At 38.0% G+C, this 144179-nt stretch overlaps 1 pseudogene; it reads left to right on the forward strand.

The window, feature by feature from the left end:
* Nucleotides 1–30922: 30922 nt before the first annotated feature.
* Nucleotides 30923–94585, forward strand: LOC150057337 (T-complex protein 1 subunit zeta pseudogene; annotated as a pseudogene).
* Nucleotides 94586–144179: the final 49594 nt, after the last annotated feature.

The following is a 144179-nucleotide window of genomic DNA, read 5'->3' on the forward strand; positions in this document are numbered from 1 at the left end:
CTCCATCCAAGTCATTGGAAACATGAATTTATTTAGGTGTCACTCACAACAACTTCCTCCACATTGTTTCTTTTTCTTTGTTTGGGGGGAGGCTGGCTCTAAAGTGTTCCTTCATATCTCCTCTTTTTTTGTTTTTGTCTGTTGGAGGGCTTGAAATCTGGGTCTGGGTACTGTCCATGAGCTCTTCAGCTCAAGGCTACTCTCTACCACTTGAGCCACAGTACCACTTCTGGTTTTTGAGTAGTTCATTGGACATAAGAATCTCCTGGTCTTTTCTATTCAGGTTGGTTTTGAACCATGATCCTCAGATCTCAGTCTCCTGAGTAGCTAGAATTACAGGGGTGAGCCACCAGCGCCAAGCCATTTACTTTTCTTGAGGGGGTTGTTTTCAAATCCCCTTAGGTGATTTATATTCTTGAAGATTTTGCAGCTATAAATTCCCACAGCATTGAGCATGCAGTAGGCATTCAATACTTACCCACTTTCTATATTCATGGGCTTAATTTTTTAAGCGTATGTCTTTAATAGGAATATAGAATGGCTTTAAAAATATTTTTAACTTCTCCTTAAATTGCTGTAAATTTTCAAACTTACATTGTTATGGTTAATAGCCTTGAAATTGTTGTCATCCTCAAATGACTCTATGAGCCACACAATTTTTAATTTATAAATATTCTGTCTAGAGATCCTGAGGTAAAGAAGGAAAATTCTGTTAAGTGAGGGCTTTCTATTGAGGTGTGTGTGTGTGTGTGTGTGTGTGTGTGTGTGTGTGTGTGTGTGTGTTGATCCTGGGGCTTGAAGTCAGGACTTGGACTTGGGCACTGTTCCTAAGCATTTTCTTCTTTTTAAAACCAAGATTGAGCCATATCTCTACTTCTGGCTTTTGGTTAATTGGAGATAAGAGTCTCATGGACTTTTCTGCCCTGGCTGGTTTTGAATCAGCCTTAGTAGTAGGTCTGAGTAGTTAGAGTAACAGGTGTGTGCCAATTTAGGTGTTCCATCTTTGGGGTATGTGTATGTGTTAAAACATAAAAATATTTCTGGTAAAGTATTTCAAAAGTCATGGTTGTTTGCTTCCATTCAAAGGGTCTATGATATCCTAAAAGACAAAATTCAGTAAAGATTTCATAAACATTTTTCCAAATTTACATGCCATAAAAGTATAGGATTATTTAATTTTATTCTACTCTAGCACAGTGATCGAGTTTATTTATTTTAAAATGTATCTATCAAAATGCTCTTCCAAATATTATATGTAAATAAAGGAAGCTTCAGAGAATAGATATTTAAAAACATGTTGCATCAAAAAACTATGAAAAATTCCGATTAAAAATATGCTAAAGTTTAGGTACTCTTAGCCATTGAGGGGGCTGAGATATTCGGATTACAGTTTGTTGCCAATCCAGGCAGGAAAGTCTGTGAAGCTCTTAGCTCCAATTATCTGCCAACAAGCCAGAAGTGGAGCTGTGGCTCAAGTAGTAGAGTGTCAACCTTGCACAAAAAAAGCTCAAAAACAGCACCTAGGCAAGCCCCAGGACTGGTACAAAAAAACAAACAAAAAGATGCTGAAGAAAAATGATCACTGTATATGCATATTTGGTTATTTGAAATAGGATAGGGAAGGGGAGAAAACAAGATGAGGGGCTGGGGTGGAGGGAGGGAAATGGGGACCAAGACATGAGAAAGGGTATCAATGTATATGAATTAATGCACCTTCTATCTGATGAATATAATGTAACCCTTCTATTAATTACAATAAAAATATATGAAATAAAAAGAAAAATGATCACTGACAAATAAGTGTAATGGATGACCTTGGTAGGAATCCTTTTTTGCATAAGGAACTTGAAGGATATCATCATGGATGGGCTTGCCGAGCATGCACGAAGACCTGGGTTCGATTCCTTGGTACCACATACTCAGAAAAAGCTAGAAGTGGTGCTGTGGCTCAAGTGGTAGAGTGCTAGCCTTGAGAAATCTCAAGGACAGTGCCCAGGTTCTGAGTTCAAGTCCCAAGACTGGCTCAAAAAAGAAAAAGGAATATCTCCAAATTAAGTAATAAAATGACAATATGATGGTAGTTTAAAGAAACATACCAATACAGATTTACCAAACTGATAATAACTGTAGTTACAAGAACATTGCCAATTTCAGAAAAACAAGACACTGACATCTTCATGGTAAAGGGTAATGATGTATGCAACTTACCCTTGAATATTTCAAGAGAAAAACATAAAAGGAGGAAAGAAAGAGTAAGGAGAAGGGATAGAAAAGAAAGCCAAGAAGAAAGGGAGATAGAATATGAAAGTAGCAGGTATAAATAAGAACTGTCAATCAAACTGTCTCTATGGATACTGTAATTAGGAAGGAAGCACCTGTGAAAAACACTTGGATAGACATGGAAAGAGCTGACTCTGACTCCGGGAACAGAGATGCTGATTGAACAATTCCAAGGATTTCATTCTACACAGGGATACTAAGAAAGAAACGAGAGGTCAAACCAGCAATGCAAACCAGTCCTACTCCAAGAGTGTTTCAAAGTAGTTATGCTATTTTGACAGTTGAGGGTCAGTAGTGCTTGATATTTGAAACATCTGCTAGGGGTTCACATGCATTCTCTTTTGGAAATAGTAGAAATGTTATGTTAGCACTGTCAGAAATAGATGAAAGATGACAATTTATATTTTGTTGTAACCACTGATGTAATTCTTTTATAGCTCTATCTTGGTGACATTCAGTTTCATTTCATCTCTTGTGAAATTGTCCTACTAAAATAAGTTGTCAGGTGTCAAATGTGGAAAAGTCACTATTTTTTCTAGAGTGAGGAAAGATTGCTTAAAATACGTCCTCAATTATATGCTGAAAAATTGCTTGGATAAGCCCTCAATTATGTAATGGTTACATAGTGCCTTACATAAATTTTATTTTCAGTGAAATAAGAGAATTTTATAATAGTCTTAATCATTTTTGCCCTGAATAAGTTCATTTTCCTAAATAAGAATAGATAACTCTGAATCACACTATCTAAGTTGTTTGTGTCTATTTTTACCCTTCTGTTAATAGTAAAAGTGCATTTTGCCACCCATTGTCCTGTGCTAATTGCAATTATTTCGAGTGCTTTCTCTACGCAAGGCACTGCAGAAAATGTTTAACATACATTTTATTATTTTACTCTTATTCCAGCCATAAGAGTAATTATTACTCACGTTTAGAGGGTGTGAAAAAATGACACTGGATTGTGGAAGATACTCATCTTAACGTTAGTTAATGAGAACAAACTGTTGACAGAACCAATAGATTTCAAATCAGTTGGACTCTAATCTTAGACTAGTAACTATGAAAACTTTTGACTTCTTAATGATCTATGAACTTTGTTTCTAGGTAACTTATTTCCTTTTAGAAAGATGCATTTAATAGACTAAATGTTTCCCCCCTGCCAATAATTAGGAATATAGTTCTATTTCTTCCTCAAATGTCTTTCAAATACTTGAACTATGTTAGTATCCAGATATAATCTGTTCTAGGAATTTGAACAACTCAAGAGAGTTTAACCACTGGAAATAAATTTGTTTCTAACCCCATTTCCTCTGAAAGAAGTTTGAATGTAAGACAATGATTTTCTGTAGTCAGTTCCAGTTATTACATGTAAGTTTTAGTTATAAAGCTGTCTCTTTACAAGAAGATGGGAGATATGCTTCTCTATATTTTCTGTAACTTCCATGTCTCTCTATAATTTTGAATCATTTCTCCATATCTATCTTTCAGAAATCAGTAGAAAAATTTCATTGGAATTTTAACCATTTGTATGATGATACTAACTTATAGCTATATAAGATCGTTGTGTTGCTTTCTTTTTATTTCTTTTCTACAAACTATTCTCAGGTCATATGGTGCCTATGTGGTTTTAATCAATGGATCTTCTTTCCATCCAAGAAAGACAGAGGTTAAGAAAACACTTTTTGAAGCTTTTCCCTTTCTGAGAGCAGCCTCTCTGTTTTCTTATAACTTTGGAATCCCTTTAGGGCCTTAACCTCATGTTGATCTGAGACCCTTGAACAAGTTCACTGGCCTTAGCCTCTGTCTCATGAATTAGAATATCATTAGCAGGCCAAATGAGTGCCAAGGGATCAGTTTTCTTCTTTGGCCCTTTGTCCTGGGAGGTTTCCAACCACCTTTGCTGAGGGGATAATTTCTGGTTGTTGAACTTCCAATCACCCTCTCATTCAATGGGCATCACTTTTCAGATCCCTTTCTACAAGTCTTTTCTCCTTTACTGCTTAATGGAATCCTCAGAAGCAGGTATTACTTTTCTCATTAAATAAGAAGATGATGAAGGGTATTAGAGCACCTGGCCTACAGTAAGCTCTAATGACGTGCTTCCTCTTTTCTTACAGTAATTAAATGATTTGTCCAGCACCGTGAAATCTAAGATTCCACTTCATTTTATTTGATTTCCAAACCTCTCCTCTTTGTGCTAGCTGTACTTTCTAAACTCTGAATTATTTTCTGGAATGAAATTGAGCCACTCCATGTCCAAAATAAATGAAGGTAGAATTTATGGAATTTAACTGCATATGCTGATAGATATATATTTGATGAATTAAATTTATTGTACTTCTTTAGTTTTAAAGTTGTGTAAGAGTAGTAGATAAACAACAAATGAAAATAAAACTTTGAAGTATGAAATATTTTTAAATTACATTGTATAAAATGTATTTTCTTGTGATTTATATATGTAGGTATAAATGTCATTTTCTAAAGGTTCACTTTTTCATCTGAGGATAATCTTCAATTACGCTGATTCAGGAGCTTCAAAGTACTAGTTCATGTCAAAGCTGAGTCATGAAGTGTAATAAGTGCTCACATCTCACAGTCTGAGATATGCTTTGTAGTCATTCTGTTGGTCTTCAGACACTAACTTGTTTAAGAGTGTGATCTTTGGCAAGTTCACTTAAACTTTTTAAACCTGTTTTCTTATCAGTGTGCGCTGTATAAATCTTACCTGTTACTGCTATGTATAAGCCTTTTGTAATGTGGAATCCAAGTTCTTCAAACTTGAAATGATATATAAAAGAATATATAATATCATGGAGACTCAGTGTTGACGTATCCTTGTGATTGCTTGCTAGACTAAACTTGTTCCCTAATTAGAGCTATGTGAGTGGCATAGAGTAATTAGAGAAGGGGATTCAATATCTAGTTTTATAAGCACAAACATTCACTGCACAGGATTTCAAAGGTGTTAGTCCTCAGCTCGAAATTTCTTAGGAGGTGATTAATCAATGACACATTCAGTAGAGATCCTGTTTCCAGAATGCTGGATGAAGACTTCATCTCCAGAACTGCTTTAAAATCAAAGTGTAGGTTAAGTCACATAGTATAGCCTGGATCTGAAGTGCCTACCAAAGAGCCTTTGGTTTGGTTGCCAGTCTGTGGTGCTACTGAGAACTGAAACCACTGAGAGGTAGGACCTATGGAAAGGAAGTTAAGTCATTGGAAACATGCCCACCAAGGGAATATTGGAACCCCAGCTCCTTTCCGTGTATCTTTGCTTCCTACCTGTCATATGTGTCCCTTTCATGATGCATTGTCTCCCCTCAGAGCCAAATCCACTGACCGTGGATCGAGTCCTGAAAACAAATCTTGCAAGTTGTTTATCTCAGACACATTGTGGTAGTGACAGTAAGATGACTAACGTATATGCTAATATATTCTAAAGTAATCTATAATAAGCTTTATATTTGGGGATATTGATTAATACATGACTATAACTACTACTGACACTGAATTTGATTCAGTGTCAGGAAAGTCTTAAGCACCTGTAAAATAAAATTCGAAAAATTCTTATCGCAATGTATTTTGGGACTAGAGAGTTTCCTTGTTTGTTGATCAAGATTACTTTGAAAATGAATGTTCTTGCAACAGGCCAACTCTGCATTGTTTAACTGATATATCAACTTCTTCCCTCATGGCAAGAACAAGTATACCGTCTCTCACTATGTGACAAGGTTATTGGGGAGATGGTATAAAATAACATTTAAATATTTAAATACACTAAATATTTTTGCATAAAAGGGTTATGTATTCACTAAGATGTCTATGTTTATTATTGCCATTGTTTGCTTTCTCCTAGAGGTATTTATACACTCTGAAGTGGACAAATTAGAAACATTATCCTAAGTAGGAAATAAAAAAGGGGTTCCCCCATGATTTGTCTCTCTCAGAGGCAAACAGTAATTTACATTTTAGCTGGGACCCTTCAAAGAGAGAGAGAGCCAACTATAGAACAGTGACTTCAGAGTGATTCCTCCCTCTGTCGTGGTTCACTTCCTACTGCTTCACAGGTTTTCACAATTTGGGGGTCCTTATTGCTCCCTCAATGGGGCGAAATTACTGTATCTATAAGCAGATGGTTTAACAGTCCAGAATATGGTCCATGCGAGAGAAGTTCGTAGGTAAAGAAAGTAAGAACTTACTGACACAACTGCCCACCGATTTAACTTATTTCATATGCTTGGCTCATGGTGGATTGAGGAAAGTGTAGAGTACTCAGTCTAAATCAATTTTGGTGTGATGGGAACACATAGGGAAGAAACTTTCAAATAGCAAAATAAAATCCTCCAAGAAATTGATTTTTGTCTTTTATAAAGTAGCCTTCCCTGATACTAAGAGCTTCTCTCTCTTAAAAACTGCATTATTTTTTAAATATTTCAAGGTCACTATCAGTATGTTAGAAATCAGTGCTCAAAAATAGCATGTACTCCTAAATAATAACACAAAATAATTCAATTACAACATAGATAATGTGATCCCTTTGTATAAAAACATGTATTAATATAGACTCATTAGCATTCAGGTACCTCGCTCAGCTGGGAATCAACTTATTTCCAACTCATCCATACAGAAATATCAGATAAGTTGCAAATATACTAGCATGCCCATAATTAATACTTTACAAGTGTTTAAGACACTGAAATTATTTTGGTGAGAGCATCAGTATATTTTTATGAAATAATGTGTCATCATCTTTTCAAATGTGAGTAAATTATAGTTTTGCAAACTATAATTACATTGACTCATATTCAATAGTTATGCTTTGTAACTCTGAGCCAATATTAATCAAGATTTCCCAAATTTATATTTCATTCAGTACATAACGCTGCTGTTCATGTGCTTTGCGAAATCATAATTATCTATTGCTTGTATTGTGAGGTTTGAAACCACTACTGTACTCCTCAGTCTTCTCTGCATCTTACCGTACTCATTTTGAGTTTTCAATTCCTTTCTTCCCCTCTCAGCTTGTCCTTGTTTTTCACCTGAGTGATACTTTCACCTTTCTGCCTCGCGTCCTTCCTACTCATCAAAACCAGATTGCATTTTGCTGCAGAAGAAAGATGTGTTCAATAAAACTTTGTCAAGATGATGGTTATTGATATGTCTTTGAAAGGCAGCTGTATCGCTTATGTACCACTGGGGACTGGAATAGTGAGACTTAAATTGCTTGTGGTACCAAGCAAGAGCAAATCAGTTTCTTTGCAACTTAAAAATTTCAAATAAACTAGTCTCTCTGTGATTCTCACTTTCAAAAGAAGAATTGTCAGCAAGCAACAACAACAAAATTATCCTTGGAGAGAGCCTGAAGAATTCTCTCATGGAAAACACTATTTATAGAATATTTGAAATTTTTATGATCATGGTTTTAAGGCTACAAGTAGAGTTGCGAAAATCATTTATGCTTGAATTTGAATTGGTTAAAAAAATCTGTGAAGACTTTTTGTGCAAATTCAATGTATATTTGAAATCCTTAGAAAGCTACATTATGTCTTCCCTAATTTTATTCTAAGATTTCTTTATTTGTATGGCTTTAACTGAGACACAAATTCTTCAAGATCTACAAATGACAGTGGAAGTAGATGTGTGGCTTGCCTGGTAGAACACTGGCATGAGCAAAAGCTGGGTGAGAGAGCCTGAGGCCCTGAGTTCAGGCCTTAGTACCAGCACCAAAAACTCATAACAATAAACTAAACTGCATAAACTTGAAAAGAGAAGACATATGCAAGCCTATCATTTAATATAAAAGAAACTAAGTGCTTATAAGTATAGGAGGAACACATGGAAGGGTCACTGAAAGCATATAATTTTCTTTTTTTAATTGTATTTTATTGTTGGGATGATGTAGAGAGGGGTTACAGTTGTATTCATACAATTTTCTATCATTCATATGCAAGTTATTTGACAGAGACAACTAAAATAGAAGATATGACCCTTTATACTGTCTTGTGGGGAAATGTATAATGATGGCAAAATTCACTTTGGTTTCCAGATGGAGGCAAAAGAAAACAAAAAAACCCTCCAACTTTATCTAAGGTATTTCTCTGGTTAAGGCTAAACATATCTTTGGCTTTGTGTCATTCCTCATAAACCTTAACTAGTGAATTGGCTATCTCAAATTAGTGAGAATTCAGTGAGAATGCATTCACTTTGTTTTCAAATATTAAATACTTGTTTTCTTTGAGAATCTACTCTTTTCTCATAAACATATCGCTTTTGCTAACTTAGTGTGACACTTCTGTGAATTTCTCATTTTATTTTTATTATTATTGTTATTAATAAAATAAATGCTTGTGTGAAATTGACCTATCTTCACTTTTGACTCATAGGAAGATACAAAGTGTATGATGTGGTGATGAACTGATGGTTGTTTCCTCTCTGATTAGAAGAAATTTAATGTTTTTTGGGGGGGTTAGGGTTGGTCTTGGGGCTTGAACTCAGGACCTGAGTACTATATCTAAACTTTTTTACTCAAGGCTAGCTCTCTACCAATTTGAGCCACAGTGTCACTTAGAGTTTTCTGGTGGTTAATTGGAGATACTAGTTTCATGGACTTTCCTACACTGCCTCCAGATTCATTCTCCCTCATGCTACCTTCTGCAATGTCTCTAGACATACGAAGGCATATTTCCAGGACCTCACAAGTGATATAGGTTTATAAGTTTTCCCTTAATATCCTATCAATATCCTATATAATACCCATGCATTAGTAACATCTGAAGTCATATACCTTCATAACTGGGAACAACCACTTTGTAATCATTGAATAAGAGTTAAATCATGTAACACACAGATAATACCAGGAGGCTAAGCTTAAAAATAAAAATGGTAACAGTCATTTTAAAAGCTGAGCACAGATATTAGTGGTAAAATAGATTTCACAGATATAGACCAAGCAAATTACCAAAATCAAACCAAACCAAATCACACAAAGCAAACACTCCCCCTGCCCTCTAAACAGCAATGACAAAAAACACCTCTAATACAATCACAAATAACCATCACCTATAAAGACCTATCAGAATTCATAGTGGGTGTCAAGTATTAAGTAATACTTTATACTTCATTTAAAGTGTACAGTTTTTACAGTTTATTTTTATTATTCTAAATTTGTTATCTTCAAGTAGTTGTAAGGAGTTTCAATTCACTTACAGAAATTTTAAGGCATGCAAGGAATGAGGGAAATAGTAGAGAAGCAAGCAATAATCACTGTAATTGTTTGAAAAGGTGAAGTTAAGCAAAGACTTTAAAGCAGCTACTAAAATATAAATATTCAAAAACTAATAGTCATAGGCCGGGAGCATGGCCTAGTGGTAGAGCCTAGCATGCATGAAGCCCTCGGTTTGATTCCTTGGTACCACATACAGAGAAAAAGCCAGCAGTGGGGCTGTGGTTCAAGTGGTAGAGCACTAGCCTTGTGCAAAAAGTGTCTAAGGACAGTGCCCAGGCTTTGAGTTCAAGCCTCAGAACTGGCAAAACAAAAACAACCAACAGAAGAAAACAAAACAAAAAAACCCTAATGGTCATTTTTAGCAAATAAAATGAAAACTAATGGATAGAAAATCTTAATAAAGACACATTAAAAATAAAAATAGCAGCATAGAATTCTACTGTGTGTAAATACTGAATCTTGTTGATCCAATCATCTACTAGGGGGCATCTGGGTTGGTTCCATATCTTTGCTATGGTAAATAGTGCTGCAATGAACATCGTTGTGCTAGTGGATTTAGTATATCCTTGTTTCTGGACGATTGGGTAAATGCCAAGTAGTGGAATTGCTGGGTCATAGGGGAGTTCTATGTTTAGTCTTTTGAGGAACCACCATACTGCTTTCCATTGTGGGTGAATGAGTTTGCACTCCCACCAACAGTGTAGTAGTGATCCCTCCTGGCCACATCCCCTCCAGCGTCTGTTGTTATACATTTCTTGATTATTTCCATTGCCATTCTAACTGGAGTGACGTGGAATCTCATAGTTGTTTTGATTTCCATTTGTTTTATGGCCAGAGATGTTGAGCATTTCTTTTCTTTTCTTTTTTTGCCAGTCCTGGGCTTTTTAGCTCAGGGCCTGAGCCCTGTCCTTGGACTTTCTCAAGGCTAGAGTTCTACCACTTGAGCCTCAGCACCACTTCCAGCTTTTTTCTATGCATGTGGTACCAAGGAATCAACCCAGGGTATTCGTGTATGCTAGGCAAGCACTCTACCACTAGGCCAATCTCCCGGCCCAATGTCAAGCATTTCTTCATGTATTTATAAGCCATTCTTATTTCTTCTTCAGAGAAGACTCTCTTTAAGTCTTTTGTCCATCTTTTAATTGGATGGTTGCTTCTTTGAAGATTAATTTTGGAGTGATTCAATTTTTTGAACTGTTGATAATTTTAGATATGAGGCCTTTGCCTATTGTATGGTTAGTGAAGATCTTCTCCTGCTCTGTGGCTATTTAACTTGCTGGCTATGTCCTTTGCCATAGAGTAGCTCTGCAATTTAATGCAGTCCCATTTGTCAAAACTTCTTTAATTTGTTGTGTTTCTGGGTCTTTATTAAGAACTTTTCAACCTGTGTCAAGGAGACTTAGTGTAACTCTAAGTCCTTCTTGTAAAGTTTTCAGTGTGTCTGCTTTTACCTCAAGGTCTTAGATCCATTTGGAGTTAATCCTGGTGTAGGGTGACATAGAAGGACCCAACTTTAGTTTTCTGCAGGTGCTTAACCAGTTCTGCCAGCACCACTTGTTAAAGAGGTTGTCCTTTTTTGGCTCCCCTATCAAAGATTAGGTGGCCATAGGTTTTTGAGTTGATTTCTGGATCTTCAGTTCTATTCTGTTGTTCTTCAGGCCTGTTCTTGTCCCAGAACCAAGCTGTTTTGGTTACTATAGCTCTGTAATAGAGTCTAAAGTTTGGTATGGAAATTCCTCCTGTGCTGTTTTTCTGTTAAGAATATGGGGTCTTTTATTATTCCATATGAAATTTTGGATTGTCTCTTCTATTTCTTTAAAGAATGACATTGGGATATTGATGGGTATTGTGTTGAATTTGTAGATAGCCCTTGGCCAGATTGCTAGTTTCACAATGTTAATTCTTCCAATCCAGGAGCATGGGAGATTTTTCCATTTCCTCAGTTCTGCTTAATTTCCTTTTTCAGGGTTTTAAAGTTTTCATCAAAAAGGTCCTTTACATTCTTAAGTTAATTCCTAGGTATTTTATTTTCTTTGAAGCTATTGCAAAAGGAATTGCTTTCCTGATTGCCATGCTGCCATCAGAAAGAACGACATCACCCCATTTGTAAAGAAATGGAAAGACTTGGAAAAAAATCATATTAATTGAAGTAAGCCAGACCCAAAGGAAAACACAGACTCAATGGTTTCTCTCATTTGTAATAATTAGTACAAACCTTGGACTCTCCTAGCAGAGGATTACAATAGGGCAAAACCTAGATACATAAGGCCAAATAGGATGAGGCTAAATGAAAGGACCTTCAGGATATGGAAACAAGAGCCATATAATGTGTGATTGTTGTTCTTAACGTACGATGTTATTTCTCTTCTCTTTTGTTTTCCCTTGGTAATTCTCATATTGTTAAAGTATCTGACCTTATTACCTGGTATATTGTTTATTTGTTCATTTGAATTAGGAAGGGGAAGGGGGAAAACAAGATGAGGGGAGGGAGTGGAGGGAGGGCGATGGGGACAAAAACTTGAGAAGGGGTAGCAATGTGTATATGAAGTAATGCACCTTCTATCTGTTGAATATAACTAACCCCTTTATTAATTACAATAAAATATATGAAAGAACGGATTTTCAAAGCATATTAAAAAGTAAAAATAAAATAAAATGAATAAACTGGACATTCTGGAATTGAATTGTTTAGTTTAATTAATTAAAATATTGAATGTTAGATTCAGGAAGATTGAATTTTAGTAGACAGGAACCAGGAGCAAAATGGTTCCTGCTCCAGTTTGAAGCATGGGGAAAAAATGATGGAAAAAAATGAACAGAAACTCAAAGACACGTGCCATGATATTGAATCAATCAATATATGTAACTACAGACTTGAAAGAGAGAGAGGGGAAAAAGCAGAGAAAAATATCTAATAAATAATGCGGAGAAATTTTTCAATTTTGCATAAAAGATAATCTATTCTTCCAATCAGCAAACTGGAAATAGAAAAAAAGAAATCCACAACTATGTATCTCATTCTGTTGAAAATAAGAGTTAAAACCAAGGAGAAAAATGATTTGAAGGACGTTGTTCTCAAATACGTGCAGAAAAGCAAGAGAAAAAAAGAATTAATCATTTATAATGAGACATCAATATAATGAATGCCTGAATATTCAGATGAACAAATGGATGACAGAGGAGAAGAGCCATATAATGAGTGACTGTTGTCCTTAATGTACTGTTATCTCTCATCTCTTTTTTTTTATTTTTTTTCCTTTTTTGTTTTTTATTGTAATTAGTAAAAGGGTTACATGATATTTGCCAGATAGAAGGTGCATTAATTCACATACATTGATACCCTTTCACATGTCTTGGTACCCATTTCCCTCCCCCCCCACACCCCCCTCCCATCTTGGTTTTCCCCCCTTCCAAATAAATTCAATATATCAGATAACAAAGTGAGATACTATACCAATATGAGAAGTTATCTCTCATCTCTTTTGCCATCTCTTGGTTATCCCATATTGTTACAATATTTCACCTTGTTATCTGATTTTTTTTTTTTTTTGCCAGTCCTGGGCTTGAGCTCAGGGCCTGAGCACTGTCCTTGGACTTTCTCAAGGTTAGAGCTCTACCACTTGAGCCTCAGCACCACTTCCAGCTTTTTTTTTTTCCTACGTATGTGGTACCAAGGACTCGAACCCAGGTCTTCGTGCATGCTAGGCAAGCACTCTACCACTAGGCCAAACTCCTGGCCCCAATTTATCTGATATATTTTATATGTGCTTAATTGGTTATTTGAAATTGGATAGGAAAGGGGGGAATCAAGATAAGCAGGGGAGGGTGGGAGGGAAATGGGGACCATGTCATAAGAAAGGGTATCAATGTTTGTGAAGTTATGCACCTTCTATCTGGTGAATATAATGTAACCCTTCTATTAATCATAATAAAATTTAAAAAAAAAACACAGACAGTGGGAACAATGGAGAAGGGGAAAGATGAGATGGAAGAAAGGTAGTGGGAGTGGCTACTATAGTAAATTTCTGTCTCAGTAGGTTCCATTGCATTTACAGAGCTTCATTATTTGATGAGGTTGTTTTTATTTGACATCATAACTGCAAAGAGCAGAGGTATGGAAACTCCATAGTAGGAGAAGTTAATAACCATAGTCTAGATGAAAGGCCCTTGTTCTAATAGTGGGAAAGAAGACAGCAAATTCTGTTGAAATTGCTTCTGCTGGGTTCCCACCTAAGAATGTCTTCCCCTGTAGAACCAGAGCAGAGCCAACAGAATCTATGTTCACAGCGCTGGACAGCTAGCTCTGCAGGCTGCGGAGGGGATCTCCCAGCCCCTCACTTCCTCCCGTCAAGTATTTGCAATTGGCTATTTGACTTATCCTGGCCAAGACAAAAATATGAAAGTAATGGGATATATTTTCTTCCAGGAAAATTAAGTAAGGAATCTGGTGTATTGGCTGAGAGGTAATTTAGTATGCATATTGAAATGCCAGATCATGAACACTTAATTTTTTTTAAGGTCTTTCACATTTGGAAAATCAGACATGATGTTTTCACTGTGCTTTCCAATCATCATTTTTTTCTAATTTTTATTTTTGCTGTTATTATAATACAAAGGGATCGATGATCTAATTCTTTTTAAGCTATCAGGAAACCAGCGTTGTCTTCCTGTGTCTTTTTCCTATCTACAGAAACCTGGATTGACGCATCACAAGGTTGTATAGATAGATCATTCTGTTGCAGAAAGGAACCAAAGAACCAGTGAGTTGTGGCCACTTTTAAAAAACAGTTGGAAAAAAATCAATAATAAATTATCTTCCTCTACAACAGTTTAGGTTCTTTGCACGTCCCCTCTGACATGTAGATGCAGTTATAAATTGATTTAGTTGGGGATGGTAAAGAATCTCACTTGCTCTGGACTGCCTAGTGGATGTACATTATTAGTGACATAAAAATAACCCACCTTGTCAGAGAACCTTTCTAGGAGCTGCCTATCCCAGCCAGTTATTTTTATAGTTTAATGAGCTAGGCCCCAACTTCCACAGGGAGACCCAGCAAGTAGAGTGCTTCATAATTTATTGCTGTAAAATGATCAGGATTCATGTTGTCTATAAAACATGAAAAACATTCTTCATTCCTTACCAATTAGATCATAGTTACAACTCACAGTTCCTTTGAGCTTAAAGAAAAAAAAAATTAACTGCTAGACATAAATGGATGCTGTGGTTAAATTAAGCCCTTCAACAGCCCAAACAGGCTTGAAAGAAATGCCTTCTGGATGTTATTAACATGCACATTTAAGTGCTATTTTTAAATTTTCACTGCAAGCCACAGCAAGCACAAATGTTTAGAATAGCTATTTTGGCATGACAGAGTTGCTTTCACATATTTTCATCTTTATGAATTCTTTCCAATAATCATTTTACCTTTTATTGCTTTAAAGTTTTTTTCCAAAGATAAAAAAGTTGTTTTATGAGAATAATTGTATTTAGGGGGAAGCAAAGAGTAATTAATGTTAATACAACCTTGTAGTTAAACGTTCTCTTTTCAATTATCATGTCAACAGATCATGGTTCATTTTCCATGAGTATTCTAAAACCTTCAGGAATTGAGAATTGTGGCTCAGGAACTTTTAAATGTCTGTGCTTATTAAAATATACTAATTATGTAACATTTGGATTGTAACTATGAGGAAGGTAATAAAAGCCACTTATATCAACCTAATCCCCAATATAACTGTGTTCGGTAATTCATGAAACTGGAGTTTTAGACCTCAGCCCCAAACTCCAGGAGTTGTTTTTTTTCCCAGTCCTTGGGCTTGAATTCAGGGCCTGGGTGCTGTCCGTTAGCTTCTTTCTGCTCAAGGCTAGCATTCTACCACTTGAGCCACAGCACCACTTCTTGCTTTTTCTGCCTATGTGGTGCTGAGGAATCGAATCCAGGGTTTCATGTATGCTTGGCAAGCATGTTATCACTAGGCCACACTCCCAGCCCCTCCAGGGCTTTTATATCTCAGATCTACCCATTCACCCCAACTCCAAATAAATAACAGTCATGGTGAGGGGCAGGTTAAGATTTATCAAGCAGCTTGCATCCAGTGTGGGAAAAGCAAGCAGTAAAACTCATCTTCAGCCATCTTTGTAGTGTAGCATGAGCTACAGGTCATGAGCTACAGAAAAGAAGAGCGGATGGCGTGAATATTAAATAATTTGGGCACAGACAGTTGTCGTCATCACTGATCACAAAAAATGAGTCACTGTTGATGGTGGGTGATCTGTGCAGAGGAGTTCCTGGATAAACAATCTCTTCCATGGATTCCTTGTTAATACATCCTTTATTCCTGTCCTTTCTGGATCCCAAGGTTAAAAAATGGCTTAGAATGAGGACAGACACAAAATGCAGGCTGGGATTTCAGGCTTTTCTCCTGTATTTTGTTAATTCCTTGTCCCAAGTAAGGAGTTTGTACTTATCAGCAAAAGCCATTTAAGCACCTGCTACAGTAGGAACTTTAAAGATTTATTTAAGGTTTGATGAGGTCAAGGGGTGGAGCACTAATCTTGTAGGACTGGTATCCTAATAAAAAGAAGAGATTCCGGGGCTCTGTGCACACACAGAGAAAAAAGATCACATGAGGACACGGTGATAAGGCTGCAGACTATAAGCAAAGAAAAGCAGTCTCTGAAGAAACTCAATTTCCCAACAAATTGATCTTGGTTCTCAGTCTCCAGAACTGTGAGAAATATATTTCTATAGTTCAAGTCACACTTTTTGTGGTACTTTGCTATGACAGACCTTAGCAGACTAATAAACCATGTGTTCAAAATTATGTTGTGACATATGTAGTACATATTATAACACTATAGACAGTGTGGAAAACTGAATACCTCTGTCTCTGTCTCTTTGTCTGTCTCTCTCTTTTTCTCTTATGCACACCCACGATATTTATACTCAGCCAGGGACTGGTGGCTTACACTTACAATCCTAGCAACCTAACCACTCAGAAGTTTGGTATCTGAAGGCCCTAGTCTAAAACAGCCCAGGGAGAAAAGTCCAGGAGACTCTGACTCCAGTTAACTACTCTAAAGCTGGAAGTGGAACTGTGACTCACGGAATCATGAACCAGCTTTAAGAGAAAAAGGTAAGGAACAACACCCAGTTTATGAGTTCAAGCCCCAATACCATCTCACACACACACACACACACACACACACACACACACACACACACACACTCACTCACTCATGCACGTGCACATAGGTTTCCACATGCAAGTTTGGGAGTGTAACACCGTTCAGTCCATGGCATATGAAGGTAAGGATTCACATTATAGTTTATCTTGTGGATACCTTATATTTATTTATACCACTCTCCTAGTTTGGTACAATACAAATGTTTTCTTGTTATTTTTAATTGACAGATAATTATATGTATGTATAGGATAGAATGTGATGTTTGCACACACTATATCCTGCTAACTAAGGTATATGCCATGGTAATATACCTTATCATTGTGTGTGTGTGTGTGTGTGTGTGTGTGTGTGTGTGTGCCCTGCAGTGAGAATATTGAAAACCTGTGAATGAAGATCAGAACAGCTGTTCCAAAGCCAGTCAGTATTACAGAGAACAGAAACATACAGGCTGTGCTTTGTTCCATATGATTCCATTTTACAAAACAGCAGTTTGCTCCATTTTGAGTGTAAATGCTAAGGTAGAATGACTGCATCCTGTTTGCACAAGTAAATGACGACCATCTGTCCAACACAAACCATAAAGGAGGCGGATAAGTAACTTTTTTTATACAAATAAAAGATTCACATCCATGGATTTAACAAATCAAGAAGACATAGATATCGAGTGCTGATGGCTCATTTCTGTAAATCCTAGCTACTCAGGAGACCAAGATGAAAAATACCAAACAAGCCCTAGTGCGTACGCACGCACACACACACACACACACACACACACACACACACACACATGCACGCACGCACTGAGAGAAAGAGAGGGAGAATATATAAACATATAGACACATGCAGAGTTCAAAAGTTTATCCTAGATCCCTGTGCTTCTTCCCCACACATGACCAGCCTATAACCTAGCACATACAAAAGCAGAGACATTAAACTCTGGGTGGGTTTCTGCAGTACCAAGAACAAGCCATCAAACCACCTGTTGCATGAGCCAAAGATGACAGGTAACAAAGTGATTCTTTCTCCAAGGTAACTCCCTCAGCTCAATCCCTCCACTTGACAAAACACAAGTAGGAGGGCCAGGGGTTGGCCTAGTGGTAGAGTGCTTACCTAGCATGCACCGAGTTCCTTGGTACCATATACATAGAAAAAGTTGGAAGTGGTGCTGTGGCTCAAGTAGTCGGGCTGGAGCCTTGAGAAAGCCCAAGGACAGTGCTCAGGCTGAGTTCAAGTTCCTGGACTGGCAAAAAAAGACACAAGTAGAAGAAACTTGGAAACAATTCTGGCTTTGAAGCCTTGAACCATCATTGCCTTTAGGTGCATGTATCATTTAATGCCCATGTACCATCTAATGCTCTGTGTCTATACCAGGACTCTGCTTTAGCAAGGCCTCTGTGGACTCTCCAGCAACATTACCCATTTCTTAGCCATTCTGTAACCTATATAGTAATTAAGATAAGAATAAAAGAAACTAATGGCACATAGCTATCAAGTGAAACCAATAGTACTTAGAAGATTAACACCAGTGCAATTGATGCATTTTGTGAATTCCTTTCATTCAATAAATCCTGACATTATAGAAAGACATGTGTGTTTCACTTGGCTTATTCATGATACATATTTTAAATTTCAAATAATTAAAATTAAAAATAGAAATATATAACACATTGTTGTTAACTGTGGTCACCTTACTGTTTCATAGATCACAAAAATTTAGTCCTCCTATTTAATTAAAAAATTATATTGGAAGTGGCACTATGGCTCAAGTGGTAGAATACTAGACTTGAGCAAAAGAGCTCAGAGACAGTGCCTAGTCCTTGGTTCTAGCCCCACAAGTAACCAAGAAGTTTATGCCCTTGACAAACATCTCTATATTTCTCATTACCTCCCTTCCTGTGAACCTCTGATAAATACCATGGTACTCTTCACTTTTATGAGTTTGAGCTTTTATATATTCATATAAATGAATATTTATAAATGTAGTACTTGTCACATAGTTTGCAATCCTCCAGGTTCGGAATGTTGTAGGAATGACCGAATTCCTTTAATTTTGTGGATGAACGGTATTCCATTATGTATCTGTGTCACTTTTTCTTTTTTCCTAATAGTATTATAAGACTCTATATTAGAACTCAATGTTCTATTTGGCATTTTGTGGTACTTTCCAGGTGTCTTTTCAATGGCTCTGGCTTTTGTTCATGCTAATGAGTTCCTCATGATCAAGACTGTTGTTCACTATTAAGTAATGTATTCATTTTCTCTGTTTTTAAGTTATTCTTTCCTGTTTATCTTGTTTTGTAAAAGTTGCTTTTGCTGAAAAGCACTGTTTATTTACTTGATCCTATGTATTGGCTAACTAAAATAACAAAAACTTGTCAATCCAGCCTCCATTTCGTGTCTTTCTTTTACTTGTAATCCATTCACTTTGTATTCATCTCACAAGTATCTCTCTGGTTTCTCATTTGATCATGAATGGTACAGCTGTTGTTCTTTGGTAAGCTGCTTATACATCGTCATGTCATCTGCAGGCACCTTTTTCATATTAGCTATCATGATCACCTCAGTTTAGTTTAGTACCTGAGTTTCACCAGTGGTTCATGAATGAACAACGGGACTCTCACTTATATCAGTCTTTAAAAGTCCATAATAGCCACCTTTTCAAGGGATCCTGAAATTGTATGTGTGTGTGTGTGTGTGTGTGTGTGTGTGTGTGTGTGTGTGTGTTTAAGTCACATTTTTTCACATAGGGAATCTTTTCGTTCTCATCCTCCCTATCATCGGCACTGAACAAAGTCACACAGCAAAGGTTTAGCCAGACATTCCCAATAGTATGTGTGTAATCACAGCCCCAAGTGTAGGCATCAGAGTCTACAGTGTTCTTCATGTGAAACTCCTCTCAACTCCCCCCCCCATCCATTTCCTGTGACTCTGTTGATTGCTGCTGACATGCTGTTCAGAAAGTTTTATATTTACTGTTTAGTCACTTAAGGATCCACATGGCTGAATTAATAAAATCTTATGGCCTAGACATTGTATTTTGGTGACAAAAACAGGTGGATGAGGAGCAGAGCAGTTTCCCAGACATCACAACATATCCCTGCCTGTGGTGATCCTGAGCTACAGGGACCACAGCTTTGTGAAGCTGACCCCAGAACACCATTCATACCTTCCTGTTAGCATACTACTGGCCCAGCAAGAAATTTACAACTACCAAAATTGAACACGGTAAGCTTCTCCCTATCACTAACCAGTTATACTTACGCATGCCTGCTGTATCAGCACCTCAGTACAGTTATTTTGGCCTGGGAATCTTTACTCCCTGTGAGAGTGACCTCTCCAGCTGTTTAATAACATTGAACTGGTCATGTCGTACTGGCATTATGGACTTGTTATCAGTGATGACTCTGCCTGTCTAGCCAATGAATGCCTCTACTGCTTCACCAGCAGTACTCACTGTGATGCTGTGTGTGTGTGTGTGTGTGTGTGTGTGTGTGTGTGTGTGTACTGGTAGTGGGGTTTGAACTCCTAGCCTTGTGCTCTTGCTTGGCATTTCCACTAAAGTCTGGTTCTCTACTACTTGAGTCATGCCTTCAGTTTCTGATCCACCCTTACTACATCACTGAGATGTTTAACCATCTGCAGTATTTTCTCTTTTTCATTAATGTCAGTGCATCTCATTTAACACACAATGCCAACAATGGATCCTTGTGTGTCTTTGGGTCATTTATGATGGTTATTCCAACACCATACTCTTCTATAAGACATTTCACATTTAAGCAGATGAAGTGTTTGTCCAACAGCATGACCCCCTGGGCAATACATAAACATAAATGCTTCTTCTTTGTAAAAGTCACTACTACTTTTCTGAGTATCTGCAGGACTTTCTCACATTTCTAATAGCATCTTTGCACTACAAAATAGAGAATAAAAAGGGGAACTAAGCTCCTGGTAAGTGATGCAGATGTTAGCTCCATCTGAGGCCCAGTGGAGTGGCTGCTGCAGGTGGGTGGGGTTGCACCTGAGAGGTGTGATTGCATGGAGGAGTCCGGGTATTCAGAGAGAAGACATTCAAGCATAGCTGAAGGAGTTGGGAAATGGTCTTTGGATCCCCCTTCATGAACTCTGAATAAATTTGGTGTTCCAGCTAATAGAGAGTGCAACAAAACCAGCATTAGGAAGCTGAAATGTGTCTTTTTTTTGGCGGGGGGAGGGTGATGCTAGAGGCGGCTGCTGGAGGCATGACAAGTGCAAAAGAAAACAGTGGATGGTTCCAGCTATGGAACTCAATGGAAGGGGGACACGCTATCAAGATGCTCTGTACCTGTAGTGGATATGTTGAGGTAAAACCCTTCTGTTTGCTGGTAAGAATAAATCCAAACAAACAATGAAAGTGTCAGGTGTTTTGTGCTTGCCTGAATCTTACTGGCAATTCATCACTGGAAATCAGATGTGGAATGCTCTACATATGGTATCATATTGGGCCTTAAAAAGGTTTATGCTTTTAGAATTTGGGGGTTCAAAGTTTTCAACATGTAATTCTGATCTTATAAAGTTGAACAGTGCTCTGCCTTTTTAAAAAATATTTTGGAATGTTTTGCATACGTTTGGTGTCATTTATTCCCATTATAAGTAGAATTTACCCATGAAAATAGCACTATTAAATATCATTTTGTTGTTATGTGTTGCTGAAGTTACAGCTTGATGTCATAAGGCCTAGTGTCTCTTAATGTTTGAAAAATATATGTAACGTTGACAGTGACTACTCTCTTTGGTTGGTGATGTTGACGCTTAGCGTCTTCCCTCTTTTGTTTGTTGGTCAACCCAGCTAGAAGTGTATGGTCATGTATGGAGCTCCTCCCTGTACCACGAGCCAATCAAGAGGCGGAGATTGGGAGGAACACAGCTTTAGACCAAATTTGGCAAAACCTTAGCAAGCCTCAGGTCACCAGAAAGCATGGATCCCAGCTATGTGGGGAGCTTATGGGTAGGAGCGCCAACTTGGGCAAAAGTGAGAGTCTATCCAAAAAATGACTAATGTAGAAAAATATTTGATGTTTATCTTTGTGACTGCTGTTCTTAATGTACTATACAAAGGTATGTCTTTTATCTTGTTTGCCCTTATGGCTGGTTTATCTCATGTGGTTAGTGTATCTGACTTTGTAACCTGGTGTATTGTATATAAATTTATTTGTTTATTTGAAATAGGGAAGGGAAGAGGGAAAAGAAGATTATTGTGATGTGTGGGGAGGGAAACGGGGACAAAACATGAGAAGTGGTATTAAGGTTCGAGAAGTAATTCACCTGACGAATGTAACTGTAACCCCTTAATACATTATCCCAACAATAAAATACAATAAAATAAATAAAAATAAAAGGCACTTGGAAATGTTAAAAAAAAAGCCAACAGACAAGATAAAAAAATGGCATTCGCAGGGAAGTGGATGAATCTAGAGCGAATCATGTTGAGTGAGACAAGTCAAGACCTAAGGAACAAAAGGGGCACGGTATCCTTAATATGCGGTTATTAAATCCAAAGAGTACAAGAGCGAGGACTCAATAACTGCATACCCAAAGCTATGGACATGGCAATGGAAATACAAACATAACTATATAGACATAAAAACCTATGACTCTATAGACATAATGTTTTATTTCATAAATTAATATGTTTCTATGACATACAAACCCTTAGCCTAATTGTGATTAAGTTCTAAATACTAAGTCCCAGTGATTATAAATAGAGATTCCCTCCTTGAACACTTGTATGTTAAACTTGTCATTTAAAATATGATGTAAAAATCAATGTTAATAAATTCTTTAAAAAAAAAAGAAAAAGGTTTGAGGATATAGTTCAAGCTGAACAGCAGCTGCCTAGCAAGCAAGCATGAAGCCATAATTTCAAATCCAAGTACAACAGCAATAACACAACAACAACAATAAAAGCCAATGAAGGGGCAGGAGCGTTAGCATACTGGTAGACTGTTTGCCTAGCATTTATGAAGCTCTAGGTTCCATTCCTCAATACCACATACACATACAAAAAGCTGGAAGTGGTCTTGTGGTTCAAGTGGTAGAGTGCTAGCCTTGAGAAAACTCAAGGACAGTGTACTGAGTTTAAGCCCCAGGACTAGCAAAAAAAAAAAAGTCAATGAAATTTATGGTTTAATTAATCTTTCAAAATTGTGGGTTCGTTTCTTGTTTTACTTATAGCTGAGCTCTTCCAATTAATTTTGCAGATTTTTTCCCTCTTATTTTTCTACTTTCTTAATTTAGAAATTTCTGCACTGATTTGAGTCCTCTAATTTCTTCAGGGTAAATATTTGAAGTCATAAGATTTATTCTAAGTATCTTACAAATATTTATATACATCATTCACATCTCTTAAAGCTGCATTTAACAAATATTTACATTGTGACTTGTTTGTACTCGACATAAATATTATAAAGTTCCTCTTGGGATTTCTTGTCTGACTCACAAGGCTTTTGTCTATTTTTTTTAGCTCTTTTGTTTGTTGTTTATATTGAAAAATCCCTTTTTCATAAGGAAGCCATCTGGGCCAGCACATTATCCCCTTTCATTGACTACATTCTTCTCTTTACCATGTTAACATTTTCTATAATATTCACATTTTTTCATTTTAGTTCTATGTCAATCACTGATCTTGTGATACATTTTGATTATATACCAATGTCCCCTTGTTCTGTCATGTTTTTAGTATGGAGAACTGAATGTACCTACTGTGCCATCAGCTCAGCTAGGGTTTGTTTTAAAGCTTTACCTAAATTCAGTGTCTTTTACTTGTCTTTTCAGTTCTCTGTAATCCCAGCCCTCAGGCAGGATCCAATCTTTGAGGTTAGCATGAGCTACATTGTGAGGCCTTGTCTCAAAAACAAACAAGCCAAAACTAAAACTATAAAATAAATAAAATTATTAAATTTATTTTTAGCTTTAAGTGCTTTCAAGATGGAATCAAGACTTTAATTTCTGCAGGGTTTTATCTCCAAATATTACCTAGAGTTTAAATTTATCTACTCCCAGAGAATTACAGTTCAAAGCTGGCCTAGGCAGAAAAGTCCAGTAGACTCCATCTTCAAAGTAGCCAGCAAATAGTAGAGTGGGAGGCATGGCTCAAGTGGCAGAACAGCTTGGCAAGCAAACGCAGCATGTGTGAGTCCCTGAGTTCCAACTTTGGTACTGTCTTTCCCCCCAAACCCCACATACACACCCCCCCAAAAAAAACCCAAAAAAACAAAAAACAAAAAACAAAACCCACAAGATGCAAGAAGTTAGACTAAAGCAGTTTTACCACAAGTGGCAGGAATATTAATCTAGGTAGATGCAATGGTATGTAAGAAGAATAGAAATTTATAAAATAAAAGCACTTGTGTCATAAAGAGATGTGCTGAATACAAATCTTGAACCCTATTTGGTGCTTTTATTACTACAAGAGTTTCTTATGCAAGTGTTTACACAGATTTAAAACACAATCTGGGAATTTGGGTACCGTGGCTCATGCCTGTAATTGTAGCTACTAAGTAGGCTGAGATGTGAGGATCGAATTTAGCCTGGGCAGCTAAATCTGAAAGACTCTTACCTCCAGTTAACCTGTAAAAAGCCAGAAATAGAGGAATGGATCAAGTTGTAAAGTATCAGCTCTGGGCAAATAACCAAACAAGAGTACAAGGTCCTGAGTTCAAGCATCAGTACCAGCAAAAACAAACAAACATATATACAATCTGGTTCGTGTGGTTTCAAAACAATAATGGAAAGAAGGTGTAATGAATTTTTTTAAAAAATCCTACAGAAACCTACCTCCTGATCCAGATGAGAAAGCAAAAAGTGGATAAATATACATCTATTTTGCAGATGTGAGTTGTGCTTTGGAACAGTTAAGGCTTTTAGATATTGGAGACAGGAGCGTGATGGAGGAAGAAAGCATGACTGAGTTTTGAATTGTGGCTTCATAAAGAAGTATCAGGGTGACTTCTGAGAAAGGAGAAGGGATGCTGTGAATCCAGTGCTGTTTGAGTTCTGTAGCCAAGTAGTGATGTGGAGCAGGAAGTCGAGGCGGAGGGGCACTAGGCTAACTTAGAAACTTGTCAGCACATCCTTTGAAGTGATGAGAGCTCACCATACTGAACCATACCATCTGTGATCTCAACTTCAGTGAGACATATGGAATGATATGTACAATAGCGTTATTGGCAGACAGGTCTGAATAGGGTTTGAGCTTTCAACGGAATTTATTTATTTGTGACCTTAAATATTGACTGAACATACAAAACAAATATTACTTTTTAAAGTAATTTAAAAATATATTTGAGGAGACTCTACAGAACTGGAGAGCCTAAACATAGCCCCCACTCCATCTTTCCCAGACTTTGCTCATTTCCCTCTGCATTATGAATTCTCCCCTGTTACTCCAAGGATTGTGTTTTACTATGGAGAATTAGGGAGAGGAGTGCTTGCTCTTAGTGCTTGCTTCATACACACAATACACTGGGTTTGATTCCCAGCACTAGAAAAAGAAAAAAAACAAAGAGATTATCATGGAAAAGTATCATTTAAATACTGCTCAAGAAGAATTTTGAAATTTCTTACTTTTCTATAGGTTTCTGTCTCCTTTCCCCTGCCCGCCCCCCCAGAACTGAGGTATGAACTCAGGGCCTCAGACTTACTAGGCTGGAACTCTACTTTAGTGCCACTACACTACCACTTGAATCATACCACTAGTCCCGATCTTTGTTGGGTAGTTGAAGTATAGAGTCTCATAAACTTCTCTTCCCTGGCTGGTTTTCAAATTGCAATCATCTGGATTCCAGCCTTCTAAATGTCTATGTGAGTTATGGGTACCTAGCAACTTTTGTTTCTTTAGATATAACTTCCCACTTTCCAAAATGTTTATAAAATAAACATTTGGACACTTCATTTTTTATTCCTGTTATTTTGGATGTTTTATAGAACTTAATTTTTAATGCACTTTTTAACCATTTGATGCCAAATGATGCACGTTCTCTCTCATCTTGATCTTCCCTTAGCTTTTTCCTTTTTTTCTGGGTACATACATATGTATATTAAATTATATATATATCCATAAAAGTAATGTACACATACAATGTCAATAAGCATGTACAGAAAGATCATAATACATATATAAATCATAGTTACATTTGTACATAAGTGACAGTATGGAACTCATGTTACACACTATGTGCACATCTTTCTTGTGTTGTTTGACTTTTTATGCACCAGTAGTGGCACAACATCCTTTGTGTGTGCTATTCCCGCTAACATCTCCTGCTTTTCTGAAAAAAGCCACTTTCAAACATTTTTTGGTTCCAGGCATATTTGTGCATACCCCTATAATCCCAAATTTAGAATGCTGAGGCAAGAAGAGTCAAGACTTTGAGACCAGTCAGAGCTCCTGAACTATATATAATGAACCTGTCTCAAAACAAACCAACCAACAAAAACTTTCATTCTTATGATTGACATATGACAATACCATCTGCTCCAGTAGGACAGAGGTGGCATTTAGCAATGCATGTAAAATATTTTGTTTTTTCTCAGTCTGCAAGTGTGATCACATAAGTTTCTGAAGCATCTATAAACTGCTTCCTTGTGAGAGAAATAAACTCTGTCAAGGTAGACACTACTCTGCCCTGTTTCTATTCAGAGATTTTTTTCCTTTGTTGTAAAAGCATGTGTTTTTTCTTGGGCATAGCAGGAAATTCTATGTGGATATATTTTGAGTACTCTTGTTTTCTTGAGACAGGATCTGTCACTATGTAATCCAGACTGACCACAGCAAAGAGCCTTCCTTCTTCAGTTTCCCAAATGTTGAGATGGCAGACCAGAATCATCAAGGCTGGCAGAGAGGGAGAATGTTGGAGAATACAACATAGTAAGTTCAGCTTTTGGATAGTTATGCTGAGATTAGAATTGAAGTTTACTTTTCCCAGACTTTACTATGGCTTTGTTTCCTTTTGACAGATATCCTTAGCTTTTTCTTGAGGAATTTCACTACCCTTTCTCTCGCATCTTCTGCATCTGATTTGTGTTTTTATCACATGAAACATACTTTTTTCTTTCTTACTGGCATTCACTATATCGACTACTTTTCATACTGTGGTCTGTTCTGATCACAGATGCTCTATTTCTTATCATGCGAGCTTCCAAAGGCCAGGGTCGCTTTTCTGAAGGTTTTTACAAAATGAGTCAAATGAAAAGAAGAAAATATTTCTCCTAAAAATATCTTTATTTTAAAAGGGAAAGAATTGGTTTTTCCTCAGCATTTGCTCCTTCAAGATGTTCTACTCTCACAAGCCACCGGATTAGAGCCCTGGAACCCCAACTTCCTATCCTCAAAGTATTTTGCTCCTGCAAGGAAATATACTTGTGTTCCTTCAGTCTCCTGACTTGCAGCCTTAGCTTGCCTCGCTTGTGAGGCTATGCCCCTTTCGGAAGAATTGATATGGGTATCCATTCTTCATGACATCTCAAATCTCATTTTGTGTCTCCTGATTTATTATTCAGAATTTGGGGGTAGGAATTCTGTTCTAGGTCTTGATGAAAGCGAAGGTGTCAGCCTGCAGGGCTTGTCCCTGGAGGTGTTGTAAGAAAGAGGACCCCATTTCCTTTCTGGTGGCAGAAAATTTGATCTCCTATAGCACTTGACCCAGAATATAGGAAACAGAATCCAAGAAAAGGGTAATACAGACACACATAAATTATGAAGAGTAAGTTATTCATTCTCCAACAAAAAAGCAAGCCTAAGCAGACTGCTGTTGTTTGAATTTAGTCCAAAACAAGTACAAAAACAACTAAGGTTCAGAATTGTTCATATAAATATTCCGTGAAAGGTGAAATAGTATATAAAGCTTTGTTTTTTAAAGAATCACTGTATCAAAAGATAAGGAGTTTAAGGCCCAAATACCAAGTTATGTGTGGCACTCTTGTGTATTTCAATACAAAATATTTATTGAAGAGTTAAAAAGAAAGAGGTGACAGTGAAAATAGGGGGATAATAACCAAAGGAAAAGAAGAAAGAAGGATGGTCAGGAAAGGAAAAGAGTCAAGGGAAGAAGGCTAGGAAAAAAGGAGGATGTTAGAGAGAATGGGAAGGAAGGAGGAAGAGAGAAAAAGAAAAAATGGAGGAAGAAGAAAGGAAAGGAAGGATAGAAGGAAAGAAGGAGAAAAACAGAAGAGGGAAAATAGGAGAGAGGGAAGAAAGTACGGAAGAAAAGAAGGAAAGAAGGAAAAAAGGAAGAAAAACTACAAAATAAGTATAATTTTGTGAACCAGTGAAATCAGTTAATTAAAACATAGGCACACTTACAAGTTATAAAGGTTTCAATCAAGTGATTCAGGAATATGCCTCTTCATCTAGTTTCTGTAATGTTTTAGATGAACAGTGAATAAGCACAAACTCCAGGGGGTATCTTCTTAAGCAGTAAATTATGTGCTGCCAATTGTAATGGAAGGCAGACAAAGTTATCATAAAGACAGACCAAGCTGGAAAGCCCACATGAATTGTGCAAGCAGAGCAGTTTAGAAGTCGTTCATCTCCTGATGGTTGCAACTGATGTGCATGCTAGAACTGCTTCACACAATTTCCATCTCCAAAAAGCTAAATGATATCAGGGAAAATGAGCTAAGGTTTTCACTAAAATTTTTAAATAGTTTTTCAGAAGTGAGAATTTCTGGAAACAAGGACAATGTAAAAAAAAGAGTTTAGAAATGACAATAAAAATATTTTTTAAAAAAGTTTGGAGACTGTCTTCTCCTCTGACAGTGAATGAAACTACAAATGAAAGACATACTTACATTTATTAATTCATTTTATTTGTTTTTTTAGTTTCTTAGCAATGCTGAGTGATTCTTATTTTGATATCAATATTGGGGTTTGAGCTCAAAGTCTCAAACTTTCACTTAGCTTTTTGTTCAAGGCAGGCGTTCTACCACTTGAGTCAAACTTCCACTTCTGGATTTTTGCTGGTTATGAGATGAGTCTCAGGAACTTTTCTGCCTGCTTCAGCTTCAAGCCACGATCCACGGATCTCAGCCTGAGTAGCTAGGATTACAGGCACCGATGCCTGGCTTGAAAAGCCAATTTTGAAATAGTAGAGGAAGAGAAACCGCATCATCAATCTGAAAATGAAGCATCAGCCAGGAATGTGAGAGGTTAGTTTCTGAAGTGTGAATTAGATAAAATGAAATTGAGACACCAGAAACAAATTCCTAATATTCTTCAAGAGAGTCTGTGTTGAGGCCCTTATGATTCTTGTGCATGAAAGTGATTATAAATAAGTAAAGAACAAGATGATAAAGAACAAAATGAACTGGAGAAAGATAATGGCAGGGCTAAAAGAAGTATTGAAGCTAACCCATAATTTCATTCCAAATAATTCAGATAGTAATGCAGATAATGCAATCCAAATAATGCAGATAATGCAATTCATAGAGCCAATCTTTGGCTTTGAGAAAGTTACCCTAAAAAGAAAGAAAAAATAAAAGAATGACAAAGCAAATCTTTAAAAGCTGATAATGGGAATGATGAACTTTGTTTAAAAGAATAAATGTAAAAACAAAGGAATAAAGGACATCAAAAGATTTTTTACTTTTTAAAGAAAACAATTCTTAAGCTAAAAGTAAAAGTTATTTCTACATTTCAAAATCCTTAGACATTTGCTGGACCCAGTAACCAATGCCTGGAGAGATTCAGGAGACTAAGATCTGAGAATCATAGCTCAAAAAACCAGGCTGGACAGCTAAATCTGAGAGACTTATCTCCAATTAACCAGTGTAAAGCTAGAGATGGAGCTGTGGAAGAAAGCCTCTTCAACAAGCGGTGTTGGCAGAACTGGTTAAGCACCTGCAGAAAACTAAAGTTGGATCCTTCTTTGTCACCTTGCACCAGGATTAACTCCAAATGGATGAAAGACCTCTAGGTAAAAGCAGATACACTGAAAACTTTACAAGAAGAAATTGGAGATACACTAGGCCTCCTTGGCACAGGTCAAAATTTTCTTAATAAATACCCAGAAACACAACAAATTAAAGAAAGTTTAGACAAATTGCAGAGCTTCTGTATGGCAAAGGACATAGCTAGCAAGTTAACTAGAAAGCCCACAGAGTGGGAGAAGAGCTTTATTAACCATACAGCAGACAAAGGCCTCATATCTAACATATATCTACAGCTAAAAACATTGAATCTCTTCAAAACAAATCTTCAAAGAAACAACCATCCCATTAAAAGATGGGCTAAAGACTTAGAGTCCTCTCTGAAGAAGAAATAAGAATGGCCTATAGACACATGAAATGCTCAACATCTCTGATCATAAAAGAAATGCAAATCAAAACAACTCTAAGATTCCACCTCACTCCAGTTAGAATAGCCATGATCAAGAAAATTAATAAAAACAAAGGACTTCTGGCTATAGTCTGAGGGTCTGCAGCTTGTTTTCTGCAGGTGCTGCCACTAAAGCATTGAAACAAGGAAGATGAGGAGGAAGATGAGGAAGAGAAAGGAGGGGAACACTCTCCTAGGCACAACTTCCTCCAGTCAAGAAAGCTTGTCTTGTGAGTTCAAGCTTGCATGTAAGAGGTGGTATTGGTTAGAATCACCACCATGTTGGAACACACACACACACACACACACACACACACACACACACACACACACACACACACGCACTTCTAACTGTCTTCATGGAGTGTTAGAAGGCTTTGAAATGGAGAGGCATTCTGCGTTGCCCCTTATCTCAGTGGAAAAGTGGGGCCTCCCCCTGTCACATTCCCAGGCCTTGAGTGATGAACAGCAAGACTGAGTTTCTCCTTCTCTCCTGCTTCTAGCCCGAGATGTCAGGTGCTCTCTGTGAGGCACTTTGAAGAAGAGGCTGACACTGCAGGGCATTGGGGAAATGCTGTTTGAGAGACAATAAAAGAGGCCCTGGCTTAAAGTACATTAAGGGATCACAGGAGTACATCTTGACTACATTTTCAGATCTTTTGATTCAAAGATACACATCTTCTTATCTCCCAAGGGGTGAGGTCAACCCAGCACAGAACACAGACAGAGCCTTGCAAATACCTTTGCCAGCCACACATCAGAAATAATTAGTGAGAACAGTGGGAGGGACCTTATCTGCTGCCTTGGGGAAGGGTAGAAATGGATCTAGAGGAAAGAAGGCTGATTGAGGGCTGCAGCCTCACCAGTCAGGCAAAAGTGTATGGCGGAACACATGTTCACACTGCCTGGTGACTTGGCTTGCACACCACCTTCAGCTACCCCACTCAGTGTTCCTTTTATGAAGTATGAGGGAGAACGCAGGTCTGTGTTGGTGGAACCAATACCAAGGTCAGAGAAAATGAAACTTTTAAAAAGACTCAAAATAATGAAAGGGGAAAAGGAAGTGAAGACAGGAAGTCTGAGATCCAGGAACAGCTCTTGCGATTAGCATTCAAATTTCTTGCAGAGTTTGTGTCACTTTTTCTGGTAAAGAAAGACATGTGAGTCTATCGTCTAGTCAGTCTCGAAAGCCTTTAATGAGCCACCAGAGAGCTGTTTTCTTCATTTCTTTCTGTAGCGAGTTGCCCAGGAAACTCATGAAATCACATCCTTAAGAAATGTTCTGGCTTTCTCATTAGAGATGGACCTAGCCAGGTTTTATTTCGCAGTGAAAGTTTTATTTGGAAATCGTGTGAATGGAGCCACATTTTCCCATTGATTGCTAACTAATAAGTATGGACATGGCTGGAAAGGAAAATTAGCATCGTTGGAGACTTTCACATTTTTTGTTTTTGTTTTCTTTTTCCAATTATTTTAAATCTTCTTTGCTTGCCACAGGCAAGGGATTTTTTTTATTTTCTTTTATCAGGCCTCTGCAGTTTAATTGGGCTGCAATTAAACTCACCTTGAGCATGCCTTCTCTCTTGCACAAATGGAGCTAGGTAAAAATTTCTTTGAAATCATTTCAGCTTCTATAAGAGTATATACACTATTTCAGTACAAAAACAAAAATCACTGTGGTGTAACTTCAGACATAGCCAAGTAGTAAATTACAACTACAGGGAGTTCAGCTTTATCTTCCTGCTTTAAAATTTTGTTGGATTTGAGCCAGTTGGCTAAACTGGTAGAGTGTTTGCCTAGCATTCATAAAGACCCGAGTTCAATTCCTTGGTAGACATACAAAGAAAAGGCCAGAAATGATGCTGTGGTTCAAGTGGTAGGGCTCTAGCCTTGAGAAAGCCCATGGACAGTGCTTAAGCTCTGAGTTCAAGCCCTAGCACTAGCAAAAAAAAATGTTGGATTTAACTAATAGGTGATACCTTCATGGTAGATCCTGGTAATCCTAAAATACAGCACTAAATATATTCTGAAATACTTATCACTTGTCTTCAGTTAATTCAAAATCATTTTTGTGTCTTTTTTTTGCTGTGCATTCTCAAATGCTTAACTTAAATTCTACAATAGCTTCTGCTAAAGACATACATCCTATCAACAAATCTCAAGTTTTCTTTCTATTAATTGAATTATACATTCACTTTTACCTTGCTCTGGTGTTGGGGAGTTGGGTAGAGCAGATTTTCATAAAATTAAGTGCAAGGACTTGAACATAATCATTTAAATGTAGATTATACAGGACTGATCAAGCATATTTATTTATCTTCAATGTATGCACAGGAACTTACAAGTATCTGTTTTTTGAAATTTCCTTTTATTGTTTTGCCTCCTCTCTCTCTCTGTCTCTCTGTCTCTCTGTCTCTCTGTCCCTCTGTGTATGTGTGTGTCTCTCTCTCTTTTCTATTTTATTGTCTGAGTAATATATAGAGGAGCTAGAGTTACATTCATCAGGTAGTGGGTATATTACTTATTGAACATTGATACCCCTTCTGTTTTTCTCCCATTTTTCTTTCCCCCAACCCTCTCCCAATCATCTTGTTTTCTCCCCTTCCCTTCCCTATCTCAAATAAACAAATAAATGTATATATAATATACAAGGTAACAGATACAGATACAGTCACCACATGAGATTAACCATAAAGGGATAAAAGAGAAAAGAAATAACTTCACATAGTATATTAAGAACAACAATCAGAAAGATAAACCTCTTGTTTTCATATCCTAGAGTTTATTTCATTTAGCCTCTTCCTATATGGCCATATGTACATAGTTTTGGAGCTATTGTGATCCTCTGGTAGGAAAATCCTAGATGTGTACTAATTATTACAAATGAGGGAATCCATGGAGTCTATGTTCCTTTGGGTCTGGCTTACTTCTCTTAATATGATTTTGGCGGCTAGAATTTTGGGCCTTAAGTTCTTCTCACTTTGTTTTTTTCTGCTCAAGGCTAGTGCTTTACCACTTGAGCCACAGCTCTACTTCTGGCTTTTGAGATGAGTCTCATATACTTTTCTGCCTTGGCTAGCTTCGAACTGTAATCCTCAGATCTCAACATCCCTGGTAGTGAAGATTAAGGGCATGAGATACCAGTGCCTAGTGACATTTCTTTGTATATTATTTATTTCTTTGTTCATTTAGTTAGACCACACTTCATGTGCCACTGAACTTCAAATAAGGCAGGTTAACTGGACTTAGTATACATATCTCTTTACACACATGTGATGCTGAAACAAACAATAGTCTTCATTTTCCATTAGGATCAATGTCAAACCATTAGCATATGACTCATGGTCTCAGCACAGGCTAATCTTTGCCTACTTCTTTCCTGATCCATCCCATTTCTCACTCTCCCTCTGGGTCTAGCTATACTTCTCTTCTTTCAATCTTTCTAACACTCCATTCTTATTTTTACTTCAAAACATTTATTATCCTATAGTTCTTTGTAGAAGGTCTCCTTTACCCCAAATTTGCATCATGAGTAGATGCGTATATACTTTAGAATCTTAACCACTGTTTTCGAAAGTATCTTTAACCTATAAGAACTTCCTCATTAGACATGTTTAGTGTGTATATCCAGTGGGGCTGGTGGACAGTGAGGAGTCACTGCTCAAAAAGTAATTTTATTGTCGCACTGACATTCCAGTCAATAACAGCCACTTATGCACCAGAGGGCCCATGAAATCGTTTTCATAGTGATGATGTAGCCATATTCAATTTTTAGGCATATTGTCTTGTGTTCATACACAATGAAGTCACTTAACAATGCATTTCTAAGAATGTGACCCTGACATTAAGTGATACATGACTGTACTTATTTGGGGAAGATTGTCACTGTTAGAAATTTTGCTAAGTCATCACTGTAAATCTTACTTTGTTAGAACTAGATTTCCTCTGGAGTGACAGACTATGCTCACTAAAGGCTAATTCTGTGAATACTAACAGCACTAGTGTAGTGATACAAGGTTTTATGTTTGATTTGTGTGTGGGGAGGGTACATGTGTGAGGTGTGTGCATGCTTGTTATAGGGCTTGAATTTAGGGACTGTGCTTTTCTTTTGCTCACAGATAATGCTGTACTAGTTCAGCCACAGCTCTACCTCCAGTATCTTGGCGGTTAATTGGAGATGAGTCTCATGGACTTTGCTGCTTGTGCTGGCTTCAAACCTTGATCTTCAGATCTCAGCCTGCTGTATAGCTAGGATTAAAGATATAAATCACCAGGGCCCAGTACAAGCTTGTTTTAAACAACACCAAACATGATTTCTTCAATGGTTCCTCAGATGATGTTGCCAGACATAAGCCTTTCCCAGATGCACCCATGTTTTATCTCTCCTAATCACCAGCCAGGATAGAGTTCACTCTTCATGTGTTACGATCAATCCCAACTTCAATAAAGTAATTACCTTGGTATGAAGATACCTTGTTCCTTGAGATAAACTTGATCCACCTCACCAGTACCATGCCATAGTGCTTAAATGGAGTTTGGAACTATTACTCTTACAGCTTTTTTGTATAGCTGTATATATTTGCTTTGTTTGCCTCCTCTTAATCTAAGAACACAGTATGTATGTGCTTGTTGTCATAATTACACCCAAGTGCAAACAGTTTCTACTGGGTTTTGGTCACCTATAAATATGATGTTAGCTTTATAATGTTTAATCATCCTTTTTGACAAATGTTGGTATGATGAAGGAAAGCTCTATAAAGTCACTCAAACATTTTCCCAAAAAGCTGAGACTGATTGGAGAGTTGACATTCTTTTTTTTTTGCATTTTTTTATTGTAATTAGTAAAAGGGTTACATGATATTTGCCAGATAGAAGGTGCATTAATTCACATACATTGATACCCTTTCACATGTCTTGGTACCCATTTCCCTCCCCCCTCCCACACCCCCCACCCATCTTGGTTTTCCCCCCTTCCCTATCAAATTTCAAATATCCAAATACAAATAAATTCAATATATCAGATAACAAAGTGAGATACTATAACAGTATGAGATAACCAAGGGACAGCAAAGGAGATGAGAGACAACATAGTACATTAAGGACAACAATCATTCATTATATGGCTTTTGTTTCAATATCCTGGAGGTCCTTTCAATTAGCTTCATACTATATGGCCTTATGTATCAAGATTTTGCTCTATTGTAGATCTCTGCTAGTAGAGCCCAAGGTTTCTACTGATTATGATGAATGAGGGAAACCATTGAGCCTAAGTTCCTTTGAGTCTGGCTTACTTCACTTAATATGATTTTTTCTAAGTCTTTCCATTTCCTAACAAATGGGTCGATGTCATTCTTTCTGATAGCAGCATAGAATTCCATTGTGTACAAATACCACAACTTGTTGATCCACTCATCAACTGAGGGACATCTAGGTTGGTTCCATATCTTTGCTATGGTGAATAGTGCTGCAATGAACATTGTTGTGCTAGTGGATTTAGTATGCCCTAGATTCTGGATAGTTTGGTAAATGCCAAGTAGTGGAATTGCTGGGTCATAGGGGAGTTCTATGGTTAGCCTTTTCAGGCACTGCCACACTGCTTTCCATAGTGGCTGAACGAGTTTGCACTCCCACCAACAGTGTAGTAGTGATCCCTCCTGGCCACATCCCCTCCAGCATCTGTTATTATTCGTTTTCCTGATCCTGACCATTCTAACTGGAGTGAGGTGGAATCTTAGAGTTGTTTTGATTTGCATTTCTTTTATGACCAGAGATGTTGAGCATTTCTTCATGTGTCTATAGGCCATTTTTGTTTCTTCTTCAGAGAAGACTCTTTTTAAGTCTTTGGCCCATTTTTTAATGAGATGGTTGTTACTTTGGAGGTTAGTTTTGGAGTGATTCAATTTTTTGAGTTGTTGATATATTTTAGATATGAGGCCTTTGTCCGTTGTTTGGTGGGTGATGATCTTCTCCCACTCTGTAGGCTTCCTAATTAATTTACTAGCTATGTCCTTTGCCATACAAAAGCTCTGCAGTTTAATGCAGTCCCACTTATCCAGCCTTTCTCTGATTTGTTGTGATTCTTGGTCCTTATTAAGAAAGTTTTGATCTGTGCCAAGGAGGCCTAGTGTATCTCCTCTTCCTTCCTGTAAAGTTTTCAGTGTGTCAGCTTTTACCTCCAGGTCTTTGATCCATTTGGAGTTAATTCTAGTGCAGGGTGACAAAGAAGGATCCAACTTTAGTTTTCTGCAAGTGTTTAACCAGTTCTGCCAGCACAACTTGTTGAAGAGGCTGTCTTTCTTCCATTCTATTTTTTTGGAGAGTTGACATTCTATAGGTATTTATGGATGTTTGATCAAAAAGATGCATAATCATGAAATCTTCAAGCTTACCTGATAAAATTACAAATTATAATATTTCCCACAATCCATACTAACAAAATAATTTACTGAAATGAATGGAGTTATTATCCTACCCAAGGTATGGTATGCCAGAGGCATGGCTCAAGTGGCAGATCACCAGCCATGAGCAATCAGGGCAAAGTGGGCATAAGAACCTGAGTTCTAATACTGACACAAAAAATAAAAAGACATAAACTGGTGGGTGCTTGTGGCTCATGCTTGTAATCCTAGCTACTCAGGAGGCTGAGATCTGAGGACTGGCTATTCAAAGCCAGGCCTGGCATGAAAGTCCATGAGAGTCTTACCTCCAACTGATCATGAGAAACTGGAAGTGGGGCTATGGCTCAAGGGCTAGAGTGCTAGCCTTGAGGTGAAGAGCTCAGGGACAGTGCCCAGGTGCAGAGTTCAAGCCCATGACCACCAACAAAAAAGGATATAAACTGCCACCTTTATCAGAAATAAGTGATATTATTTTAAATACTTTATAGTACAAGAAAAGAAAGGTATTGACAATACCTATACAAAAGTATTATACATGAAAAGAGAGTCCAATGGTGATGTATTCCTAGCTACTTAGGTAGCTGGATCAGGTAGGAAAGTTCTTGAGACTTAATTCTTGAAAAATTAACCACCAACAGCCAGATGTGGAGCTGTAACTGAAGTAGAAGAGTGCTACTATTGAGTGAAAAACCAAAGGATGGCACCTAGAACCTGAGTTCAAGCCTCAGTATTAGGATAAAAAAAGTAATAGAAGATAAATTGAGACTCAAATGTTAGCTAGTAAAACTTTCTCAACAAAAATATGACAGGTGGAAGTAATATTTCAACACCATGCTTCAAGTAATTATTTTCAAACCAGCATTTATAGACACATACAAAATAAATCAAAATCAGATTCAGAAACAGGACAAAATGGACCAAAAAAAAGAGAGCTAAGAGTGACTGAGTTCAGAAATGTCTTAAGAATAGAAAAAAGTTTTAAAAGGCCAAATAAAAAACTGCCCAAGAGAGAAGAGATTCAATTTGAAGTAGAATGAAATGCGATGAAAAATAAAATTTTCAAGTTATGTGATGAGTTACAAAGAATAAGTAGATACAGTGATAGAGATAGAAGGCAGATCTAGTATACATTACAGAAAGACTGAAGAACAGGGAACTGAAGACATCTTCCTAAGAATAAAAGAACAATCTGTATTATAGTTTATTTTTGGCAGTGCTGGGATTTAAGCATAGGGCTTCATATTCATATTCACTCATACCTGGTATTCCACCTTATGAGCTATACTTCTAGTCCTGTTTTTTTCAGACTAGCTGAAGATGGAGTATGGCTCTGAGCAGCTATCCTCTGTATCTCCCTAAGTAACTAGATTTTTTAGAATTGGTACCAATATTCAGCAAAGAAAATGATCTTAAAGAAAGGGCACATCATATACTTAAGACAATTTAATCCGGCCAGCCAATCCAAAGACATAGCCCAGCAAAACTAATAGATGTTAAAAAAAAATCCTTGAATTTCTAGGTAAATGGAGTTACCAAAAAAAATCTAGTGAGCACAAAACATTTTTAAGTAACAACATGTAAAGCAAGAAAAAAGGATGCTCAAAAGTATGATCAAGCTGAGACTCCTCCAGCCTTGCTATTCTCAATTAATAAGGCTTAGGTAGCTAGTGTTAGCATGGAGACACCCAGAGAATACTGTCCTGGTAAGAGCTCCTAACATATCTATAAGAGCACACTTCTCTGAGACATCCAAGAGAGGAAAGGAAGAATATTTATCATTAGGACTATAGTGAGTATGCATTTATTATAGGAAGAAATAAAAAGGCATCCTGGTGCTGGTGACTCATACCTGTAGTTGTAGCTACTCAGGAGGCTCTGGCTCAAGTGGTAGAGCACTAGGTTTGATTGAAAAAGCTAAGGGACAATATTCAGGTCCTGAGATCAAGCCCCAGTACTGACACCCTCCACTCCCACCCCACACACATATACATGAGATAAAAAAAACCCACGTCTTTACCATTTGAAAAGGATAACCAGACATCATGTATAATTCATTTGTCCCTATCTCGGGCCATAATAGAAATGCAAATCAAAATGCAAATCACTCCAGTTAGAATGGCCATAATCAAGAAATGTAATAACAACAGAAGCTGGCAGGGATGTGGCCAGGAGGGATCACTACTGCATTGTTGGTGGGAGTGCAAACTCATTCAACCACTGTGGAAAGCAGTATGGCAGTTCCTCAAAAGACTAAACATAGAGCTCCCCTGTGACCCAGCTATCCCACTTCTTGGTATTTACCCAAATGTCCAAAAACAAGGACATACTAAAGCCACTAACACAAAGATGTTCATTGCAGCACTATTTGCCATTTCGAAGATATGGAACCAACCCAGATGCCCCTCTAGATGATTGGATCAAGAAGATGTGGTATTTATACACAATGGAATTCTATGCTGCTGTCAGAAAGAACGACATCTCTCCATTTGTAAGGAAATGGAAAGACTTGGAAAAAATCATATTAAGGGAAGTAAGCCAGACCCAAAGGAACATAGGCTCAATGGTTTCCCACATTTGTAATAATTAGTGCAAACCTAGGACTCTCTTAGCAGAGGATTACAATAGCTCAAAACCTAGATGCATATAGGATGAGGCTAAATGAAAGATCTCCAGGATATGGAAACAAGAGTTTTATGTTGTGTGATTGTTGTTCTTAATGTACTATGTTATTTCTCTTCTTTTTTGTTGCCCTTTGGTTAATTTCATATTGTTACTGTATCTGATTTTGTTACCTGGCATATCGCATATATATTTATTTGTTTATTTGAAATAGGAAAAGGAAGGGGAAAAATAAGATAATGGAGAGGGGATGGGGGGAGAGAAATGCAGACAAAAACATGAGAAGAGATATCAATGTGTGAGAAGTAATGTACCTTCTACCTGGTGGATGTAACTGTAACCTTTTATACATTACAATAAAAATATGGATAATAAAATATTATTTGTCCCTAAGATAACACATAATAACCATACTAACCATAGCCTATAAGTTCAAAGCAATGCTATAAGGTTACTAGCAGTTTTCCTGGTAGTTAGACATTGACATTCAAATATTTAAGAACACATGTATATATTTATATATGTATGTATAGTTATATATACATATATAGTTACACAAATATATATACATATATACATATATAGTTAGTTAGCAAATGCCTAAGAAGGTAGAAAGAGTTGACTGTTTCTAATATGTTAAAGTGAATTATCAAGCTTCCAATAGCATGGTAATCATGAATGAATGGACAGAATGAATGGATCAGTAGAAGGAAATAGCTGGCCCAATTTCTGTAGAGAAATGGAGGAAGTGAGGATGGGCGAATGCACTTATAGTATTCCCTGTGCATATGTAGAAATAGAGCCAGGTAACTTGAGAGGATCTCTGCCTTGGAGAGATTTGGGAGAAGTATGAAAGGGCTGCCATGGAGCAAGATGCCCTGTGCACGTGAGCTGACATCTTGAATTGACATAGCTAACTACTTACAGATAATAAAAAATTAAAATTCAACAAGTAAAATTGTGGAAGTGTAAAGAAAGCATAGCTAATCATGAAAGGAATGGAGAACTCTACAACAAAATGTTCTTGAGATAAGTGAAACAATGATTTTTTTTTTACTCAGAGTTTATAACAAATTGAGAGTTCTAACTGTAAAAGTAGATGGAAAAATACTAGAATAAAATAAGGCCAAATTTCTTCACAAAACCTCTTTTAACTTTAAACTCAGCTGCAATTATAGCTGAAAAAGCTCCACTACAGCAAAATAAATCCTTTATTTTTTCATTTTTATTTTTACTTGCCAGTCCTGGGGCTAGAACTTGGGATCTGGACACTGTCCTTGGGCTTTCTCAGGCTACCACTCTACCACTTGAGCCATAGCACCACTTCCAGCTTTTTCTATGTATGTGGTATTGAGGAATTGAACCTAGGGCTTTGTGCATGCTAGGCAAGCATGCTACCACTAGGTCACCATGCTTTTGGTCCCAGAAGAAACCTTTTATGTTGGCATCAAAGAATAAATAAAAACTTAGGAAAAAAAAACTGCAACATGTAAAGTCAGATAAAAGGTTAATTTTCCTATTAAATATACAAGTAAAAATGAGGGAAAAATCTGATAAAAATGGAGAAAACTCAACTAGTAACTCAAGACCAGTTTAACAGTTTAGGGGGGTATGGAGTGGGTGTTGGTCTTGGAACTTGAACTCAGGGCCTGACATTATCCTTAAGTTTTCCTGCTCAAGGCTAAGATGTATACCACTTTGAAACACAGCTCCACTTGAGGCTATTTGATGATAAGTGTCTCATGGATTTTCCTTCCCAGGCTGGCTTCGTTAATCTGTGAACCTCAGATCTCAGCCTCATTAGTAGCTAGGGTTATAGACTTAAGCCATCAGCACCTGATTTTTAAAACATATGTCTTCTAAGCCTTTCTTTTAAAAGAATGGGAACTAATAAAAAATTGACAGAGTTAGTAAATACCACCATTTACTATTTCTAATGTAAGAACCAATAAGTGAAGGATAACCAGTACCTGCTAATGCCATTGAATATAATTTAAAATTATATTCTCTATTGAAATTGCAACAAATTACCAAGACTTAGTGCCATCAAACACGCTTATATAATATGTTATAGTTCTGAAGGTTAAGATATAAAGGGTAAAATCTTTTGTCTTTTTTAATTCTCTCTCTTTCTCTCTTAGTTTATACTTTCGCCTATTCCAGGGCTTGCTAATATTGGTGCTTCATCATTTGTACCATGTCTCCAGCCTTGCTTTTTGTTGGTTAATTGGAAATAAAATCTCACAGACTTTTCTGCCAGGGCTGTCCTGAAACCATGATCCTCATATCTCAGCCTTCTGAGTAGCTAGGATTTTAAGTATGAACTATGAGGGTCTGGCTCTTAGAAGGGTTGGACAAAGATTAAGATTTAAGTGGGGTTCCATTACTCTTTCTTGAACTTAGAGCCTGCCATTATTGCTAAACATTTTCCCTCAAGGCGAATGCTCTACCACTTAAGCCATAGCTCTAATTCTGGTTTCTTTTTGTTGGCTAATGAAGATAAAAGTCTCACAGATTTTACTATCAGGCTGGCTTTAAACCATGATCCTCAGATAATGGTGAGGATGACAGGTGTGAGCCACTGGCATCCAGCACACCCAGCATTGCCAATTATTTAAACTGGTATAAGGCCTTACAATTTTAGCTTCAATTATTTGCGCCCATATTTTTTGCTTTTCCTTTTAAGTCTGCCAGTCCTTCCCTTCCCTTCCCTTCCTTTCCCTTCCCTTCCCTTCCCTTCTCCTTCCCTCCCCTCCCCTTTCCTCCCTATCCCCATCTTCCTTCAAATGCCAGGTGCCAGTAGCTCACACCTGCAATCCAATCTATTGGAGGGTGAGATCTGAGGGTCCTAATTTGGAGTCAACCTTGGGCAGACAAACTTGAGAAATTCATCTCTAATTAATTGCAAAAAGTTGAAATGAGTTTGTGGCTCAAGTGGTAGAGTATCAGATGTGAGCAACAAAGCCAAGCAAGAGGGCAAGGCTTTGAGTTCAATTCATTGTGCCAGTAATAGAGAGAGAGAGAGGTGGGGAGGGTAGGAGAGAGAGTTTGATAGACTAGATTCATCTTAGATGCTTTCGTCCTCTGTAAGTAGATGATTATATTATCTCTTATATTGTCTCTTTCCAGCCTAGTAAAATGTCTTTTTCAGTCAGGTAAAGAAAATTCCTGCTCTTTATGTCATAACTCCAAATGCACAGGTTGGATAACTGGTTTGTAAATGATATTCCACAGTGGGAAAAGAGCCTTTCTTGACCTAAATAACTTCTACCATATTGTGGGAAATTCACATTGGTCAGATAAGAGTAATAGAATTTTTTTTTGAAACTGCACTTTGCAGTTTTTGAGAATGGAAGGCTTTTAAATCAACCCCTTTTCCTCTCTGATGGCTTAACTTTGATTTCAAAACAGTGGCTTCTTCGGAGCATAAGCAGAAGACAAAGTATAGGAGCATGTATCCCCACAAAGCCAGGATAAATGTTTAAAAGGTATTTTCTACTGTTTCTGGCTGGTTTTTTTCTTTCCCCTTAGAGAAATTTCCTTCTGATGCTAGTGTTCTATCACCTGATGAGCTATATAGTTCCTTACTATTCCTGATGATATGCAAGGGGGGTTGGGAGAACTCTTTATTAAAGTGCCCTAAAGCCATAAAAGCGGACTTTGAAGCTGAACAGTAGGCAGCTGCTTCAGTCAGCTGAAGATCAAAGATGTTGCTATTCCCATGGCCAAGAAGAATGAAAACTTGATTCTAGTGCAGAAGTGTTTGGGAGAATCAATGATTTCTTACTGATAAAAGCGTGCAGGGAAATGGAACCAGAAGGCTACGTACCTATCTTCTCTGCTACATGGTTCATACATTTCTCCAGGAACCTAGTGGACCTTTCTTAGAGTCAGTCTTTTAAAATTTGACTACCTTGGCCGGGAGTTTGGCCTAGTGGTTAAAGTGCTTGCCTAGCATGCACGAAGACCCGGGTTCGATTCCTTGGTACCACATACATAGAAAAAAGCCGGAAGTGGTGCTGAGGCTCAAGCGGTAGAGCTCTAGCCTTGAGAAAGTCCAAGGACAGTGCTCAGGCCCTGAGCTCAAGCCCAGGACTGGCAAACAAAAAATAAATAAATAAATAAATAAAATTTGACCACCTTTTATTCAATTTGTCACTGTTTCTCTGCTCAACAGCTGTGACCCCTTCATTTTACCTCTGGAAGCACACATGCCAGCAGCTCCCTCCAGATAAGTTCTCTGAGGCTAGAGTCTGACATTTCTATTCTCACTGCCCTTGTTCTGACAGTAACCACCCCATCTTAGGCTATTTTTCTTCCTTGTTCTTTTCCCATTCATGCCTTGTGAAAGCCAACATAAATAAAAATACAGCAGTCCTCGCAAGAGTCTATGTGCTATTAACTTTTGAGACACATTGTTGACTTGTCATTGGCTTTGTATTTTAGAGGCTGCTGCCTAGTGAGTGAAGTGGAGCCAGTTCTAAATCTCTTGATCATACTGCTCCATCCTTGAGCCTTCCTGAATTCTGAAGCAAAATAGTCACTTAATCTCAGGGCACAGAGCTTAGGGAAGCCAGATCAGCCTGAGACAAGCCCCACACGAGTGGGTCAACATCTGTGGGTCATAGTTGGGACCTGTTGGCTGATGGGAGAGAGAAAGCTGGCTTTCTGAGACTTGGAGCAAAGATACAGGGTCTTCCTAGCAAAGACCCAGTTCATGCTGTTATTTGATATTTCACTCACATTCATGTACTGTTTCCAACCCATGGGAGATAAGTTTTAGATCTGAGGATGACCCACTTTGTAATTTCACTCACAACTAGCTTAAGGAGCTATTCCTTTTGGTGTTTTCAAGAATTTCCAACTATCCACAGATCATATGCAGTTGCCCTGAAGATCCTAGCCAAGTCCAAAGCAGATATCACTTGTGCCATGCCAAATAAATGTGTATAAGTGTGTATGTGTGTGCACGAAAATCACCCACCACATGCCAAATGAATGTTTGTCTATACAGATATTGCTTATCCTTGCCAATAGATATATGTGTGTAGATACCACTTATAAAATGTCAGAGAAATTGGGTGTGTGAGATGTGTGTGTGTGTGCGCGTGCGGGCGCACACAGCTATCATTTACTTTATGCCAAATGGATAGGTCGATAAATGTGTGAAGAGAGCAGATAGTACTTACTCCAGATCATATAGATGGATAGATTGGTGTGTGTATGTGTGTGTGCACACATGTACATACACATGTGTATGATTTAGACTTGAGATTCTGGAAATGAGTGAAAATAGGCAATATTGGTCTTATTGGTCTTATAAAACTGTCTCATCTCATTCAACATGATTGTCTCCAGATCCATCCATTTTCCTGCCGATGGAATAGTTTTATTTTTCTTCATGGCTGATAGGTAAAATGAGTTGAGCAGACAACTCTCATAATATGAAGTACAAATGGCTAACATGTATCTGAAGAAATCTTTGACACTCTTAACATTAAGGAAATACAAATGAAAACCATACTAAAATTTCATCTCCTCCCAGTGAGAATGTCCATTAGCAAGAAAGCAAACAAACACCAAAAAGTGCTTGTGAGGACTTGGTGAAAGTGGAATATTCATATACCACAGGTGGAATTATAGGCAAGTGAAACCTCTTTGGGAGATCTGTTAGTATGGAGGTTTCTTAAAAACTAACGTAGGTCAATTCATGACCCTACCATACATACCATTTCTGGGTATGTATTTCAAGAAGCTGAAATCAACGCATAAGAACATTACCTACATAACTGTAGGTAACTGGTGAAATCTACTCAAGCACTCAACAATTGGAAAGTGAATGAAGAGACTATAGTATCTACATTACCAGTGGATATTTGCAACCAAAAGAAAAAAGAGGTTGCGCATTCTATTATCATTTCAAGAATTTGGGGCAGCAACAATTTATTGCATATAAATCTCACAAGTATTTTCCCCAAGTATGTGGGAAATATTTAAATACTGATGACTCTAGTACACTGCCATGATTTTATTTTCACTACATTTGTACATCTGGATCAACTATTGTTTGGTTATTGAGAGACATTAAAATGTTTTGCTAACTTCATCTATGCTGTGGCTTTAAATGCTTTGGGAGAATTTATTAAACTTTTCCTAGATGGAATGAGTGGATAGTATTCCCCCTTTAACAGATGAGAACTTGTATACACACAAGTAAAAATAACTCTTGAGTTTTACTTGGTGAGCTGAGTAATCAAATGGATTATTACTCTTTCTGGATTACTCAAGTGTGTGGCGTTTTCCACTGTGTTTAAGTTATAGTGATTTCCAAGTGTAGCAACATTTTTACCCATCATTATGTAGTTCTGTGACTCACTTTTCATTATGTTGTAACTCTTGGTATATATCATGGTGGAAAAAATGTTTAATCTGTATATGAATTGAGACAATTTTTTTTGAAGTACTGACCTGCTTTACATGATATAGAACAGCAAACAATAAATCCAATCTATGTGTGGAATGCATTTTTGTGTGTGTGTGTGTGTGTGTGTGTGTGTGTGTGTGTGTGTGCGCGCGCGCGCGCCAGTCTTTGAACTTGAATTCAGGGCCTGGGTGCTGTCCTAACTATTTTGATGAAGGTTATCACTCTACCACTTGGGCCACAGTAGTTCCACTTCTGGTTTCTTGGTGGCTGAGTTAAGATTCTCACAGATTTTCCTGCTTGGCTGGTTTTGAACTGTGATCCTCAGATTTTAGCCTCCTAAGTAGCTAGGGTAAAAGGTATGAGCTACCAGCAGCCGGCTTAGCATACACTTTTAAAAATAAGTTTAACTGTGCTAAATGAAGCTATTGGATGCTTCTTATACCCAAAGCTCTCTAATTTTTATTTTTATTTTTAAGCCTAAATCTTTGTGCCCAAAACTCAGTGAGATTTCTAGACAAAAAGAAAATGACATGTGAAAGGGTATCAATGTATGGGAATTAATGCACCATCTATCTGGCAAATATCACGTAACCCTTCTATCAATTACAATAAAAATATATGAAAAAAAGAAAATGACATATGAATATCACTGTCTGTATGTAAAACCTAGACTAAGGTTATTTGTGTTTCTCTTTCAATTGTACTCCCAACACACCAACACAATACACATGTGTATTTGCATATAACTTCTCTTTGTGTCCTATGAGGTACATACTTATTAATAATCATCCTAGAAGAACTACCACCAAGGGCTTCTTGATGGTAGAAGCAATAATGATATCATTAAAAATCTAGCATTATCCTGACATCCAAACTGGCGAAGGGCACAACAAAATCTATAGATCAATTTTCTTGATAAACACAATAAATTGCCTCAATAGATTACCTACACATTGATTTCAATGATATGCTAAGGAGATCATACACAATGATCAAAGAAAGGATGATTCAACATATGTGAATCAATGAATATATTATAGCATATAAACAAAATCAAGTATAAAAGTCCATAATTATTTCAATAGATGCAGAAAAATCTTTTGACCAAATTCAGCATCCTTTCACCATAAAAGCACTGAAAAAAAATCCCTAAAACTAGAAGGGCACATCCCATCATAATAAAGGTCATGTATTACAAATTCATAGCCAACACTATACAAAAGTGGGAAAGATTGAAAGCATTTCTTCTAAACTATGGAATGTATACATTCTTTACTCTTGTCCAACATAACTTAGCCAGATCAATAAAAGAGACATAAATAAGACAGAAAGAAGCTAATTTTTCTCTGTTTGCAGACGATATAACCAATAGTGAACATGCTGTAGAGGAAAACAAACTTATTCACAATAGCTTCCAAAACACCAACTATGAATGATGATAACCAAGGAGGTGGAAGGTCTTTGTAATTAATTCTATAAAGTGTAGAGGAAGGAAATCGGAGAAGCCAGACAATGAAAAGACACTTCCAATATTCATGCATCAGCAAGATTATGAAAATGATCCTACTACTAAAAGCAATTCAATCTGACCCCAATTCTAATACCTACAATTCAACTTAACCCGAAATTCTATGGACATTTTGCACAGAAATAGCAAAGCAAAAATAAAACCTCCACATCTTAAAATTCATGTTAAAGTGCAAAAGAGCCTGCAGAGCCAAAATCAATCCTGAGCAATCGCTCATATACAACCAGACCTTTTTTTGTCCACTCATAGCCCAGGTTGTTTGGGTGCAAGGACATTGCTTAATTACTCTGGCTTCAGTTTTCTTAACTCTGGTGACAATTTAATAGGATAATGACACACATCACTGACTACTCTCTTAGTACTTTTCATTAACTCCTCATCAAATTGAAAAAAAAAAAACCAGAGGCATTATTGTCTCCTATGAATTAACCTTAGAAGCCATTCAGGGTCCTTTGCATTTTATTATAAGGAAATCAGCATTGTAAGACTTTGAATGGGAGGAAAATTGGGGTGTATCTTTTTATAAGAAAGTGGGAAGATGTTAGAAGAATATTACTTGTCACCATCTTTTGAAACTGTAATATTACTGTTGGTTCCAAGAGCTATGTTTTCCCATAATATTTAGATAAACTTAGGATAGAAATCCTTTCCATGGGAATGACTGTAATATGGAATGTAGATCAGAGATAAGTCTTTTAGTTTGAGGCAAGCTGTGCCCCCATAGAGGATGTAGGATGAGAGAAAGCATTTCCAATCAGGTGCCTTTACATGGACTCTCTCAGCTCTCTGAAGAGATCTTAGGAGATGCTATTCTTAAGGGGTGGCGTAACATGGCCAGTTGAAAGGACCAGCCATTTTTCATAAAGTCAGAGAAATAGAGTCCTGGGCATAATAATACAGAGATCTGACATAGGGCTAAGCCATCCAGAAGACAAGATGGACCACTGTGAGAGCCGTGGATGGGAGAACAGGAAGGGGAGGAGAGAGGAAAAATGGGAAAGCAGGTACAAAAGCGAGGGTAGGAGAAAGCTGGACACACCTTGCAAAGTTACTGGGAGACCATGTTCTGTGGTGAAGGAGCCAGCAATGACAGTTACAAGAGAATTTTGCTAGGTGAGAAAAGAACCTTGGCTTTCCACATGGGAAGAGATATCACCAACATCACATGGTGAATGGCATTTCCTTGTGTCTCTCTGGTGAGCGGCTGCCTCTACCAATGGAAGCTGTGTTCTATTCCAAGACTGGATACACAGAGCCTCTTCTTGTACCATTGGAAAAGGCTTGCTGTAAAGGAGACAAATGCTATATGTTTTGTATCCATAAGAGCTTCCCTTTTCCTGTGAAAAGAATGTGAAGAGAATGGAAAAGATTTCTCTCAAAGATCCAGACTTGAGCTGGGAGTTTGGCCTAGTGATAGAGTGCTTGCCTAGCATGCATGAAGACCCGAGTTCGATTCCTTGGTACCACATACATAGAAAAAAGCTGGAAGTGGTGCTGAGGCTCAAGTGGTAGAGCTCTAGCCTTGAGAAAGTCCAAGGACAGTGCTCAGGCCCTGAGCCCAAGCCCAAGACTGGCAAAAAAAAAAAGAAGATCCAGACTTGATTCACAGAGAATATTCAAGTACTATTGAGACTCTATTTTGTATGCATGCTCACATTGGTGCTTGAACTCAGTGTTTCACTTGTTTTTTTCACTCAAGGCTGACACTCTAACTCTTCTAGACACACCTCTACTTCTTGCTTTTTGCTGGTTAACTGAAGGTAAGAATGTCATCCTCTTTTTTTTATTTTTTATTGTAATTAATAAAAGGGTTACATGATATTTGCATTAATTCACATACATTGATACCCTTTCACATGTGTTGGTACCCATTACCCTCCCCCCACCACCAACCCCCCATTGTCATCCTCTTTTTGCCTAGGCTGGCTTTGAACCTCGATCCTTAGATCTCAGTCTCGTAAGTAGCTAGGATTGAAGATGTGAGTTACTGATGCCCAGTTTTCTATTAAAGACCCTGAATAACAAAGTTAATTAAGTTTCTGACCATTTTATAGATTACTGCAGTTTGGGGTTGCTAGTGTTCCTCAACTTTAATTTCAATAAATTAAAGCTTTAAAGGTGATTCTATCAGCAGTGGTAATAAGTAGTAAAATGGGATGCATTTAATTGACCCTTTGGTGTCCTCAACTCTTCCACGCTGTGGTGACAACTTCATCCACTTGAGCTGCTATAATGAGGTGGCTTATAAACACTAGGGATTTCTTCTCACAGTTTTGAGTTGGGAGGTGACAGCAGTGATGCGGTGAAGGCGCCTTGCTGGCTAATGGGGGGAACAATCTGCCAGTATTCTCAGTTGGCAGAAGGGGCAAGCCTCTTTCATAAGGATGACCAGCCGTTTTCCAGAGGCTGTACCTTCTAGACACTGCAATCAGCTAAAGCCTAGACACACCTCAGCATACCTTTTTAAGCAACAAAATCCTTACGTTGTTTTTGAAGAGATTCATGCACAAACTACTCAAGGCTAGTTTGGAGCCGCTTGTCAACAATAAAAAAAAGCAGATCTTGCCCCATCAAGACCACAGTATCAGAAAAAGCTAATGAATCCACATTAACCAGGATGATATTGAATCACAGGTGTGTGTGTGTGTGTGTGTGTGTGTGTGTGTGTGTGTGTGTGTGGGTGTGTGGTACTGGGGTTTGAATTCAGGACTTGGGCACTGTCTCTGAGCTTTTCTTTTGCTCAAGATGAGCACTCTATCACTTGAGCTACAGGTCCATTTTGGCTATTTGGTGGTTAACTGGAAATAAGAGTTTCACCAAATTCCCTGACCTGGCTGGCTTCAAATGGTGATCCTCATAGCCTGAGAAACTAGGATGACAAGTGTGAATACGAGAGCACAGTGTCACATATTTTTAAAGGAAAATAAGTTAATGGAGAAGACCAATGACCTTTTAAAATTATGAGCTCACAATTCTTTTTGAAGAACATATCATTCTCTTGAGAAGAAACATGGAACCTTTCTGAAATACACTGTCTGAGCACTGGTGACTCACACCTATAATCGTAGCTATTCAAGAATTGGAGATCTGGAGGATAAAGGTTTGAAGTGAGCTTGAACAGAAAAGTCCCTGAGCTTCATCTTCAACTAACCAATGAAAATCCTATCTGGAGGCATGACCCAAGTAGTGGAGTACCAATTATGAATATAAAGCAAAGTGGTACTAGATCCTGAGGTCAAACCCTAGTACTGGCAAAAAGCAAATCCTATGCCCTATAAATATGTACAAATATAGTATATGTCAATTAATAATGTATGTAAATAATTTATACCAAGTAAAAAAAGAGACATGCAACTTGTAAAGAGATGACAGTGCATGCTTGTACAAAAATCCCTAACTCTTCTCCTTGTTGCCACCCAATCAAGAGTCCAATTCTCTTCCTATTCCCATCCTATAAAGTTCCCAGTGACCAGCTGATTCAGGGAAAAGTGTAACTATTGTAATAGTTTTATTCCAAGTCTAGCGCATTTATTCTTGGTAATCTGTCATCACAGAAAATCTTACCATATGTCTCATTTTCTTACTCTTGCCACCAGGGTTATAATCTGAGGAAATAATCTGCCTAGTGCACATGGTCTCAGGAATGAGCAAGTTTCCCCATCTCAGAAAATCATCTTCTGTATCTAGGGGAATACTTTGGAGAAAAAAGAAAATACCATAAAATTAGCAAGTTCAATCTCAGTGCTCATTAGAGGGACAGCTGACTAGCCCGATTGCTGCCGGTGCCATAAACATTACCGCCTAGACTTTCACACTTTGTTGCTGGTTAACTGCAGCCCATTCTGACAATGCAATGGCAGGCATTTCATATGAAGTGTCTTCTTGATAATTGTTTTCATGTTCCTGGAATATTATTTTTCATATATTTCAACAATGTACAGATTTTTGGAATAGAGTTCAGAGCCAAAGTAATAAGAAGGCAGGCTTGGCATTCACCTAGGATACAGAACACAAAGGAGAATGGAAGCATCCCTGGACCAAATTGGCAAAATGTAAATTGCTTTCATTCCTCACTGGTGTCAACCTGTCTGGGTGAGTATTCGTGAATCACACATGAGCCTGGGTGCTCTCAGCTCAGTTCCCAAATCAATAATGCATGTTGTTTTGCTTACTCAGAATGGGTTACTTAGTTTAATTATTGGCATGTTAAACCCCTCTAGAAAATCTCAAATAAAACTTAAGACAGAAAACTGCAAACAAGAAGAAAAGTGGAAAATTCTTTGCTGGAGATTTTAGTCCAACTTTGCAAAGCTAGTAAAATTAATAAGCGTTTGTTCTCCTGTATAGTTTCGGCTAACAAAGGAATTCATTTTTTTAACCTGCTGTAAAAGGGTGTAAAATTTGTAAAGAAAACAGGTATGAGGCATTCTGAATAATTAGCCTTTCCAGAGCAAGCAGGTCTTAAGGCAATGTTGAACAACACAAGATCTATTTAATCAATTTTTCTTGCTTTTTTTGCCATCCTTCAGAGAACCATGCTTTTAATTGCTTTTTCCATATTTTTCTACTATTTTTTCTTCATTTTATTGTAGAAACAGTCTATAAATACTTAACATAAGAAGGTGAGCTTTCATTTTATTCATAAACCAAGATTTTCTTTATAATTTATTCTAAAATGGCATAAAAATTCAACATCAAATTAATTTTCTTTTGCTTATTGGAAGACAAATTACAGGGCTTTTTGGTCCACTAACCATATGTCAGAAAGTTGACTTATGGTTGCATATATTTATAATACACTATTCATTTAATCATCCCAATAACTTTCTAATATAGGCCTCACTCTATCCACTCAAGATGTGAACAATAACTAAACACATCCCTTTTTGTTTTCTTATCCATGTTCACAGACAATAAGTTATAAAACCAAAATTTGACCCGAGGTACTTGAACTTGTCAGATATCACATTCTGTTCTAAAAGCCTGCATAAACTGCCATTCACATTTAACATTTATTCAGCAAGTGGTATAGACCAAGCTGTGCATGGAGCATTTTGTATTTATTCCAGATGGCCTCAGTGAAATCTAGAGATGCTAAATAACTGTTAGAAATAGTCTCATAGTCTCTGAGTGGCAAAGATTGAGTTCAGAGTCAGTTCAATCCTTTCCAACTGCATAAATGATCACAGTGTGTTTCTATCTCTAGAAGTGTATGGGGTTTGCACAGAGGGACTGGATAGCTGGCAGCTCCCTCACTGTGCTCTGTATCCACTTATGTTCCACTGGTATACTCAAAGCCTTCAGTTCTGCTGAATTTTTAATCTGTAGAAGGCAATGTATTTTTGACAGCTCTGAGAACCCTTGCCTCATACTTGATTTCTTCAAAGTCTCTGGATTCCTAATGGATAAAACTTCTCACATATAACAATGAGCTACATATATTACTTTTTTGAATCTTTAGGATGGAGTGGGGTTTCTCTTTAGCCTTTCATTCCTAGTGAAAGTGAACAGTCTATAAACATTTATCCTAAGTTGTTCAGCTTTCATTTTATTCAAAAATGTGTCTCAATGGAAAGATGTAGCTTGTTAACATTGTAGTATGTTACAATTGTGTGGGATTAGATATTGGGCACAAGTTCACTCCAATTAACCATTGAAAGGCTAAAAGTAGAGATGTGGCTCAAGTGGTAGAGCACTGCCTTGAATGAAAAAGCTTAAGGAATAGGTCCAGAATTCAAGCTCTTTACTGCATGCAGGTGTGTGTGTGTGTGTGTGTGTGTGTGTGTGTGTGTGTGTGTGTGCGCGCACGTGTATGTGTGTACATATCTGCATGCACACACACACAGTAGTGGCACTGAACACTTAGCAAAACACTGCATAAAGGTAAAACGTGGCCAAGTAGAAAAAGCCCGATGTTGTAATTGCAAACTTTTAAGACATCAGACAAATCAGATTAATTTCAGGCACACAATGAAATTACAATGTGTCCCATAGATCTTCCAACAAGTAACTCAGAGCCTCTAGGAAGCTTAATAGCATTGTCTTCAACCATCTAAGCAGGAATTCAGCACACAGAAGGAATTTTCTTAAACACATTTACGACTGTGAATTTGTTTTGTTTCAGTAGGATATACCCCAGTAGAATTTGTAGGAGGCCAACAAACCTTCCCAGAAAGCAATATTAGTCGATCCATTGTTGGTGCAACTGAAATAGGCAAAGAGATCACATACTAAAATGATTCTACGCTCAGATTCTACTGTGAGTGATAGATGAAATAATATCTCACATACAGGCATTGGCTTCCCTTAATGGAAAGAAAGGAGGACTATGGAAAATGATCCGAGACCTCAAAGCTTGGGGCTGAGAGACATGGAGGATTATTTTCAAGACTTACAGGCTGTTTCAGAACTGTGACAGACTAGTGGTCCTTTCTGTGACCATCATCTCTCTCCTTTTTGTTGAAAATGATTATTTTATGCTTGTTGTGCCACTTTGTGTCTTGCTGCATTGGCCAGGTAACGTATTATGCATGGTATATATGTGGCTTTCCATGTGTGTAGATGGAGAAGCAACATACTTAAACAACAACAAGGCGAACAAAAATAAACTACATGAGGAGCTTCATTCACACATGGAGATTCATTTCTAAGAGAAGCCTCTGAGATTTGAAATGATGCTGTGATGAGCAAGACTTCCGGCGGGCTCCCTAGAGGGGAAAAGCATTGCAGATGGAAAGGACATGTGTAGTCGAAGAGCAGAGGTAGCCTGGCTGGACAGTGCCTAATGCAACTTTCCACAGTCGATCTCTGTCCTCTGATCTTTATGATCTTTTCTACTTGAGTGTCATCTGGACCCAGTACTGCTTCTGACACATAAAGTAGGACCCAAATGACAATGTTGCTTCCATGATGAAGTTCTAAAAGACAGTGACACTGTGTTCTCTATACACCCACCTTGCTGGTGTGTTCATGCCCTGTGATCTGCCTGCTCTGGATGGGACAAGAAGTCTGCCATGCTATGAAATTGCTCAGTGGAGATGCCAGTGTCACAAGGAACCAAGGAAAATCTCTGGCCAATGGCACAGGAGCAGCTAAGGTTTATGGAATAACTCAGAAGGAATTGATTTCTTGCCGACAGCTGTGTGTGAGCTAAGATGAGATTCTTCCCAAGCATGCCTTTGAGAACAAAGCTGAACGGAAGGACTTTGACCTAGAATCACTGTGAAATAATAAAATATGTATTGTTTTAACCTGCTAAGTCTTGGAGCAATTTTCTATACAGCAATAGATAAAAATCTGCTTACTTTCACCCTGCCCTGTGAGTTATGTGGAGACATGCTCTGCCCATCTTAGGCTGCCCAGAAGCTCTTGTTTTATGTATTCCCAGGTGAACATGTTTTGAAGTCCATATTTATGACCCAGGTACTCAGTACTCATCTTTTTAATTCTTTGTTTTTTAGATAGAAGACAGCACTTTAGAGTCTTCAGAAACGTAATTTTCCTGCTAATGGGATGTCATTGCCTTCTGTTTGTAGGACTTAATTTTGAGCTTCAAAAAAGGGTCAGAGTAGTTTCTCTTCTATTTTTTTTTGTGTGTGTCAGTTGTGGGGCTTGAACTCAGGGACTGGGTGCTGTCCATGAGCTTTTGTGCATCAGGCTAATGCTGTACCACTTTGAGGCACAGCTCCCTTTCCCATTTGGGGCTGGTTAATTAAAGATAAGAGTCTCATTGACTTTTCTGCCCAGTCTGGCTTTGAATTGCAATCTTCAGACCTCAGCTTTCTGAGTAGCATGAGCCACCAGTGCCTGGCCTCTCTCTATATGGTTTTTTTTCTTACCATCAGCTTTATTAATTCTTTATGACTATAAAATAAAAAGGTGTCAATTGACAATAATTGTATCTTTGACTGAGAATTGGTGGCTATAATCCCAACTACTCAGGAGGCTGACACCTGAGGATTACTATTCAAATTCAACCCAAGCAATAAACCTTGTGAAAGACTTCTGTCAATCAGACATCTGAAAGCTGGAAGTGGAGCAGGGGTTGAGGTGATAAAACACCAAGCCTTGAACAAAAAAAGCCAAATGAAAGTATGAGGCTCAGAGTTCAAGCCCAGAACTACTACCACCACCACCACTACTATTACTAGCAATCGTAATATTAATTATAATAGCATTTTTGGTAATAGTTCCCATTTAATGAATGCTTTGCTTATCTCAGATACTATGCAAGCACTTTATGTGAGCTACAATGTATAAAAGTTAAAACATATATGATTATTAATTTGACCTACAATTCTGTTTTCCAATTTGAAAATGAAGCAATAGAAATGTAAAGTTATATGGTCTGGTCACATTCCCATAGAGAGCAAGATATAAAGCTGGGATATTAAACTGAATCTAGATTAGCAGTCTCTAGAGACAAACCCACCATATTGAAAAGACTAAAGAAAAATCTAAATAATGTTAACATGATAAATCCTAGAAGTAATGCCTTTAAGCATATTGACTTAGTTGGTTAATTTGACTTATTTTCTGCCTTCTTTACTCATGCACACATATAGGATATACACATTTTACAGAGAAAAATGTCTAGATTTTCTATTCAAAATTCTATTATGAATTTTTTCATATGCCATTCTTTTAGAAACATGATTTCTAATTAGGATGAAAGAAAGAATAATATCAAGACTTTCTCAGAATCATAGTGTTTTCCGGGAATGCAATCCTTCCCTGAGTCCTCATGTTGGTCTCCTGTGATCACACTGATGCTTCAGAAACACTTGGTCATGAACTTATACTGGGAGTTATGATCTGTAGCAGGTCACTAACCTCCCACAACTTGGAGAGAATCAGTATTATTATTATTATTTAAGGTTTTTCCAATTAAAATTTATGTCAAAATAATTTTAGATTTTATTCTTCCTGAGTGGAAAAATTACTTTCATTTTCAGTACAATTTCTAAATGAATTAATTTTGTCCTATGTTTATTGGGAGGGGAAGAAGATGAGAGTAAATGGTGGTGATCTGTGAAATAGAGGAGTTGAGCAGAATACAGGTGAGAGCCAGTTAACAAGAGAGAACATTGAAGAATTGAAATGTGAAAATCAGAGAATCAGCATTGTATTTTCTTTTTTTTTTAATTTTTTGTGGGTCACGAGGCTTGAACTCGGCCTGGGCACAGTCCCTGAGCTTTTTATCTCAAGGCTACCTCCCTACCTTCAAGTAAAGCTCCGCTTCCCATTTTCTGGAGGTTAATTGGAGATAAGAGTCTCAAGTCATTTTGTGCCTGGGCTGGCTTTTAACCTTGACCCTCAGATCTCAGCCTCCTGAGTAGTTCCAGGATTATAGGTACTAGCCACTGTGCCTGGCAGCATTACATTTTCAAAGATCATTTTATAACCAGAATTTGGCAAAAAGACATTCAAGTCAAAAATTCTGAAAGAATCCGGTTAGTGTAGAAATCCATACAAGAAAATGGAAGTTGAGATAAATCACAACTAAGCAGACCTCACACAAGTAGAGTAATAGGGAAGGATTGAACCTATACTGAGGAAATAGAACCAACCGGGTGTGTTTGTTGTCTAACTTCTTCAACAGAAAAAAAAGAGGAATACAAGTCCATGGCAACTGTCAGTTATCTGGCTAGGCAAACTTGGATGGCAGAATCTCAACAAGTGAAAAAATAACAGTGTCCTGCAAAGCTACAGGAAGACTGTTGCTGGCTAGTTGTCTAGGTTTGGAGTTAGAGATTTAGAAAGTACTCAGTAGTAATTGAGGTTGCTATTCTAACCTTCTGTTTTATTATGTGGGAAATGTGGGAAATGATGCTTCATTTATGGGGCTATTGAAAAGCACAAATAATATTTATGAAGTTTTTTAGCTTGGTGCCTGAAGCATAGTAAGCACTAAATAATGAGAGGTGTCTTAGTATGAATAATAAAAAGGTTGGAATAATTATCCCTATATCATTTTTAACTGTTATTAAGAAAGATAAGCCCTAAAAACGCATCAGGTTAATATCTCAATGATGAGAATCTAAGTGACCTCGTAAAGAGCCGTTTCTATGGAGATGCAATTTCTGTTGGGAGAATGGAGAGTTGTTTCAAAGTATGCCAAGATCATACTGCAGCAAATACAAAACAAGAAGGTTGGAGGTAAAGCAATAAATGGAAGAAAAAAAAATCTGTGATCCATCCTTGAAATAGAACAATTGTTCCCTAACAATTCTCAAGATGTAATCTCAGGATCCTGCATTTTGAAAATATGCTTAAAATTGGGAGATTATCTGGATTACGCCAGTGGGCGTTGTGTAATTATAAGAGTCCTTCTAAGAGGAAGACAGGAGATCAGAGTCAGAGGAGATACGGTCTTGGAAGAAGAGGTCAAATGAGGCAGCCCTTATCCAAGGAAGTGATAAAAAAGTAGATTTGACCTTAGATCACTCTGCCACCACTTTAATTTAGCCCCAGAAATTCCACTTTTGATTCCTGACCTCCAAAACTATGAGGAAAATTGAATTGTTTTAAACCTCTATGTTGTGGAACTTTGTGGGAAGGAACACTGTCCCTGCTTTTGGATGTACTCTGACCCTAAAAGCTGGTCTGGGTTTTGCCACATTGTGGGGAGGAACCTTTAAGAGACTGAATCCAGAGGGAGGTGCTTGGGACAGAATGCCTGAAAGGCTGTCTTTACAAGTTCTGTCAGCCTCTTATTGATGTCCTGTTTGGTGCCCATTTCAGAATTCCTTTACATCTTCTTGCTATGACTCTACCATCTAAAATGGTGCACTGCCAGACTCTGTGTGTGCTCTTTAAACTGAAAGCCTCTAAGCTGTCAGCTGACAGTACTTCTTTTCTTGGTAAAGTTACCCCACCTCAGGTATTTCGTGATGGCCCACAAGACACATTAGTGCAGTCCATTCACAGTTGAGCTGAGCTGGGCTTGGAGCTGCAGAGCTCAGGTTCAGAATCACTGTTAACATTTCTCATATGACTAACTGTCCAGATAATCTCTAGGTGCCAGCATGGTTGCGATAGAGTCTTAAATCAGGCTGCCATGCAGTGTGTGCAAAAATAAATATATACCAAGTCAGTCTATTCTTGCTGCTGTAATGAAACATGGAGATTTTGTAATTATGGAATGATTATAGTTCTGAAGGCAGAAGAATTCAAGATCCAGGTGGGAGGAGATTTAGTGTTTGGGGGGAGCTGTGTCTTCGGTTTGGGTTGCTGTGTGGCTGAAGACAGTCACCTGAAGCCTAACCCCATGCTGCAGCTTGGACAGAGGTTAAACACACCCGCCTTGTAGCATTACCTTGAGATCTAACTTCTTACACCGAAAGTCTGGAGGGATACAGAGTCAAATCATAGAACTGGATGAACTAATAATTTAGACTACTTACAAGTTAAAAAAATTGTGCATTGATCTCAGTATCTTCTATCTTTCCATCCTCTTCAGGGGCTTCTTCCCCCTCCTTCCCTCCCTCCTTCCCTCCCTCCTTCCCTCCTTCCTCCTCCTCCTCCTCCTCCCCCTTTTCCCCCCCTCCTCCTCCTCCTCTTTCTTTTTGCCAGTACTTGGACTTGAACTCAGCCTCCTGAGTGCTGTCTCTGAGCTTCTTTCTGCTCAAGGCTAGCACTCTAACACTTGAGCCACAGCACCACTTGTAGCTTTTCCTGGGTAGTTCATTGGAGATAAAGGTCTTACGGATTTTCTTACCCAGGCTGGCTTTGAACTGTGATCCTCAGATCTCAGCCTCCTGAGTAGCTAGGATTACAGGAGTGAGCCACTGATGCCTTGCTAAGAGCCATATTGCTAAACCTATTTTGTTTTCTCTGGAAATTTCTTTGATTGCCCATGCCTTGTGTGTAACACCAACTGTAGCTGATGAATTGTTATTTCCTGCAGCACTCATTCAGATTTCCTTTCCTTTGTGTCTCCCTTACATGAAAAGTTGATCTGAGCAATTCACTGTCTTTTGAAATGAATGAAAAAAAATTAGAAACTTTCTATGAAGATTGAAGCAGCTCTGGGATTTGTCATTATGTTATGGGTTTTTTAACCAATTTCTTTAGTGGGAGCTAACAGTAAAGATTAAAAGAAATTACTCTGGAAAGTGCATGTTGGAGCTAGATTTGAAGGGAAACAGGAGTTCCTGCTCAAAAGGAAAAGTCCCTAAGGCTGAAAGTCTGGTCTTCTGTCACTTTACTTCTTGCTCCCTTGGCATTCTTTGAAAGCAACAACCACCTCTTTTAATTCAACATTCAAAGAATACATCGTTAACTGTGCAACCCACCGAGAAAATTCCTCCCAGGAGTGCAGTTCCTCCCAGGAAAAGAAGAAGGGCTGGTATTGATGCTTTCCTTCTGGCTCTGCCTTTTCTTCCCTGAGACTCATGGTTTGAACTTAGGACATGGTCTGCTTCCTCTTCTCCACCCTCAGGCTGCCTTGATTCATTAGGTGCTATTGAAAGTTCTTCCACGTTGGAAGAGTTCTGTTTTGAGGATGACTTTTTCCTCAAATAATGTAGCTAATATTTTAGAAGACTACATTTAAAAAAAAAACTTACTCGGGGCACTTGCTGTAAAGTTCTACCATTTGAATTATATGTCTCCAGCCCTTCGATGCTTCAGTTATTTTTCATATTGGATATCCCATTTTTTTTTCCTGGGGCCTCTCTTAGACCTTAATTCGATGCCTCTTACACAGCTTAAATCTCAGGAATGCCCCATCATATGCAAATGACTTCTTTTAAAAATATAGTTTATTTTTAATTTAAATTTTATTGCAAAAGTGATATACAGAGGGGTTACAGTTACCTAAGTCAGATAATAAATACATTTTTTTGAACAGTGTTATCTCTTCCCTCATTTCTCCCACTTTTCTCCCTCCCAACCACACCCCCCCACAAGTGTAAAGTTCATTTCCAATATAGTGTCTAGTGAGTATCATTGTTGCATTGTTCTACCATTTCTGTGCTTCCTCTCTCTTCCTCAAATCAGATAAAGTTATATACATAAGACAAAGGGTACTGAAATCAGAAACAGTGACATCAGGGAAGAAACCAAAGGAAAAGAAAGAAAGAGAGAAAGAAAGAAAGAAAGAAAGAAGAAAGAAAGAAAAAGACATAGCTGAATGCAATACAAAAACCCTCTTGTTTCCATTTCTTGGAGCTCATTTTGATAAGCATCATTTTATATGGTCATATGTATATAGCCATTGAGCCATTGTGATCCTTTCCTAAGACTGTCCTAGATATATTCTGGTTATTACCAGTAAGGAAAACGATGTAGCCTATGTTTCTTTCTTCTGCAGGCTGCTTATACAATTATACCTTACTTAGTGTGACTCGCTAGTTGTGGATAACTTGTTGGGACCCTAAAACTCTCCTCTTCAGACAGAGCTGTGTTGGTTTCCTGTTGTCTATTCACCATTGACTCCTGGATCTCTCTTCAGTGTCTATTGAGTTCTAGATTCAAACACTGTACTCCATTGTCCCTTCCAACTTTGCATTCTGGTGTCCTCGCTTATGATCCCAGTCACACACACACACACACACACACACACACACACACACACACACACACACACAAAAGCCTGTTTGAACCAGGTTTGAAACCAACCTGGACAGTTAAGTCTGTGAAAGACTCAGCCACCATCATGTCAGAAGTAGAGCTGCAATTCAAGTAGTAGAGTGCACTAGCTTTAAGCAAAAAACTGAGATAGACAGTACCCAGGCTCTGAGTTCAAATCCCAGGACCTACTCTGTGGAAGTTGTGACCTGGTGGTGACTCTGTAGCAGAGACTGAATACAATTGGTGTTGTCCTCTCTTGGCTTCAATGTACTTCTTGAGTTGGAGTTCTTGCTAGCTTTCTGCCAGGGTTGGCCTTGAACTGAGATTTTCCCAGTCTTCCACATCCTGGTACTTGGGATTTTACATTAATCTTAACTATGCATTTAATCTAATATTTTATTTTAATTTTTAATTCTTTTAGGGTTTGCATCATTTCCTTATAAAGTCCAATCTGGCTTTCACATTCATCTCCATTTCCTGAAAGTTGGGATTATTGAACATACCACCACACCCAGACCCTTTAATTGAATATTTGGATTGTAGTATGTCCTGAACATGAGAGATGAAATTACACTTAATAATGGAAAACTATTTCAACTATTATAAGCTACATCTTGTCCTGGCTCCATTATCAGTCAGTCCCATGAGCCATTTAGGATTTACTACAAAACACCATAGAAACTCTCCTTAATTTTATTAGGGAAGTGAACTCATAATCATCCGTGAACAAGGCCTGGTCATTTTCTCAGTAGTAAAGGACAATAATTGTTGTCAATGGACAGCCCAAAGAATCAGTGTCACTCAAACCTTTAACCCTTCAACTGGAAGTACTCTTTCCCTGTTGTGCAGAAGTTGTTACTTATAATGAGTTTGTTCATTGCGCAAGCACAACCATCTCCTTCAGACCAAGAAGCATCCTATAAAAATGTGCACTCTCTCAGGGGCCTTGATGAATATGGCTTATAACACTGGCTTCTGGCTTTTATTTGGGTTTCTTTTTTGCAGATATGCAAAAGTCAGCTTGGAAACTTTCCCATAGTAATTCAATTGCAGAAGAATCTCAGTTATTATGATCTCATGATTCAAGTATGTAGTATTGCAATAGCTTTAATCCTTCCTGGAATCTGACATGGAATATTTAAAAATAAACTTTGGTTACTTAATTATAATAGTAAGTTATGAAATATAGTAAGAGAAGAAATAAAATAGACTAGAGTTTCTAGTGGTATATATTTCAAATGCTCCATCTGGTGCATCTGGGAGAAAAGGAAGCAGCAATCCAGCCAGGCAGAAGGATGGGGAATCAAGACTAGTTTGGCTAAAAGTTAACATACCTCCTTTCAATCAATATAAGCTAGTGAGTTGGTGAGTACCTGCAACCCTACTTATGTAGGGAGTGTAAATAGAAGAATCATGGTCCAGGATAGCCAGGACAAAAATTAAGACCCTATATTAAAAGTAACTAAAGACATAAAGAAAGGAGATGCATAGCTCAAGTACTATAACGCTTGCCTAGTGAGCTCAGACTCTGATTTTAAACCTGAGTTCTACCAAAAAAAACCCACAAAAGAATGTAAAATAAAACGAAAAGCAGTCATTTGTTTTTCATATTCTTTTCCCTGCTTTCATTGTGTGGTATATGGGGAAGGCTACTGGCTATTGGTGACATTTGTAGCTCATATTTTTTAGGATGAGCGAAAGTTTTTAGATGATTATCACAGAGCAAATATTTTTAGGAGACACAACTGTGACTCAAATGCATTGCAAATATTTCAAGCTTTTCTGTACGTTATAATAAAACAAACCAAAAACCTCTGGCTGGGGAGAAACGTACCTCGAATGAAGAGCCAGTGCTCGGTAAGCACTTACTGAGCCAGTGCTTAATAAGTGTGCCTTTAATAAGAAGCATAGCTTTACTGCTGACCCAGGTGTATTTTCTCTGACATTCCTTTACACTCCTGAGCCTTCATCATTTCAGGGTCAAGGTACTCATACGTCATCAAAAATGGGCTACCCAACTATGTAATTCTCCATTGTTTTCTCTCTGGAATATATCCATAACGTGAGGGAGACAAACCTTCAGTCCCTTCTTTTGCCTGCTGGCCATCTTGGTGTTTTGCCCATGAGACCCTGGCAGCCATGCCATGCTTCCTCACTGATGAAAATAAACTTAGCTATAGAAGCCTCTCTCTTGTGTGCTAGGATAATCCCTCTGAATTTACCTGGCACTGTCCTCACCAGGGCAGAGAGCACAGGAAACAACTAGTTCAGCAGTCAGGAGAATCACGTTCTCATTGAGGAAATGAATGAATATGCCACGTGACACGTGCTGATGGATGTCACAAGAATAAAGAAGTAACATTGTACAGTGAAGCATTCTCTTTTTAAAATATTTAATTGATTTTTTGCCAGTCCTGTTGACTGAACTCAGGACCTGAGCACAGTCCTTGGGTTTTCCTCAAGGCAAGTGCTCTAGCGCTTGAGCCACAGCACCACTTCCTGCTTTTATCTATGTATGTGGTACTGAGGAATCGAACCTGGGTCTTCATGCATGCCAGGCAAGCACTCTACCACTAGGCCAAACTCCCTGCCCCAGTAAAGCTTTCTTCAAAGAAATGCCTTTCTGATATTGTAAACGGCTCTCAGACCCCTGCTCCACTTTCTGTAAACTTGAAGCTAGAACAACACTTTCCAGATGAGAGAACTCTCTGTTAAGACAGGCCCCCTGAGTCAGAAATCCACATGACCCAACCGGAGGCCTCATTTATGTTTCCAAAGCATGTTTTTAAAAAAAGAGTTGAAAAGGAATCCCCACCCTGAGAGCCTGTGATGAATCACCAGTAGCTAATTGTCACTGAACCTCTCCAAAGTATAACATCCCACTTGGAACGTGGGTAGATTGCTGTACAACCACGTGATTGCATTTTAAGCAAAACCATTCGCCAATCTGATGTCACTTACTGGTCTATACTTTGTTCTAGTCTTCTAGTCCCAAGATGAATTGTCCGATGGTTCTATTGTCAAAATGACAGTGTGAAAAGAGAAGCAGGTGGGTTGTAATAATAATGTGCTACATGTGTAGAAGGTCAGAGAAGCAACAGATTAACATTCCAGAGAAAGATTTCCCTGGGGATATCTCTTGAAAGTACCAAAGGCTAAAGATCAGGACACTGATAATGTGTCTGGCATCGCTGTGAAATCGTATGTGTTTTGCTCTGAGGACAGAGTTATGTTCCTTTCAATTAGCTGATGAAATCTCTCTCTGAACAATGAAAAAGCCAGCCACGGAAATGGGCTTCCATGCAGCTGAATGGAAATGAGCTTGGGCGCACATAGGAGTTGCTTACTTCAGATTAATGAAGTAAAATGGAACACGTTCTCATGAGTGAGGCGCAGACTAAAATAATTGTCCACCCCTGGAGATTTAAACCTAGCATTACAGCATGACATTGCTTCACTGAATTTTAAAGCAAATCCCAATGCTTTGGCAACATTTCTGAAAGGTGATTTGAGGATTATGGGATGGAGGAGTCAGGTGTCTCTTAACTGCAATCGATTGCTAGCAATACAGGAGGGGGAGGGGAGGATCCTCAGGGCCTGCAGGTTGAAGGAACCGGTTTAAACCAGATTCTCTAACTTACTGCTATGGAACAATAAGCCTCATTTTTAGAGTGGGGAAAATGCACATATCCCAGCCATTGTATGGGACAGATTAGAAAAAGAGAGTGTTTATGAAATATCTCATAAGCTCTTAACCAACAGGAGCCATTACTGAAGTTTAACTAGTTGCAACCATTGATATTCACACTGGTACCCTTTAACCCCTTCCCTCCCTCTGTGGTGGGGAAATCTTTTGTGATTTGAGAAGCTGGAAGAGAAAAGAGAAAGTTCTGTTTGTATTTCTAAACAATAACACCCTTTAACTTATGGAAGGGAGATCAGCTTCCTGTTTGTCATCCATGCATTTATTATCAAAAAACAAATGAGGACCTGAACAAATAAGGGGATGTTAATCAGGAAGTTCAAGGAAAATTGTAAAATATATCAAGTAATTTACAATGTACAAAGAAAGAGCATGGATATTAATTCATTTGGGAGACATTGTTAAAATGTCTGGATCTTTGGGCATAGGCTTAAATTCTGGTCCTCGCTGGATTATCAGAAAGTTGCCTGACCTCTCTGGACTTTGCTTCCTTATGTGTTGAATAGGCAAATAATAATATCTGCATCACAGATATTCTGTGTAAGCCTTAAATGAGTTTGTCAGTTTACACCAAGCCAGGCTGCTGTTGGTGATGGTACATGACTTAAATTGTCATGAGTTTTGCAAGCATGGAAGTATTTTAAGGCCATTTTATAGAATTTATTAGACGGAAAGATTCATTGTGATTTATAATTGCATTCCTAATGTGAGCTTTGTTTTTCTTGTTTTGAGCATGGACTCCATAAAGAGGTAATAAGGTTGACTGAGACTGAGCTAGTTTGAACTCGAACCATTATAAGAAAGTCAGTTGTCTCTTTTCTCAGTCAGGCACTATGTGTTCAGCCTTTAAAACCATCAGAGAAGCACATGCAGTCACTACCAGACACCATAAAAGCCAGAAATGACAGTTTTATTCTTCAGACCCAGAGGAGCTGGAATGACAGCCCTCTTGACAAAGGTTATGACTTGAAGATTTCAAAGAAAAGGTCCATGGAGATATAACGTCTCCATGTGTGATGTACAAATGTCCTTTCAAAATAAAAGTCTGACCTCTTTGATGACTTGGATAGGCAATGTTTGGAGGAGATGTTCAAAACCAATGAAATATAAAACCTCAGGCAGAGCCTGCAACCTTTTGAGGGTGTCAACTCTTCAGCTCTGGACAATTATCACTCAATAGCTTTTGAATCAACAAATGGAAGAGACAGTGTGACCTGGATGCTAAGAAGAGGCAGTGGAGGGTTTACAATGATTACTAGTGGAGCTTGCAGGCTGATAGATACTAAAGGGAAGGATTCGTGGATTCAATAGCTGCTTGATGAATTTCGCAAAAAGGAAAGCCCTGGAGGACACTGGCAAAAAGAAATGGGAGAAAAACATAAATGGCTGTGAGAAAGAGTGAAATGGCCTTTTTCTTGTTCCTAAGAGACTGAGTCTCCTGAGCTCTCCAATGTGATGTTTCCTTTAAAAGCTTCTGGAAAGGTATTTTCTTACCAAAATTCAAAGCAGAGCCACAAATCATTTATAGGAGACAAAAACCAATAAGTAGTGTCAGCAGAGAGGAACATATTTTACTTTGCTCTGCCATAAGGAATTATGTTGGGTTGTGAGGAAGGGACTATAAAGTAACATAAGTTGTCTGTTGACAACAGAGCTTGAAATTATAAAATGTAAAACTAATATATTTCCGGCACACTATGGAACAGCTGGGGTATTTTTATGGCTTCAAGCGGGATACCATGCCATCCCTCAAAACCCCATGTGATTCTGGAAGCATGTTAAGTATATCCTGTTATTTTGTTTGTTTATTTGGCTTCAAAAATTTCTCTGGCAGCCTTGTGAAGAAGCAAATGTGAAACAAGAGAGGAACACTGCAGTGTGGTATCTTCATGAATGTCCCTGCCAGGATCTGCCACAGGATGAAAAAATAGCCAATGTACCAATGTTCTCGGGCAGAGAGCAATCTCTGATATGTTGGGAGGATGAAGGAAAGACTCAATCAAAAGGTTTCAGGAGTAGATTCTGAACGGTCTATCTGGACCCCAAGTATAAAAATGGAAGTCTTTTATGAGGTTGTCAGCAGTGGAGTTCAAATAACATCTCTAAATGACAGATGAGGATAAGTAAGTCAAACAGTTCTTAGATGATGGTTTATGTATTAGACATTAGAGGTGTCATAACTATTGACCCATATTAATAATGCAATACATTGGCAAAAGGCAGATGGTAGAACTTGGTGCCTGGTCTATTACCCTAAGCAATAATTCATTTTATTCACTCCATTTTGGATGCTTAACTTCAATCTTATGCATGTCACTCAATCAGCCCAAAGCACTCAGATTGCTTGAAATAATTCACGATTACACTTGTTGAGTTTTTATGTTTTTCACATCTCACATTTTTTAAAATGATTATTTATGGGTTTGACTCCTGAGGTGGAGAATTGACTAGAAATTTGTTGAGGTCTAGGCAGAGCAAATGGTTAGTGATCTGGAATGCACAAGTGGCTGTGAATGTGAGGGGAATCTGAGACTAATTTCATAATACTCTTTTAATTTCACAACGTTCTATTTAAGGATGAATAAAGACCTGTTAGGCTGCGCCAGAATCTTACTGTAAGACATGAGCAGAGAGTCCCTCCAAATGTATTTTCCCCATTCAAGGAAGAGCCTTTATTTTCCTTGGAAGGCTTAGGGATTTTGTGAGGGTAAGATCAGCCTTCATACCAGTTTGTCAGCTGTCAGTAGCACCGGGCACAACAAAATCCCAAAGCGGGGTGCATGAATGTGTCATGAAGAGTGCCCCGTTGTTTCGAGTTGAAAAGAAAGGAAACATCAGATGTTGCATTTCAAACAAAGACCCAGTTTCATGCTTAACACCACAAAGATAACTTGGTGTTTTGTTGGGGTGGGGGGGTGGAAATGGGGAAGGCAAAAAAGGAAAAGAAAAATCCTTTGTTCCTTTGAAGTAAGAGCAAGCTATGTGAAATGAATTTTAACCAGGTTCTGCCAATATCTATCAGCACACAGCATTTCATAGAGCACATAATAAGAGTGTGGAGAAAATGACATTTGAGAGACAGGGGATGTGGAGTCAAGTGCCAGAGTTTCCAGGGCCTAGGTCAGACAAGATTTAAATGGCCTTTGGAGGTATGGGGAAAAAAGAAAGTGAGGGCAAGGAAAAGCTCATTTCTTGAGGTGTGGATTTGTAACAGATTAGCAATACATTACTCTAAGAATTGGCTTGGGTGGTGATTAATATTCCAGAAGGCCATTCACTCAAGGAAAGTGGGATTTTACGAAGAAGATGGAAGTCAATGAGTGAAATACGTAACTCATTATTCACGGAAGGAATTAAATATCATTTGTGAACTTCATGAAGACCTCCACTTTTTTTCCCCAGATAGATACAGAAATAAACCAGGATTGAAACAGATTTTTTTTTTATAAAAAGATGACATGTCTTCCTAAAGGCAGAATGTGAAAGGACTTATAGGTAGTGATATCTGTTGAGGATAAGAAAGACAGTGAGTGAAAAATAAGCAGTAATAGCACCAAGAGAGCCTTGAGAAAGGGTTGGGTGTAAGTATCTATCTTAAGATAATGACTTTAGATTGCTTTTATGACATCAGAGGATTTTAAAGACATGTGAAAGAAAAATGTCTTAGCCATAGCTGCTAGAAATTAAAAGAGAAAAGGAAAGAAAATATGCATGAAGTTCAGTATGTATTAGCGTAGCTCTTCCCTGGGTACTGAGAAGAGAAATCAAAAAGCCAGAAGCAAGTGCTAGAAACATTTTGAATATGAGGCATCCTCTGGGTAAAGTTTCCACTAAAAGGAACAAGGGCTAGAAATAATATTGCATGGAGATTTCTTGAGAGAACAACAACAATTTTTTGTATTTTCCTGTGGTTTACCTTGTTTTAGTCTGTACTGTCTCCTCTTAAGATTTAGCTGTGCAGAGACAAATTCAGATGAAGGGAAGGAAGGTGAAGAGGAACAAGCATTCACCTGATCCGGGGCAGCGCATTTGCTCACCTGGGTCTCTCACTCATGTGAGTGTCCCTCCACAACTGGCTCATCCAAGACCCTGCGACACCTGACATTGTATGGCTGAAACGATCTTCACATCAGCCCTGGGCTCAAATGAACACTGGCACATGAAGAACGTCAGAGTTTAACTGGCACTTCCAGAAAGTGTTTTGTTTTATTTCCTATTAAACTTGGAACAGAACTGCTGGGTGTTAAGGCAACTGTGGAGGGTACAACAGCTTAGATAATAATTATTGTGGAAGACAAATTTAATTTGTTCTAAAATTTTATATTAATTATATTTATATTATGTAAAGGAGACTGGATGTGTACAACATTTCTGGGTCCAGATTTTGCTGCCTTAGGCTCTGGGCAACATTGTTTTTTCTATTATTGCTTTTTTCTTATGCCAGTATTAAGACTTGAACTCAGGGCCTGAGCACCGTTCCTTAGGGTTTTTTTTTTCTTCAAGGCTGGCACTCTCTACTTGAGCTACACCTTCATTTCTGGCTTTTTGGTGATTAACTGGAAATAAGAGTGTCATGGACTTGCCTAATTGAAATGGCTTCAGATCATGATCCTCAGATCTCAGCTTCCTAAGTAGCTAGGATTATGGGCATTAGCCATCAATGTCTGACTTCTGTGTATTGGTTCTCAATGAAAAGAAGTTTGGAATTAAATGATTTCTTAGATGACTTTGCAGTTCACTTTTCTTGATTGTTGAGAAGATGAGTGACATAATGGGAAAATATGTTTGCTTTTACATCCATTGAGACCTGAGTTTAGATCACAGTACCATCGGACCCTGCTATTCAATGCTAGTCAGCTTGACTCTCTGTGAACCACTGTTACACATCAGTATTCTTCCAAGCATAAGAAGCATAGGACTTGACAGGAGAATAAGAATTCTATCTAGAAAAGGTTAATAGCGATTACAAAGCTTTCTCTGGTCCATACTGGATTCCAATCATTTTCATGGTTTATATAAAATAATCTGTCCCTAAAGTATCATCTTAATATTCATCATCCAGCAATAGCTGTCTGATGTGTGTGTTAATATCTGAGTTTAAGTTGAAGCTCTTTTAAAAGCGTTTCAGGACTTTAAGATCCTTAGAGACACTCTCTGCCACCTGGTTCACAGACAAGAGAGAATAAACCCAAGAGATATAGCTCCTCCTTAGCAAGAATCCACTTAAGCCAAGACTGATTCCCGAATAAACCAAGAAAATGAAATCCCTCCATTGAAGGGTTTCCAGGTTGCTCTGGAGGGCGGTGAATGCACTGTCTCCACCAGTGTAGGAAGTCTCTTCCATAAAGTTAGGTGACAGACACTCTCTCAGTAATATTGGCTGCAAAAAGAAAATGGTATCTTAAATAATACAATGGACAAGTCTTTTCTTTTCCTTTGCTGTTCCTGGGGCTTGAACTCAGGGTCTGGGCACTTTCCCTGTTTTTTGTACTAAAGACTAGTGCTCTAGTATTTGAGCCAGATTTTGTTGTTGTTCATTGGAGATAAAAGTCTTGTAGATATTCCTACCCAGGCTGGCTTTGAATTGTGATCCTCAGATATCAGACACTACAGAGCTGGGAAGAGTATGAGTCATTGGTACCCAATAAACATACATTTTTTTTCATATATTTTACATTGTAGGTAATAGAAGGTTACATTACATTCACCAGATAGAAGATGTATTATTTCACAAACTGATACCCTTTCTCATGTCTTGGTCCCCATTTCCCTCCCCCAACCCCTGCCCCTCATCTTGATTTTACCCCTTCCCTATCCAATTTCAAATAACCAAATACACATATATACAATATATCAAATAATAAGGTAAAATACTGTAACCATATGAGATAACCAAGGGACAGCAAAAGAGATGAGAGATAACATAGTACATTAAGGACAACAATCACTCATTATATGGCTTTTGTTTCCATATCCTGGAAGTCCTTTCATTTAGCATCATTCTATATGGCCTTATGTATCTAGGTTTTGTTCTATTGCAAATCTCTGCTAGGAGAGCCCAAGATTTCTAATGATGGTGTCAAATGAAGAAAACCCTGACCCTGTGTTCCTTTGAGTCTGGCTTACTTCACTTCATATGATTTTTTTCTAAGTCGTTCCATTTCCTTACAAATGGGGCAAGTCATTCTTTCTGACAGCAGCATAGAATTCCATTGTGTATAAATACCACATCTTCTTGATCCAATCATCTACTGAGGGCCATCTGGATTGGTTCCATATCTTTGCTATGGTAAATAGTGCTGCAATGAACATCGTTGTGTTAGTGGATTTAGTATGTCCTTGTTTCTGGACAAGTGAGTAAATGCCAAGTAGTGAAATTGCTGGGTCATAGGGGAGCTCTGTTTCTAGTCTTTTGAGGCACTGCCATACTGCTTTCCATAGTGGTTGAACGAGTTTGCACTCCCACCAACAGTGTAGTAGTGATCTCTCCTGGCCATAATCCCGCCAGCATCTGTTGTTATTAGTTTTCTTGATCATGGTCATTCTAACTGAAGTGAGGTGGAATCTTAGAGTTGTTTTGAGTTGCATGAAAATACATTTTAATAGCTACTGCATGTGTACACTGTAAATATACAGTAACTATACAAATTTCTGCCTGCTGAATAAAAAATATATAAAAATAATTCTTGTTGCTAATTCTATGTTTCTAGAAACTGTGCTTACATATGCATTAATAGTTTAAACCCTGAAGCATGGGAAAAATATTTGAGATTATTTAGTTTAGCACTATAATCTTTTGAAAATAAAACTGCTTTAAAAGTGGTTGCCTCTGGGGAAAACAAGATGATTGGGAGGGGGTGGGGGAGGGAAATGGGGACAAACACATGAGAAGGGGTATCAATGTGTGAGAAGTAATTCACCCACTACCCGGTAAATGCAACTGTAACCCTTCTATACATTGCCCCTACAATAAAAAAATGAAAAAATTATCACACTTCAAGATATATGCTCTGATCAGCACACACAAAAAAAGAAGTTGCTCGATGTTGATGGCTCATACTTGTAATACTAATTATTGTAATCCTAGTTATAAGAGGATCATGGTTCAAAGCTAATCTGGGCAGGAAAGTCCATGATACTTTCATCTCCAATAATCACTGTTAATCACAAGTAATCACTGAGAGGTGTAACTCAAGTGGTACAGTGCTACCCTTCAGTGAAAAAGCTAAGACAGCATCCAGGCTATGAGTTCAAGTTCCAGTACCTGCACACATCAGAAAGAGTGACCTTAATCTCTCAAAGTTTCTCATACCCCTTAGTTTGCTTCAGATTCAGTATTCTATAATTTTGTAATTATAGGATTTGGTCACAGGGATTGGTTTTCCTCAAGAATGTAAGAGATTTGTGTTAGTAGTCTTCATGTGCTATATCAAGCTTGTTTCATGCAAACTGCATTGTGTGTGTGTGTGTGTGTGTGTGTGTGTGTGTGTGTGTGTGTGTGTGGTTAGTACCCCTCCAAGATAGCCAATGGTAAAATTTAAGAGGTATTTAGATGGACAGTATACTTTTGTAGACAGACTATATTTGTGTATCATTTGATTTCTCTGTCACTCTGGCAGGATAATTCTATTGTTCAGATGATGAAACTTGTACTCAAAGTTAAAATTTTCACAGTAATTTTCTACATTGCTTTGTGTTATTTTTCTAAGAAAGCTTCTGGTATCTGTGAAAAGAATAGTTAGAAACTATAAATTTTATTTGAGGAAGGAAAGAATATCATGCTTTGTAGGGCAAATTGGCCTCCTGTAACATGGAGAAAGACTAGAGCCAGGAAATAACAATATTGCAAATCAGATGTTCACTTTTCTAGCACCACAATCAAGCATAGAATAAGATAACAGTGTTTAAACATGAAAGTCCCTTACAAATTTAGCCTGTAGAAAGCTTAAGACTCTGTTCCCAGTGAGTCATAGGACTATCTGTAGCTCTTCTGAGCATCTATAGTTTGTAAAGTATGACTACACTCTCTCAGAAGGCAGTATTCAGACTAAGTCACTTGCAAAATACACCACACACTTTTCTCATGCTCTGTTGGGTCAGCTGAAAGCTAATAGAATAAACTTTGAATCAAATTATTCTATTATCCTGATATGGCCGATACTCTTGATTTTTCAGATTCCTGGATGTATTTGTAAATACACTAAAGATGATTTGTCTTTATCCTATTACTAACACCCACTCAGTCTCACCTTTTTATCAGAGCCTTTTGTTATGTAGATTTTCTCATAAATAAATATAATATGTAAAGAAGGGAAGACATCAATTTGCCTGAATGCAGTCAAAACCCTTGTGAAAGTATTAGTGACCAAAATTATACATAATCTTGAAATATGTAAGAAACTCAAGTCTACATCTATAATCAGATATTAAAGATTCAGAGCAAGGACTATTTTTCACAATCTAATGATCTTTTAAGTATTTCCAGGTGTCAGAGTGATTCATTTAAAGAAAAAAACTGGTACTGAACATTAGTGGCTCATGCCTGTAATCCTATTTATTCAAGAAGCTGAGATCTGAGGATCATGGTCCAAAATCAGCCAGGGTAGGAAGCAATTAACCACCAAAAGTGGAGCTCTGATTCAATTGTTAAAGTGCCATCTTTTAGTCAAAAGCTAAGGGACAGTGCCTAAACCCTGAGTTCAAGCCCCTGTACACACACACAGGGATTGTTGTATTTGTAACATTTCATTCACTTTTAATGCTTATATTAGAGTGATGTAATAAAATTTTTCTGAAATGTAATAATTATACATCTTACTTCCTTGGAGAACCTTTTTGCCTATTTTCTGAGAATAATTTTTAATAGTTCCTGTCAGTCTCCAAAGTATCTTGGTTGGGCAGTTAATTATCTTGTTAAGTTTCCAAAAGATGAGTTGCATTCACAAAATATGTGGGAAAATGAGAAAATACTGACAACCTGTATGTATTTACCATCCAATGGCCAGGAATGAGGGAAAAGTGGACCTTTGGCTTTAACACATAAGCACTCTAGAGAACAAATAGCTAGATTTCTAGAGGCCCTATTTAAACTGTTAGGAGAGACAGATAAAACCATCGAAAGTGTTAGGATATAAAAGTAGCAAGAAGACTATCAGCAAAGGCTTAAAAATGTTAGGAAGATGATGTGTTATTGAAGGTTGGAGAAATGGCTACCAGTTACATAACAGTAAAATTAAGACAGAATGATTGTCTCCAGGAATTTGGAAGAAAGACTACTCATTAATATACTTGTTTGTAAGATGATTTGCCAAAAGGATGTTGGCTTCTTTTACTTGGGAAGGTGTGGGAGACTGATTAAGAAAGAAAAAGTTATTTTCCCCAAAAAGTTATTTTCCTGGGTTGAAAGAGAAAATAATTCCACCATTTTTCACTTTCATTTCCTCCAATGTGAAAAGATTCTTAATGTGAAATACTTCTACAGCATGAGTGAAATTAAGCATATAGCTCTGATTTTCTCATGATCTCTGAAATAGTTAAGATTTAAGGCAGTGTTGGGCAGACATTCTCCCTTACCTATATTTTTGAAGACTTTTTAAAACTCACATAGGCATTGTCCAAGTGCAACCTGACATGCTAATTATAAAGGCATGCCTAATAGAATTGTATGTGTGATTTTGTCAGTCAATTTAGAGACAGAAAACAAAGAAAGTTTCATATAAAGTAAGGACTAATGCGAATTACTTAGTACTGAGATTAACTAAATAATACTGAGAGTCTTCAAATTTCGTCTTCAAATTTCCAAGATCTTTTTGGATTTAATAGGCAAGAAATAGGCTGAGATAGCTGTTCAAATTATCTTTGTTTCGTTTGATTAGGGGAAACTGAAAAATTTATTCTAAACTTGTATGGAATGCAAAAAGTTCACAAAAATATTGAAGAACTCAGATATGACTGAGTTGAAATTAAATCTTCTAACTATAAAACATTTGTTTGAGATAATGAGAATTATCACATATACATGAATTTCAGAATCTGTGATCTTTACATAAGTATGAATAAGATCATTGAAGTAAAGTCTTAAAAAAGCATTCAGAAACTTTTAATAAAATATTTTTTCTAGAACTCTATACTCTGACCTCGTAATTTAGGGAATGCAGTTGGATTCTGGATTCTCTGTCTATACAAGACTCACTTTGACCATTGTTGTTAAGAACTGTGGTTCTATGCTGTTCATTATCTAGAATCTATAAATAATAGTTATTTCTTTTTGTTGTTTTTGTTTAAGGTGGTAGAGTAAATTTGATTATTTCTCTAACACAACTGGAACTGGAGTCTTCTTCTTCTTCTTCTTCTTCTTCTTCTTCTTCTTCTTCTTCTTCTTCCTCCTCCTCCTCCTCCTCCTCCTCCTCCTCCTCCTCCTCCTCCTCCTCCTCCTCCTCCTCCTCCTTCTTCTTGTTTTTTGTGCTTGAATTTGGCCTGCATGCTGTCTTTGAGCTCTTCAGCTCAAGGGTGCTGCCCTACCCTTGGGCCTGGGCATTTTTTCTGAGCTCTTCAGCTCAAAGCTATCTCCCTACCATTGATCCAAGCCCAACTTCCTGTTTTCTAGAGGTTAATTGGAGATAAGTGTCTGTTTGTGCCCAGGCTGGCATTGAACCTTAATCCTCAGATCTCAGCCTCCTGAGTAGCTAGGATTACAGGCGTGAGCCACCACACCCGGCCCCTTTTCTTTTTTTTTTTAAACTTACATAGTTATTGGCAAGATGTCTGTAATCATTCTGATGCTTGTTTGTTTGTAAGTAATGTCAGTTTTCCCTCTGATGACAAGAGTTTCAACAGCTAGGCAATCATTTGCTTTGTGATAGTTTTCCTTACATCTCTTTGGCTCATTGTTAATTAATCTTTTGCTTTGATGAGTTTATTGTTTTCAACAAACTTGAGTAATTATGTATTAAAACCCTTTTCATATCACCCTCCTTCCTTCTAAGATACAAATAATATGTGCAATACAAAGCTTGTCAACGTCCATTAATCCTGACACTCTGCTAACTTTGTTCCATCATTTTATTCTTTGTATATTTCATTTTGAATGGTTTACATGATTTTCAAATTACTTTTTTTACAGTGTCGAATGTGTTTCAGACATATTACATGCATTAGACACATCAAGTCTATTTTCTATTTTACTTATTCTATATAATTTTACTTTTTTTACTTATTCTGTCTATATTTTCTATATATACAGTCTATTTTCTATTTTATTTATTCAAATTTCATCTCAATTAGGTTTTTAAAAATATTACAAAGTGTGTTTTATTTTACCATACCACCCTTTTAAACTTAGAACACTTAGCCATCATTAGAAGTATTATTCTGGAAGACCTGGAAAAGGACATGCTATATAAGGAAAAAGAAAACCTATTTTATTTAACCTTTTCTATCCTAGGAAAGGTGTTCATTAGGCAATATCTTAGCTATATTTGCAAATAAATTCCAATACATACCATTATTGATCAGAGACAGAACACATGATTAAGGAGATGGTGATAATATAACTGTTCAGTCCAGTTCAGATAAAGAATGTGATGGATTTGGTTGTTTTCCAGAGTGTTTGTCATCTTGCTTAAATAGATATTTACCTTATTTCTCTGTAATGATAACTTCTGTGCTTTTTTGTTTGCCAGTGATGTCAGTGTCACAGGGTCAGTTAGTGTCAGGGATGTCAGTAAGTGTGTATCAGTCATGAGTCTCAGAGGCTAGGCTAGGACTGTGATAGGAGGCATTATGTGAAGGTAAAATTGTGATGATAGCTACATGATCAGGTAACTCATGCCGGTAATCTCAGCTACATAGGTAGCTGAGACTTTGAGGATTGTGTTTGAAAGCCAGTTTAGACAGAAAAGTTTGCTAGACTCACCTTTTCAAAAAAAGGAGGGCTGGAAGCATGGCTATGTGAAAGGGTGCCAGCCAAACAAATGTTAGGCCCATAGTTTAAACAAACAAGAACTTTGCCACTTGAGCCACAGCACCACTCCTGGCTTTTTTCTATGTATGTGATACCAAGGAATCGAACCTGGGTCTTCATGTGTGCTAGGCAAACACTCTACCACCAGGCCAAACTTCTGGCCCGGACAATTTTTTTAAAAGCTGTCTGTACTACATGCTTATATTATTTCTTATATAAACTATGGAAAGAAAGAAGAGCTCAAGCATCCCTAATAAAGATGACTACACTAATAAGCAAGCACATACTTCACATTTTAATTAAATGCCTACTGATGCTGTTGAACATATTCCCTTCACCTTTGATCAATTTGTTAAAAGGCAAAAAGAGGTAATAATGTGAAATAGTATAGTTAAATATGTAAATAAGCTTTTTCCTCACAAATGAATTTATAGTTATTAATTATCCTTATAAAACACACTACAATGATGTATTCTCTGGGCCTGCAGATAAAGGAACAACATGGATATTAAACACACTTAGTTTATCTTGGTTTAAATATTAGGTGCACCCTGTGATTTCTGAACAAAAAAATAAAAACAAGAGCAGAAGTTCCTAGTGATTAGGTTAATTCATAGATTTCTCATGCCTTTATTAGTTGGAATGAATGATTAATCTTTTTAAAAAATTTTTACAAAAGTTGCTGCGTGTGATCTCAACTAGGCATTTTAATTTTCACATTGATAATGAGCCAGAAAGAATCTATTACAAATGATCAAAGTACATACCTCATAAGCCAGTTTCCTAAAATGACAAGTAGGACAGTTTTGTGATGGAGAAAACTTGATGTGTGCTTTAATCTCCATATTTGGGTACCCTGTACACCACATCACATTAGTTGAAATGCATTTTGTTCTTAAAGTTTTCTCTAAGTGTTTTCTCCTTAAGTCCTTTGTCAAATAGAGAGGTGTTCGAGATAGCATATATCACTAATAGTGCAATAACTGTTCCATGTATAGAGAATTGTTTTGTGTTCCTAATATCTGACCCTAAACTTTTGTTCATATATTTAAAAAATTGAAAACAGGAGAAAGAAAAAAATCAAAAAATTTCCTTTTGATCATCTTAATATTCAACAACTGGCATTCATAAGAGAATTTAACAATATCACCCGAAGACATCAATAGTATTCAGTGCTGTCAGGAACACTTGATGGGTTATCAGAGCAAAAACCAAAAGTACAGTTTAGATGACCAGGTAAGCTGTCTACCTGAAGTAATTGCAGGAATGAATTTCCCCTTTCCATTTAAAGTGCATAGAATGTGAAATGTCTTCATATTCTTAAAAGAAGTCTTTTCCAGCTACAAGATCAAACAGTTAAGATTAAAGAAAAGGTTAGTATTTTATGATTCTTTATCCTATTTAGTAGTGTGATACCAGTATGTCATAGAAGAATGAAAATGACAGAGAAGCCCCTGTTGGAGCTTCTTATTGGTTATTGGTTGGGCATTCTCATATAGGCAAATGAGTGATTCCTCTGACATTACAACCAGGCTCATCCATAAAGACCTGTGACATTCGTTGTTTACAGAGATATGAATGAGTGCATGGATTTTTCTACTCATCACTAAGCAGGTAATTATACATCTCCTGGGACCCACTGCCTTCTTCTAACCATTAAGGCCCTGCAACTCGACTTCTCCCTGTAGTTAGCCCTTTCCTGTTCTCTGACTACTCAGAGAGCCATTACTCTGGGAGAAAATCCACATTGATTTTCTCAGTCTACCCAGGACCTTCCAAAACAAAGCTTTCTATCCTTAACAAAATTACCATTGTTGGCTGGGAGCATGACCTAATGGCAGAGTGCTTGCCTAGTATGCACGGAGACCTGGATTCAATTCCTCAGTATATACAGAAAAAGCCGGAAGTGATACAGTGGCACAAGGGGTAGAGTGCTAGCCTTGAGAAAGCTTAAGGACAGTGTTCAGGCCCTGAGTTCAAGCCTCAGAACTGGCAAAAACATTTTTTAATTAACATTGTTTTTTATTTTTATTTTTATTATGATTTTTAAAATGTGATGCATAAAGGGGTTACAGTTACATTCACCAGGTAGTGGGTACATTACTTCTTGAACATTGATATTCCTTCACATGTTCTTTCCCAGTTTCCCTCTCCCATCCCTCCCAATCATTTTGTTTTTCCCTTTCCCTTCCCTATTTCAAACAAACAAATAAACATATATACAATACACCATATAACAAAGTCAGATACAGTAACAACTGAGATAAGCCATAAAGGGAAAAAGAGAAAAGAAAGAATTTCACATAGTAACTTAAGAACAACAATCACAAAGACAAACCTCTTGTTTACCTATTCTGGAGTTTTGGCCATTTTATGTACATAGCTTTTGAGCTATTGTGATCCTCTGCTAGGAGAGTCCTAGATGTGTACTAATTATTACAAATGAGGGAAACCATGGAGCCTGTGTTTCTTTGAGTCTTGCTTACTTTACTTAAAACCAAGGATTTATGAACCACAGGCTGTGTGTATTTTCTAGATGAAAAACTCACCTTGTAATTATTTGAAAATCTAAAGCGTGCGCGCGTCCGCACGCGCGCGCGCAGCGCGCGCGCGCACACACACACACACACACACACACACACACACACACACACAAGACACCTGGCGATTTATTCTTCATCTATCATCCTAATTCAAACTCATGCTTATTACAAGATATTTGGTAGAGTGAAAACTCCAGGTAGAGGAAAGCATAGTAGAAGTCAAGTGAAGCTAGAACATAGGAAAAAGGTACAAAGTTCAAGTGGTAGGGCAGACTGTGCTACTACAGGTAGGAAATAACTAGGCCATCATAACAGGTTTAAACAACTCTATTCCTAGGGCCCTTCTCAACCTCAGGGATTATAGTCTTCTATCATGTCTTCCTCACACTGCTGGAATGAACAGACCTACACTGGTGTGCCCAGCCACCATTTTTCCCTACAGTAGCTGCTCCTAGGAATTGGTTAAGTTGGAGTTTTGCAAATGTTTATGTTCAGATTAGCCTTGAAATGTAATCTCCCAATCTTTGCCTCCAGAGTTGCTGGGATTACAGATCTGAGCCATCACAACCATCTTTTCTCCCACTTCTTTGCAAGGATAGCAACTCCACCAATGGCTATCTTTCACTGAGAACTTGACATGAACCTTGACACTCTATGAAGCTATCTATTTCCTTTAAGTGCTGTAGGACTCTGAGATAGGTCTATTATTTTCCTTTATTACTGAGCTTTTGAATAAAAAAATGCTGAAACTCAAACTGGCTCTATACCGACTGGAATGGGCTCCAGATTTATCAGTTCCTTGGAAGCATTATCAAAGACCTTTCAAGTCTCTCCATCCTTTCTCTATGATGCTGACCTCATTGCAAGACTCATCACTCACTCTGTGGGCTAGAAACATATGCCACCAGCAATGAGACTTCATCTTCCTTGTCCACATTCCCACAGAACTCTTCTCTAGGTAACTTTCTGACCTTACAGGACAGCTCACACTTGTCCATCCGTGAACACATCAATGGCTAAGGGGTAGGGGTGGCAACACATATCCTAAAGTTTAATGATGTTGAAGAGCCAGCTGCAATGAGTAACAAATAAGTGCTCTGAAGTGATTTACTCATTATCATTTGGCCATGGGAGAAAAATTGTTTCTCCCTGCTTCGAAGGGTATAACATTAACCTTTGAACTCTAACACTTAGGCACATTTGGATTCTCACAACCATTCCTCCTGAAACTCTTTTGCAAATGATTTACTAAGATGTAAGTGCCCCACTCCCAACCCCTGAAAATGTCTCCACATCTTCACCTGATTGTAAATAATGTTGTCACTTCCTGTGTAATTACTAATTTTCAGAAGAACATGTATGATCTGCTAGATGACATTTTTTGTTGTTTTTGCCAGTTCTGGGATTTGAACTCAGGGCTTGGGTGCTATTTCTAAGAACTTATTTTGCTCAAGGTTAGAGCTCTACCACTTGGGCCACAGGGCCACTTCTGGCTTTCTCTGAGTAGTTAGAGTCTCAGGGACATTTTTGCTTAGGATGGCTTAGAACCATGATCCTTGGATCGCAGCATCCTGAGTTGCTAGGATTACAGGCGTAAGTCACTAGCAGATAGGTCACATTTTTAAATTGCCCATGTAGCATAGTAAACTACAATAGATCCTACTGTGACATCTGATGTGTTAAAGAAAATCTGGCTGGGGATATTTAATTAACCAAACGGCCTACAAATTTTTCAAATATTAACCCACTTATTTTTCAATGAAATATGATTTTATGGGGGAAAATGAATATTTCAAACATTTCTCATTTTATTACCTTGGCCACAAAACCTAATATTTTTAAGTCTTTTGAGAAGAAAATGTTAGCTCAGTATTCAATGATTAGTTTGATATAAGAAGTTGAAATATGGCAGAGTTTTTTGATCTACTCTATCAAAAACCACATATCTTTTATGGAAACTGACCAAAACTCTTAGTAAAAAGCCATATTTACTTTGTGGTATTGTTCCAAGAGAGAAAACACATCTCAGTTATTACCAAGCTCCTACAATGACTTGAGTTTTTACTTTTCTTTTTAATTTCATGCTTTTAAAAAGATTAGAACTATGGAATGATTTTTGCTACATGTTATGTTTCTCTAAGAATGTGCTATATTTTCTAAAAGTAAATTTAGGAAATTTGTGGTTAAGCTCTTACCATACAAAACTTAGCACTCTCAAGCACATAGTTAAAATGAAGAGATGAATGGAAATGTTTTATATGAGTTGTTAGAGGATAATGTTAGGGTCCAGTTTCTCATCTATCAACAAGCAATGTTCTTCCAGTTCAATTCTAGGAACCAGCTTATATGAAGATAGCAGATAGAACAAGCTCTACCCAATTTAGATATTGATATATACAACAAGTATAAGAAACACACCCATCTTTAGTGCCTAATAGTTTTATTATATCTTACTAATCATACGTATGATATCGTTATTATGCAAAAATACAAGCCCTTTATTATAAACATTTTATAATGTTCTTGACTAGCCTTGGGCAATTTCTTCTAAATATATTTTTATGTGGTCATTATATCCAACTGTGCAAATTGTGATTCAAATTAGAATTACATTAAATTGATAAATTAAGTTTGCAGTTTATTATCAATGTCATTATGCTAACCTTCTAATTAAACTTGTTTTAATTTATTAATTTTATACATTTGATGACAATTAAAAAGTTATACATACAGGCTTTCTTTTTCTAATATTTTTTATTGTAATTAATAAAAGGGTTACATGATATTTGCCAGATAGAAGGTGCATTAATTCACATACATTGATACCCTTTCACATGTCTTGGTCCCCATTACCCTCCCCCCAGCCCCACCCCTCACCTTGTTTTCCCCCTTCCCTATCCAATTTCAAATAACCAAATACAAATATATCCAATATATCTGATAACAAAGTGAGATACTGTAACAATATGATATAACCAAGGGACAGCAAAAGAGATGAGAGATAACATAGTACATTAAGGACAACAATCATTCATTATATGGCTTTTGTTTCAATATCCTGGAGGTCCTTTTAATTAGCTTCATACTATATGGCCTTATGTATCAAGGTTTTGCTCTATTGCAAATCTCTACTAGTAGAGCCCAAGGATTCTACAGATTATGATAAATGAGGGAAACCATTGAGCCTAAGTTCCTTTGAGTCTGGCTTATTTCACTTAATATAATTTTTTCTAAGTCATTCCATTTCCTAACAAATGGAGCGATGTGATTTTTTCTGATAGCAGCATAGAATTCCACTGTGTACAAATACCACAACTTGTTGATCCACTCATCAACTGAGGGACATGTGGGTTGGTTCTATATCTTTGTTATGGTGAATAATGCTGCAATGAACACTATTGTGCTGGTGGATTTAGTATGCCCTAGTTTCTGGATGGTTGGGTAAATGCCAAGTAGTGGAATTGCTGGGACATAGAGGAGCTCTATGTTTCCCCTTTTGAGGCACTGTCACACCGCTTTCCATAGTGGTTGGACAAGTTTGCACTCCCACCAACAGTGTAATAGTGATCCTTCCTGGCCACATCCCCTCCAGCATCTGTTGTTATTAGTTTTCCTGATCCTGGCCATTCTAACTGCAGTGAGGTGGAATCTTAGCGTTGTTTTGATTTGCATTTCTTTTATGACCAGAGATGTTGAGCATTTCTTCATGTGTCTATAGGCCATTTTTGTTTCTTCTTCAGAGAAGACTCTCTTTAAGTCTTTGGCCCTTTTTTTAATGGAATGGTTATTACTTTGGAGATTAGTTTTGGAGTGATTCAATTTTTGAGCTGTTGATATATTTTAGATATGAGGCCTTTGTCCGCTGTATGGTTGGTGAAGATCTTCTCCCACTCTGTAGGCTTCCTAATTAATTTACTAGCTATGTCCTTTGCCATACAAAAGCTCTGCAGTTTAATGCAGTCCCACTTATCCAGCCTTTCTCTGATTTGTTGTGATTCTTGGTCCTTATTAAGAAAGTTTCAACCTGTGCCAAGGAGGCCTAATGTATCTCCTATTCCTTCCTGTAAAGTTTTCAGTGTGTCAGCTTTTACCTCCAGGTCTTTGATCGATTTGGAGTTAATTCTAGTGCAGGGTGACAAAGAAGGATCCAACTTTAGTTTTATGCATGTGCTTAACCAGTTCTGCCAGCACAACTTGTTGAAGAGGCTGTCTTTCTTCTGTTCTATTTTTTTGGCTTCCTTGTCAAAGATTAGGTGGCCATAGGTCTGTGGTTTAATATCTGGGTCCTCAGTTCTATTGCATTGGTCTTCAGACCTGTTGTGCCAGTACCAAGCTGTTTTGAGAATTATAGCTCTGTAATAGAGTCTGAAGTTTGGTATTGAAATTCCTCCTGTGCTGTCCTTTCTGCTAAGAAGTGTTTTTGCTATACGGGTCTTTTATTATTCCATATGAAATTTTGGATTGCCTTTTCTATATCTTTAAAGAATGACATTGGGATGTTGATGGGTATTGCGTTGAATTTGTAGATAGCCCTTGCAAAATTGTCATTTTCACGATGTTGATTCTTCCAATCCAGGAGCATGGAAGATTTTTCCATTTCCTTAGTTCTGCTTTAATTTCCTTTTTCAGGGTTTTAAAGTTTTCATCAAAAAGGTCCTTTACATTCTTAGTTAAGCTAATTCCTAGGTACTTTATTTTCTTTGAGGCTATTGTTAAAGGAGTTTCTTTCCTGATTGCTGCCTCGTTCCTCTCACTGTTGGCATAAAGGAAGGCAGTTGATTTTTGAGGGTTAATTTTATAGCCTGCTACCCTTCCAAAGTTTTGAATCAGCTCAAGGAGCTTGGGAGTAGAGTGTATAGGATTCTTTAAATACAGAATCATGTCATCTGCAAAGAGGGATAGTTTTACTTCCTCTTTCCCTACTTGGATCCCCTTTATGCTTGCTTGTTGCCTTATTGCACTGGCTAGGAATTCTAATACTATGTTAAAGAGGAGTGGAGAGAGTGGGCATCCTTGTCTCATTCCTGATTTTAGAGGGAATGGCTTTAGCTTTTCGCTGTTAAGTATAATACTAGCTGTGGGTTTGTCATACACAACCTTTATTATATTGAGGAATGTTCCATGGATTCCTAGTTTCTCCAGAGCTTTTAACATAAAGGGGTGTTGGATCTTGTCAAATGCTTTTTCTGCATCTATTGAAACAATCATGTTATTTTTGTCATACAGGCCTTCTATTTACAACAAATTTGTTGCTAACTATATTCCAATTATTGCTAGTGTTTTGAATAAAGATGCTCCTATTCCTCATTTGAGCTGAGTTTAACTAGTGTAGGGAAGGATCTACTGAATTTTGCTTATATGTATATTGTGTATATATGCATATATGTCCATCTTTATCCACCCGCATATTTAATATTAATGCATTTTAAAAACACATTTTAGTAATTACAAAGATAATACAAATAAAACAATAAAATGGATTCAAACAACTTTGTTTTTCAATTAGAAGAAACTAAATAGGTAAGCTTACTGCTGTAAACAACATGGTGATAACTAGCTGTGGGACTTAGGACTTTCTTGGATTTCTATGTTTATTCATTGCAATGAAAACTGGGGAAGAAGGGAGACATGGAAGGAACAGAGAAAGTTCCAACAAAGGGAAAGCATTGTAGTTAATTACTCAGATTTGTTTGAAGCAAGAATTGCTTGTAAAATCTTCTTTGGTTCTTTGGTATGGCTGTGTTTTAACTACTATATAACACATGCATGTACAAAACATTCATTTTTAATAGAATATTTTCCTAATCCTGCTTTCAATAAATAATTTCAAGTAGTTAAATAAAAATTTATCATTCAAATTCAAATTATTTTTAACAGGTCACATCTTGATTCAACTAACTTTTGATCAATAAAGTAGAATTTCCTTAAGAACCCTGGGAATTACATGATGGATTGTCCCTTCTCATGAATAACTCTGAACAGCTCTGTGTTAATCAATGCTTGATATTTCTCACAGAAGCCTACTTGTTAGAAAGAATGGGAACTCACTGGTTGTGTGACTTAAGGAATAAAAACTAAGACTATTTTGTGTAAATGAAAATAAGGGTTCAATTTTTTTTTATCTTCTTTCATTCCTTCTTTGTCTTGTTTCATAAGAGAACTGAACTGCTGATTTTGATGTTTGTCACTTTTCTTCTTTATACCATGAGTCAATCTCACACTATATTTTCTTGTTCTCTACCGATTTCATTCTATTCATCATTGAATATCACTGGCAGATCGCATTTTTTTCTACACATAAAACATATAAATTATATGGCTCTTAAAAGCTATTGATTAAACTATTTTGTGATATTTTGAATTGTAATATGTATTTAAACCTTTAAGTAATAGGAATTAATAATAGGAATTTTAAAGTTGTATTTGGTTAGATGCCTCTACATTTATGTGGGGAAGGGTGTGTGTGAGTACGTGTGTGTGTGTGTGTGTGTGTACTTCAAGAATTCAAGTCTTTTCCACTTACCTATTACTAGCATTGGGCCAAAGCATACTATCTAGATTATTGTAGCTTTATAAGAAGTTTTAAGATCAAGTATTAAAATGCCTTAAATTGTTTTTTTTTCATTGATTTAGAGTCACCTCATTATTGGCATGAAATATTTTTAGAAAGAAAACATCATTTTCCCATCAGATGGGACTGCAATCTGAACACTGACAGTATCTACAGATCTGTTAGTGTCTCACAGCCTTAAGAGTTGTTGGAGTTATCACCATATTTTACTACTCAGTTAAAAGACTTTAATGTCACTAGAGGGTTCCGAGTTTTATTGTACTTACTTTCTATTCCAGAGGATATATATATTTTTTTTACTAATCTTTCCTTCCAATTCTCCGCACTTGGAGAAGCTGACAGTCATGTACTTATTAAGGACCCAAATGCCTTAAACAAGGTCTGTCAGTCTCTTCTCTACCTTCAGTTACTGTGCAGAGAGAGAATTCTGAGCTCTGTTAACAGTCATATATACATGTATGAATATATTGCCTCTTGGTAGTTTCAGCTGTTTAATACTATCCTTATAAGATGATTATGAATCTGTACTGGTTCCTGAGCTCTTTTACTTAAGGCTAGCACTTGAGCCACAGCTCCACTTCTGGCCTTTGGGTGGTTAATTGAAGATAGAGTCTCAAGAGCTTTCCAACCTGTGCTGACTTCAAACCCAAATCCTCAGATCTCAGCCTCCAGAGTAACTAAGATTACAGACAGGAGCCACCACTGCTCAGCCTTTTTAGAGAAAAAAAATCATGTCATCAGCACAAACATTGCTTGGGAATATATAGTGTGGATGACATGATAGTTTTGCTAAGTGGACCAGAATATGTTAAATACCAGTACTGGAACATTCTCCTTTACTACTTGGAAAGCCTTTTGGCTAGTGACCTTTGCTAAGAGGTGGCCAGGGTTCTTATTCTTTGCTTCTTTACCACATATTAAGAAAGCTTGGGGGCATTATGGGACTGCTTTTCTCCCTGTGCTTGTTTTCCACTCCCTGGAGGAACGTTAGAATTGATGTCACTAAAGTATTCCGAGAGCTTTCAAGCACATGCTATTCAAATCTAAGTTGTTATTACCATAGACATGTTCTATATTAAACATTATTTTCATAATCCAAAAATTGTCATAATAGGCTTTTCTATTTTGTAGCATCCATACGCTGTGTAGATAAAGATGAGCTAATGAATCACAAAGGCAGCATCCATTTCTAAATAAAAAATAAAATGCAAAACCAAGTGACTTTAATATTAGATAGAATGGTAGTTCCATGTAAGAGCCTGCGTGCAGTATTTCAAATATGGAAAGAAAAATACAATTTGCGAAACACTTGCTTGATACAATAGTCCACTCAAAGCAATGTTAATCCATGAGATTGTGTTCACAATCATGATTCCATGCTATCTGGTAGTAAAGAGAAAATCTCTCTCATGTCATTACAGAAAATGAGCATAGCTTGTGATCAAGTGCATAAGAAGGTATCTATTCTCTTTGAGGACAAAATTATGAGAATTTCCTAGCACAGTGGAATGGTGAAGAAAGTCCTTTTTCATATGCCTGGTGAATATTTCAAGGAGAAAAATCAAATCTCAACTGGTAGCCATTATAAAAGCACGTTAAAGAGAAACTAAAATCACAGGACTTTTAAAATTATAGGAAAAGTAAAAAGCAATTTCCAAACAATGTTTCTGCTTCCTTCACATCAAGACCTACAGTATTTAGTGGCTTCTTGAACATGGAAATAATAGTTGCTTAGCATAAAAGTTAGTACTTGTGCTATGTGGCACTTATTCTAGACTATATCATCACCCTTCAGGTATCATCTTCATCTTTGTCAATAGACAAGATTCTTTTATATTCTGTTGTGTAGTGGTTATGGAGAAATAAGCCTATTTTCAAAACCTATGCTACACTTCTAATGTTCTCAAGGCTGCATTTTAGTTTTAGAGAACGTAATGTTTTCCTATTTTATAAAAAAAAAAAACAAAACAACAATTATCTTAGCCAACCAAAAATGTGCTAGATCAAAGATCCCTAGGTTGGTATTATACATTCTTAGTGGTGTAATGATATTGGGGGAAAATCTCATGTATCAATATTTACTTGTTAGTATCTACTGTAATTATTACCTAGTGGTGTCTAAAGTTAAAATGTATACCTGGGATTCTAGCAACCTCTAATTATAACTGGTATATTTGTACAGCCTTCTTAAAACTTTCAGTGCTGTTGACTACTTGTCAGACCTTTACTTGGTTTTGTGTGTGTGTGACTATTGGCTGATGCTGAACTTGTTTTAGAAGGATGAGCGAGAGCTTTGACGCTGTCTGGTAGTTTACTTGTATGCGCAGTACAAGTATAGACTTCAGTGCATGGATTTTAACCAGAACCTTTTAAAGCCACTTGTGCTTTCCTTTTTTTTCTTTCTTTTTTTTGGTCCTGGTGCTTGAACTTGGGGCCTGGGTATTGTCATTGAGCCCCTGAGTTACTTTGGTTAAGGCTAGTGCTCTATCCCTTGTACCACAGCTCCACTTCCTGCTTTCTTTGGTAGTTTATTTTATTTATTTTTGCCAGTCCTGGGCTTGAGCTCAGGGCTTGAGCACTGTCCTTGGACTTTCTCAAGACTAGAGCTGTACCACTTGAGCCTCAGCACCACTTTCCGGCTTTTTTCTATGTATGTGGTACCAAGGAATCGAACCCGGGTCTTCATGCATGCTAGGCAAGCACTTTAACCACTAGGCCAAACTCCCGGCCCCTCTTTGGTAGTTTATTATAGATAAGAATTTCACTGACTTTCCTGCATGGGCTGGCTTGGAAACGGTATCCTCAGATCTCAGACTCCTGAGTAGCTAAGATTACAAAAATGAACCACCTGTACCCGGGCTACTTATACTGTCTAGTGAAAAATGGCCTTTAACTAAATTGGATGATCTGATGCAGGTTTCCTTAATCAGACACGCATAAACTGCCCCTCCTTGCCTAAACAGTTGCATACATATGGGACAGATGTCAGGATGCTAAGTGAACATGGATAGAGAACCTCTTTGTATACAAGAGGAAAAACATTCTAGTACTTGGGTCACTTGCCATCTGAGTTGTAGGCTTAAATGAGTCATTTTTGAAAATGTTACAACAGAACATGATGAAACAAGAGTGTGGTTGTTAATTCTCAGATATTTCACACTCCAATTAGAAATCAAGAAAGGACAATTAACATTGACATGGATCCAACTGCATTAATTTTTAGTGATATTTGTTTGCAGAGACAAGACATTTTGTTTGTTAGAACAGAGTTTTAAATGTGGTAGGGAAATTTAATTCCTGGTATACACAATCAGAACAAACACATACAAAGGAATGCAGAAAATGACTCAGAAAGCTTCAAAGAAATGTTTTGGAAAAAACAGAAGTTGGAAACTCAGGGGAAGGAAAGAAATATTTTAGGAGCTGGGATTTTGGCCTAGTGGTAAAAGTGCTAGCTTAGCATGCACGAAGACCCAGGTTCAATTCCTCAGTACCGCACATATAGAAAAAAAAAAACAGGAAATGGTGCTGTGGCTCAAGTGGTAGAGTTCTAGCCTTGAGAAAGCCAAGGACAGTGCTCAGGCCCAGAGTTCAAGGCCCAGGACAAGCAAAAAAAAAAAGTATTGTAACAATAGGTGGTCATGGAGGCTCAGGTTGTCTAATAGCTTGCAATGAAAGTGAAGAAGTCAGATATTGCTTCAACACATCTCTAGTTGTATCAAGTTAGTTTCTGTTAGCACATTGCTTATCAATGACTCAGTGACATCAATTTCTCCCTTCTTACCCTCTTCTTGGACTCAAGAAATAGTCTACTTGCTCTAAAGCTAGGAACTCCTGTGTGTCCTCCTTTCCCATCAAGACCTCTATCTCCCATCTCCCTGCTCTCTCCGGCAGCTTCAACCCTCTCTCACAGCATTTACCCTCTACCTTCAAGCACGTCTGGGTTTTGCTATCTGAGAAAATGGTTTCCTGACCTAGCTGCCCTGTCTCTAGCTAATGCTACTGATCTGTTTTTTTTTCTTCTTTGATTTATCCCTTATACTGTAAGGTGTTTCAAATAAGCAGCTTACCTCTGTTTCCATGTTTCTTGACATGCCCTAGAATCAGGCTTCTGTTCAAATCACACACACACACACACACACACACACACACACACACACACACACACACCTTTCCACCATTCTCATTCAGTTATTATTGTGTCCTTTTTTGTGATTGGGAGGTGTCTTGTCCTTTCCTTTTCCTTCATTCTTTCCTTAGTCTGGAGTTTTTGTTTGTTTGTTTTCAGTCCCTAAGCCACACTCCTTCACTCCTTCCATCCTTCCTTCCCTCCCTTCCTTCCTTCCTTCCTTCCTTCCTTCCTTCCTTCCTTCCTTCCTTCCTTGCTTCTTTCCTTCTTTCCTTCCTTGCTTCCTTCCTTCCTTCTTTCCTGCACATGCATTTTTCTCCCTTCTCTGCATCTCCCCATTCATGGTATTGAAGAAGACAGAATTTGCAGCTCTTCAACCTCAGATTTAAGTTTCACATGTTTTCCCCATACCTATATAATTAATTCAAAATTTGTTGCAAGTTAAGACAGTAACTGAGTGAATGAATGAATGAATGGATAGATGGATGAATGAACTCGGAGGCTTATACTTCCCACTTAAGTGATTGCTCAAATTGAACCTCACCCGATTAGATTCTAATGAACATTACAAATGGAACTATTCTTTTTTTTAACTTCGATCTTATTGCCTGGGTGATGTACAGAGGGGTCACAGTTACATATGTAACGTAGTTGTGGGGTTTTAGGCGAGAAAAGAGCACACAGGGAGAAATAAGACAAGTAGAGAAAAGTATATTGGGAAAGTTTCTGGTTGGGACCAGAAAGGTTGTACTGGGTCTGGTTGCAGTAGGGCATTTAAGGCTGGAGTAAAAGCAGAAGTGGTAATGAGTGGGAATTCTTAGCAGAGACTTAGTTTGCAAATTTGGGCAATTTAGAATCAGCATGCCCCCAGAAACCACTAGCAGGTGGTGTTTTGTGCAGGGTGGTGGTTCCAGCTGCTTCCCCTTCCACCAGCAGCCAGACAGTAGGGAAAACATTTCTTATCAAACATTGTTACACTCTTCCACGTTATTCTCCCACTTCTCCCTGCCCCCCAAGTTGTAAATTTCATTTCCTACATATTGCCTCATATCACTGTTACACTGATTCACCCTTGGTCCTTTGTCTCAACATTTATGAAACTATTCTCTAGGTATGCTTTCTTTCATTTCATTTTTATTACTAAAGTACAGTAATCATGAAAAAAGTGGTCATCAGCTTATAGAGAAGAATGACAAGAAATAGAATGTGGTACTTAATGCTTCAAAGTTATGCAGGCTTTATTCTTTTCCTTTCTTACCTATAGTTAATTCAGCCAGTTTTGTTCTTGGGTTGCTGGAATCCTGGAATATACTGAAGCCTTCCAACTAACAAGCAAAAATATTTAAGCTTTTCTGTAAGAGTGACATTCAATATTTTCTCTTTGCCAACTGCTTGCCAATTCATCGTAGTGGAGACAAACTCAGAGTCATGAATAAGATGATTATATGCTGACACTGCTGCTTCCCTCCAGGGAAAACCCGACATGCCTGAGGTTCCGACTCTTCCTGCCACATCATATCCCTGAGTTTTGATTTGGCTGACTTACTATTGAGTGAAAATCATATAGACCTTTCTACTTTCTCTCAACAGCCTGTGCTCATGGTAAGTCACTTTAGCAGAATGTGAAAGCTGTTGACAAGCCTTCCGTTCTCGTTAGAGGCCCTAGTCAGCTAGACTGGAACTGAGTATCAGTAATTTCACAAATGGGATTATTCCATGTAACAATAAAGTAAGCAAATATCCTACAGGACATAGCTTTATAAAATTCAATTATATTGAGCTGGATGCCAGTGGCTCATGGCTCTAATTCTAAGTGTTCAGGAGGCTGGGATGTAAGGATCGAGGTTCAAAGCCAGACTGAGCACGAAAGTCCATGAGACTCTTATCTCCAATTAAACACCAGAAAAAAAAAAAACCTGAAAGTGGCACTGTGGCTGTGGCTTAAGTGGTATAGCACTATCCTTGAGCTGAAGAGCTCAGAGACAGAACCCAGGCCCAGAATTCAAGCACTACAACTGACCAAAATTTCAATTATATCATATTCCCTGATATTTATAATACTCTTCTGTTTTCAGATTCCACCCCCCCCATCAAAGAAGGCCTTCTTTCCAATTTCAAGCTTTGCTGATGGCCTCTGAATCTTTACAGAAATTGTAGAGTACCTGTGCAATTGGATTTCATTTGGTTAACACCTGCTCTTCCTTGAGCTAGGGAACATATCTTTCAGTTGAGCTCTCTGGCATATTCCACATTACAAAATAGAGAGTAGTGAGCTAGAATTCATGTGTGTATTGGCTGGGGATAGGGAGGGAATAGGGAATGGCAAAAGAAGAATAAAATGACAGACTATACTAAGAATTTCCATCTAAAAAATGATAACAGCTGCAGCCCACATTTATTTATTTGCTTCCACTGCACAATTACTGAACTCCTACTGTGTGAGACATTGCTCTGGATGACTGGCATGTGGCAATGTACAAAAAAGAGCTAGGTACGATAGTATGTCTAGCAAACATAGCAAAGAAGATTCATAAATATCCAGTATATTGGAAAGTTATGATGGAGAAGAGGAAAAAGCAGCAAGATAAGTGATCTTCCAGTTTTTGTTTATGGGAAGCCTCGGTGCCAACATGAGTGTTTGTGAATATTTGAAACAGGGCATGCTTGACAAGTCAGGTTCAAGTTGAATATGGGTGGAGTGAGTGAGAAGGAAGAAAACTAGAATGCTAATAAAGTGTGTGTGTGTGTATGTGTGTGTGTGTGTGTGCATGTGTGTGTAGCCTGAGAGTGAACATGTGGAGTGTTTTCGGTACTGGAAGGAAATAAAGCAATAGTTGAGTGACATATAAAGTTAATGTTACTGCAGGGCTTGAAGGAGAGGAGAGACTTCATTTTACTTAAAATAATTCAATTTTAATAGCCTGGCGACTCATCTCTGCTGCAGGAGAATCGTGAGTTCGAGGTCTCACCATGCTCGATCTAAGCCAGTCCACCTCATAGTGTGGCCCTACCGCAAAAAGAAAATTCACTTGGACTTGTGTGAGGGCAATACTGAAAGAGGCAACTGTAATAATGCTGATGAGAGGCAGTCATTGCTTGAGCCACAGTGGCACCTGTGTAACATTATTCAGAGTCCACAGAGGAAGTATCTACTGTATAGGTTGGGGAGTATAGTTAGGGGAATTTTCTGATAGGTCAGACTTGGGATGTCCTATTGACTGACCTCTTCCCCTGCACTTTTCATATAATAGACCCGTAACCTCCAATGTGATGGTCACTGGGTCTTTAAACAGTTAACTAGTGGCCGGGAGTTTGGGCTAGTGGTTAAAGTGCTTGCCTACCATGCACAAAGACCTGGGTTCGATTCTCGGTACCACATATATAGAAAAAAGCCAGAAGTGGTGCTGTGGCTCAAGTGGTAGAGGGCTAGCCTTGAGAAAGCCTAAGGACAGCGCCCAGGCCCTGAGCTCAAGGCGGCCACCCGTGCGCGCTGCTCTCAGCCTGTTCCTCCGAGGCGACAGCTAGGGCGGCTGTGAAGACTCCCAACCCCAAAGCTGAAGTGGCCCGCGCGCAGGCGGCGCTGGCGGTCAACATCAGCGCGGCACCGGGGCTGCAGGACGAGCTGAGGACCAACCTGGGGCCGAGGAGCACCGTGAAGATGCTTGTTTCAGGCGCCAGAGACATTAAGCTGGCGAAAGATGGCAACGTGCTGCTGCACGAGATGCAAATTCAGCACCCAACAGCCTCCTTAATAGCTGAAGTAGCACCAGCTCAGGATGACACAACAGGCGATGGTCCTGCTTCCAATGCCTTATCATTGGAGAGCTGCGGACGCAGGCAGATCTCGCCATTTCTGAGGGTCTTCATCCCAGAATAATCACTGAAGGTTTTGAAGCTGCCAAGGAACAAGTCAAACTAAACAAAGAGATGGACAGGGAAACACTCGTTGATGCGGCCGGAACATCTCTACGTACTAAAGTTCATGCTGAACTAGCAGATGTTTTCACAGAGGCTGTAGTGGACTCCATTTTGGCCATAAAAAAGAAAAGATGAACCTGTTGACTTGTTCATGGTTGAGATCATGGAGGTGAAACACAAATCTGAAACTGATACAAGCTTAATAAGAGGACTTGTTTTGAATCATGGGACGCGGCATCCTGACATGAAGAAAAGAGTAGAAAATGTATACATCCTTACATGCAATGTGTCATTACAATATGAAAAAACAGAAGTGAATTCTGTCTTTTTCTACAAGAGTGCAGAAGAGAGAGAAAAACTAGTAAAACCTGAAAGAAAATTTACCGAAGCTAGAGTTACAAACTCTATCAAACTGAAAAGGAAAGTTTGCGGAGATTCAGATAAAGGGTTTATTGTTATTAACCAGAAGGGAATCTACCCGTTTTTTTTTTAGATGCTCTTGCAAAAGAAGGCATTGTAGCTCTGCGCAGAGCTAAAAGAAGAAATATGGAGAGGCTGACCCTTGCTTGTGGTGGGGTAGCTCTGAATTCTTTTGATGACCTAAATCCTGACTGTTTGGAACATGCAGGGCTTGTCTATGAGTATACATTTGGAGAAGAGAAGTTCACCTTTATTGAGAAATGTAATAATCCCCTTTCTGTCATATTATTGGTCAATGGACCAAATAAGCACACACTCACTCAAATCAAAGATGCAATAAGAGATGGCTTGAGGGCTGTCAAAAATGCTATTGATGATGACTGTGTGGTACCAGGTGCTGGTGCAGTGGAAGTGGCAATGACAGAGGCTCTGATCAAATACAAACCAAGTGTGAAAGGCAGGGCCCAGCTTGGGGTCCAAGCATTTGCAGATGCATTGCTCATTATTCCTAAGGTTCTTGCTCAGAACTCTGGTTTTGACCTTCAGGAAACATTAGTTAAAATTCAAGCAGAACATTCAGAATCAGGTCAACTTGTGGATGTGGACCTGAACACAGGTGAACCAATGATAGCAGCAGAGACAGGCATATAGGATAACTACTATGTGAAGAAACAGCTTCTTCACTCTAGCACTGTAATTGCCACCAACATTCTACTGGTTGATGAGATCATGCGAACTGGATGTCCTCTCTGAAACGTTGAATTAAAGCCTTGACTACATGATGATGCTGAGGAATGCAGATGTGGAACTTTTTTCCAAGCTTCAAATGATTTTCAAAGGAATCTGAAAAAGGATACTTAATACCTTTTCAAATTATGACATTGTTATAGTATTTTTTAAATTGCACTGTGTATACACATAAAGCAGGTCCAAAGAGTAGAATGTTTTGTTTGATTTGCAGTGATGTAAAATTTTAGGTAAATAGGCATATTTGCAGGAGGGGATGTGGCCAGGAGGGATCACTACTACACTGTTGGCGGGAGTGCAAACTCATTCAACCACTATGGAAAGCAGTATGGCAGTTCCTCAAAAGACTAAACATAGAGCTTCCCTATGACCCAGCAATTCTACTACTTGGCATTTACCCAACCATCCAGAAACTAGGGCATACTAAATCCACCAGCACAACAATGTTCATTGCAGCATTATTCACCATAGCAAAGATATGGAACCAACCCAGATGTCCCTCAGCTGATGAGTGGATCAACAAGATGTGGTATTTATACACAATGGAATTCTATTCTGCTGTCAGAACCACATCGCCCCATTTGTAAGGAAATGGAAAGACTTAGAAAAAAATCATATTAAATGAAGTAGGCCAGACTCAAAGGAACATAGGCTCAATGGTTTCCCTCATTTGTCATAATCAGTAGAAACCTTGGGCTCTCCTAGTAGAGATTTGCAATAGAGCAAAACCTAGATACATAAGGCCATACAGTATGACGCTAAATGAAAGGACCTCTAGGATATAGAAACAAAAGCCATATAATGAGTGATTATTGTCCTTAATGTACTATGTTATCTCTCATCTCTTTTGCTGTCCCTTGGTTATCTCATATTGTTACAGTATTTCACTTTGTTATGTGATATATTGGATATATGTGTATTTGGTTATTTGAAGTTGGATAGGGAAGGGGGGAAAACAAGATGAGGAGAGGAGGGGAGGAAAATGTGGACCAAGACATGAGAAAGGGTATCAATGTTTGTGAAGTAATGCACCTTGTATCTGGCAAATATAATGTAACCCTTCTATTAATTACAATACAAATATATGAAAAAAGAAAAAATATATAAATATATACAATATAATGGAAGGTTACAGTAAAGAAAGCAGAAAGAATAAGATAAATGCTCTTGGAAAGTTGGTAGGAGGAGCTACTTGTATCTCTAGCCTTGTTCGTTTTTTATGGCAATCTGAGCTGATTAATATAGTGAGTGGAACAAAGGAGGAGACAAAGGTATTTTTAAATTGTGTTTTTTTATTTTTAATTTTTGACTGGAGCAACTGAGAGACTAAGTTGGAGAAAATGGTAGACAGAGAAGGTGTCAGAATAATCAAAAGTGATAGGTCAATGTTTTATACACTAACCTTGAAATATCTACCAGACATTGTGTAGCTAAAGAAGTATGACATAAAATCAGAGCTGGAGCACAATTATGGAGCTTTGTAGGTCATAATGGCTAGCAGCAGCCCATGGTCCACTGCAAGGTAGTGATATGGTAGGACCACACCTTAATGCTCAGCAAGACACTATTAGGACTCAAGTTATCAGGGCTGTGATGACAAGAGAATCTCCCATGCTTTAATTAGGGGTTCTCTTTAAATCAATCAACAATGAAGTGCTATAGAAATACGAGTTCCCTGAAAATGAGGCCTTGACTTCCTGGATACAAATTTGGCTAACATCAGCCATCCAGCTCTCCTTGATAGAAGTTTTAGAGTGGTAGAAGTTTACTCTCATAATTGTATGCTATAGTAGCCTGTAGCAACAGAAATCCAATTGTTCAATATTGCACAAATACCCATTCTTGGAGACAAAAACCTAAATACTGATTTACTACAATTGAATCAGTTTAATGGAAGTAAAGCATTATTGGTATTCACAGTTCTGAGAATAAATCTAAGGGATGCATTTTTGCCAATAATGACTTGTTTTTTGTTTTTGCCAGTCCTGGGGCTTGAGCTCAGGGCCTGAGCACTGTCCTTGGGCTTTTTCTTCAAAGCTAGCTCTCTGCCACTTGAGCCATATCACTACTTCTGGCTTTTTCTATATATGTGGTACTGAAGAATGGAACCTGGGTCTTTGTGCATGCTAGGCAAGCACTCTACCACTAGGCCAAACTTTTGGCCCAACAATGATTTTTGTATAATCAACTTGCTCAATTGCCCAGCTCAAAGATGGAGCTAGTACCAAATTTCAGCACAGTTCCACTCTTAAGTAACTTTAGTCTCATAGAGTAACACAAGCCAACAGCTGCTAAGATCAAGTTCTGATTACCTAGCGTTTGAATGGTATCTGTATAACATAGGTGTCTCAAAATTCTAAAGAATTAGACATATAGAAAATGTTCTCTACACACACTAGAGCAAGAAAAAATGTATCAGTAAATTAAAAATAGGAAAGTATCATAATGTCATACCAAGGAACAAATAGCAGATTGGTGATATGAAATTGATGTTTGCCTTGCATCCAATCTGTAGTTAAGAGAAGCTACTCATGATCTCCTCATAGGTCTGCTCTGTCTAAGAACTACTATTGTCTCTGCATTTTAGTTTCTCCTTCTGGAAAATAATATTTCTGAAGAAGCTGGTAAAAATCAAGTGTTCTCTCAACTACTACTCTTCATTCTTACCAGAGTGAGAGTTATCTGATTAATTGTAGCACACTTTTGTAAACATCAATTCTCCTATTCAACAGAAACATTAAATTTCCTATATGGAGAAATTATGGTACTAGTCCTGTCAATAATTCTATGAAATATATCTTTGTATTACTTAAAAGAAGCTTTTAGACATGGAAGCCATTCTTTCAAGCAATGGAAAGACTGTTTATGACCAATTTAATGATCTTCAAGCTCCTGAATTTGCACTGCACATATTTGAAAAGGAAGAGGTGTAAGAATTAAAAAAAAATAACCTTATTGAACTAACATGGGTACTAACACAGAAATATTTGACTATAATTATTCTAACAATGGTATCAGGTACCACCTCCCTGATTGTGTAAGGTCAAAAGCTTCCACTAGAAAGTAGAGTTCTTGGTTGAACGCCAGGTAACAAAGCTCATTAAAAATTTATTACATGGGCCAGAGGTTTGGTCTCATGGTAGAGTGCTTGCCTTGGACGCACAAAGACCCGGGTTTGATTCCTTGGTACCACATATTTAGAAAAAAAGCTAGAAATGGTTCAATGGCTCAGGGGGTAGAGCTGTATCCTTGAGAAAGCTCAAGGACAGTGCCCAGGCTCTGAGTTTAAGGCCCAGGACTGGCAAAAAAATGTTTTTTAAAGTAATAACATTATCCTCTTTCTGTGATAAGACAGATGTAAAATTGTAAAAAGAAATTTCCTATAGATCTTTCTTGCAGCATTTGGAAAAGGAAGTTGGAAACACACACACACACACACACACACACACACACACATACACACACACACCTTCTAGGCTGACAGTGTGTTGAGCTTGATGAGAGAGTTGTAGTCGAAGCATGTCACATAGATCAGAGTCACCACGGACTCAATGACAGCATCTTTGAATGCAAATAGCCACCATATGTGTGTGCTCAGAACTCACAGTGCTGACAGAGCGAGGGGAACTTTGGGTGGAATGTCCACTGTGTAGGGAACAGATCTATAATCATTCTTGAAACTTCAGGAAGTAAACATTCACTTTCAAGAAATTGTTTTCAGCTGCTTTAAAGCCAAGTGACAGCCAAATTATAGTTCAGGGAAGGAAAAGTTTCCATTTTCTAATTTGATGCATTTTGTTGCTTTTGTACTACATTATCCAGAGTCAGGGCTGCTATGTCGTGTCATGCTTCAAAACCTAGGCTGAAAGCTCTGTGCAACTGAAAAAGCCATCTGTCCAGTGACACAGCTAGCGTGCTAAGTGTGCCCTTGAAAATGTGTCTGGGGAGGTGGGGACATTTCTTTGGGTTAACATTCCTAGCATCTCCACAAGTGCCTTTGGCTGTACGTGTTGTGGTTGTCCAATCAGCAGCTTCTTATGCCAAGAAGTGAAGTTTATGGAAATGATGGGTCGTTGCTGAAACAATCCCAAAGTCATTCTCCTAGAGTTCTGCTAAGAAAAGAGGCTTGGGAGATGAGAGAAAGAAATGATGCAGTCAAGAGCATGTCTTAGGTGCTCACCAGTTGACCAGTGGCTGTCAGGAAAATAAATAAGGTGGTGATATCTGACAGTATAAGGAGGAAGAAAGGAAATTAAGTTTTTATTAAAAGAGATAACAGAAATGTTATCAGGCAGGCAGCTTCCTATTGCCTGCTGAGTCTAGTAATGAGGATTCCAGTGCTGCAAACGATAAACTGTCAGAAATGGAGCATGAATGCCCACTTCCTAGAGGCCTCATTCTACTCCAGACATTATATTCTTTTGAATCATTTCCTTAAGATACGTTAACCAATCAGATGTGAACTTTTCATAAAAAATTCTATATTCTTGCTTTAATATAAATCAGTGTGTGTGTGTGTGTGTGTGTGTGTGTGTGTTATAATAAGTCATTTAGCATGGTGAATCAGAAATATACACTCATTCAAACAACTTTATACACTATAGAATGGAGCTGAAATTCTGGTTTTGAATTATAATTAGAAATTTAGAGTAGTATTTCTTAGTCCTTACTCATGAAGATTTTCTCTTAGCCAGGTGCTGGTGGCTTTCTTGTGTAATCCTAACTGCTGAGGAGCCTGAGATCTGAGGTCTGTATAATAAGCAAGCCTGTGCAGAGAAGTTTGTGAGACTGTTCTCTCCAATTAATTTGCATAAAGCTGGAAGTGGAGGTATGGTTCAAGTGGTAGAGTGCTAGCTTTGATGGAAAAAGCAAGCCAGAATGTAAAGCCCTGAGTTCAAGCTCTTCTCCCCCCACCCCATATACAATCTATAAGCACACACATGAACTCACAAATACAAGCACACACACACACACACATACACACACACATTTACATAAATGTTCATGAACTCAACCATCTATTATGACTTTTAGTATCTTAATAACAAAAGTAAGCCAGGTGTGGTGGCTCACGCCATAACCCTAGCTGCTCAGGAGGCTGAGATCTGAAGATCAAGATTCAAAGCCAGCCGGGGCACAAAAGGACCTGAGACTCTTATCTCCAATTAACCTCCAGAAAATGGGAAGTGGGATTTGGCTCAAGGGTAGGGAAGTATCCTTGAGCTGAAGAGCTCAGGGACAGTGCCCAGGCCAAGTTCAAGCCCCATGACCTCCCACCCACACACATACACAAAAGTGAAAAAATCAAAAGTTGCCCTTTAGCATTATGAATTAAAAAAAACAGCCTTCTTCCTTCACATAAATCTATTTTGCCTCTTAGAATTCACAACAAAACCAGTTCATTGAATTCATTGTATTTTCATCCAAAATAATCACATATCTTAAAAATATATTTATTAATTTTTGTGGGTGGTGCTTGAACTCAGGTTCATGTTCTCATTCAGCTTTTTATTTTTCATTCCTGGCTCTCCATATCTATGCGTCTGGATTTTTGTTGTGTAATTGGAGATTACTCCTACGGACTTTTCTGTCTGGGCTTGTCTCTAACCATGATCCTCAGACATCAGTCTCCTGACTAGCTAGGATTTTAGGCATGAGCCATCAACCCTTGACTCTCAAAAACCTTCTTATGTTTTGCATATGATGAATGAGACCTTTCATATGCTAAATATGCTAAGTAAGAATATCCTTAGTTTTTTTACATTTGTAGATATTCTTTAATAGTAAGATGATGGGAAATAATACTAAGATGATTGCTATAAACTCTTCGTGGGCAAACCAGTATTCTGTGATTTTTGTTAGCATATTATTTTTTGTGTTTATTAAGACAGGTGCAACGTTTAAAGATCTTGGTTATTTAGTAAAATGTCCCATTCCTTCTGCTTTGTTACCTTGCAGAGAGACTTGCTTCTTACATGAGATCAATACTAATGGTCACATATGTTATATGGGTGCAGCCTGGTACTTTTTCCAAGAAAAATTTAATGAGAAAAAGTGTTACTATGTCTTTATACATTAAACAGTACATTGTTTAATATACATTGAACTTCCCTGTTCTCTCTTCCATAACCTGGACTTCTTTAAGAATGCAAACAAGGTGACAACAAATTAGAGTCACAGAGACAGTGGACATGTTAAACATAAAGCTGGAATGACTAGATCTTCCACATGTCAGATCTTTGTTCGTGGGCCATCAGGTCACAGTTCATGTCAAATCTTTCATATTTTTATTTCACAAGTACAATTGATACCCTATGTAGCACATCAGTGAGAAAGCATGATTAATAGGTCTCTTTAGCTTCTGATAAATGTTTGAGGCTATAAAAATGTAACAAAAGGAACAACTGTAGAGTATGCAAATAGTTATCTTGAAGTAGAACTGCAGATTTTCACCTATCTCTGGGAAAGAGGGTAATAATCTGGTAGTATTAGTTGGGTATTTTCCACTGAGTGTTTCTTTGTAAGTCAAATTATTTTTTGAGATTGGAGGAAAACAGAAGTATGTTTTAAATTGATTGTCTTCTGAATATTTTTAAACTGCTTTTTCATGTGTCTCATTTGAGACTCATAGTTGCTTCGGCTCAGGTGGAGTATAAGTGCTAATGTCAGCTGTTCCTATTGCCAGGGCAAAAAGCTAGAACTGTGGTGTGTCAAGTGATTATGATTGGTTTATGTCCCATCAGGTGGCCATCAGATTGCCTGCAATCTGCCCCGTTAACCAAAGCACCTACATAATCATTAAGGGAACTGAAAACACCAGTTCAATTATTTTTTTCCAATCTGGTATTTCATATTTTCACCACATTACCAGGTTACTTATTTAATATTACCATTTAGTATTCTCTTTTTGATGCGATTTGAAACCACAATAGTTCATCTGCATTGTTATTGCTGTTCTCACAATGTCTTTTTATTCTATCCTGATAAAAGAAATACTAGAAAATTCATATGAGGACATGTAATGGGTCTAACCAAAATATATTTAGTATTGTTCAAAAAGAAATGTACTCATTATCTGACTTTTGTAATTGTAACCCCTCTGTACATCACCTTTACTATAAATGTATGTGTATATACATATATATATATATTTCAGTATCTTGAAATATGTGCTGTAACAGAATCATTTTTCTACTTATCAATTAAAATTAAGCCATGTAATTTTACTATTATTACCTACTTTACACTTAATAAAACTATTTGACCTAATAGTAATAAGCACTATAATACTCCTGAAAGCATTTGCTCTGACTTCAGAGATAAAAATTAAAGAAAAAGCTAATGGTTTTCATCCATACTGTCACGACTTAGAAACGTCTTGCTAAGGCAAATCTTGTTTATGAATTTGGAAAACCTGTTTTTAAAAGTGTTAACTTATTAACAGCATTCAATAGACTCTTTAGTAGACTCTGTTTTGCTACAGATTTTTAGATATTCAAGTGACAAGAACACACTCAAGAAGTTGTAGACATGGGTATTTTGTTGTTTTTGGTTTTGTTTTTTTTTTTGCCAGTCCTGGGCTTGAGCTCAGGGCCTGAGCACTGTCCTTGGACTTTCTCAAGGCTAGAGCTCTACCACTTGAGCCTCAGCATCACTTCCGGCTTTTTTCTATGTATGTGGTACCAAGGAATCGAACCCGGGTCTTCATGCATGCTAGGCAAGCACTTTAACCACTAGGCCAAACTCCCGGCAACATGAGTATTTTGTACACAAAATCAATCCACTGTCTTCAACCCTTAGCCACATACCAAATGTCAATTGGATGCCTCAAGGCTATCTCTGTGAAGAACGCAGGGAATAAATAACCAGTTTTCCAACACCCTAATCATGTTCCCAGCCAAGTATAAATATGTGTACATTTTTGAAGATATTGGAACAAATTCACAATTTATCCCAGTATCCTTTGGGGAAATGTATCACTACAGTATCCAGTGATATATACTGTCTTCTGTCTCAAATTCTTCTTTCTGCCTACAAATTCTAGTACATCAGAGCAGCTGGAATGCTAAAATGAGGGCAAGAACAGGTTGTTGCAGTACATATGAATGGAACAACTAGCCACCAACATTTCCACTGGGGACATTTTGTTTCAGCAGGAGCTTTGCAGCCTCTTTTTGTTTTTGTAATAAAGAGATGAAATATTCAGAAGGAGACAGTAGCAAGAGATACAGCTACTCATGTGTTCAATATTTCCTCACTGAATGTTCATGTATTGCGTGTACATTCAATAAATATTCTTTAGTGTCTGTCACTTGCCAGGCAAATGGTGTTATCGGGGAGTCCTTGAGTAGTAAGAGTCGAATCTATATCAAAGACGATGCATCCTCTGGAAGGGAAATAAAATTCTAGAGAAAACCCCATTTCCCACCAACAAACCCCAAAACTCTTCAACGGCTGCTTAGGAAATCCACAAAAAAATGACCTGGAGTCTATTTCTTACAAGTCCCATGGGAGGTGGGGGAGACTCATCTTTGTGTAAAAATTATTATTTTTTTCAGAGAAATAGCTGTTTCTTTTTGCCTTGTGCTGCAGTTTGAATATGAAGTATATCCCATACGCTAATAGGTCCAATATTTGGTATTTAGCTAGTGGAACTGTTTTGGGTGGCAGTGGACACTTTAGTAAGTAGAAGAAGTGAGTCCCAGGGCATTCTTAGACAATCACACACAATCCCCAATCCTCTCCTTCCTCTCTGATTCCTGTCGATCACGAGGTGAGCAGCCTGTGCCACGTGGGCCTGCAGGGGTGAGGCCAGAATCAGTGGAGCCAGGGACTAAGCCTCTGAAAACATGAAACAAAATAAACCTTTCCTGGAGTGGGTGTGTGTCCTAGTGGTAGAGTGCTCACGTAGCATGCATAAAGCCCTGGGTTCAATTCCTAGGTACCACATACATAGAGAAAAGATGGAAGTGGTACTATGGCTCAAATGGTAGAGGGCTAGATTGGAGAAAACCCAGGGACAATGCCCAGGCCCTGAGTTCAAGCCCCAGGATTGGCAAAAATTAAAAATAAATAAATAAATGTTTCCTCCTTTTAGTTGTCCTTTTCATCATGGTTACATGCAATTGCAGAGAAAAATATACCTTTGAGCATTTTTATTTATTTCTAGTGTTGGAAACACAAATAAACAAAATTGGTCTGGAAGAAAAGCCATAAAAGGTTATTTCACCTGAATGAAGTACAATTTTAACTGAAAGGACTCATTTTCTCCAGTGGGAGGCAACAGTAATTTAATTTTGGAGATGGTTAACCTCCACTGTAGCTGATATCTAAATCACATCAAACTACCTGAGAATTTGTGGTGAGCAATGCAATGATTCCAAGGATCAACAGAGGTGCTCCACTAAGTGACTTATCTCCAAGGCAGAAGAGGATTCAGTGTAAGTAACAGCAAGTGCCCCCCAGAATCTCTTTCTACCTTTCTGTGGTTGTTTCCTCAATCAGTGATAGTTTCAAAGTAATTTTCTACTTTTTCTATTGACTTCTATTACCTACTTTTCTTTCTCTTTGTCAGAGAGAATCTGTCAAGAGTTTATAAATGACAGAACAGAGATTACATCTATTTTAAAGTTTAAACCAACTGTACCCCTCAAATATTTAGTTATAAATGTTGCTTGTGTGGAGTTCACAAAATACCACTTTTATATGACTTTATTTTCACCAGTTAGATTGCCCACAAATGAACTTTTAAAATGATGTGGCTCAACTGGCCTTACATTTTCTATGAAAAAGAAGCAAATTTAAGACTCAGAAATTCTAATAAATGCTTAGAAGGATACATATAAAATATCATTCTCTGTGAGTCATGGTAATAGCCAATTTTAGAAACTTCTGAGTATTTTCATTCATTTGTAAATATGTAAGGATCATATATACCTTATGCTGTATCAAGTAATGAAACATCACATAAGCCTTGTACTGTTTTTATGGATTTTTTGTCATTATGAGTAATGACGTTTTTGCCAAAGGAGCCAAACAAATTTATAAGTGTTGTCTCTAATATTGCCACTGGACAGCTGTTTTTCATAAATTTATTGTCTTGTAGCATTAAATTATCAACTTCTGAAATAGTTTAGCCAGGAATAATGCCTGTTATGAACAGAGAAATATGGTACCAAACAGGAGAAGCTGAGATAATTGCAAGAGAGAAGAAACATTGTTTGGTAAGTAAGCAATAATAACATAATTTATTTGGTGATATTGTGTCAGATCCTGAGCCCTTGTCAAAGATACACTTATGTCTAGCACATATTGCTATCCCCCAGCCAGTAAATGAATTCCTTCCTAATAAACTTCTATATTTCATTGAGTATAAATAGTTTCAAACAAGAATTTCCTTAATTTAGCCTCTGTGACCAGATGGAGTTCTAGTTCTTCAGAGTTAGTGAGATATTACTAAGTGGATTTCTGAAGAAGATTGTGTTTTTCTAAGACTGGTAGATGCTTTAAGGGGATCTATATTTCCTTTCTGTAAGAAAGGAATGTAGATTGGGAAAATGTAGACTAGAAAAAAAAAACAACTGTAAATATGACCAGCTCCTTGAGTCAGTGTCACAGCTCTAGGCTGTCCAAATTCCAGGCTTTTTATTAAATGTGAGAAATGAACTTCTAACTCTTTAAGCCACTGCTAACTGAATTTATGTGGCTCATACATTTCCAAATGACATTATTTTCCTTGTACAGTATTCCTGGGGAGTACTGGGAAGAATGACATGGAAGTTTGACCTAAGGAAATGGTAGTATAATACATTATCTTTCATAACTTACCTAACAAATTTTTGTTGTACATCTACCATGTGTTAAGAACATGCTAGGTAACAAAAAGCACCCTTTCTTTTCAAATGCGTAATTGAAATATTAGCATTTGGTCCTCAAACATATAAAAATCATGGAACCACAGTTAAGTAAATTAAAAGATGAATCAACTAAATATAGACCAGATATAATAAAGTAAACTATACACAAACATATTCATTGAAACGAAACACATATTTTCTTTTAATATCACATGGGAGTGTTCACAATTCTATGTTGCCTGTGGGGGCTGTTCCAGAGTTAAGAAACTTGGAGCTCAATGAAGTAGGAGAAAATGCAAATAAGCAACTTTCTCTAACAGACTGTAGTTAAAGAAAAGAAACCCAGACTCAAGACCAATTGGTGAATTACTAGGGTTCCTTTGCATCTTCTACAATTTCTCTTTAAAATATAGACTAGGGACTGAGTTCACATCTAAGGGATTGTTTTATTCTTGCCAAGAACAACCAGACTTGGCAGGAAATATCACTATACAAACGTCACTTCCCTGGCAGTCCCAAGTGTGTCTTCTAAGAACTGTGGTCAGACACGAGGTTCTGACAGCAACAAAAATAATTCTTGTGACCAGAGATTGAGAAAAAAAATCAATAATTTTAAAGAAAACAAAACAAAAAGCTGTTGGTGTTCATCATTCTGTTCAATTAGAAGAAATTCCCTTTTTTTCTTAATACTGTTTTTTAATTTTTTAAGAAAACCCTGATTTAGGAAATAATGTATTCTTTCCAAACACATCCACAAGAAAGTACTGGGTGTGGTGGGTCAAGCCTATCATCCTAGCTACTCAGGAGGCTGAGACCTGAGGATCAAGGCTCAAAGTCAGACCAGGCACAAAAGAACCTGAGACTCATCTCGAATTAACTTCTAGAAAATGGAAAAAGGGGCTTGGCTAAAGGGTGGGGTCAGTAACCTTGAGCTAAAGAGCTCAGGGATAGCGTCCTGGCCAAGTTCAAGCCCCATGACTGCCCCCTCTTCCCCGGAAAAAAAAAAAGGAAAAAGAAAGTACCTTCTAATAGCCCAGAATATCAAATAATAATTTTGAGCTTTATACAGCAGAATATTTAACTTGAAAGTTGGAAAGAATAGTTCATTTTTCTTTGCAAAGTTTGAGGATTTTCACTGTGTAACTATTTTTTGAATGACTTAAAAAATCGGCTCAACAAATCATGGAATAAACATAGTAATTAGAACCAAATATCATTTAAATAGTGAGTTCCTGTGAATTTCTAGCCGATGTTAACATACCCACATTGAACCAAGAAGACCTAATCCAACTAAACAGACCTATTTCAAGCACTGAAACAGAAATGTCAATAAGAGATCTCCCATCCAAGAAAAGCCCAGGGCCAGAGGGATTCACAGTTGAATTCTATAATGTCTTCAAAGCAGAGCTCACACCAATACTCCTCAAGCTCTTCAACGAAATTGAAAACAAAGGCTCTTTGCCAAACTCATTCTATGAAACCACTCTAACCCTCATCCCAAAACTAGACAGAGATTCATCAAAGAAAGAGAACTATAGACCCATTTCTTTGATGAACATTGATGCAAAACTTCTCAACAAAATACTGGCCAACTGTCTACAACAACTCATCAAAAAATTACATACTATGACCAAACATGATTCATCATAGGGATGCAAAGCTGGTTCAACATACGCAAATCAATTAATATAATTCAACACATCAACAGGAGTAAGGACAAAAATCACACGATTGTCTCATTAGATGCAGAAAAGGTATTTGACAAGATGCAACACCCCTTTATGCTAAAAGCTCTGGAGAAACTAGGAATCCATGGAACATTCCCCAGTATAATGAAGTATGATAAACCCACAGGTAGCATCATACTTAATGGCAAAAAGCTTTTGAAATTCAAGATGCAGAGTAAGCTTTGCCAAATAGTACACTATCTAATCTAGTCCAACAATCAAACACTGTTTATTTAGAAAGCAGTGCTCAAAATCTATTAATTGTTGACCTACATTTATGACAAGATACACTACCTTCAGAAACATTTTCAGTAAGATTTATCGTTTGCATTTCTTGTGTATTTACCTACAAGGTTTATTTTGGTAAACAAAATGCTGATCATAGTTTTCATAGGTAAATGTTCTAAACTATGAATTTCAGAGAAAATTTCTTTTGTGATTTGCCTGGGAAAAATACTACAGACCAGTCATATGTGTTTATTTATTGCTTTGGTATCTTACTGTCAACCCTTTTTTGTAATTTTTGTTCCTATCAATTTTCCATTCTGCTTTTTCACTTGGTTCCTCAAGTGGTGTATAATTGTTATATATGGGAATTAAATACTAAAACTGTGGTCACAAACTGGCAGACTTTTGACTGAATCTAGCATGTCTACTTGACTCATAAAGCCTTACAAATACAATATACAAATATACACAGAAATATAAAATATATATGGTATACATATGTACACAGGAAAAGTTCATAACAGATATTGTTTGCTACTGATTTATGGACTTTATATTTCAACTTTCCACAGTCAATATAATTTTCATGTAAGTAGAAATGAACTATAGTATTTTTAATAGTTCAAAATAAGCCAATATATGTATGTATGTATGTATGTATGTATGTATGTATGTATATATGTATATACGTGTGTATGTATGTATTGTGACTCTATGTATGTATATGTGTGAATGTATTTAAGGTTCATATAGAGCCTTGAACTCAGGACATCATGCTCTCACTTGTTTTTTTCATTTAAAACTGGTATTCTATTACCGACTGAGTCACATCTACACTTTGGCTTATTTTGGCTGAAAAGTCTCAGACTTTTCTGCCTGGACTGACTTTGAACTGTGATCCTCAGATTGCAGTATTTTGAGTAGCTAGGATTATAGGCACAAACCACCAGCAGCTATGAATTTCTATTTAGTTTTAGGAGGATTTCTTTTGTGTTCATTTGTGATAACAATCTACATCCTGATTTTCAGTCAAATTCTTGGATGATTGCTGAAACATCAATCTTCCAAGAGCAGAAGTTTGACAGCAGTGGTAGAAAGCAGCTTAGCATATGTGAGTCCTAGGTTCAATCCCTAGGACTGCTTTAAAAGAGACAGAGAGGGAGGGAGAGAGAGAGAGAGAGAGAGAGAGAGAGAGAGAGAGAGAGAGAGAGAGAGAGAGAGAGAGAGAGAGAGAGAGAGAGAGGGGGGGGGGGGGGGGAGAGAGAGAAAGAGAGAGAGAGAGAGCCCAGCTACTCTCAAAATACATAGACTGAGAAATAATTCTCTCTTCAGAGAAACCAAAGTGCAAACAATTCTGTCTTATTAAGACTGGTAATTGTCAATTGGCAAATTAATAATGGATGATAATGGATGAGTAGGAGCTTATGTGTTAAATGAAGACTTGTTTATTTCTCTTGTTTATTTGTTTTTAAGAATTTAAAGAGGTAGAATTTTTTCATATATTTTTATTGTAATTAATAGAATGGTTACATGATATTTGCCAGATAGATGGTGCATTAATTCATATACATTGATACCCTTTCACACGTCTTGGTCCCCATTTCCCTCCCCCCCATTGTGTATAAATACCACATCTTGTTGATCCACTCATCAACTGAGGGACATCTAGGTTGGTTCCATAACTTTGCTAAGGTAAATAGTCTTGGAATGGAATGTTTTTATTATTCCCTCAGTTATGAATGAGAGCTTAGCTGGGTACAATATTCTTGGTTGGTAGTTATTTGACTTCAGGACATGGTATATATCGTTCCAATCTCTTCTCGCTTGCATGGTCTCTGCTGAGAAATCTGGGGTTATTCTGATTGGTTTGCCTTTATAGGTGATTGTTCTCTTCACCCTGACTGCTTTTAGGATCCTATCTTTGGCCTCTATTGATCCAGTTCAGATTATAATGTGGCGGTGGGATGTCCTTTTCTGGTCAGGTCTGTTTGGGGTTCTAAAAGCTTCTTGTATCTGGATGGGCCTGCCTTTCCGGATATTTGGGAGGTTCTCTGAGATAATTCCCTGAAGTATATTTTCAATACCATTGACCTCTTTCTCTAGACCCTCCTCAATAACAATTAGCCTTAAATTAGGCTTCCTAATTGTACCTTGGACCTCCTGTACCATTTTCTCATATTTCCTAGATTTGAATTGACTCATTTTCTGTTCTTTTTCTATAATAACTAAATTATCTCCAACCCCAGAAATTCTCTCTTCTGCATTGTCTAATCTGCTATCAAAGCTATCTACTTTATTCTTCATCTCCCTTCCTTCTAATTGCTCATTTTTGATGCCTTGCATCTCTTGTTTTAGATCATGTATGGATTTCTTTAGCTTCTTGATTTCCATTTGAGTGGTTAGCTCAGAAGCTTTATTCTCTTTGGACATTTGTTGGAGTTCAGTCAACTTTTTGTTTGTGGATTCTATGAATTCATCCATTTTTCTTTGAAAAACCTTTATTATGGCCTCCTTTATGGCTTCCCCTTTTTCACATATCACCTTGTTTATGGCTTCCTCTTGTTTAGCTGTGGCTTCCTCGCCACATTTTTCATTAATGATGTTTATCAATTGCATTTGTATAGCACTTGGAAGGCTCTCCTCTAGATTTGCCACTGACTGCTCCATTGCCTGTTTATGTTGGGTGAGAGATGCTATTCCTTGATTTGACATTTTTCTTGAGTTTCTTGTTCTTCCCATTTGAGGATGGGAGCAAGATTAATACTAAACAAGATTATAATTTTTCAGATATAACCAACCTAGACCTTTTTAGTTGGCTGACAATAGATATTAGCTCTTTTAGATTGGTAATAACACTCTCTCTTTCTTTTTGCACACTTACATACAAATCTAATACAATCACAGATGACCATTTTATGACCAAAACAATAAAGCCCTCAATCGAATCTCTATTGTATTTAAGTCCCTCTGGAACTGAGTATAATTGAACACCTAGATACACAGCATTGCTCAACAACCATCAAATGTAGATCCATGCATTATAAGAGTTGAAGGATGAACAGAGTACCAGAGATAGAAAAAAAATATGAAAGACGACAAGGGAGGTAGGAAAAGAATAATACAGGAGTGTAAGAATATTATAGTAATGAAGAAAGGGTATCCTGTAAGGATAACTGACCTAAGACGATAGACAGGTAGAGTATTTGTGTAGAAAGTTTAGATGAAACTGCCTTATGCTACACCAACAGTGAGAGGAACGAGGCAACAATCAGGAAAGCAACTACTTTTGCAATAGCCTCAAAGAAAGTAAAGTACCCAGGAATCAGCTTAACTAAGAATGTAAAGGACTTTTTGATGAAAAATTTAAAACCCTGAAAAAGGAAATTAAAGCAGAACAAAGGAAATGGAAAACCTCTCAAGCTCCTGGATTGGAAGAATCAACATCGTGAAAATGACAATTTTGCAAGGGCTATCTACAAATTCAACGCAATACCCATCAATATCCCAATGTCATTCTTTAAAGAAATAGAAAAGGCAATCCAAAATTTCATATGGAATAATAAAAGACCCGTATAGCAAAAACACTTCTTAGCAGAAAGAACAGCGCTGGAGGAATTTCAATTCCAAACTTTAGACTCTATTACAGGGCTATAATTATCAAAACAGCTTGGTACTGGCACAAGAACAGGCCTGAAGACCAATGGAATAGAACTGAGGATCCAGATATTAAACCACAGACCTATGGCCACCTAATTTTTGACAAGGGAGTCAAAAAAATAGAATGGAAGAAAGATAGCCTCTTCAACAAGTTGTGCTGGCAGAACTGGTTAAGCACCTGCAGAAAACTAAAGTTGGATCCTTCTTTGTCACCCTGCACTAGAATTAACTCCAAATGGATCAAAGACCTGGAGGTAAAAGCTGACACACTGAAAACTTTACAGGAAGGAATAGGAGATACACTAGGCCTCCTTGGCACAGGTTGAAACTTTCTTAATAAGGACCAAGAATCACAACAAATCAGAGAAAGGCTGGATAAGTGGGACTGCATTAAATGGCAGAGTTTTTGTATGGCAAAGGACATGGCTAGTAAATTAATTAGGAAGCCTACAGAGTGGGAGAAGATCTTCACCAACCATACAGCGGACAAAGGCCTCATATCTAAAATATATCAACAACTCAAAAAATTGAATCACTCCAAAACTAAAAGTAACAACCATCCCATTAAAAAATGGGCCAAAGACTTAAAGAGAGTCTTCTCTGAAGAAGAAACAAAAATGGCCTATAGACACATGAAGAAATACTCAACATCTCTCGTCATAAAAGAAATGTAAATCAAAACAACGCTAAGATTCCACCTCACTCCAATTAGAATGACCAGGATCAGGAAAACGAATAACAACAGATGGTGGAGGGGATGTGGCCAGGAGGGATCACTACTACACTGTTGGTGGGAGTGCAAACTCGTTCAACCACTATGGAAAGCAGTGTGGCAGTGCCTCAAAAGGCTAAACATAGAACTCCCCTATGACCCAGCAATTCCACTATTTGGCATTTACCCAACCGTCCAAAATCTAGGGCATACTAAATCCACTAGCACAACAATGTTCATTGCAGCATTATTCACCATAGCAAAGATATGGATATCGTTTTTATTGAAACTGTACCCAGCCTGTCACTGTGTTTCTAGGAACGACCACAGTGACAGCAGGATTGCGGGAAAAGAAAGGAGAAAAAAAGAAAAAAAAGGAATGAATCATCACATTAGAAAAAAAGGTGTTGGTTAAATGGCAAAGAGAAAAATAAGAACATTTAAAAATGCAAATGAATTGTGGTAAAAAATAAAAAAGGGTATTCTTCCATTTTTTTTTTGTGGGAGGAGAGGTTAGGAAACTTGTGTCTTCACTAAATTTGGGATATAAACACTTCACAAAGTCTTTTTCTCTTGTGATTTGGCTTTGCAGTTTTTCGGATGAGATTGCTTGTTTGGGAAAACAAAGCTGAAAGATCCGCGGGCGGCTTTGTTTACCAGGTCTGCGGGCGGTGCAAGGGGATGGACTTCAGCAGCACTGGGACCGGATTTCTGGCTAAGGGATCTCTGGGAAATCCTTTGCCAGTTAGAAAGGTGGCGCTGTCACCAACACCTCTCAGGCTCCAATTGCTTTGGCCTGGGTTGTTGCCAGCAGTCAAGATGGCGCTGCTCTCAGCTGGTGGGGGAGGGGCTCCCTCCCAGTGCTGTCCCAGAGCAGAAGTGGAAACTTCTCCTCGGAGCTACTCACAAATTGCTGGATTCTCTGGTTCCGTGAAGCTGGCAGGTCCTCACATGGCCGGGTGTTGGCTCTGGGCTCGCGCAGGTTCTGTGTGGCTCTGTCTGCAACTGGCGGGTCTGTGCTGCTGTGGAGCACTTTCTCTGCTCTGATTCAGAAGAGCCTTTGTCTCCCAGGCCACTCGGCCGCGGAGCTCCACACTCTTTTCTCCCACAGGTATTCTGCCTGTTTTTCCCCTCTGCCTGAGTTCTCTGTGGTCCTAAAGCTTACTTAGGATCAATTTCTGGTAGAGGACTGTCTCCTGCACTGCCAGTAAATGAATCTTGGCAGAAGCTCAGTACGTCTCACCCTGAACCGCCACCATCTTCCGCCGATCTCAAGAGGTAGAATTTTAAAAAAAAATTTTTTTTGCCAGTCCTGGGCTTGAGCTCAAGGCCTAAGCACTGTCCTTGGACTTTCTCAAGGTCAGAGCTCTACCACTTGATCCTCAGCACCACTTCTGGCTTTTTTCTATGTATGTGGAACCAAGGAATTGAATGGGTCTTCGTGCATGCTAGGCAAGCACTCTACCCCTAGTTCAAACTCCTGACCTGAGAGATAGAATTTTTTAAAGAAAAATAATCATCTCTCTTTAACATATGATTACTTGTGGGCCCTCTTATGTCACTTTCCTAGCTTTGATCTACTATTCTCTCAGATTTTCTACCCCACAAAGAGAGTCTTCTGTTCCTAAGATCCCTCCCTAAGACTCACGGTCTGCTTTGGAGAAGCTGAAACCAGAAGATGAAAAAAACCAAGTGAAAATAATACTTATGACCCATCACATCAGTGGAATTCAAATAGGAATTCAAATAGGAATACAAAACCATTATTTGACTCATAACAGAAAGTCACTATTTTTTAATGTATTTTTATTTTAATTAATAGAAGAGTTAATTATATTCACCAGATAGAAGGTGCATTATTTCACAAACATTGATACTCTTTCTCATGTCTTGGTTCCCATTTCCCTCCTCCCACCCCGCCCCTCATCTTGTTTTACTCCCTTCCCTATCCAACTTCAAATAACCAAATACATATATATAAAATATATCAGATAACCAGGTGAAATATTGTAAAAATATGAGATAACCAAGGGACAGCAAAAGAGATGAGAGATAACATAGTACATTAGGGACAACAATCACTCATTTTATGGCTTTTCTTTCTATATACTGGAGGACTTTTCATTTAGCATCATTCTACATGGCCTTATGTATCTAGGTTTTGTTCTACTGTAAATCTCTGCTAGGAGAGCCCAAAGATTTACTGATTATGACAAATGAGGAAAACCATTGTGTTTATGTTCCTTTGAGACTAGCTTACTTCACTTAATATTTCCTTACAAATGGGGCTATATGGTACTTTCTGATAGCAGCATAGAATTCCATTGTGTATAAATACCACATCTTGTTGATCCACTCATCAACTGAGGGGCATCTGGATTGGTTCCATATCTTTGCTATGGTAAATAGTGCTGCAATGAACATCTTTGTGCTAGTGGATTTAGTATGTCCTTGTTTCTGGATGATTGGGTAAATGCCAAGTAGTGGAATTGCTGGGTCATTGGGGAGGTCTATGTTTAGTCTTTTGAGGAACTGCCATACTGCTTTCCATAGTGGCTGAACGAGTTTGCACTCCCACCAACAGTGTAGTAGTGATCCCTCCTGGCCACGTCCCCTCCAGCATCTGTTGTTATTAGTTTTCATGATCCTGACCATTCTAACTGGAGTGAAGTGGAATCTTAGAGTTGTTTTGATTTGCATTTCTTTTATGGCCAGAGATATGGAACAGTTCTTCATTTTTCTATAGGCCATTCTTATTTCTTCTTCAGAGAAGACTCTCTTTAAGTCTTTGGCCCATCTTTTAATGGGATGGTGGTTTCTTTGGAGATTAGCTTTGGAGTGATACAATGTTTTGAGCTGTTGAGATATTTTAGATATGAGGCCTTTGTCTGTTGTATGGTTAATGAAGCTCTTCTCCCACTCTGTGGGCTTTCTGTTTAGATTGCCAGCCATGTCCTTTCCCATAGAAGCTCTGAAGTTTAATGCAGTCCCACTTATCCAAACTGTCTTTGATTTGTTGTGTTTCTGGGTCTTATTAAGAAAGTTTCGACTGTGACAAGGAAACCTAGTGTATCTCCTATTCCTTCTTGTACAGTTTTCAGTATATCTGCTTCTCCCTCTAGGTCTATGACCCATTTGGAGTTAATTCTGGTGCAGGGTGACAAAGGATTCAACTTTAGTTTTCTGCTGGTACTTAACCAGTTCTATCAGCACAACTTTTTGAAGAGGCTGTCTTTCTTCCAGTCTGTTTTTTTGCTCCCTTATCAAAGATTAGGTGGCCATAGGTCTGTGGTTTAATATCTGGGTCCTCAGTTCTATTGCATTGGTGTTCAGGCCTGTTCTTGTGCCAGTACCAAGCTGTTTTGATAATTATAGCTCTGTAATAGAGTGTAAAGTCTGGTATTGAAATTCCTCCTGCGTTGTTCTTTCTGCTAAGAATTGTTTTTGCTGTACAGGGTCTTTTATTATTCCATATGAAATTTTGGATTGCCTCTTCTATTTCTTTAAAGAATGACATTGGGATATTGATGGGTATTGCATTGAATTTGTAGATAGCCCTTGGCAAGATTGCAATTTTCACGATGTTGATTCTTCCAATCCAGGAGCATGGGTGGTTTTTCCGTTCCCTCAATTCTGTTTAATTTCCTTTTTCAAGGTTTTAAATTTTTCAACAAAAAGGTCCTTTACATTCTTAGTTAAGTAATTCCTAGGAACTTTATTTCCTTTGTGGCTATTGTAAAAGAGTTGCTTTCCTGATTGTTGCCTTGTTCCTCTCATTGTTGGCAGAGAGGAAGGCAGTTCATTTTTGAGGGTTAACTTTTACCCTGCTACCTTGCCTAGTTTTGAATCAGCTGAAGGAGCTTGGGAGTGGAGTCTATATGATTCTTTTAATTCAGAATCATGTCATATGCAAAGAGGGAAAGTTTCACTTTCTCTTTCCCTATTTGGATCCCCGTTATGCTTGCTTCTTGCCTTTCTTGCCTTATTGCTCTGGCTAGGAATTCTAATACTATGTTAAAGAGGAGTGGAGAGAGTGAGCATCCTTGTCTCATTCCTGATTTTAGAGGGAATGGCTTTAGCTTTTGCCATTAAGTATGGTGCTAGGTGTGGGTTTGTCATCCACAGCCTTTATTATACTGAGGAATGTTCCATGGATTCCTAGTTTCTCCAGAGCATCTAGCATAAAGGGGTGTTGGATCTTGTCAAATGCCTTTTCTGCATCTATTGAGACAACCATGTCCTTAATCCTGTTGATGTGTTGAGTTATATTAATTGATTTGCATATGTTGAACCAGCTTTGCATCCCTATGATGAATCCTGTTTGATCATAGTGTATAATTTTTTGATGAGTTGTTGTAGACGGTTGGCCAGTATTTTGTTGAGAAGTTTTGCATCAATATTCATCAAAGAAATGGGTCTATAGTTCTCTTTCTTTGATGAATCTCTGTCTGGTTTTGGGATGAGGGTTATAGTGGCTTCATAGAATGAGTTTGGTAAACAGCCTTCGTTTTCAATTTCATTGAAGAGTTTAAGGCGTATTGGTGTGAGCTCTGCTTTGAAAACCTTATAGAATTCAGGTGTGAATCCCTCTGGCCCTGGGCTTTTCTTGGATGGGAGATCTCTTATTGACATTTCTGTTTCAGTGCTTGAAATAGGTCTGCTAAGTTGGATTCGGTCTCGACTGTGTTTTTTTTTAATTTGAGTGAGCTCCCTTCTGTTTTTGGTAAGATTTGCTAAAGGTCTGTCAATTTTATTAATTTTTTCAAACAATCAACTCCTTGTTTTGTTGATTCTATAGTTGCTTTGGACTCCAGTTCATTTAATTCTGCTTTGATTTTAATAATTTGCTTCCTTCTACTGGGATTAGGGTTGGTTTATTGCTCTTTTTTCAGGAGCTTATGGTCACACATTAAATTGTTGCTTTGCGATTTTTCCAATTTGTTATTGTAGGTACTCAGAACTATAAATTTTCCTCTGAGTACTGCCTTTGCTGTGTCCCAAAGGAGCTGGTATTTTGTGTGCTCCTTTTTGTTAAATTTCATAAACTGTTGAATATCTCTTTTGATCTCCTTGATGACCCATTGGTGATTCAACAATGTGTTGTTCAATCTCCATGAGTTATAGGTTTTTTGTTAGTAAAGATGGGTGTTCAGTTCTGATTTGATGCCCTTGTGGTCTGAGAGAATGAAGGGAACAATTTCAGTGTTTCTGAATTTGCCCAGGTTTATTTTATGCCCTAAACTGTGGTCTATTTTGGAAAATGTTCCATGTGCTGCTGAAAAAAAATGTATATTGTGTTGTTGATGGGTGAAATACTCTGCAGATGTCTGTTTGATCAAGTTGGTGTATACAGTTGTTCAATTCTGAAGTTTCTCTGTTGAGTTTTTGCCTGGTTGATCTGTTCATAGATGAGAGTGGTGTGTTAAAGTCGCCAACAATCAGTCTGTTTTGATCTATGTATGGTTTCAGTGATAGCAAAGTTTGCTTGATGAAGTTCGGAGCTCCGGGATTAGGTGTGCAGATATTTAGGATGGTTATGTCCTCCTGGAGGAGAGATCCCTTTATTAGTATGTTATAACCTTCTTTGTCTTTTCTCACTAATTTCAGTTTGAAGTCTATTTATCTGATATGAGGATGGCAACTCCAGCCTGTTTATGGTGGCCATTAGCTTGATAAACTTTATTCCAACCTCTCATTTTCAAAAAAATGTTTGTTTTGTGGGGCAAGATATGTCTCTTGAAAACAGCATAATGATGGATCTTGCTTTTTGATCCAACTAGACAGTCTATGCCATTTAATTGGAGAGTGTTAAGTCCATTGATATTGAAGGTTAGGATTAGAAAATATTTCCTACTTTCTGCCATTTTTTAAAGCTTTCAATAGGTCCTGTGGTTTGACAGTTCTTGTGGTACTTAGATGGTATGATTTTTAGGTGCCATTTCTTTATCTGTATTATGTTTGTGTTGGTTTTCAATGTGTAGAACATCTTTGCGAATTTTCTGTAATGTTAGTTTGATTGGTACGTAATGTTGCAACTTGTCCTTGGAATGGAATGTTTTTATTGTTCCCTCAGTTATGAATGAGAGCTTAGTTGGGTACAGTATTCTTGGTTGGTAGTTTTTTGTCTTAAGGGCATGACATATATCCTTCCAATCTCTTCTTGGTTGTATGGTCTATGCTGAGAAATCTGGGGTTATTCTTATTGGTTTGCCTTTATAGGTGATTGTTCTCTTCTCCCTGACTGCTTTTAGGATCCTATCTTTGGCCTCTATTGATCCAGTTCAGATTATAATGTGGCGGTGGGATGTCCTTTTCTGGTCAGGTCTGTTTGGGGTTCTAAAAGCTTCTTGTATCTGGATGGGCCTGCCCTTCTGGATATTTGAGAAGTTCTCTGAGATGACTCCCTGAAGTATATTTCCAATACCATTGACCTCTTTCTCCAGACCCTCATCAATAACAATTAGCCTTAAATTAGGCTTCCTAATTGTATCTTGGACCTCCTGAAGCGCTCTCTCATATTTCCTAGATTTGAATTGACTCATTTTCTGTTCTTTTTCTATAATAACTAAATTATCTTCAACCCAGAAATTCTCTCTTCTGCATTGTCTAATCTGCTATCAAAACTTTCTACTTTATTCTTCATCTCCCTTCCTTCTAATTGCTCATTTTTGATGCCTTGCATCTCTTGTTTTAGATCATGTATGGATTTCCATTTGAGTATTTAGCTCAGCAGCTTTATTCTCTTTGGACATTTGTTGGAGTTCATTCAGCTTTTTGCTTGTGGATTCTATGAATTCATCCATTTTTCTCTGAAAAACCCTTATTATATCCTCCTTTATGGCTTCCTCTTGTTCACATATGTCCTTGTTTATGGTTTCATCTGATTTAGATATGGCTACCTCCCATATCTCTTTCTTTATGCTTTCAAACTTTTCATTAATAATGTTTATCAATTGCATTTGTATAGCTCTTAGAGGACTCTCCTCTACTTTTGCCATTGACTGCTCCAGTGTCTGTTTATATTGGGTGGGAGATGCTATTCCTTGGTTTGACATTTTTCCTGAGTTTCTTGTTCTGCCCATTTGAAGATGGGAGCAAGATTAATACTAAATAAGATTACAGTTTTTAAGATATAGCCAACCTACACCTCTTTAGCTGGCCACACATTAATGTTCACAATTTTAGATTGGTATTATCACTCTGTCTTTCCTTTTGTGCACTTACAGACAAATCTAATACCACCACCACTTTATGACCAAAACAATAAAGCCCTCAATCCAGTCTCTATTGTATTTAAGTCCCTCTGGACCTAGAGTATAATTGAACACCTAGATATACAGTATTGCTCAACAACCACCAACTGTAGATCATGCATTATAAGAGTTGAAGGATGAACAGCACACCAGAGATAGAAAAATAGTATGAAAGACAAGAGGGGAGGTAAGAAAAGAGTAATGTAGGAGTGTAAGATTAATATAGTAATGAAGAAAAGGGGTAGCATAGGGATAACTGACCTAAGGTGATAGAAAGAAAATAGTTGAGTACAAAGTTTAGAAAAAATAAGATAAAACTTATGAAAATAAGAAGAGTAATAAAAAGAATATATAGAGAAAAGAAGAAAATATATATAGGAGATTTCAATGATAAAAATTTTTTAAAATAGGAAATAAAACAAAAAAAAGAAAAACAAAAAGTGGAGTGAGATCCTACACTATTATGAGTTCTTAGACAAGAAATACTAGGGTTAAGAACCAACAGATTAAAAAGCAGGTGACAGTATCAATATAAATATCATTTGTATTCAGTCTGTACCCAGTGTTGTCACTATGTTTCTAGGAACTACCACAATGACAGAAGGAATACGGGAAAAGAAAAAGAAAAAAAAAGGAAAGAATCATAGCATTCAAAAAAAAAAGGGATGTAGGTAAAATGGCAAAGAAAAAATAAGAACACCTAAAAATGCAAATGAAAAGAGTAGAAAAAGAAAAAAAAGAAAAACAAAAAGGGGGTACACTTCAGTTTGTTTTTTTGTGGGGGCAGGAGAGGTAACTTGTGTCTCCATTAAATTCGGGATCCAAACACTTCAAAAAGTCTTTTTCTCTTCTGATTTGGCTTTGCGGTTTTTCGAATCAGTTTACTCGATTGGGCAGAAAACAAAAGAAACTGGAAGAGTCAGGAGCAGCTTTGTTTACCAGGACTGTGGCCTGGTGCAGGGGATGGACTTCTGCTAGCACAGGGGCGGACTTCCGGCTAAGCTGCCTCTGGGAAATCCTTTGCCCTTTTGGATGATGGCGCTGCCGGCTCCACAGGCTCTAGTTGCTTTGGCCGGGTCTTTGCCAGCAGTCAAGATGGTGCTGCTCTCAGCTGGTAGGGGAGGGGATTCCTTCCCAATGCCGTTCTGTGAGCAGATTCTCCTAGGAGGTACTCACAAATTGCTGGCTTCTCCACTTCCGTGAAGCTGGCAGGTCCGCGCATGTCCAGGTGAGGGCTCTGGGCCCGCACAGGCTCAGTGTGGTTCTGTCTGCGCTGACAAGAAGGCGCCATCTGCTCAGTGCCGGAGGGAGGCTTTGTCTCCACCGCAGCTCCCAGCTGCTGGGCCTGCTCCATGCTGTCTTCTTGCTCTGGTTTTCTGTCTTTCTCCTCTCTGACTGAGATCTCTGTGGTGCTAAAGCTGACTTAGGATCCATCTTTGGGTATGAACTTTCCCCTACCATGCCAGAACTGGTGTCTTGGCGAGAGCTCAGAAAGACTCACACTGAACCGCTGCCACCTTCCGCTGATCCTTATCTCATCCGTTTTCAACAGCAATGTCATCTTTGTTCTCTATCTACATATGACATATTAGATAGATTAACTAGATGTCCACTTCTCTGTGAGTTAAAAGAAAATTTTACTGGGCAAGATTGTTCACTTTTTAGTTAAAAATCCAAATTTAAGCATTTCTAAAATGTTAAACTTCTAATGTTTGTGAATAGTATTGTAATAACATTTCATTAACATCTCTTCCTCCACTTTCTGTTAAAAAAATCATTTATTTGATGCTCTATTATTTTCATAGTTTATGTGGAACTCTGTTCCAATGTATAGTTTTTATAGTTACTTTATTTAATATTCCATATTCTTTTTATTTTTTTTCCTGTCTCTTTTTCTGGTTTATGACTTTTTTGAGTTTTCAGAAACTCTGTTGTTTTGTCCTCAATTATTTTCTTTACAAGGCCATAGTTTCTTTTTTCTTTTCTTTTTAAAATAATCAATGATGTGTCCAAAAAAATTGGAATGACACAGTCAGATATTTTCCAAGTGATGACCCTGACTTCCCTTCACTTTTGACCTTCAGTGACCTTGTCTCACATGTCCATCCTATTGTAGGGCGGGGGTAGTGCTGACTTTTGACCTGAAACTTCAGGTAAAGCAAGAATGTTACAGAGTGTAGAAAAAAGCACATTCATGGGCTTTAGAGGAAGAGCACATTTAAAACAATGTATTTGGTTAGTGGAAAATAACATTTTATCATAGGTATGGTTAGATCAACCTCTGAACTCTCAAAGCCAAACTAAATAGGGCTTAGGCATGGTAAAACACAGGCCTAGCAAGCATAGGGCCTTGCATTTAAACTCAGTGCTGCTGAAAAAGACAACAATAGCAAAAAGAATAAGTAGATTTTTCTTTTAATTCTATTTTTAATGGATATATGAGGTCATAAAAATATTACACATTAATGAAGTACCATGTAATGCTTGAATACATATACTTTGTGTGGTACATAGTGATTTGTAATGTAGGAAACCCAAAGAAAACACTGCAGGAAATAGAGGATTCCCCTCTACTGTGTTTCCTTGGGTTGGAGTTAGGCATCATAAAGAACAAAAAAAATTTTAGGCACACGTTTAGCTGTGTCTAGAGTCCAATGATCACCTTTGATTTTCTTCTAACAAAAATACTGCTAGTAAATTGGATTACAATCTATTTAAGACAGAGAGACATGCTTTTAAGTCTTTATGGATGGAGAAGAGTACTTAGGATAAAGCGTTGTCTCCCTAGCTCGCTTATGATTAATGTCACTTGCTATTGTTTTGTTAATACAAAGCAAACAAACACACAATTAAATTTAGCCTCATAATCCATTTATCTCTTTCAGATGTATGTAAATAACACTCCACCAAGGAGTGTCAGGTCATTCAAATATGTATTCTAATTGGCAGATATCTAGTAGGTATTGCTTGACTGACATGAACAGGAGTTAGGTGCAATTCTTTAGAAAATAAAAGAACCTTTCAAAGACTAACAGATACTATGAAAGAAGTGTGTGTGTGTGTGTGTGTGTGTGTGTGTGTGTGTGTGTGTGTGAGAGAGAGAGAGAGAGAGAGACAGAGACAGAGACAGAGACAGAGACAGAGACAGAGACAGACAGAGACAGACGGAGAAACAGACAGAGACAGAGACAGAGACCTGTGTGGGAAGGGATGGGAGAAAGACACAAAGAGTCATTCGTAGAGAAAAGAGGTGCTGAAAAACGAGGAGACTGGCATCTCACTCACAGGTGTGGGCTGCTGCTACCAGAGTGGGGGATGATTTCAGAAATCTGGGGAAGGTTCATTTTCCATAATGTTGTCATTTTAAGTAACTACCCGGAGGAAGGAAAATTGGAACTTGACAGGAACTTGATCAGCTTTGTCAAGGGATTCTTGCAAGTGTGAGGCTTGCTGGAGCATTTCGTTGTAGCAAGATGTGAAAGAATTTTGCTGGGAACTCAGGTAGATGAGTGCCCACCTAGGTGTTATTGGTTTCAAAAGAACCAAGATAGATATGGTATTAGGTCCTTATAGGCCTCTATATTGGAGAATTGAACGTGACAAAGTGAGGACATAAAGGCAAGGAACCAAATTGCTACTGGACAGAGGATACTTAACAAGAAAATATTGGCATATATCAACAGGTTTCGGCACAAGCAAAGGAAGCAGCTCTTTCATTCCACTTTTGTTCAGTCATGAAGCTAGGAGAACAGTGATTATTTTCAGAGACTGACTTATTTGTCTCATTTCCAAAACAGGTTACAACTATGTTTAAATTCAATGCACTCTGGGCCGGGAGTTTGGCCTAGTGGTAGAGTGCTTGCCTAGCATGCACAAAGACCCAGGTTCAATTCCTCGGTACCACATACGTAGCAAAAAGCCAGAAGTGGTGCCATGGCTCAAGTGGTAGAGCTCTAGCCTTGAGAAAATCCAGGGACAGTGCTCAGGCCCTGAGCCCAAGCCCAGGACTGGCAAAAAAAAAAAAATTAAGCATTCTCTGGGATCTACTTTTGAGGATGGCATAAATAGTTAAAAAGAAATTCTTGCTATGTAATTCTATTCATAGCCAGGTCACGCCCCTATCTTCCAAGAAAGTGAGGATAGGCACATTTATTTCACAGAGTTGATATGAATAGTAATTAGGACTGATGTATCTAAAAACTCGTGTTTCTTAGTAAGTACTTCACAAGTTCAATCATGTGAGTACGAACAAGGATTTTCTGTCCTGTCTAGATGACAGACACACTAAGGGTAGAATTTAGCCATCAGCATGCTCTGCTATGTTTATTAGCAGGCTATTATTTTAAAGAGAGGTCATTATTTAAATTAATCATTGCTTGCTTGTTTATGATTCAGTATGAAGCTGAAGAATAACTACTACTACTCTGTTGGTTTAATACCTATACCATTCTTTGCTTGAATGGCTTTTTCTTTCTCCTCATTGAATTTGTATTCCATTTTAATTTAATTCCAGGTACATGGAATTCTGCCAACAGTAGAAGGACTGCAATGTGAACCTGTAAATAGTGTTCTTTATAAGTAAGTTCAGAAATACTTAGGCAAAAAATTTATGTAATTATATGATCAAGTCTTTCCTATGAAGTGACTGTCTTATTACTTTACTCTCCTAAAAGAAATTAGAAGTGGTTATAATAATCTGAAACTTTTAATTTTACATTGAAAACAATATATGCCTCCCTAGGAATCAACCAGAGTTAGGATCTAATGATTTTCCAGGTAGCTTTGTAGGAATATACTTTCCCCAAGTCTCCTTCTACCACCACTGTGATTCAAACAATTATTGCAAGTAAAATAGTTCCTTTATTTTGAAGGTTTAATTTCAGCATGTCCAATGCTATCTCATCACTATTGATAAACACACACACACACACACACACACACACACACACACACACACACACACACTCTGCCCGGAGGAAAACTGAACATAAGCCCAAAAGCAGAATTGAAATGGAATACAAAGAAAATGGCTGGGAGAAAAAAGATTAGAAAAAGGTAGAAACTAAAGGAATAAAATAAGTTGCTGAAAGGAATGAACATTGTTTAAGTTCACCCTAGGGCCAAACTGCTTCATTAATTGTTTTTAATTCTTTTATGCATGATAAGCTGATTATTTAGTCTCACAATTCCCATTATGGCTTCCCTACCTCCATAGTTGGAGTTCTGTCATTTCAATTGAAACTACAAATTATCCTCTGTTATCACTTCAGATTGCCAACATTTCACTTCTAATCAGTTCCATTCATTTTCTATAGGACAGGTTGATTACACAAAATTGATATACCACAATGATGTTGGGGTCATCTTTAGTTAAACTGCCTGAAAAATCCCTAAATAGCATTCAGAATACTTCTTCTGAAGCATAAATGTCTATTCTTGTCCGAACACAGTGTTGCAATGCCTGGTAACACGGCACAAATCTGAACTTATCTTACTGGAAAGAGATTACTTAAGTTTACCATCACCAGACATTGATTTTGCCACCCCTCTCCCCCTACACCTATTTCCTCTTTCTAGATGATCAGGTCCTAATTTCTGATTGGTATTTATCTATTCCTTAGTCTCTGTGGGTCTGTCTCTAATTCTAGGAAATTGTAACAGGTGAAATAATTCCCTAAGATACAAAAAAACATGGTTAGGAATAGATGTGTTCTTGGAGACCTGAAAAATAATCTTTGACCTTAGAGGTTGTAGCCTAAAGCTACTAGAGGTGGCTACCTTTCATAGAGTGTATGAATGAGAATCAACCAGTGGCAACAGGGATATCCCTGAAATCTGATTATCCACGGCATCATTAGGGCCCAAACTAATGGGATTCAATAATTTAGCCCAGCATGGACATTATTATACAGTTGAGGCTAAGGCTGACTAGACTGAGGATTTTTTTTATATCTTGCAATAGAAACAATATTGATGGATTTATGCGATTTGACAAAGAAGAAATCTGAAATCAAAGAGTTTGAATTTCAGGAGTTCGGCCTAGTGGTAGAGTGCTTGCCTAGCATGCACAAAGACCAGGGTTTGATTTCTCAGTACCATACACGTACCAAAAACTGGAAGTGGTGCTGTGGTTCAAGTGGTAGAGCTCTAGCCTTCAGAAAGCCCAGTGTTCAGACCCTGAGTTCAAACTGCAGGACTGGAAAAAAATTAAAAAGTGGTAGACATAGACTTTGAATTAGTATTTGTCTCACTCAGAGTATTCTACTCTTGGCAATACATATAAAAGGCTCACGTGAAGGACGGCTGTGTTTTCTTCAGAGGACTAGAATGATGATATTTTGTGCTGCTTAGCTAGACCAGGGTGTCCAATTGCTTATTTACATGCAAGTCTAGATGCTGCTGTGAAGCTGTTTGTGGACATAATTAGTCTTAATATTTATAATCAATTGCTTTTAAACAGACAAAATAACGTCTATAAAATGTGTGAGGCTCATCCAATTACTTGAAAGTCTTAAGGGCAAAGTTGGAAGTTTCCCAGAAAAGCAATTTTGCTTGACACTGTCTCAGATCTTGTCTAAGTTTCCAGCCTTCTAGCCCGTGCTAAACTTTTCATACTGACCAGGCCCAAAATGATGTGAAATAATTTCTTAAGATCTCTCTCTTCAATTATATATGCGCAAATTATATTCATTTTTAAAATTACATGAATACATTATATTCATATATATGATTAGTCAGATATAACTAGACACAAATCTCACTGAGTATATATGCACACATATCTGTATATGTCCAGGCACACACATACACATACACAAACACTTTATATATAATTGCATGTATACATATATCTTATATATAATTATGTTATATATAATTATACATAATAAATATGTTATATTCATATAATTATTTGTATATCATATAATATAGTGTATATTAATTATATTGTATATTGTTGATTGTTTCCCTATAGAATAATGAATGAATGATACTGAGAGTAACTGAAAGATACCTAGGAAATATGGAAAAAGGCCAAAAGCAATCTATTTCTCTTTCAACAGGCCATTTGCTAGACAAATACAAAGTTAATGGTGAATGCTAAAATGGTGCTTTTCCTATAAAGTGCCACATGAAAACTTTTGTTTGCGCTCTTTATCATGGTGAAAAGATCTGTGAATTAAAAAAAAAATGAATCATGTCAATTTGTTTCTGTGCAATGATTCCCCCCCAACAACTCCACTGTAGGGCTTGAATTCTGGGCCTGGGCACTGTCCCTGAACTCTTCAGCTTAAGGATAGCACTCTACCAGGTTGACCCACAATGCCATTTCCAGTTTTTGAGGGGTTAATTACAGATAAGAGTCTCAAGGACTTTGGTGGCTGGGCTGATTTTGAACCGTGATCCTCAGATCTCAGCCTTCTGAGTAGCTCTTGTGCAATGATTTTTAATGTAAACTGATTCTGATTTTTTTTTGCCAGTCCTGGGGCTTGAACTCATGGCCTAGGCATTGTTCATGGACACTTTTGCTCAAGTTTAGTGCTCTGCCACTTGAGTCATAGTGCCATTTCTGGCATTTTCAGTGTATGTGGTACCAAGAAATTGAACCCAGGGCTTTAGGCACAGTAGGTGAGCACTCTACTACTAGGCTATGCTCTGGGCCCTGACTTTGATTTTTTTAAAAGGTAATGAAAGAGTATTTTCCTAGATAAGCATGAGATAATTTTTAATGTTCCTTGGAAGAGTTTTATTACAATTAAATGCTGAGGGGGAGAGTTGAAAAGAGAACTGTGTCTGTGGTCATTCTCATATGATTTCTCCTGTCCTTCTTCCCTGGATTCATAGTTGCAGCTTTGTTTGTGGCAATGTGGCTGGTAAATGAATGATGAGCTTGACTTCACACTGCTGACGGCTGCTAAAATGCCCAGACTCCCTGGATAAATAACTCACAGATTCCCAAAAGCTATGAAGCAAGAGGTCTGATAGGCTGATAAACGAGTATTCTGCTGTACACATCGGTTTTCAAAAGATGCAAGGACTTGTCAACTCTATCCTAGGTCTCAAATCAGCCATGAAATTCCCAGCCCCAAATTGAGACTCTTATTTTCAGCCACAGCTATTCTTAATTTCTGTTCTACCAGTACTACAGGCACGGAGAGATAAGTCAGATGATTTGCAGCTCAAACTATAAAAGAAGTTGCAGAGAGACAATGTGGGGGGGGAGAAGGTTGGGTAGGTTTGGAAATTTCTTTTAACACTGTAAAATCTGAAGCAGGAGTACAATGGCTTAATGAGTTTCTGTCTCTGTACTGTGACAAATCTACAATTTGGCCATTGTGAAAGTAATGATATGTTTCATTAATTTCATATGTTCTTTTAATAGAGTATTTGGAGGGAAGGCATTTGTGCTTTAGAAATTAGAGCATAAGAAAGCTGATAAAAGCTTCAAGTTGGTGCTCAGTACTTCCTGCAATACATTAATAATACTCAGCCACCTTTTCAAATACAGAGACAAATCTCAAAGCCATGCTTTGTCTTTTTAGTCATAATCCTAAAAATAGAAGGGTGGAAATCCTCACATCCTTGTCTCCACAAAGCAAGCTGTGCATCCCGCAGTTTGCACACACACACACACACACACACACACACACACACACACACACACACACCATACGCACCTTTCCCTGATACTTTACATCGGTTTTACATCTAGACATGACATTTGATAGCCCCCATTCAATGACATGTGCATTTCAGAGCAATGTCTGTGCTGTCCCAACTTCTTGATCAGAAGATCACACTTCAGATCAAGCCACTTACCCCTACCAAAGGGGTTTACACAACAATCTGCATATCAGACCTGCTTAGGTATGTCAAGATTCTTTAGTTTAAATTTAAGTATTTTGTGTGTGGTATGGTATGGTATGGTGTGTGTGTGGTGTTGGAGGACAGCATACAGCAAGCATATGAAAAAAAATGGGGAAAAGTGAGGGAGAGGGCAAAGCAGCCACTGGTGAATGTGCTACTGAGAAAGTTACTGTTGTGGCAAGGTAACTATAATCTCTTCAACATCATTTATAATGGATCCATTGTAAGACAGCTGTTAGCTTCACTTGGACTTTGTTTGTTTGGGTCAATACTGGAGCTGGAACTCAGGGCCTTGCACTGTCCCTGAGCCTTTCTGCTGTGCCACATCTGTGCCACAGCTCTCCTTCTGGCATTTTGTTGTTTAACTGGAGACAGGAATCTCACAGATTTTCTGCCTAGCTAGTCTGAAACAGCAATGTTCAAATCTCCTCTCCTGATTGGCTGGCATTGCAGTTGTCAGGCACTGCCTGTCTCCCCGCTAGGGTTATTATCCATCAACTCTCACATGTCCATTGGCCAAGGGCTGCTACCAAGGAGTGAAATGTCAGTAATTTATTCCTTGAGAACCTATAGAAACGGAAGTAGAAAGACAACTATACTTGCAATATGGCACCAATAGAATACATAGGATGAGAAAGAGCTGAAAAGCTGTGTGGAGAGCCAAGGTGGCCACTTGTGGTACCCTAGAACAAGTCTGTCCTTCACATCACATGCTCAGAAAACTCCTTTTAACCACCCAAGCACTACTCTCCATGATCCATATGGTCAATGTGTCAAACCAAGCAATGAAACATTAACCTGACAGACTTGCTTGTTGCATTCAGGGGGACACCGATAATTAGTACCTGACTTGGTCTTTATAAAACAGGCTGTTGCTCTGCAACTCAGTATCAAAGGCAGTAGGCTCTCCAAATCCTCTTTGAAATTTGATGGGATCCGTGTGTTTAGTCTCCAGAAATGATATTTCTTTCATTGAAACTTCGATTACAATTCTGTGCATACAAAAGTAAGGAAAGGAAGATTGGAAGGAATGGCTAGAAGGAAATGTTAGTCACAGGAACACTTACATATGGCAAAAAGCAAAAGTCATAAGGTACATCTCAAGGTAGGTTGTAATGTTTAAAAGTAGGGAAAATGGACTTTGGCTGTTGACTTTTAAATTATTATTATTATCTTTAGGTAGTTGTATGGAGGGATTTCAGTGCAGCATGTCAGTTTATGCATGCAATGCATCTTGATCTTGATGTTTTTCTTTGAAATTCCTTTTATATAAACATGTCATAAGTAAAAACTTGCTCAGCAGCTGCCTGTTGAGGTTCAGTATTTGAGCCATAGATGGGGTTGAGATGCTGAGATTTCTGAAGAGGTATAGTTCTTTTTGGCTACTGAAAAGGGTTTGGAAGATTGACTCATGGTCAGGCTGCATTTATTTGTCTGTTTCTTTGTTTATATAAAATCATTAGCTTTAACCAGAAAAAGAAACCATTTAAGAGTTACATTTCCCATTTATCTTCTTGTTTGGGAATGGGGTTTTTGAGATAGGGAAATGAGGTAACAATGGTGAACAGGAAATATACACATGTTTACAAACAAAGCTAAGCGAAAGAAATAAATTTGCAAAGTGAGCACTATCGAAGCCTTTGGCACTTTCTAATTCTGTTTCAAAGCCCCCAGTATGAAGCTTTTCTCCAGTACCCATCCACTCTGGTGGGTGTGATATTTGAGATACACACCTGCACTTCCAGGTCTAGTTTTCTTGTTTCTAGTGATGAGTTTTCTCCCTTAAAATCCTAGTATGACTGGGATATTGGGTGACACCACTGAACCACCATAAAACTGTTTCAGATAAGAGCTTTTATCATTTGGGAACTCAGTCTAGAAATCTAGGAAGGAACTCAAGTGGAGTTTGTGCAGCGTTACGTGTGTATGCATGTGTGACCATGTACATAAGCTCATGCATATAAGTGCATGTGATGCAAATGGAAGATATAATAGCTTCTCCGTATGCCATGAGTGAGAGAACAGCTGTTGGTTTCAGATACTTAAAGAATGTCAATTGGGTTGAGTTTTCTTTTGGCATAAGAACAAGGAATGTTAAAGTTTCCCCCTTGCACTTAATTTATTTTTAGGTTTATTCCGTATCATTTATCAGGTTTCTTGAGTTTGACCTGAAACTGACCTTTGGATAAACGTGAAGGCAAACAGAACCCTGAAACTCTATCTGTGTGTTCTTTTGTCTTGGGAACTGTAAATCGGGGCATTAGGTGAATAACACAGCTTGGCTTTGTGTCATGAAAAGTAATTCAGGCTGCGGTAAGGGCAGGATTTATGAAGCTGTCTGGCCAGGCTTGGGCAGAGTGCCAGTTTACACCTGCTTTGCAGCCATGGCTCTGTGCAATCGTCACATTTCAGAAAGAGCCAAATTCCTTTCAGTGGATGGAGGCACTTCTGAGACCCCAGAGCCAGAAACAGAGGAGGAATAGGGGGAGGGGAAGGGACTTACTGGAGGGAGAGCCAATCTGTCTTCAGGAATTAAATCTAGCACACACTTCCCTTTTCTAATTCCTGAGCAATATTGTCTTTTAGAAAACGAATCTCTGCTTTTGAACCATTATAATGAAGTCATCTTGTAGAATTGGCTCGAAAATGAAAGTAGTCAGTTTGCAAAGTGTTCCATTTGTTTTCTTAAAAACCAAAACAAAGCAAGAATAGAAGATTATGTGCCTAAAGTGGCTATATAATTTGTCATCTAAACAGGGCCACCCTTCAAAGTCCAATAGGGAGGGCAATAATTAAGCAGGCTGTGACAATAAGTACAAATTGGGGCTTTCCAAAACAAGTAGGAATAGATGGTAGTCATAGTGGAGAAAGCTCTCCTTACTGCCCAGTGAATCCTCAAGATGAGTTGACTGTTGGGCTACAACGATGCTTTTCTAGGAAGTGACAGCAATTATACCGTCTCTGTGGTGGTGCTGGACAGCCTCTGTAAAGCAGGTGGTCACACTGTGATGATGCTAGAGCATGCCACACAATTTCTGTAGTAGCACAATCACCATTCCTTCTCTGCCCAGTCTCTTCTCCTCAGAAACATGCAGGTGTGGAAGTTTTTGTTTTCCCTGAGAATGGCCTTCTGGTGGCACATGAAGCTTCTGAGCATCTGCTTAACTAGGTGATGAAGACACAGACAGACTATAGGTGGAGAGCACACTTCTACTCTCCATACGAATGAGCTTTTCTCTGGACTCCCTCTTTCTTGAGCAAAGCCATCTTTTGAATCTTCAACTTTCTTGACACTTTCCTATATGTTATATTGATGATAGTTATTAAATTTTTGGAGGCTATAACAAATTACAAAATGTTTGATGTATATTAAAAAACACACATGCACAGGAAATCTGGGTGGTAGATCATGCCTGTAATCCTAGTTACTCCTCTTATCTGAGGATTCTAGTTAATGCCAACCTGAGTAAGAAAGTCTGTGAGACTCTTATCTCCAATTAGCCACCAATAAGCTATGATTCAAGTGGTAGGACCCCAGCCTTTGGTGAAAAAGCTAAAGGAAAACACACATCACACACACACACACACACACACACACACACACACACACACACACACACACACCAGGGAAGCCTTGCTGAACACTTCAAATTCTTTCAAGAGGCAAGAGGCAAGAACCCAGAGGAAAAATATAACTCACATAAAATCTGAAATGTGAACCCAATCTACATTTAAGTTCAATAAAATTTGAATGACCTGGAAAGAATATTTGAGTCAGACTTTAAAATTTTTCTTTTAATCTTTTCTTTTAATCATAGTCATCACCAAAATGTCTCCTTTGCCTGCAAGTGCCAGATAGCCAAATGAAGTATGTTTATGAAAGAAAAATGAGTCCCTTATTAGCTATACTGACAGGCATGTTCAAATTTAGGCCTAGTGATGGCTAGATATGGCTTCCCTTTAAGTGTTACCAAAAATATGCCTTTTACTCTTGAGTTGGATTTGGGCTTAATTGTCTAAGACATGGCTCCCAGAAGTTCCAGACATTCATCCTTTCATCTAACTAAATCAAACAGAAAGTGTGTGCTGTGTGCACACAGCAAATCTGTGAGTTGTTGCTAAATAGCTGGGCTGTCCACATGTTCCCTGAGGATAACCTGTCAGAGGCCATGGTCCAAACTTAGTCACCTATTAAACTTGAAGCCATGAGATGGAAGCAGCCATATCCAAGTCCCATGGACTAACAGTGAAAGAGATGTCCTTTTTTTATTATTTTTTTTAAAGGAATACATGGTGACATTGGAAGAAAAGGAAGAATAAGTATGGTCCTGCAAAAAAAAATAACAGATGTCCAACTCACTTATTCTGATGACTTTTACAACTACACTGGAGACCATAAGAGAATTTCCAGCCAGCTGTCAGAGCTCTCTGTCTGTCCCCCAGAGACTTCTCAGAAATGCAAAGTATCTGCTTTGGAAAATACAGATACTCTAACATATTTTATTTACCCAGAGACCATGTTTTCAGGCAAATAGACAAAAAGTGTGTTCGTTTGCTAGTGCTGCCATAACAAAATGCCACAGGCTGGTGGTTTAAACAACAACAACAAAAATATTTTCTTAAAGTGTTGGAGTCTAGAAGTCTGAGATCAAGGGGCTGGCTAATTCCAGTTTGGTTTCTGGAGTTCCTAGTAGGGTTGCCTGCTCACTGTGTCCTCATATGGCCTTTTGCCTGCTCTTACACAGACAGAGAAGAAAGGAGAAAAAGAAACCGAGAGAGGCAGAGAGAGACAGAGACAGACTGAGACAGAGAGAAACAGAGACGGGCCCTCTTTCTTCTGATAAAGACAGCATTCATTCTAGATGAGGCTCTCATCCTCTGGGCTTCATTTAGCCTTGATTACCTTTTTAAACACCTCTAGCTATAAATATAGTCATGTTGGTGGTTGAAATTTCAATCTCTGAATGTGCTCAGGACCTCATTTCACCTGTAACTAAGGGGCAAACCTGCCCGTTCTATTTACCTTTTGCTTATTTTCCAAAGACATGGAGCAATATGTTCTGACACTGATTAACTCTGGCATGTGTGCCACTTCAAATATTATTTCAAGTGTGAGATCTAAAATGCTTTCCAGTTTCCAATCCATGATATTGCAAAGGTCATATCCTGCTCCAAAGCACAGCCAGAATCCTATTAATCTTCCCCTATCAATTAACCCGACATTTTTCCCCTTTTAATTGCCAGATGTTTTGCTTTAGTTCAGCAGGCCAGCAACTAGACTGCTGCCCCCAAAAGAATATTTGCAGGCAAGAATGACATGCACACATATATTCGCATGCAAATATTCATAACATGCTATGTAATTATATCCTTAAATACAGACCAATGTTATAGCTAAACATGATTTCTGGATACAATCTCTAGTATCATGGTACTTTGTTATTTTGCATTCCTTTTCCCACTAAAGCCAACATCAATATATAGAAAAGACAAAGTAAAAGCATGTGATAGCTATTAAGTGTTACACGAAATATGACTCTGAAAAGCAAATTGGCTACTAATTTTTGGAGTAGGGTTTGTATAGATCCTATTTAACTGACTTACTTATTCTAAGAAAACATTTTTGTAATTAGAATGTAGGGGGGAAAAAAAGCAAAAGTCAATTTGGGATGTAGGTTGTTTATAAAGGCCATTCCCATACTCTTCTTCAGATTCCAGTGTCCTGCTCACTTTTCCCAGGATTTGATTTGTAATGATCATTATTTGTGATTTTCAGGAATCCCATTATTCCAGGCTGGCAACTCATCAAGTTGATTTATGTTCTGTTTTAGTCAATTGGCCTTTCATATCATTTGTTGAATTCCTTTGCCAGTTATCACAACTAGCCCTTTTATGCCATGAAAAGAAATTTCCAAGGAAAGATGAATAGTATGGAAGTTACTATAACAGGTTTCCATTTAGGAAAAAAAATAGCATCTACTTAAGACATGCGTTCCTTTTGACAAGCCGTAGTGTACAATGGCTGGGGAATTTGTGTGTCACTTTTGGCATGACTTTCTCACTACCACCTTGACAACATCAACACTTAAATAATGCATGTAAAGACTCAAGCTGGAGTTACTACAAATCTTGCATTAAATGTATACTACTATTGTGCTCGCAAATTTCCCTTGTCTCACAAAACTCCTTTAAAAAAGAGGGAGGGGAGCACCGGAAAATGGCTCCGAGACAATAGGGACGCTGCCTAGCTGTCTCCCACAAAAAGAGAGAATCAGGGAATCCCACGAGCCAACCACCTTAAGAAATCCACAGCAACAAACTCAAGAAGCAAAGGAGAAGGACTTAAACCAGAAAAGAAATCCAGATAAAGCTCACATCCAACTTTCTCAAAGAATTCGGAACGTGAGGACCCCACCCCCACCCCTCGCCGCTGGCTCTGAGCTGGGAAAAGCGGCGGAGGGCGCCAGGCTGGCAGCCCCGACCCACAGAAACCAGCATAGGACCGGGCCAGCAAGCTGCAGAAGCTGACGCAGGAACCAGTGCAGACCAGAACAGCAAGCAGCAGAACCCAGATGTGGACCACAAGGGGCAGCGGAGATCCGAGGGGAGTGAATGATTCCCCAACACCGTGGAACACCCACAGCCAAATGCAGAAGAGTGAGTAGTGCAGCGGGCAGCCCAGCAGGTAGCCCAGTGGGTCCCCAAACCCATCGGGAAAGTAGAGCTGGTGCCGAGCTATAGAACTTAACTCAGACCCCTCCACCCCACCTGAGAAAGACTGGCAGGAGCAGGGGGGCAAGGAATTTAGAATCCTGTCCCTTCCCTCAACAGCCCTCTCTCCCAGGCCATTGACTGGAGACTGACAGGTGGGTGGGCGGGTGCTAAAACCCAGCACCCCACCAAAGGAGGCAGAGGTGTCCCTGCTACCACCCTGCCCAACAGGCTCCTCTCCCAGGCCTTTGACTGGAGACTGACAAGTGGGTGGGGACTAAGACCCAGCACCTCATCAAAGGAGGTAGAGGTGTCCCAGCTCACCCGCCCAACAGATTCCTCTCCTAGGCCACTGGATCTAGAGAGCAGGGGTGTGCTGAGACCCTGCCATCCAACAGCGGGTGGGGTGCGTGGGAGTCTAGGAGCCAGCATCTGTCCCCCTCAAATCTTGAACCGGGACCCTCCAGCTGGGAATCCTGAGCAAGACAGCACCAAGGGGCCCCCCACAGTCACAGACTCTTGGCCAAAGCGATGGAAACACAGCAGGGAACTGAAGGGCCGACCAGTAGCCAAGCTCGCCTTCTGAGAATCAGAAAGACGTGGCTCTGCCCTTGGAGCCCATGTCCTCAGTTGGGCCCCGCCCCTGGGAACAGAGCGGACACCAGCTGGCTACCTGAGAGTCCCTGGAAACTCCTGACCCCAGTCCCTTGGCCACGGGCCTGCCCCTGGAAGCAGTGCAGGAAAACCAACCATCCACCCAGTGCGCTGAGACTGAAGCGTGCAGATCCAACCCACGGCCCATTGTGAGGCCACTGGTTGGGCTGAGAGCTAGTCATGCAGCAGCACACAGCCTCTGGGAACAGGCCAAACACCCGCAAAAACTGCAAACTGACCCCATCAGCAGAGGAATCAATTTGGCCAAGAATCACAGGTTTACACAGATTCCAGAACCTCCGTTCCCAATCCAAGTAAAAACGCCACCTACCCACCACAGAGCGAACTACAACAACAGTTCTCCATGCCTAGAAGAGCGCAAAGATGAATTACAACATACATAAATAATCAAAGTCCCACACAAAGCCCAAAAGGAAACAAGAGTGAAGGGACGAGAGAGATGTCACCATCACAAGAAATGACATCTGAAGAGACACGAAATATGACTCAAATCAAGGAGATGATTTTGGAAATGACTAACGAAATTAAGGCTGAATTCCAAAAACACAAACAAGAAATTTCCAAGGAACTCTTTGAATTCAAAAGAGAAGTGGAAGAAAAGTTCAATACCCTCTCAGCAGACATGATCAGCTCAGTGTCCACACTTCAAGCAAAAATGGAGACATTAAGTAGCAGATTGACTGAGATGGAGAATAGAACATCAGGAACGGAAGATAAAACACAAGAGCTGGAACAGAGAATTGCCACCTTGGAATAATCAATCAGAATCCACCAGAGAGAGCTCCAGAAACTGGCAGATGAAGCAAAGAAGTCTAATCTTCGTATAATAGGGATTGAGGAGGATGCAGAATTTCAGGACAAAGGAATGCAACCATTATTCACCAAAATCATAGCAGAGAACTTCCCCAATCTCAAAAGGGAAAATACTCACATTACTGAAGGTTTCAGGACTCCAAACAAGCAAGATCCTAGAAGGAACTCATCTAGACACATCATAGTAAAGACACCAGACCCGAATACCAAGGAATTGATCTTAAATGCTGCAAAAACTAAGAAAGAGCTATACTACAATGGGAAAAATAATAGAATAACAACAGACCTCTCCTTTCAAACCCTAAATGCAAGAAAAGCTTGGAAAAACATCATTGATGTCCTGAAGACCAACAACTGCCAGCCCAGACTGATATATCCAGCAAAACCAGCATTTACATTGTAGGGGGAAACAAGAATATATCTCTCCAAAGAGAAGCTTTATGAATACATGTACCAGCGTCATAGAAAATACTAATTAATCAAGAACAAATTGTAGAACATCAAGAACCCCCAACAAGAAGCAAATATCTATAACTCACTAAACACAAAAGGGGGGAAAAGAGAGAGAAAGAAACTTAGAAGTAAAAATAAATAACGACAATGGACACTGACCCCTTCTCCATAATTTCCCTAAATGTGAACGGGCTGAACAATCCAATCAAAAGACACAGAGCAGCAGACTGGATTAAGAAACAAGAGACCCACCTCACTGCCAAAGACAGAAACAAATTCCAAGTGAAAGGATGGAAACAAATTTTCCACTCCAATGCACCATGCAAAAAAGCAGGAGTAGCAATCTTAATCTCCGACAAAATTAACTTCTCAGTAAAATCAGTAAATAAAGATAGAGACAGCCATTATATATTAGTAAAGGGTACAATCTATGCCCATGATATTACAGTTATAAACATTTACTCCCCCAACACAGGAGCACCTAAATTCATCAAACAAACTCTCTTAGAATTACAGAACAAGATAGACTCAAACACAATCATAGTGGGAGACCTCAATACACCACTCACAACAAATGACAGGTCAACACAACAAAAATTAAGCAAAGACACCATCGACTTAAACGACACCATAGCCCAGCTGGGCTTAACAGATATGCACAGAGTCTTCCATCCAACGGCAAAACGTTTTACATTTTTCTCAGCAGCACATGGAACACACTCCAAAATAAATCATATAATAGTTCATACAGAAAACTTAAGCAGATACATAATCCCATGCATTCTATCAGACCACAGTGGAGTCAGACTAATTCTGAACAATGCAGTTAAAGTCAAAACACATTCAATCACTTGGAAACTGAACAACACACTTCTGAATAACTCCTGGGTAACAGATCAGATCAGAAATGAAATTAAAAACTTCCTTGAATGTAATGACAATCAAGAAACAACACAAAGGAACTTATGGGACACAGCAAAGGTAGTTCTAAGAGGCAAATTTATCACACTAGGAGTGCATATTAAAAAGACAGAAGAAGAACATGTAAATAACCTAAAAACAAAACTGAAACACCTAGAGGAGAAAGAAAAAGTTAATTCTAGAACAACTAGAAGGACAGAAATAACAAAAATAAAATCACAAATTTCTGAGATTGAAATAAGATCTACTATACACAAAATTGATAAATCAAAAAGTTGGTTCTTTGAAAAGGTCATCAAAATAGACAGACCCCTGGCAAGATTAATCAAAAAAAGGAGAGGGGAGACTCAAAAAAACAAGGTTAGAGGCCTCACGGGAACAATCACAATTGATTCCCAAGAAATTCAGTCCATAATGAATAGGTACTACCAGGGGCTATATTCAAAGAAACAAGAAAATCTAGTAGAAATGGATGATTTCTTAAATAAATATAGGCTACCCACACTGAATAATGATGAGGTAAACAAATTGAACAAACCAATCTCTTACAATGAAATTGTGGAAGCAATCAGGAAATGCCAACCAAAAAGAGCCCAGGTCCAGATGGATTCACTGCGGAATTCTACAAGACATTAGAGATGAAATAACACCTATACTCTTGAAACTCTTCTGAGAAATAGAAACAGAAGGAGCAATACCAAACTCATTTTATGAAGATAATACCACTCTCATCCCCAAACCAGGGAAAGACCCAACAAAAAAAGAAAACTACAGACCTATCTCTCTAATGAACACAGACGCAAAACTCCTCAATAAAATATTAGCCAACAGAATCCAGAAACAAATGAAAAAATCATACGGTATGATCAAGTAGGCTTCATTCCACAGATGCAAGGCTGGTTTAACATTCGCAAACCAATCAATGTAATACATCACATGAATAGAGCTAAGGATAAGAATCATATGATAGTTTCTCTGGACGCAGAGAAGGCATTTGACAAAATATAACATCCATTCATGTTGAAAGCACTAGAAAAAATAGGAATAAGAGGTACATTCCTCAAAATAGTGAAAGCTATATATGAAAAACCTACAGCCAGTATTATACTAAATGGTGAAAAACTGGAACCATTCACCTTAAAATCAGGAACTAGACAGGGATGCCCACTCTCTCCACTTCTCTTCAATATAGTGCTGGAACCCTTAGCCAGAGCAATAAGGCAAGAAAAGGACATCAAAGTGATCCACATAGGGAAAGAAGAAATCAAACAATCCCTATTCACAGGTGACATGATCCTCTACTTGAGTGACCCAACAAACTCCACTCCCAAACTTCTAGAAATAATTTACTTCAGCAAAATGGCAGGATACAAAATTAACCTTCAGAAGTCAGTAGCCTTCTTGTACACCAACAATACAGAAACAGAAGGCCAAATCAAGAAAATGATCCCATTTGCAATAGCCCCCAAAAGAATAAAATACTTAGGAATATACTTAACCAAAGAAGTAAAGTAATTATTCAATGAAAACTACAAAAGCCTAATGAAAGAAATTAAAATGAACACTAGGAAATGGAAAGACATCCCATGCTCATGGCTAGGGAGAACCAACATAGTGAAAATGACTATACTGCCAAAACTGATATACAAATTCAATGCAATCCCCATCAAAATCCTAAAGACATTCTTTACAAAAATAGAAGATATAATCCAAAGATTCATATGGAACAAGAAAAGACCTAGAATAGCTGAAACAATTCTAGGCAAAAAGAGCAATGCTGGTGGTATTACAATACCAGACTTCAAACTCTACTATAGAGCCATAATAACAAAAACTGCTTGGTATTGGCACAAAAACAGACCAGAAGATCAGTGGAACAGAATAGAAGACCCAGAAATAGAACCACATACCTATAGTCAACTTGTATTTGACAAAGGAGCCAAATATATACAGTGGAACAAACACAACCTATTCAATTATTGGTGCTGGCAAAACTGGGCAGCCACATGCAGAAAACTAAAAATTGACCCTAGCCTTTTGCCATGCAAAGACCTCAACGTCAGACTGGAAACCATGAAACTGCTACATGATAAAGTAGGAGAGACACTGGAACTCATAGGCACAGGCAAAAGATTCCTGAACAGAATCCCAGGGTCACAACAGATTGGAGAGAGATTCTTTAAATGGGACTACCTAAAAATAACAAGTTTCTGTACAAATAAAAACATAGTCGCAAAAATAGAGAGACAGCCAACCAACTGGGAAAAGATACTCACCAACAATACATCTGACAAATGCTTAATATCCAGTATCTACAGGGAACTCAAGAAATTAATCCCCCCCAAACCCAATAAACCATTCACTAAATGGGCAAGAGAACTAAAGAGAGACTTATCAGAAGAAGAGATTAAAATGGCAGAAAAGCATATGAGAAAAAGTTCATCATCTATGATCATAAAGGAAATGCAAATAAAAACAACCCTAAGATACCACCTTACCCCAACAAGAATGGGCAAGATTTTGAACTCAGACAATGACAGTTGCTGGTGGGGTTGTGGAGAAAAAGGAACCCTACTACACTGCTGGTGGGAATGCAGACTAGTTCAGCCACTCTGGAAAGCAGTGTGGAGGTTTCTTAAAGAACTGAAAATAGACCTTCCCCACGATCCCGCCATACCACTTCTGGGCATCTATCCTGAACATCATGACCCAGGATATTATAAGCACACCTCTCAGCTTTGTTCATCTCTGCACTATTCACAATAGCCAGGCGATGGAAACAATCCAGATGCCCTATTGAAGATGAAAATGGATACAGAAAATGTGGTATATATACACAATGGAATTCTACATAGCCAACAGACAAGATAAAATGGCATTCTCAAGGAAGTGGATGAATCTAGAGCGAATCATGTTGAGTGAGACAAGTCAAGACCTAAGGATCAAAAGGCACGTGGTATCCTTAATATGTGGCTATTAAATCCAAAGAGTCCAAGAGCGAGGACTCAATAACTGCATACCCGAAGCTATGGACATGGTAGTGGAAATACAAACATAACTATATAGACATAAAAATCTATGACTCTATAGACATAATATTTTATTTCATAAACTAATATGTTTCTATGAGATACAAACCCTTAGCCTAATTGTAATTAAGTTCTAAATACTAAGTCCCCGTGACTGTAAACAGATATTCCCTCCTTGAACACTTGTATGTTAAACTTGTCATTTAAAATATGATGTAAAAATCAACGTTAATAAATTCTTTAAAAAAAGAGCGGGGGATAGAGAAAAGGACAAAAATAGAGTGGAAGTTCATGAGTACTTATTGTCTAAAAACTGTGTGTACACTCATGAAAAAGAGTAAACTGTGCATTGACATGGAGGCCCAACTTAATGTAAGTAGAATTAAAACTTGTTTTTCAGTAATTAAGCCAGTGTTCTTTCTAATAAGCCTGGGAGTTACTTATATTTAGCTCTGGGAAGCACAATATAATTTAGAATATCCATCAGTTCTGAGGTTAGGCATAAAGTACCACTGATGTTTGTGGTATTAACAAGCAGAAAACAAGTCTAAGGGGGTAATTATTATATTCTAGCTTTCTGGGGATATTTTTAAAATTCTCTTTCCAAAATAAAAATGAAGAGGATATCATTTTAAATGTAATACTTGACAAGTTCTATTATGGTTTCTGTCACCCGTTAGTATATTTCCTAACTGTGCATGCTACAGAAAAGGGCAAGGAATTAATCAAGTTGCCAAAAGAGTTGGGTTAGACTCATGCAGAAGGCACTTCAGCTACATTATTTGCACAATTTCTGTAGGGAGTTGTGCAATAGCAGCCTTAAATTTAATACATCTGGCCCCCTTCCACCTGGACTCAGTTCAAACCCATTGCCTGCAGCTCACTGCATCCAGAGTGGGAAATCAGTCATTACATTGGGAACGGATGGAAAATGATTCCAATTCATATTTTTCAGCTGCTATGTTTTTAACCTGGAGTAACACCAAATTGGAAAATTTTACAATTCTGCAATCTGGGCATTAGATCTATATTGCAGTCGAAATCTATTTCTAGGTTGAAGAAGCTGACAAGATGGTCTTTCTTCAGAATTTCTTTACTTACTCTACCACTGATAGAAATTTCAAGGTACATCACATGCCACCTTCCTTGTGGTCCTTTCTTTCACTTTCTCACTGCAGATGGGAGGATGATACTGTGCAATTAAACTTCAGTGATCTGTATAAACAGCAACCTGATTTCTTCATGTTTTCGGGCACATTGTGTAGATTGAAAGCCATATTCTGAAGTCATAGAAGTTTGGGAAATTGGGTTTGCTCTTCCCTCCTTTCCCCTTCCGTCTCCTCCCCTCCCTTCCCCTTTCTTCCCCTCTCCTACAATATCCAGGATATCCAGGATGCTGAAAGCTGTGGACCTCAGCCCACTCAGGCAGAAAAGTCTGTAAGAGTCTTCTTCCCAGTTAGCTAACAAAATGCCAGATGTGGAGATATGGCTCAGATGATAGAAGGCCAGCCTTCTGGGGGAAAACAAAACAACAACCTAGTAAGAAAATGAGGCCCTGAGTTCAAGTCCCAATACCTGTATGTTCACGTGCATACACTGATCACACTGAAAGCTAACATTCACTGTGGGTGAGAACATGATGTGCTGATGGAACAAAGGACTTTTTCAGCTTTTTTTTGTCAGTTGTTGGGGTTGAATTACTATACCAAATAAGCTACTGCACCACTTTCATGCCCGGGTTGGCTTTGAGCCTCAGTCCTCAGATTTCAGCCTCCGGAGTAACTATGAGTACAGGTGTGAGCCACCAGTGCCTGGCTTGTATAGCCCTTTTAAGAGTAACTTATTGGCATAAATTAAAATGGTTAACATCCATACCCTCTGACATAGAAATCCTAAATTTAAGATTATCCAAAAACATGAGGATGTAACACTGATATGCAAACACGTTTAGTGCATCATTATTTGAACTGGTAAAAATCATTGAAAAAAGACCATCAATGATCTCAATCAACCAAATACTTATTTCTAAGTTATGGTAAAAATCAAGCCTGGCATGCTGCAACTTTTAAATGGTCTGTGTAAGAATTTACTGAGAAGATTGTTTTCCTGTAAGCAGGAAAATATAGAATGTGAGCAATTTAAAGTAAAATGTTTTACATTAAATTTAAGATATGCAAATTAGTGTAGAGAGAAAAATATTGTGGAGCCTGTAATATTATTTTACCTAACTAGTATTTAATTATATGGATTACAACAGATCATTTGATTTTGTCTTTTGACACAATTCTTATGTCCTCAAGACCCTGCCTTGTTTCTATGATTACAACAGTTAATCCATTGTGCTTCCTTGTAATCAAACCATTTTAACAGAATGGGCTAACTAATGTTTGAAAATCAGAAGTTTAAGATATTTGTTACCCAGAGTTTTATACACTTGTAAACTCTCTAATTATATACGTTAGTACTCTCAGTGAGTTATTATTTGCAAAAATGCACTGAGCAGTACAATTTTGTGAAATTTCCTATTATAATTCATTAACTTAATATGAACTAAAGATAAACTAAAGTCCCATCTTTAAAAAACTGAAATAAAATCAACTCTAAGTGCATGAATATGAATTCATAATTTGTATTTGAGGTCTGTGGTTAATGGCAAAAGGTGTATATGGAGGTATTTAACAAACTAAATAGGATTAGAAGAGTATTCATAGCATATATCTACTACTCTTATATTGCTGCTCTTCATAAAATAGGCATATGCTATTTTTATTTAAAAACATAAGAAAACTACAACTGAATAAAATGATATTTAATCCTAAATTTATCTTTTAGAATGGAATATAACTGGAAACAGTAGCTCATCTCTGTAATCTCAGCTACTTTACAGACCAAGATAAGTGGGAACCATGGTTTAAGGCCAACAGGGTCAATACATTCACAAGATTCCCAAGCTATAAAGCTGGATGTAGACATTCGCAGCTGTCATTCCAACTACACAGACATAAAAAGGAGAATCACAGTCCAGAACAACCTAGGCAGAAATGTGAGCCTCTATTTGAAAGCCAAAAGGCTGAAGATATAGCTCAAATTGTAAAGCACCTACCTAGCAAATATAAGACCCTGAGTTTAAAACCTCAGTACTACCAAAAAAAATTATAGTTGCATGTCAACAAGATTTTTCAAGTGACATGACCTATAGGATGTATATTTACATATATATAATATGTAAATTCTAAGATGCATATAAATTCTGATACAAGCATATACATTAATAAATATAGATGTGTGCCACTGATTTAAAAAAATTATGGCAGCTGATAAATCTAAGTCTTGAAGGTTAAAGAAAAAATAGTTTGTTAATATACTGACTGAGTTTAGTCATCTGACTACCAGGGGCCAATTGTCAGGCTAGAAACACAGGCAAAACATTTGTAACTTTCTTTTGTGAGTAACCTGTTCTTTTCACTATTAGGTATTTTAACTGCTTGCACAAGACCTACTTATTCCTGAGCGTAATTGAGAGTAATCTCCTCTATGCAAAATCAACTGACAATCGATGGGACTCACAGAACAGCTGCAGTACCTCCTGCATAGACAATTGATTGAATAACTGGATACATAAGCCCAGTCAAACAGATACATAAAACTTGCATCAGAGTCATCCCTGTCACATTAGCAGTGGCTCCTTAAACTACTT

This window comes from Megascapheus bottae, chromosome 10 (genome assembly GCF_031878675.1).
Source record: "Megascapheus bottae isolate mThoBot1 chromosome 10, mThoBot2.hap1, whole genome shotgun sequence".
NCBI lineage: Eukaryota > Metazoa > Chordata > Mammalia > Rodentia > Geomyidae > Megascapheus > Megascapheus bottae.